Raw genomic sequence first — 144,179 nt, 5'->3', positions numbered from 1 at the left:
TGTTTTTTCCAAGCCCGGGGAACAAGGCTTGATTCCAATGATTGGTTACACACCTGTAATAACGGGAGAAAAGCTCCTCTGCCATATTTTTCCACATTCTATGTGGTAGAGGATTTGATTGGGAGCCTAATGCTGTAGGTACTGCTTTTGCTCGAAAGCTATACTCAGTCATTGGTTCAAAAGATTCTTAGCTTATTCTTATCTTAAGTGACATTTGTAAAGCGCACTGACACCATAAGTTTCCTGGCGCTAGAGGTGACTCACTGAAGCACCAGCCATATTGGAAATATTCAGCCCTGACGGATCAATCCTTAAAATCGTGTTTCCCATAATGGATGGGCCTTCTTTAGAGCAGTGTTCTATCGTTGGGAGGATATTTTTTACATGCCCCTAGAATCTTTTTTGTCTTGTCCTCAGAAAACCCAGATAGGTCATTACAGAGTGCTTGATAAGGCTTAATCACCGGCCTAATACACTCAGGGTGATAGTTCATACATAATGTTAAATATATTTTTTTAACTATTTGCAGCTTCTATAATCGTCATGGTATAGTGATTAGCTTTTGCCTTGCATACTTCTTTTTTATATTCATTTAAGGTTCTCTATAGTAATTATTTGTCCTCTACTAAGCAGGATCTGCGCCATTTTCTTTCTAACTTTTCACATGCCAGTTTAGTTGCTTTTAGCAGTTTTGTGTACCAAGGTGCTGAAGGAATTTGCTGGGTTTTACCATTTTTAATAGGTACTTCTTTATCTAGCGCCTCAAAATGCTATTGTATAAGGCATCGTAGTTTTCGTCTACTGTCTTCAAGGTTTTAGAACCTGTTACCAGGTCAAATACCTTCCCTTGTATTGGCCTATTTATGCCAGAGTGTGCCCCGTCTCATCCTGGCAGATTCTCGTTCCTGGTTTTAAGTTATTTTCCCTTTGTGTGAAACGAAAAATAGTGAATGGTCAGTCCAACACATGGCTGTGATGGCCTCAATTGAAAACAGATCATCTGTTGAGAAAATAAGTTCTAGAGAATGTCTGTGATGGTGAGTAGGGCCTTGAACAAGTTGTCACAGCCTCAGTATTTCGCCAGATCCTTGCAGTTCATTAAAGGAATGGGATAATTCCCCCTCTGCCCACATATTAAAGTCTCTCAGAATAAAAAAATGTGAGTGTGTAAGAGCCATGTTTCAGACAAGCTCTATAAATGATTGTAAATAGGGATCACTGGGTAGCATAGAATTCCATAGAAGATACAGCCATTTCATGTTTTTTAGCGTAAAGCCCTTAAATTCTGGTCCCACCAATTCCTCTAAGTCTCAGATGGTAAAATTCTAATTTTCCTTTAAAATTATTCCCACTCCCTCCTCTTTGCTGGGCCCCACAGCCTGTGCAGGGCTTTAAAGCCCGGAGGACTCGCCCACCCAAAATCTATTGCTGAATCCAATGAGGCCTAAGTTTCTGTCACAAAAAGTGCATCCCAGTCATTTGTTTCTAAAATCATATTGGTCTCTAGAGAGTGTTTCATCAATGACCTTGAATTAATTAATCTGCATCTAAGTTTACCAGATATTTCCTTTGATGAGACATTAGTGGGGTCATCCTTTAGCCCACCTGAATCTAGCATTGCTACATTGTTATTACCAATATTACCTATTTGTCGTAATTGATGTCTTGTGTAGCATATTCTATCCTTTGTACTATCAGTACTGAACCCCCCTGGTTCCGTGGAGCGACCGACAGCATGACGGTTCGGTGTTTATCAGTGTTATACCGCTATTATAGGTTTAAACCTAAATAAAGACAGCCTAGTTATGTTAAGTTATGTTCTGATCTTTTCTACTCAGTTAAGGTCTGTTGTTTTTCTGTTCACCTATTTTCTGTTCTGTTTTCGTAATCTGTTCAGTTAGTTATGTTATTTAATGTTCTTCTCTGTTCAGTTCTGTTCTGTTCTGTTCCTTTCTGTTAAGTTATGCTTCATTCTGGGCTCGTTGTGATCAGTTATGTTATGTCAGTTATTGTCTGTTCAGTTATATTCTGTTCCTTCTCCGTTCAGTTCTTTTCTGTTCCATTATGTTAAGTTATGCTGTGTCTTATTCTTTTCTGTGAAGTTTAGTTCCATTACGTTCTGTTTTTTCCTGTTCAGTACCATTCTTCTATTTTATTTTATTTTATGTTCAGTTCTGTTATGTTCTTTCCTGTCTTGTCATGGACATTAGGTTGTGGACATTGTATAGTCCATTCAAACAGTATTATAGGGTAGTAAAGCCATTTTCTGGGGGACCTTTCGTATGGAACTGGAAGAGCTATGGTTTGCTGGTGGACGTTGATTTTTGATGTTTATGTGTGGTTATGTGAGATTTGGAAATGGCTTGTGTGAGTCTGTGTGAAAGTAAGATGAGTTTGATCTAGGAACGATTGATGTGTATGGGACCGTGTATCAAAGGACTTTTTTTTTCGCTGGACAGGGTCGGCGGTTGCCAATTCCTCAGGAGAAATATTTTCAGAAAGGTGCATTGGAAAAGTTTGCAGGAGAGATGCCACGGTAAGTCTAGTGCAAACCACTGAAATATGTAGTCTTCTAGGTTGCAAATAGTTTAACCATTTTATTAGGTCGATGTAACACCCATTAGTCGTGTTGTTTATACATGAAAGATATGAGGTTTGAAGTCCTACTTATATTTCTTTATTTACTAACAACAATTTGGATGGTGAGGTGAGTCATTCATCTAGAGAGAGTTGACAATGTTTTTGTGGGTGCAGGTAAGTCTCTTTCTGTATTCTCCATTCACATGGAGCCCCTTCCTTCTCTGTCTCACTATTATGCATTGTGCAAAGCAATCACTTGGAAATAAAACGATGATTAGGAGGGGCCATCCATCATTTTATGCAGGGAAGGGCTCTAAGAGCAATGACATTTAGGGGTTGGAAAGAGAGTACTCTTCAGTGAGCTCGATCATTTCTTTCGCACAGACAGCAGGCTGCAGGCCCCATTATTATGCAAGGATCCTAGGCCCAGTTGCAGTGAGTCAAGCATGGCTGAGACATGCACGTTGGTGCGATTGATATGAAATCAGCTCTCCTGGACAATATGCCCTGTAAACTGACCCAAGCAGCCTTGTAAATCCAGAACATCGTGTCAAAAGTCACACAGACAGAAGGAGAACAGAAGCCAGACTGTATGATTAAAGAATTGCTCTACCAAGCACTCAAAATCAATAATTATAAAATGGAAATCCTCCAATTGTTGTTCAGCAGTTGGCAATGTCCAAATTTATTTCCTACAAAGAAATCAGAAAAATCCAGCTCAGTTCATAAGGATATGTACAGCCAAATCTTTTACACATAAATCCTCATTCCCAATCACTTCTTCCACGACCTGGTTCTCATCCCCAGTCTTACTCCTTGATCTCCTCCTTCCTCTCCTCCCTCTCCTGGTCTTTTTACACTTAAATCTCGGTTCCTGCTCCCCGTATCCCTGTTCCCTCTCCTGAGTTTCCGTACTTCCTCTAAAAAATTTATCTCAGGGGTCGGGGCTGTAGCAGGATCAGTCACATCCTCGTTCTCACTACTTGATAGGTTACTAGAAGATGCATCAGCATCACTACTGGACGGGACACTGCCTTTTTGCTTAGCGTCAGATTCTTTCTTCATTAAGTAATGAAAACGTTTAGCGAATGTATACACACGACCAGAGCGGTAATCATTCTTGTCGCGTTTAAGTTTCCTTGCCTTTCTCCTCTTAATGTCCAACTGCAACTCATTAACCCCTTCGACGCTCATGACGAGCTGGGCTCGTCATGAGGTAGCCTCCTCGCACGCTCATGACGAGCCCAGCTCGTCATGAAACATGGGAATGAGTAAACCTCAGCGTACGGGCGGAATTCCGCCCGCACGCATGCGGTTAAGTTTCTCATCTAATAACGTATAGTTCTTAATAGTAGCCTCTGGAAGGTTGAGCTCTTTAATCTCATCTTCAACCTTCTGTATTTCTAATAGTAGTTTTGCAATCGTCCTTTCTGCATTTTCAATTAGAATATTGATTAAGTTTCTAGACTACTATTAGAAATACAGAAGGTTGAAGATGAGATTAAAGAGCTCAACCTGAGTAAGACTGGGTATGAGAACCAGGTCATGGAAGAAGTGATTGGGAATGAGGATTTTTGTGTAAAAGATTTGGCTGTACCTATCCTTATGAACTGAGCTGGATTTTTCTGATTTCTTTGGAGGAAATAAATTTGGACATTGTCAACTGGCGAACAACAATTGGAGGATTTCCATTTTATAATTATTGATTTTGAGTGCTTGGAAGAGCAATTCTTTAATTTGTTTAACTCACCCTATGGAGGGTTGAGTGTGGGGTTGTGGTAACCGACCCTATCTTCTTGGAGCACCAACTTGGACATTTGCACTGTTACATACCTTGATTTGCTGAGCGCTCTTTTCTAGCCTGTTACTGTATGGTTACCGGTCTAAGGAGGCCTTCTAACTGGAAGTGCAGGACTAGGGGTCCGTGGCTCGTGAACAGCCAGACCCATGTGTCAAAAGTACCCCTCACCCATCCCAGGGAACCAGAGCACCCTTCCCTCCCTGCACATTTCCATTTACCGTACCACCCTCTCTCCACCTGTCACAACCTCTCCTATGCGACAGGAATTCCACCTGACGCTTGCTCTGATCAGTGACGCAGCTCTAGACAGTAGACAGAGAGCCCCGTTACTCACCCAGACCGGATCAGGTGATGTCTGAGGTGGCAGAAGGGTGAGGGACGCAGTGCAGCGTCATGACGTCTGCTTCAAAGCTGTGTCGTCAGAGTTAGCGGCAGCTAGACCGTCATGGTGGGAGTGGAAGGATTACCACACACATCTGGGCAGTAGCCAGGATAAGAAAGTGAAGAGACGTCCCGGGTGAAGGTGCACTGAGGGCGGGGAGAGGCTGTGCCCGGACAGGGTCTGCTTCGTGCCTAGAATGGGAAAAGAGTCTTCTTGGGCCTGTAAGTAAACACCTACCAGAGGGACCTGCCTCTACTACAGGGAGCAGACAAGTGCCTCGATCGTTTCTTCAGCCTTCAGGGCGGCACCACGGATCAGACCGAACTTGTAACTCTTCTGTTAGAGGTAAAAGTAAAGCAATGAAACTGAAAATACTGCTGTGTGCTTAATGCCACAATGTATATGCACAGAGCGTCAGCACGCCGCATCAGTGGCCACTAGTCATTACTATTAATCCATCTTGAGAGCAGTGCGGTGTGCGGAGCTGGTCTGCAGGAGGATTTATGTGTCTCTGTGATGATGAAGGAGCGGCGAGCCGCTCGACACAGAAGGAGAGCATTTCACACAAAGGTAAACAGTCTCTTAAAACCGATATTGAATAATTTGAGCGTCTTTGCTCTAAGCTTGGACTGCGAGTCAATGCCGTTACCAAGACAATGGGGCGAGGTAACAGGTTTCAGAAAGAGCAGATTTCACATTTAGCACAATAGACGCGCGGGCGCTGCCTTCAATCCCTTAGAAGCAGCGCACAAAGCCCAGGCACGCGCATGCGCGGTTTCTTTGAAGAACAGAGCCAAGGTTCCGCGAGCTGGACAGAAGAATGACAGATGTGTGACATTTCAGCTCCAGGCCCTCAGGTGCCGAGTCTGGACCTGAACTAGTGGCTCTGATCCAGCTAAATCTGATTTGCAACAGTCTTAAGAGCCTTTTACTTCTAGCGGCTACATTTGTATTTACAAAAAAGAAATGACACCAGATATTCTGTAGCAAAATGATTATTCTCCCTCACAAAGATGGCACCTAAGTGCAACATATAAAACCATGCTAATGGTCATCGACAAAATACTGAGTTCTACTGACTTGAAACAGCTGGTTATTTCGTTTTAGAAAGACCAATAAATATGTTGATGTGATGAAACTCACAATATTCATTATTCCAATCAGATAGATTTGAATTACCAAATTGGAGCATATAGTTGATTCCTAGCCAGCCGACATGTACCCAGAAGATTCATAGCTGGTACCTTGAGACAAGCCTCATTACTACATCAACTACATATCACTTGGCTTTTTCTCTCTAAGAGCTGCCTCTGAACATGATAAAGGTCTAAAAAAGAACTTGAGTGTTCACGTAGCTCACAGAATGTCCCTGTACTTCTAAACATGCCTCTGGAGAAAACATCTTTAGAATAATAACATTTTATGTGCAGAAAGTTGAATATGTACATGAAAAAGTTTCTTATCTCAGCTAGTACAAGTTCCTGAAACAATGAGCCTCCCGAAAACATTCCTTTCCATTTGTTCATATATATATATGTTAAGGTGTACTAAGTCTTGTATAGTAAATGACAGTTTTGAGCATGGGCCTGATTTAGAGTTTTTGGATGGGTTATCCCGTCCACAAATATTACAAGTTAATTATTTCCTATGGCACTTGTAAGAAGGCTGACACAATATTGTCACATTTGCGACAGAGTAACCCATCCATCAAAATCTAAATCAGGGCCTACATTTTAAAATATAGCCTCAATGTTCTGTCTTATTTGCAGTGGTACTTATTTTATAATGTTTGTAATCATTTTCAGTGAATGTATTATTTTATACAATATATAGTGTAATATTCCAATGTACAATAAAAATATATTTCTACATTTATTTTATCAAGACTGTATAATTAACTTCCAATAGAATGGGTTTGATGTCAGTGCATGCTCATGCAGGGAGTGGCAACTGCTGACAAAAGAAAGTGGGAAAAGTATAAACACATTTTAAATGTACAAATAGCAATTCTTTTGAAGAATCTAACTACACAAAAGAACAACATATATTTATTTTAAATAAAAGACATTCTACAAATTGCTTCCTGTACCTCTAAAATATCTACTGCCATACATTTAAATGGAAGAGTACAAAACCTTCTGGGTCTACCAAATTGTTAGTGATGTAAAAATAAGACTGAATTAAACAACAGAGAGAGTAGATACTCTGAGGAAACAGATGTGGAAAAGGGACACTGGCAAAGGGTAGGGCTACCTCTCAACTATGGTTAGCACTTTCAAATATATTATGTAAAAAATTGCTGGGTAGCCATACAACAGCTAACACCCCATTTTCTTCAGTCTGTTCCACAGGAAAAAAATGACATTTAACATCTCCTATTCAGCAAACAGCATCCATTTGAGCATGAATATAGAACATTGGCACGCTACTTGCTGATTAGAACTCTGTGATGAAGCTAAAGTTGATTAGTGGTAAATCAACTGACAAATTGCTGCTGTTGTTGAAAGTACGTTTCACTAGGGCTGTTAGACTTCTTTCTAACATGAATGATGAAGGTATCTGAGAGTTTACAGAACATGCATACTTTTTTTTTAGTGTTCTAGAGCAGTAGTTCTTAACCTTTTCAACTTCGAGGACCCCCAGTTCATTACTGGAACACAGGAACCCCCACTGAATCATTACTGGATCTTGGGGACACCCACTGAGTCATTACTGGAAAGCGGGCACTCCGGCCTAAGTATTTTTGATGACTTAAACCACAAAACAGTACACAAGTACAGAAACAAGAATTCATCAAACAATGCACACATTTTGAAATATTTTGCTTAACTAACAGACAAATGGAAAAAAATCTATATTTTATTTTTGATAGGAAGGATAGATTGTTTCTAATTCATTTGAGGCCACTTATTATCCATTCTATATTCTGTCAGATGGGCATGGCCTGCTCCCACAAATTAATTGGAAGACTCCAATTTTCAAATTACTTCCCATTTAACAAATGTTTTAAAATGTTCATTTGTAGATTTTATTTCGTTATGTGTACGTTTTAAGAAGGAAATCATAGCACTCAGTCATAAGTCCAAAAAATGTCATAAGGTCCAAACAGTAAGGACTTGTTTTAAACAAACTATTCATTCATGATATCGAGTATTTAGTGATATTTGGTACATTCACATATTTATTCTTGGAAGCAGGACAACAGCTGACACGTGTTTCATCACGCAGTGACTTTTTCAAGGCTTTATATATGGTATAGATGAGGTCACATATCCCATGTATATTCATCCACCAGGAGTGTTGGATATGAAGTGTGATGCCCTCTGGGACGGCACTCCTGCGAGATGTGACGTGTATAACAAATAGATGCAACTTTGGATCTGTAGTATGCATGTTTAGTGACCAAGGTCCTAGCATAAGGTATTGGCAGAAATATGTACTTTCCTAAGCTTAAATAACCAAGTGGCATGTTTGGACCCTTGTAAGTTTTATAGATAGATGGAGATCGTAGTAAGCTCCTTTCTGATGATGTGCAGCTAATAACTTGCACTTTGGGCCTTATTACATTGTTTGGACCTCTGACTGCGTGCTATGGTTTACTTCTTTAAAGTCTATACACATTAGATCATCTGGTCCAACGTGAGCACACACCTCTGGTAATAAGGTGTGGGATACCCAAAAAGCACCATCCCATAAACACATGCTATTATTGTACTGTAACCACAAAGCTTGTTTACTTGAACTAGGTGCCTAATGCACCGTATTGATCTTTTAATAGTATTTCATTTTCTAAGCAGTCGCAGACCCCCCGTAATAGGCTTTGCCGACTCCCACAGTTTAAGAACCATTGTCCTAGAGCGCCAGGCATAATTTTTCTGACAAAGCACCACTCCTCATTTTCCTAATTTACTGCAGTTTGCTACTCCTTTTCCAGAAATTTGCCATTCAGCCGCACCACATGTTTGTCGTGAATATAGAATGTTAGCATTCTAGTTGTTTATTGGAACCTTGTCTTTAAGCTCCAGTAGAATACTTACAGCCATGCTGCTGCTATTGAAACTAAATTTTATCCAGCATATCAGACTTTTTGCTGACATGGTTGTAGAAGATATTTGCTATTTTTATAGAAAATGTGCCCTCATTTTAGCTTCTGGTGTACTTATAATAGTGTGCATATGAAAATCATATATGAAAACCATTTTCCCTCAGAGAGAGTTCATCCAACTCTGGTAGAAAATCACATGGTGAAATCCTTTTAAACAAACCACTATTCCTAAAATAAGTTGGACATCAACAATAAATGATTTAATTTGTGTCTCAAATATGTTTTCACCTTTTCTATATTCACCTTTTTGTGACTCTCAAAACCAGACTTTCACTACAATGCATTTCAACGGGAAAACAATGTCAATCATGTCACCCAAAAAACACCAATGGCTGGGCTGCTTGTAACCTACCACCTAAATAGTCCAATGAAAAAAAACACCATTAACAAACACTGTTGTGAATTTCAACCCAAATGTTAAGGGTCTGATTTACAAAGCAGTATTATCAAAGGGGGACGACATCAAAAATGAGAATTGGCTTTGCATATGTACATATAACTTATGTATCTTAATTGTACACTGCAATGCCAGAGGTAATGTTGATATGACTGTGGTGTGTCTGTCGGTCATTTTATTGTTCTCATTATTCATATTTATTGTCTTATTGTCTTGTCTTAATAAAAGTCAATTTTGTACTTGTTGAATATAATGTTTGTGTTATGTTTTGTTGTCCCTCTATGTGATAGTATTGCATTGCTGACACATTTTTAATCATGCTTGAGTTGCCCTAGGAATTTGTATTTATCAAAGTGAGACGTCATTCCCATGAAGTTATTGACCAGGGCCTCGGAATCTATCCTGGTGAGTAAGGTAGCTGACGCTCATGTAAAGCGCTACAGTGGGTTGGGTTGAGTTCATGGTATATGAAACCATAAAAAATATATATACTGGCTTTAAGTGGGATGAACAAACTGGGGGCGGGGTCTCTTCAAAGGGCCTGGCCGATGCAGTTAAGGGTGTGGCTTAAAAACTCGTAAACTAAAAATCTGTGCTTAGCATACTGTGCATCCTGACTTGGCATTTTGCTGCTTCTGTGATTGAATCCAGATAATAATTCAATAAGTAAGATTACCATATAATTTTGAAAATACTTCTGTTCTGAAATGATGAGACCGTAAAAGAACTATAAGGAGTGTCTTTGAATATATTTATATATATATTTTATATATATATATATATATATATATATATATATATATATATATATATATATATATATATATATATATATATATATATATATATATATATATATATATATATATATATATATATATATATATATATATATATATATATATATATATATATATATATATATATATATATATATAGCTTAGCAGTTGAACTGGTTTCTCCGCCATTGATAAGGTGGTTACTTGAAGGCAACTACGTCAACGTGCCTCCAGGAGTCTGTCTCAGGTGCTTAGGTCCAAGTTAGGGGAGTAATGAATTGGCCCGTGGGATGAGAGAGAAGCAAGCTACCTGGAAGAGTGTGTGGGCGCCTGGGGTTGATTTCTGAGCAGAACCTGTGTGTTCGATCATTGTGAAGGGCAAGAACGGAGCGCTTAGTAACGATCAAGCAGCATAAATAAATAAACACATAAACGCCGCATTCATCTAACAATGAAATAACCAGAAAGCGGTGGAGAGCAGAGAGGGCTCGCGGGACGGGCAGCGCGCGCGGATTGACGTGACCTTTCATAATGTGAACTATTGAGATGAAGATGCAGCCGCCCTCCACCCACACGTGTAACACAATCCCCAGCAGGCCGCGTGGGGGCTGAACACAGTTTTGTCAGAGAACAACGGGGGAAGGCTTCTTTACACAAGGAAAGGGCAGGTGTTTCCTAGAATGGAGCCCGACTACGTGTCACTGTCTCCAAAACAGGCCCGGGATGCAGAAAGGACGTGTTTGCTCAACACCGGATGTTCCTGTCAACGCTCCTTCCCAGCCTGATGGGCTAAACCAATTGGGAGCTGGGGCAGCTGGACGAGGACCTCAATCTCAGGGTTCATTAGTTGGGGGCAGGCACCACGAGCTGAAGGAAGTGGAATTCAGAAGAGGTGCCGTGTGCAGACTGCTGATAACCCGCAAAGCATCACAGCGCGCGCCCTTCTTGACAATATCTCTTACAGATCCTCTAACAGGAGGGGTGTTCACGAGCATGGCGTGAAGGGATGCTTCAGCAGTCAGTGGCATCAGAGTCTAAAGTCTTCCGACAGTGCCCGTGAGCAGGCAGCGATGCATTTTGATAAGTGCATGGTAGTTGGTATGCACATATGCGTGAAGGGTGTGTGTGCACATTCTCTCACAATAAAAAGTTAATGTGCTAAGAATCCCAAAGGAAAATTGCCATCCTGATCGATAGTTTCCTTCGTGATGCATTCGGTAACCGTAGCTGTGTGCAGGACCCTGCATGTTTTATCACTTGTACAAAGGCAAAGCAGCATACAGTGAGATGTTCCAGCAGGTCGGTGCCTGATATGTCGCTCTGCTCCACCCCGCCCCATTTCTCCTGGGCCTGTATTATACAGGCTACACTTGTGGTACGAACTTTTGCACCTGTCTTGCTGCAATTTCAATCAATCAATCAATCAGGGGCTGGTAAAGCGCGCTACTCACCCGTGAGGGTCTCAAGGCGCTGGGGGAGTGAAAGGTACGGCTGCTCCGGTCAGTCGAAAAGCCAGGTCTTGAGTGCTCTTCTGAAGGTGTGCAGGGTTGGCGAGCGTCTTCTTTCTACTGGGAGAGAGTTGCATACAGTGGCTGCGGTGTAGGAGAAGGCTCTTCCTCCAGCTCTGCTTCGGTGGATGCGTGGGACCTCTGCTAGGGCGAGGTCGGCTGAACGGATGTACCTCTTGGGTGCGTGGAAGCTCATTCGGTCGCTTAGGTATTTGGGTCCGATGTTGTTGAGGGATTTGTAGGCGTGGGTGAGTAGCTTGTAGGTGACCCTCTTCTCGACGGGGAGCCACTGGAGTTCTCGCAGGTGTGGAGTCATGTGTTTGTGGCATAGTATCCCTAGGATGAGCCTGGCGGCCGTGTTTTGGATGGTTTGGAGTTTGCGTAGTAGGGATTCGTTGATTCCGGCGTAGAGGGCGTTGCCGGAGTCGAGCCTGCTGGTGATGAGTGTGTGGGTGACGGTCTTTCTGCAGTCTGGGGGGATCCACTTGAAGGTCTTACATAGGATCCAGAGGTAGTTGAAACTGGCGGAGGAGATAGCGCTGATTTGGCGGTTCATGGAGAGGGAGGAGTCGAGGATTATGCCGAGGTTCCGAGCGTGGTCCGTCGGGGTGAGTGGGGGTCTGAGGGCAGGAGGCCACCAGGAGTCGCTCCAGGTGGAGGGGCGGGGTCCAAAGATGAGAACCTCAGTCTTTTCGAAGTTGAGTTTGAGGCATCTGTACTTCACCCAGGTTGCCACGTTTCTCATTCCTTCCTGGAAGCTGATTCTAGTGTCTTCCGAGTTGCTGGCGAGGGAGAGGATGAGCTGGGTGTCGTCAGCGTAGGACACGATGCTGAGCCCGTGCTGCCTGACGATAGCAGTGATGGGGGCTATGCAGATGCTGAATAGAGTCGGGCTCGAAGAAGATCCTTGGGACCCATCATTTTCACAAACTTTCTTGTGCAAAAATTACAATAGCATTGAGTGACTAATGAAAAAAAATACACTGGGTGGTCTTCGTAAATGTTGCAGTCAGTCGATGGAAATAGCATTGCACAACTGCAACGTAACAGGAGTAAAATTACTCTTTTTGGCTGTGATTTATGGCACTGATTGCAAACTAGGGAATACATTCCTACCCCTGAGTCATCAGGATGTTGCAAGAGATTGGATTTTTTATCTGTATGATAGTTAACACACCATAATGTTTTTCCTAACAGACTGACCTGACACAATTTATCAGGAAAATATGTAGAGGAAACGGGAAAACATAAATTTCAGTGATATACATTTTTTTCTTGTTATACCAGATTCGAAAGTGGAAAACTTGGAATAACTCAGAAAAAGAACTTTGGAAGGCCATGGATGGATATGTGAGACAAACTTCACTGCCATTGGACACAACTGGAAGTTGGGTGATGTTGCTAATGTTACCTAAGTGAGGCGTTATGTTTATGTTTCCCGCATAAAATGATAATCCATTAAGCAATAGAGCAGAGTAGAACATAGGCACCTTATGCTTTCAGTTCACCAAAAAGAGTTGTTGCAAGTCCTAAAAATTATAATAATAAAACCCTGATAGGCAGAATTCCATAGTGGTAGCTCAAAATCCACCAGCATTAGAGGCACAAATCTATTAGTATAAAGTTAAAATATTATTTTGCTTAATGTAGCCAGTTTTCAATGCGGTAACAAAATCATGGCCGGCTGAATTGTTTTCTAGTTGTAATATATGGGGACTTCACATCAACACATAATTTTATCTTTTAAGAAGCCCAAAACCATTCTGAAATGTAATGTGTTGATGAATTTGATTTTAGTTTGGCCAGCAAGATTTAAAACTCATAACAGAATGTAATATTATTTTCACATATGCCTTTCTGCCCTCATAAATATTTCTTTTCAATTCAGTATTAGACAGGATTGCTTCCTATAGATAATTTCATGACAACTAGAAAATTGATAAGAGGCTTATCTTTATTGTGAAGACAATCCTCACCAAAACTCATTGATTTTGCCAACAATCATCATAAACAAGTTTTTGAAGTTGTGAAATTGGGCAGTATTTTTCAAAATATCTTTATTTTGGTTTAAACAAACCATAAAAGTCCTATAAAATAACAGATAAATGCACTATTAATTCACCACAGAGCCTCCACTGAGTTAAAACCACAACTTCTTAAAATTATTAATATCCATCAAATACTTAGGGTTTCAACAGTGTCCTCCTTTTGATGGCCCCACTTAAAAAAAGAAGCAACAACATATAGACGGTGACAGAGGGTAATATTTGCAATTACAACAGAGCTGGTCTTGATTGTTTGAAATGCATATCTTTTAGCAATGGTATGATGAACTTAGATCATAAAGCAGCATAAAATCTACAGAACAAAGTATAGTGCAACTTGTTTTGAGCGGAAGATGAGTCATACCCATATGGGCCTACATTTTAAATAAAACAGTCAGAAGACAATAAATAACATTTAATCTAAACCTGGTTAACAGAAATCGATGATTTCGATTCTGAACCAAAAATAAATAGGGCTCCTTGGAGATGGTAGTAGCATGGGTCCTAACTGACTATTTTCATGAGCTCTGCAGATTCTTGCTTATCTCTAAAATGCAAAAGAAAATTCATTGTGACCCACTTCCTATCAGTTTTCACACTAGATTCAAACTTATCATAAAGTTCCAGGTGACCCTGGGCATTAAAGGCAAATTTGATGTCATTCAGCAATCATATTTTATAAGCCCCTTCAAGATGAAGACAGTCCTTCAATATGACGATTACACTTTAGTCCATTATTAGTCCAAAGCTCAAGTCATCAGAGCAAGGGGCGTAATGCAAGGGTATCAAATATATAATCCAAACCTAGTTCCTCATGGGCCACATAAACTGAGATAATCTGAGGCAGGGACAATTAACGCCTGGCAAAACTGTTCTCAACATATTGTAAAGAAGAAACGTTCACAATACCCCAGATAACACTGCCACAAGAAACATCTGAAATACATTTAACCTGACAGATTTTAAGCATAGCTTCAAACGACTTATTGCCAATCTTGAGGCGAAATCAAAAATTGAAGAGACAGACCTCTTGTAGAGATGTTTCTTAGAGATCAAAAATGGAGAACATGTTCCTTTGTCATTAAAATGGATTCCCAGCAGGGCTCGAGTCGGGGTACCACACGGGTGGACGGCATCCCCCCACTTATTTTAACAGGTGGACGCCGTTCTCCCTGCCAAACAGCTGGACTTCACTCTTTGGCCTCTCTAGGACAAGGAGCTCGGAGCTCACAGCACGCTGCTCACGCGCTGACTTCTCAGATGTAATCGCATCTAAGGTTGAGCGAGGGGAGGCAACGAGCCCGATGGGGCAAGCCACCTTTCATGACGTCACTTCCTGTCGTGATGTCACTTACGGTGAGAGCGTCCCCCCACTTCTTTTTTTAGGACTTGTGCCCTGATTCCCAGATAGGGAAACATGCATATTCTACTAAGTGCATGTCCTTGTGCATAGTAACGCCTTGATTTAGGGTAAAAAAACATACATGGGATTTTTAAAAGTTGGTAGAAAGGTCCAAGGAGTCCATGTCCAAGGAATCCATGAGCGAGACAAATTAATCTATAAGATACTTAAGCCCAAGCAAAGTATGGGCCAATAGAACAGCATTATCAGCATAAAGCAATGTCAGGATATACCCATCCCATAGTTGTGGAAGATCTTACGCACCTCTGAGGAGGGCTGCTACAAGCTGGCTTGTGCGTTATGCAATAAGAAAGGTGCTAAAACTAGCCCTTGCCTCACCCCCTCTTAATCATATCCTTGATCAGATCCCCTAGGAAAATAACAATATCAGGACCCACACCCATTGAGTACCATAGTTTGTCTCTGTTGACCCTATCAAACGCCGATGACAAGTCCCAGAAAGTCAAGTGAAGACATTTTTGTTTGTCCACAAAATATTTGTTAATAAGAAGAACTAAGTTCAACATTGGTCCATCGTGGTGTGACCAGCCCTAAAACGATATTGTAGATCAGTTATTGCATGGTTATCTTCTGCCCGGTCTAAAAGCTGTTAGCCCAATACTCTTGCGATAAAATCAATTAACAAAATGGGTCTATAGCTGCAGGGGCAATTCTTAGTATCTCTTTTAAACATTGGAATAATTAATAATTGTGTTCAAGAGGGAGGGATACCATCTACTGTGCATTAAGAACCCATGTTAACAGTAGAGACCATAAGTCTGTGTCCACTTTATATAAATAAGGAGGCACCCCATCTGGTCTAGGGGTTTTGTTACTAGCAGCCAGAATAATTTTCCATAATTTCCTCCAGGCCAAAATAAATTTACGAAGGACTCTGAGAGCTATTTATCGCAGATTCAGGGGGGGGGACATAATTATCACGCTAGACAACTTCAGAGTGCTTAAGCGATCTACCTGAGGTAATATGAGTGCATATAATATTCCATTCAGACTGAGTGAAAAATGGACGATTCACTAATTCCCCAAAAATCTAACTCTCACCATACTCACTGGCCTGAATAAGCTGTTCACAGGTCTCCTCCCTTAGGGTTTCTTTCCTATTTCTAATAGCTTCTTTGCACCTCTGCCGGCATACCCAGACTGCATCTCTGTCCCTAGGCATCTTACTCAATACTTTACGAAGTTGTCTGTACACCCTGAAACATACCATATCAAACCAGCTACAATATGGAACGGGCTGAGTGGGGCCATGAGATACCAGATCACAGCTAATTTTGCTACATATAGTTTCAAAGGATGCCAAGGTTTCAGAGTCATTAGAAGTCTCTAAGAGATAAACAATAAACTCCTCAGTGCAGGAAGTAATTAAATCTCTACAGAATGTGGCAGGAACGATGGTAGATCACTTAATTATGCGTCAATGGGCAGTAATCAATCCACTGCTTTCACAGTCGAAGTACCTAATTTATATGTTGGTAGTAGGTATACTCCGTCGCAATGAGGTATACATACCGCCTTTCAAACAAAAGGGGAGAAAGATGAGACCGAATCAGACCGAATCAGAGAGGCTCATCCTCCTTCCAAATGTATCAAAACCAAAGAGAGCCCAACTGTTTGTATGGACTAGCCCTCCACAAAAAAACTGTAGGTTTTCTTATATAGTACTCATCCACCAGGATTACCCCTTGGTGGCATGCTTCATCATTGGGTCCATTCCGTTCCGCTGCGGAATGAGGCATGCTGCCACCTATGTTATACTTGGGAGCACTTTTTGGTGTACAGTAATTGATGTAAGACATTATGAAAAGAAGGAGTGGAATGTGAGATTAAAAATTCCTGCCTAGTAGGTATAGTGCTATTTATTCTGGACTCTATTCAGTACGGTTAAAAGAGGGGAAGGCCGAAGGTATAGGTAATGATGTACCTGCCCTTCTAAAAGGTCAACATGTTTCAAGCCGCACCCCAAGACTTTTCTTCAGGACCAAGGATCTAACTCTCTGATACCACACCTGTTGTACTGTTTTAGCTGTACACACTGCATGCTAAGTAAAATATATACCTATAGCACCTACTTGATGTTACTGTTAATGCATTATAAATAATGCTTCCAGTTTTCCGTTTTTACTGATAAATACAGACAGAAAACAATCTATTTCCTGCCTGCATTTATTTTTAAAAGCAGAAAATTAGGCTTTTTTGAGTGGCTCTCCTTGTTGCCTTTCATGAATTCCAGACCAACTGCTGAGCAGATAGACACCATAGGTATTTTAAAACAGGATGAGATTCCATTAAATACAGGCATATGTTCACATATATTTGTATATAATGCTAATATTTACTTCTCAGTGTAGTGTTTTGTTATATCTGGCTGCTTAATGTGCTAAAATATGACAGGCATCAAAGTATGAGGTGCATGTTTATCAGTTAAATAAATGTGGAAATATATCATTTTATGACCCAATTTATTCTCGAAACATAAAATATATATGGATAAATTGCAATAAAATGCCCAAAAAATAAATATGGATATATATATACAGGTGGAAATGTTAAAAATATAAATACCATAAAACCGGGAGCCCTAATTATAAATGACCTTCTGCTTGGCAGTCACTTATAAATTTGGCTTGCAGTCCCTCCACCATGGGGACGGTATTATGTACTCCGTCTCTATGACGGAACAACGGGATGTCTGTCAAAATATAAATCAAGCCATAAATGATGAAAAATGGAGAAGCTCCAAAATCAACTCAACTCTCACTACCTCAACTTCATAATTCTTGGAACAACCTAACCCAAAGTTGCGTATGCAGGGTTAAACAGCTTCTCATAAAGTCATTTAAAACAGGACGTTTCTACAAATAATGCAATACCAATAGACAGTGTCACTATCCCAGTCCTCACAAATATCAATAAAGAGCTGGCTTAGAAGCTCACACCTTAGTGTACAAACTTAGATAACTGATCTCTTGCAGAAGGATTTGTATTGAATTGCTTTAAGGCCAGATTTAGAGTCAGCATGCTCACTTCTGATTAGGGGGGCCAATCAGTTTTCCAACAGCGGTGCCCCCATTGGCTCCACCATCAGAAAACATACTCTTATGGATCATCGGGGATGTCATTGAATTAAAGCCATTTTTTTCACAGATATCTATAAAACAAACTTGACCCGAAGGTATTGGAGCACTTTGTATGAGCACCAGTTACATTACACAAGGACACATTAATTTTTGGTAGGCACGGGGAGATTAAGTGATTTGCCCAGAATCACAGGATGTTTAGCCAATGCTGAGACTTGTACCTGGTTCCGCAGCTCTGAAGTCACCAGCTCTGACCGTTAGGCCACATCCTGACCAACCACCATAATGGCAGTGTGATTACTTTTTTTCTGTCCTTCTCCAGGTAGAAAATTTAAATAATGACCATCCATGGCGAGGGAAAAAACTCCTTGGGTGTGGAGGTCATTATATATTTGTTTTTCAAAACATAACTCCCTCTTTGGGAGGTTGCTTTTCAAAATCAAAAAGTTTGGTGAAAAGCCATCAAAACTAATGGTGGTCATCCACCAAACGTTTTTTACCGTCATAGCAACCGCAATGACAGTACAGAGATAAGCAATAGGCTGTTGTTCATTTTTAAATTTGGTGGTCGGTATTCCGTCAGCGTGACAGATATAATGCCCTCCGCCACCCTGATTGATGGATTACCGCCCACCAAACTCTAAATCCAGCCCTTAATCTGGCCAAGTCTATCCTCTCCTGAAGTCACTCTTACAGGATGCTAACGATCAAAACAGCTTCTGTCCTGTCGCAGGTTGTCCCTTCTTATAATAAAGTTATTTAAAGGTGCACATCTTGACAAGTTAATCAAGATATCTCTGACAATGAACTTAGACAGACAGAGGAGACAGACACAGAGGCTGATATGCTCAAGATTGCTGGTGAGACACTTCAGTTCTTGACACTGGATATTCTTGTATGCTCAATCTTTTTGATTGAATTGCTGCCTTCACCACAGCTAATCATTCTACCCTTATCAACATTCTCATAGATTGTTGGGGTATGAATGGCCTAAACTGGTATTTGTGATATTTGATTTATCAATCTGAAAGTTGCAGAAATCAGCACTACTTTCTAAGACCTGTAAACCTGCAGCAAAGAGTAACACAAGAGTTTATTTTGGCTCCAACTCTTTTTCTTTACCTAGAGCCTCTTGGTGTCATTCTTAAGAATTCAGTCATCCTATACCATCAATTTGCTAACTATTGACAGCTCTACCCCAGTCTCTTCACATAGTGATATTTTGCACCCTGCCCAAATCCTTCAGATTGAGCAAGAAATTGCGCATGAGTAGATGAGAACTCACCACTTGAAACTGAGGGGCATATGTAATAGCCCCTATCGCCACCACAACGTCACTTATAACGACGTTGTGGTGGTGATTGTGGTGATGGTAGGGAATTACAGTAATACAAAGAGAAGACAATACCTACCAATCAATTTCAATAAAGGCCCAACTAAGAGGTCCTTTGGTTAATTCAACACCCCCGAAGCAAACCAGGGGCAATTCAAATAATCATATCAAAGCATTTTAACAAATATATAAAGATTTTATTATATAGAATACATCTTCTTCAGTGCATAAACAAACATAATAAATATCAGGCCATATACTGGTTTTTAAGAACAATATACCTCACAAAAAACAGTCCCACATACTAGATTCATACATAGCTCTCATACCATCATGCATTCCAACATTACATACAAATCATACCACACACAAACAAACAACATATTCAAAAGGTACATAACAGCCCTAAGCTGATCTAGATGTTAAAGAGGGAGACAATTCATCAGGGGATAAGAAGAGATCAGTCAAGTTATCCCCAGACGAAAAAACGCCAACGCGCGTTTCGGTGTGTGGCCCCAGCCGGGGCTACACCCCCATCAAGGCGGAGATGTACAACAAACAGGGGGACAATATATCAATATAGAAAAAAAGGCACGCCCAATTTCAAGAGGGTTATTTACCCCCTCGGAGCCAGATAGATACGGGGCCCCACTGCTGGAAGCTTCAACAATAAGACTCAAGGGAAGTCATCGCAGTTTCTATGTAGCGGAAACACGGTTCCATTCTTACAATGCAACCCGTGTGTAGATTAACGTAGGAATGACAAGCAAACCGCATAACCCGGAGTGGGGTGTCAGATTTTAGCAAAGTATACTGGATATCTTCTACTGATAGGGTCCAGCCAGCGATACGAGACACACCAGGGTTCCCGCGAAAAGAGGCGCCTCTTTTCACGGGAAATTGGGGGTGCCTTTTTTCTATATTGATAGATTGTCCCACTGTTTGTTGTACATCTCCACCCTGATGAAGGTGTAGTCCCGGCTGGGGCCATACACCGAAACGCGCGTTTGCGTTTTTTCATCTGGGGATAACTTGACTGATCTCTTCTCCACCCCCCTGATGAATTGTCTCCATCTTTAACATCTAGATCAGCTTATGGCTGTTATGTACCTTTTGAATATGTTATTTGTTTGTGTGTGGTACGATGTGTATGTAATGTTGGAATGCATGATGGTATGAGAGCTATGCATGAATCTAGTATGTGGGACTGTATTGATGAGGTCTATTGTTCTTAAAAAACAGTATATGGCCTGATATTTCTTATGTTTGTTAATGAACTGAAGAAAATGTATTCTATATAATAAAATCTTTATATATTTGTTATTAAGCTTTGATATGATTATTTGAATTGTCCCTGGTTTGCTTCGCGGGTGTTGAATTAACCAAAGGGCCACTTAGTTTGGCCTTTATTGAAATTGATTGGCAGGTATTGTCTTCTCTTTGTGTTACTGTATTTTCCCCGTCTAGCTGCCTCCATTGAGTCGGAGGTCCCCCTTCTATTTAGGTTTAGATGGTAGTGAATTAATCTTATTTACAAGGATGTGTTAAGCCACTTAACGTGGCTTGACGCTGCCTTGTAAATAAGGCCGACTTTCATGCTGTGCTTAGCGCGAAAGGGGTGGGCAGTGGGTGTTGCGGTGGGCATTCCACCGCAACACCCATTGATTTTGACGCTGCCCCCTATGTACAAGGGCAGTGTACATAGGAGGCAGTGCCAAAATCAAGACCAGGTAAAACCTGATCTTAAGTTGGCAAAATGAGGAGAAATGCATTATTTATCCTCGATTTTGCTTTTTCCATGTGTGCTGCCTTGTGCAGCACACATGGAAAAAGCAAAATGCCTAGGATTGTTTAAGTACAGGAAGGTCCCCCTTCCTGTACATAAACAATCTTTTAAAAAAAATACAATTTTGTGACTTCCATGTGTGCTGCATTAAGCACACATAGAAGTGACAAAATGGCATTGAAATATTGTTTATGGACAGGAAGGGGGACCTTCCCATACATAAACAATATTTCCTCCGCAGGCAGACACCCACTTGCATTGGCACTATATTGCTAAGTGTTGCGCCATTGCAGGGGGAAATGCAAGGCTGCACCATATCCTTGTAAATATGGTGCAGCCTTGCATTTCTGAAGTGGCGGAGTGAGGCATTAAGCAATGCGGGCTAACGCCTCATTCTGCTACTTCCTCATACATATTCCTCTGAGTTCCTCCTAATGTATCCTATGCACCGTAACATATGTGTGGAATCCTAGATAAAAACTTGCAATATTGTTGATTACAATCACCCTATTATTAACAGAGCAACATCTTCGTTCTTGACACAGTTTGGCAGAGCTCATGACCCACAACAACTGCCCCATCATATTTGCCTCATTTAGAGGCGGTTGAGAACATGGTTTCCACCAGTGGAGCCTCTGCTGGCTCTGCCAATGAAAACCTTTGACCAGGCAGTTGGCCCAACATAGGACAGCCAGGTCATAATGATGGTCACCCCACCCATTTAGGGTAAGGCAACCAACACAATATTTCCCTGCCTGGAACCTCCATGCCAGGACATGATGGTCCGACAAAGGGAAATCAAACAAAGATGTAGAAGCACAGAGATGAAAATCCCAGTGAATCACAGACACTGCTTTTTTTCAAACACAAACTTCTGCTTTGGGAGTTTGTAAACCAAAATGTTTACCAAACAGGGCAAAAATACATAGACTCTACTTGTAAAACTCTTCTGCCTTCAGAGCAACCAAGGTACGTGCAGCTGCTCTGAAGTCAGTGAGATCCTTTATCGACAGGCAGGAATTTCACAATGTAGTGGGTGGTCTTCCTCGAAGAGAACAGACATGATGGCCTTCACTGAACTGGCAGGTTTGGGACTGCTGACCTGTTTCTTAATACACCACAGCTAAGAGTGCACTGTTTTAAAAAGAATATGACGGTAGATTAGGCCTTTCAGACGTGAACAAGTCATCAGGAATATAGTATATATTTCATTGTTACATATTACAAGACTTAATCATGGCAAATATCACTTAACTGGCTTACCAAAAGTGCACCTTGCACCTCTGAGGGCAGTTTTGCATGCTCTGAATTGCTATGTTGCCAGAATCAAACAATCTGAACTATTTTGGTTGTCTTCATGTTCTACTGTTTTCTAAACTTCTAAGCTCAAATAATGTTTTTAAAATAAACCATACATTTTTGATCTAGTAACAATCTAACTGTAATCCAAGTTGATTCACCTTTCAGAGTTTGGGACTCCAAAAATTATACTAAATAGTGTCCCTATATAGCAGATTAAAATGCACATTGAGGTCCTGAAGAATTGCCACAGGCACTTTTTGGGGGAAATAATAAGGGATGAAACATGTCTACCACATCATAAACTCACAGACTACTTAAGTTCCAGAGGTCCTCCTCTCATTTTAAACTTGCAAAGGATAATGCTCAGTATTAAAAACAATAATCTTGGTTATCCATAGATAATTTTAATATCACTAAATGCACCCCCTCTCCCCTGCCCGCCACCTTTTCCCGGACCAGAGGCCCAGGGCATGCATCAACGGCCCATGTGAACCTCAAAACACTAGAGAATAGATGTCCATTATTAACAACATTAAGTGGCCCATTATGTATTGCATCACCCTCCCGAGGTGTAGTACGACCCAATGATGAAGCTTGCCACCTTGGTGGCTGAGTGTCTGTGCATTCAGAAGAGGAAACATTCATGGGCCTAAATACAAGAATCAACATGAGCAATCTCTCAAGGTTGACTTTGCTTTCCACATAGTACTACACGGAACACCACGTCTTTCGGTATATATAGTATTAAAGGGAGCACATGAGATGAACCAACCAATTGCTCTTATTCATTCTTTGGTTGGCAGGCTTATTATTGCACCTCAATCATGGTCCTGAATAATCTGGCAAGGAATAGAATTTTCAGGGCTGTTTGCATGAAGACATTCCAGGAAGGAACTGTCACAAATAAAGCTGTAGAAGATACCACACACCTCCCTTATCAACAAAGAATAAGCAAAAATAATATACACAAATCGTTAATCAAGAAGCAACCCACATTTAAACCACCTAAAAAGAAATAGAAAGTGATCTAATGAAAGAAGGCGCATATATGATTAGCATAAAAAATCTGTAGTTAATCTTTTGTGTTATTCACTAAATCCTTTTTCCCAGCCCCTGGGAAGATGGTTCAGAATCACACAAACATGTGCTCTCACTAACTCAGATCAACTTTTCTTACGCAGTACCACTGTGTTCACTGTTTTTCTTCCTGTAAGCATAAAACTGAAAATAAAGATTTAAAAAAAAAAAAACTTTCTCTTACGCAGGCACCACTCACTGCATTTACTTTGATCTTGCCTTCCCCATAACACATAGTAACACCACTCAGAGTCCACATACTATCATCTTCTGTCTTCACAGAATTCATGAAACTCCTTCCCACTTTCAATGGTCTTGTGAACTTACACCACTTCTCAGTTCTAAACTGCACTCTTACTTTCACCCAATCCCCTACTCACACCACTACTTTTTGGTAACTTTCTTTATTAGTATTCTTTCTTTTCTATTTCCAACCTTATTTCTTTTGTTCTCCATTTGCCATCCATCGACACCGTAGTCTATCCTCTTGCTCCACTTCACCCATTCAGAAGCTAGCTTGTCAGGACTTCTTTATTAAAACCACTTAAAAGTTGTCATACCAGTAGTTTGATGTTGTGATGTTCTTTGTGCTACTAATCTGTTTTGCAATTCTACCCTGCCCCTTACCCTTACCAACTGGGTGCCTTTTTTAACAGTCTTGTTAAATCCAGGCACCACACCACAGCTTTCCGGATCCATCAAGGCTCACTTTTAAAAAAAACCTCTTGAACTGAATTGCACGCTATTGTCAATGAGAATCAAGCTGGGAAACCCTCCATGCAAGATATTTCAGAAATGTTGTCACTCACCCATAGAACCTCTGGCCACTCCAATAACAGATCTATTAATACAAGCACATATAATGTGACATGTTCCCCTCTTAGCGGTCCCACTCCATCTAAGATAATTTCAACCCCAGGACCACTACATAGCCTACAGTGCTGCATGGGAGGAGAGTGCATTTTCAGACCATTGTCACTCTTACCACATTCACAACAATTCCTGATAATGCTTTCCAATTCAAGACCTAGGCCTCGCCAATAAAAACCCAATCAATTTCTATCCTTGGTTTTAAACAACCAGAGATGTCCCTCAAAGGCTAAATCAATCAATCTTTCATTCAACAACATTAGAGTAATCAACTCGGTCCCTCTAAACAAACCTGCGTTCTTCGTTCACCGTACATTAGGCAAATTCATTCCCATGGTAAGCCCCCCACAAAACATAAATCCTTCTCCATTTTGGCTGAAAACTAGAAAAACTGCAGTGAATCACGTAAAGATTAACAGAAAATAAGACAGAAAAACGACCTAAACGAGGTGGAAAATCAGATCCACCTCTGGGTGGTCGAACTGAGTCATGTGTCGGGTCTCTGCAGTGTTCCATATTCCCTTTTTTATTTTCCATCTCATTGCTCCTGTAGAGCATTGGCTTGGCTGTTTTTATGCTGTCCCTGTAAGAGTGGCTCTGTCAGAAAAGTGTTTGCTGTGGAGTCCCCTGAGCCCAAGAGGGACTGGAAGAGGAAGTTTTGCAAACTACTCTACTTCAAGCCCACGGTAGAGTCTGTCAGTAGGAGTGCATCTGAGCAGTGTGCATTCAAATCTTCTGCTCGCAGGAGTAGAACATCTTTAATTTCACCCAAAACATGCACATGCTAACTGTGTCATGGAGCTGGAGGAAGACACTACAGCTAATAGCTCTAGTTTTGCCATAGTGAAAGTTGCGCACCCTGGACATATAAAGGAGTTGACCCCATCAGCCACACTGATCTTCCTCTAATCAGCTGAGCTTTATGTAGGCTCAGCAGGTTACGTTATAGAAAGAGACCTGGATTGGACAGTGAGTTTTTGGCAGCCATTGCTGCCTGAGCATGTCCGTGCTCTGCTAGTTATCTGCCATTCATCTAGTTAACCAATAACCCATGGCCTGTACAAAACATCCTGCCTGACATGGTACTGGAGCTCAGGCTTACTCATTTATCTCCAGAGTCTTGGGGAGACCTAGCATCATGAAGCTTGGTGTTGGTGGGTGCCTCATCCCTCCCTGTCCTGATGGCAAGAATCCATCATCAGCTCTGCTAGCGTGACGTCATTTGGTGGAGGAGCAGGGCTGAGAGCTATTGTGTGTGTGCTTGTGTGTATGTGAATATGTGAACCTGTGGTTGTGGGTGACCAACACTGTGCATTTGTGCGCACACATGCATGCTCGTGACTGAGTATATCATTGTAGCCACCCTTGGTAAAATTACCCCCGGACAAACTGTGGGCATCCTAGGCAAGTTGTGGTCCCTCACTTGAATAATGTTAGCTACTCTCACATAATGGTGGCTCTGGCACATTGTCGACATTTTTGCCATATTATATCCTCCCTTAGCAGTAGGGTGGCCACCATTAGCATAACAGTGGCTTTGGTGTTTTGTGCCCACCTGTGGTTGCCATACCTGACGTAGTTGTGTTTGTGCTTGGCATAATGCAAATATTTTCTGAAATAATTCTGGCCAGCATATTTTGGAATCATTGCCATGTTATGTGCCTCAATGGTAATTTGAATAGCAATTCTGGCACAATGATGGCCAGCGCAAGCGCATTGGTGGTTATCCCTGGCATAATTTGGACCGGCTCTAGCATAAACTGAGCACTGGAATACTGGCGGTATTCATGTCATGATGGTAGCTAGCCTCGGAATCAAGGTGGTTATTACACGCTAAATGACAATCTTATCATAAGAAAGTCAATTTTGGCACATTATGGGAATCCTTGGTATAATGCTAGCCATTAGAATAGTGAAGGTTCTTTCATAATGTTGGCTATCCCGCGTATGTGATGATAAAACTTGGGTATATAAGGCAGAGTCTGTCCACATGTGGCAGTAGTAGAATTGAGTGCTTAAAGAAAATTACAAGCTTGTGTTTTGGAATCATGCTTATAAAATAGTAAAACAGGAAAACTGGTATTTGAGGATCAACCCTTTACAGGAAATTAGAAGGTCGAGCCTGTAAGATGTAAGCTATCCCGGTAATTAGTATGCTGGCGGCACTCAAGAGAACTTTGAAACCTGAGCTGTGCATATGGAATCGAAGCTTGTAAAATCTTTGTAACCTAAGAGATAGCTCTGGTGTCTATGGCCTTTTTTTGTGTGGACTATGTAAACTTTCAGTGGGCCTCCCTGCTCCTTGTGAACGAGAATAGACTTTGTAGGTGCAAGATGGAGAAGTGAAGGTGGATTGCCACTTCACCCGCAGGAGGACACTAGAGGGGACAGCCCCTTAGTGTTTCCTCACTGCCTGGGGGTAATATTTCGTGTTTGGCCACCTGGCCTGGAAGTTCACCAGGGAGGGATCTCACCTCTCCTGCGACTGCCAGGTATGATGTTGCTTCCAGGAGGTCTGTGGGGTATTAAGTGGGTGCCACACCTGGATGTTCCTCTTTCTAGGCCAGCAGCAGAGGAATTTGCCACCCACCTGTGGAATCAAGGGTTCAGGCAGGTCAGGTCGATTACCCCTTTCCCATATTTGCCCGGCGTCAGCCGCTTCTCACCCAACTCACGATTACCAAATAAAGAGGCAGGCGCTGGAGACTGGAAGGCAGGAAACAGGAGTTTATTTCCGACGGAACAGAACACGTCAAATCAGACAACAGGGTATCTTCTCGAGGTGCTCTAACAAGTTTCTCTACGGCTCCGTCTTTTATACACAGGTTTATGATGCACAAACATTCCTTATTGTAATAAAGACACTTTGAAGTACGAAAAGGCATGTTTGGAATCCCAGCTTCAGGCCTATTCCCATACCGGTCGCTCTGATGTTGTTTTCCCCTCCCAAATGTAACATGTGATTGTAATCTGCAGCCGGATATTCCAACAGGACACGAGGGCAAGAGGGGGTGGTTAGATCTAAGGTTGGGCAGGCGATAAGATCACGTTTCGCTATGCGGGGCCGGGGGGGGGTACATCCACGAGACCTAGGTTTATGACATGGGACTGGGTCGAGAGGCCTGGTGTAGCCGGGGGGGGGGGGGTCATCAGAAGAGAGGAATGGTGTTCCTGGGAGGAATGCAGGGGTGTCGGTCAGATCTAGGGGTGTGAAGGCCTTGATTAATCACCGCTCCTCTGATGTGAGGCGAGGTCCTACTGTAGGGAGCAATAAACTGCATCTGTTGGACTAGGTGATGGCCTGGGATCAGGCCGGGCAATCGGGCAGGGAGGAAGAGGTTACCAAAAGGGCCTGTTCTATGGGTAGGATGAAAGAGCGAGGGGGCAGGGGTTCAGCACGGAGACAGGGCCGTGTTTAGAGGTGCGTTTATGGCCCGAGCAGGAGAGACCGGGGGCTGTCGGGGCGCGGGGGAATACTCGCGAGGCTGGGGAGGGGGGGGGGGGGGGAGAGAGAGAGACGCAGGTTATTGGCAGTGGGCAGAGAGGTCATGACACACAAAATGGCTACTATCTATGTTCGTGATGGGGCCTAAAAGGGGACAAGATGGCGGGGCCACTGTGTCGTGACTTTCGCTTTACCTTCAACAGTGGCGAGGGTGAACACAAATGAACGCCGCTTATGTACATATACATTGTCGTTTTCCACAGTCGCCGCTTTTTAACATAAGTTAGGTCATTTCCGTGTTTATCATAACTGACGGGGTGTACATATAGTTGTGTGTTGTCAATGAAATAGCGTTTGTCAATACTGGTGGATTTGCATATAACCGTGTGCAGTTGATGCGACATACGAGGTGGAATACATATAAATTTACATTTGTCGTATTTAAAAAGTGACCGATGAAACATTTTACAGGCAAAAAGTGGTTGAGGGAGGAATTTAGTCCAATACAAGCAATTAGTCAAGGGGTGCAGAAAGTTCCGAAAAAAGGGGGAGGGTCTTCGTCACAGTGTCTTTTTTTTTTTTGTAGCGAGCCATCACTGGTAGGCTCTGGTAGTTCGTTTTCTTCCGTTGGCGCTGTTGAGCACCGGCGGTGGAGCTATAGGTCCAGCTCGGGTCCTTCTTTACACGTCGCAGGGTGTGATCTGTCCTCTGCTGTTAGACCACAGTCCTGTTTCCTAACTAATCTTTTTAAGGGTGCCTCATGCTGGGCACCTGCATTTCTTTCTCCTTTCACGGCAAACCCTTTTCTACCTAAATGCTGTTCTTTTTTTCTGAGTCAAAATCCACGTGAAAAGGAAAAGAGGGGGTTTTGTCGGATAATCGAGGGAAGAGAGGGCGGAGTGGGACCAGATCTTTGAGACAAACCAAGGGAGCAAAGGGTGATGCGCAGGCAGGTCCATCAATCGGGCTCAAAGGGGCGGGGACTTCTGGCACGCGTGGGTCAACAAGTAGAGGGCTTCAAGGCAGCCCTCCATTCCTTCATTTTCTGCGTTTGAGAGTGGTGCATCGTCCCGCGTCCCGTTGCTCTGCGGCTCCATCTTAGGTCGAGGTCACACGTGCCTCATGATCTGTGACCAGGCTGTGCGTCACGTCCGGCCCCTCTCCTCCGGTGACTGTGTATTTTTGAATGGGTACAAAACAGGTTTTAGAGAACTGGCAAGAGAAGACATTTATACATTTCAATTCCGTCCCAAATCTAAGTAGTTGGGGGTACGTTCATCGGTCACGGTCAGAAGTTATCACTGTGGAGCATGTATACAGGCATGTCTACTGAGTATGTACTAAGCCTATTTGGTGTTCATTCATGACGTACAGGGAGAGATCCGACTCCTATTGACTGTGTACTTCATCAATCTCGAAATCGGATCCTTCGGTAGAGACTCGTCTTTCTAACCCAAGCCCTGGCAGTCTTCTATCATCATGAGAGAGAGAGATAGAGGCTAAACATTCTTTTCTCGGGGAGCAACAGTTAATCAGGGTCATCAGTTATACTTCGGGTTATGGAGCTGGGGTCAATCGGGAGAAACGGGGACGTTTTGGACATCCGTACTTGGGTGCAGAGGGGTGGGGCAATCTGGGCATTGGAGATTGCGTTTCTAACGAGCTGAGAACAGAAAGCCACTGACATATAGTCCTCCTATAAGAAGGCCAGATTAGGGGACTTCAGTCGTCTTACCTGTCCTTTCCTTCATAGCCAATTCAAGTTCCATTATTTTACAGAAAGGAGAGGTAGTAATATGGCAAATTACAATTGGTTTAGTTTCTGTCAATTTGCCGAACACCTTTGTGTTCGAAAACCAATTAGGCTCGTGCCGGCGGGGCACAACGTTACCACACAAAGGAAGAGGGAACAGGGGGACCCTCGGAGGGAGAGTCGTCCGCATTTTAAATGAACTATTCGGTACACGTACAACATGAAGAGAGAGAAAAAGAGAGAGAGAGTGAGAGAGAAACGTGTACAATAATAGGCCATTTAATGCGCACACAACACAAAACAGTAGGGGTCATGTTAAATAGAAACACAGACTGAGGGACAACGTAAATCCATATACTACGTACACATGAATTCAGGCGGGGGGGGTACATGTATTATATACAGAACTCAAGACAAAACATAGAACAGTACTTGGCCAAAGATATTTCCTCCTGCATGCTGCGCATCCTTAGTATCCTATTTAATTCGCCTGGCTGTCTTTTGCTGTTGGCCTCTGTTGTAAATACTTACACTTTCGTCAATTGTTCGGGGAACTAACCTGGTCGGGCTAGTACTTACGGTGGGATCTTTGAATCGTTTTTAGCGAATGGGTATCCAGGCTGAGGCAACGAAGGGTGTCAGTCGGGGGAACAATGGGCAGCTTCGAGTTTCATGTCTATGAGGGTGCAAGAAGGAGGTGGTAAATCTTTTTGGGTTTAAATTTTTTTATTGTTGCATTAGAAGGATCGCAAGGCAAAGAATCTGCAGACGGTAGAGCGTCAACATTCCGCTCTGGCCGTCAAATACGCAACATTTTTGGTGTCATGAGACATAGTACCCCGCAATAGAACTCTTGCTTTCAAACCAGCAACATAGAAAAAGGAAAACATTGAAAAGCCCCCTCCCCCCCCATAGGTCCATTAAGCAGCAGGCTTCTACCCCTCCCCCTCCAACACCCACCTCCTGGTCTCCCCCTTCCCCTCCCCAGTGGCCCCACCGTCCCCTGAGCGGGAACCGGGCAGTAGAGTACATATTCACAATATTTACAATCAGGGCATCTCCATATTCAGACTATCACACATCAGGTCCCACGTGCCTTGCGGCATGACTTCTCACTCTAGTCCGTGGTAGTGCCTCCATTTAGCCCACACCCTCCGAAATTTTTTGGGACAGCCCCTGGCTTTGTAGGTCACCCTCTCCGCCGCCATGTACAAGTCCAGCCCTCTTCTCCACTCCTCCAAGTCTGGTTTTTCAGGCGCCACCCATCGCCGCGCGATGTCTCGTTTTGCCACCACCAGTGCTAACACCAAAAAGATACACAGGGGACGGGGTAGGTCTATTTCTGTGGTCACACCCAGCAGCGTCAATCTAGGGTCTCGTGGTATGTGCACCCCCAGTACCTCCCCTAGTTCCAGGAGCACATCCCCCCAGTATTCCTGAATGACTGCATAGCCCCAAATTATATGGAAAAAATCTGCAGTCTGGTGGCGGCATCTAAGGCATGTTGTATCTGGTATTCTGCCCATCCTAAACAGTCTCACCCTGTCGAAATATGACCTGTGTAGCACCTTAAATTGAATAAGACGTAGCCTCGACTTGATGGCCACCTCCCGTGGGTGCATGAGGGCCAGCTCCCAGTCCAGATCCTCCATGGAACCCACATCCGCCTCCCATTTAACTCGCAAGCTCTGTAAATCCCCTAGCATATTGTTGGTCAGGGTTTTGTACGTGAGGGACACTGCTCCCCTCCCTATCTGTTCCTGTAACAGTCTACCCTCAAGCGGAGCATATTCTGGAATATCTGAGAGTGTAATGTGTTGTGCCCTCCATGCGTGTTGCAGTTGGACGTATTTGAAGTATTGGGTGTTGAGGAGGCCAAAATCGTGTTGGAGAGCCTGGAAAGTCTTTAGTTCCCCCCTCGCTATCACGTCTCCCACTGTGGAGATTCCTATGTCGTCCCATCTTCTGAAGCCTTTCAGCTTATGGAGCTCCCCCAGCCAACTACAGCACCACAGTGGTGTCTGTTTAGTGGGCCTTTTGTCCCACCCCGTCCTCCTGGATGCTCTATTCCAAGCTGTGATCGTAATCCTGGTGGCCGGGAGGAAGTGTCGTCCCATCTTCTCCCCGTAGAGATAGTGCAAGACGGTTTTGCCTGACCACTTAGACCTTTCCAAGGCGTACGTGGGGTGATCAGCCGCAGCGTGTAACCATTCATTGATCGGGGCGAGGTGTTCCGCCCAGTAGTAGGCCTCGAGGTTGGAGAGCGATATCCCCCCACTATACTGATGGCGCTGTAGGGTGTCAAGCGCCACTCTAGGCTGCTTCCCCAGCCACAAGAAGGCTCGCAGGTCGGCGTGGATTCTATTCAAGGTGTTATTCGGTAAAGGATAGTATTCATTCTGGAGCGCATAAAGAAACTTAGGGAGGACGACCATTTTATAGAGCGCCGCACGACCCAGCATTGTGAGCGGGAGCTGTCTCCAGCCATCCATCTCCGCTGTTGCTTCCAGCATTATGCGGGTTAAGTTAGTAGTGAAGGAACGCTTCCGGTCTAACGTTATAAAGATTCCTAGATATTTGAAACCTTCCGTGGTGTGTATCAATAACTCTGGCAGGCAGTCTCCCCGTTCCTTGCCCTGCGGATCATATAGGATCGACTTGTGCCAATTTATCGTGTGCCCTGCTCGCGCCCCAAAGTTTTCCTGCGTGTCTGCCGAGTCACCCCAGGTAAAGCCTCGGATTGCCTGATTTCGTCTAATCCTGATCGCTAAGATCTCGATGGTGAGGGTGAATAGGAGGGGGGACAGCGGGCAGCCCTGTCGCGTGCCACGTCCAATGTGGAATTCGCGGGACAGCCTCCCATTAACCCGCACCCTCGCTCTCGGGCCCGAGTAGAGTAATTGTACCCACTGTAGGTATTTAGGTCCAAATCCAAAACGTTTGAGGGTCTCCATCAGGAAGGGCCAGTGCACAGCGTCGAACGCCTTCTCCGCGTCCAGGGAGAGGAACCAATGGGGTTCACTTCTCTCAGAGACCTCCTGCAGCCAGTTGTGGGTGCGACGGAGATTGAGCTTGGTCGCCCTATCAGGGAGGAAGCCGGACTGGTCCAAGTGGACCAACTCAGTGATGACCTGTCTCAGGCGCCTAGCCAGGACTGTGGCCAGGATTTTCGTCTCTACATTTAACAGGGAAATTGGGCGGTAGGAGGCGCAGTCATCTCTAGGCTTCCCCTCTTTGTAGATAGGCACAATAACGGCCAGTGTCAGGTCGGGAGGGAGGCTCCCCGCCTGGAGGGATCCTGTAAAGAGGGCTCTCATGTGACGTTGCAATAAATCGGCCGTTCGTTTAAAAAACTCAGCCGGGAAGCCGTTGGGACCCGGCGTTTTCCCAGGTTTCAGGGCCGCTATGGCTTCCGAGAGCTCCTCCAGAGTTAAGTCCGCCTCTAGGGCTGCATTAGCTTCGGTGGACAGGTTAGGAACCTCCATGTCCCCCAAATAGTGTTGGGCATCCTCACTGTCGCCCAGTTCCCTGGCCCTATAGAAGTCCTCATAGTATGTCGCGAAAGCCTCCGCTATGTCATCCTCCGTGGTCGCCCTCCTGTCCCCCGCACACTTGATCTGTTCTACCCATCTCGCGGCGCGCTCCTTCCTGCTCAGCCAAGCTAAAAGTTTACCGGACTTGTCGCCCACATCATACAGCCTATGCAGTGTCGCCAATGCCTGAGTGCGTGCCTCGTCTGTGGCCAATTCCCGATATAGTCTCTGTGCGTCAAGCAGGCGTCGAAGGCTCGCCTCCTCCTTCTGTTGGAGGTGGTTCGCTTCTAAGGTGAGGACATTCGCCTCAGTGTTCGCTATCGCGCCCTGCAGCGCCCGCCTGGCCTCTCCTAGCCTGCTCTGGATGCGGTCCCGGAGGACCGGTTTCATCGCCTCCCACAGAGTGACTCCGGAATCCACTGAACCTTCGTTTTCGGCCAGGTACACCCGTATGTCTGCCCGTATGCCCCCAAGTACTTCTGGCTTTTGGATGTCCCATGCTGATAATCTCCACTGCGCCCGTCTCACTACCTTCTCCCGCCCCAGGTGTACATATAGCGGGGAGTGATCTGAAATCCCTCTCGCCTTGTATTCCGCTAGGTCGCCCACCGTTATCTCTTGCCGGGCCACAAAGACATAGTCGGGCCTGGAGAAGACCTTATGGGCCCCTGAGTAGAATGAATACGATTCTTGTGTAGGATGAAGCCATCTCCAGACGTCAGTGAGGCCCATGGCCTTCATGAGTCGTGCCAGCGCCGTTGTGTGGTCCCCCATGTGTGACGACCCAGATCTATCGTGGTCGATGGACATCACATCGTTGAAATCCCCACCTACCACTTGTGTTGTGTCCGCCGTGTCTAGCAGGATGGCGGTGATCGCCTTAAGTGTACGTGTTTGTAGCTTGGGGGGGGCGTATACAGACAGAATTGTGTAGCTGTGCCTTTTCCATATCCCCTGAACACCCACATACGTGCCCTGTGTATCCAACCAGGTGCGAGTAACCGTGAAAGGCAGCGCCTTTTTTATAAGGATCGCGACCCCCCTGGAGTCTGAAGTGTATCCTGCATTGCCAGCACAGTGTATCTCCCTCTCGCTATGAAGGCGCAGTTATTTCCTCTTAGGTGAGTTTCCTGTAGGAGGATAATGTCAGGTGACAGTCTCTTGAGGTAGGCGCTGACCAGACCCCTCTTAACCCTGGACCCCAGGCCATTTACATTCCAAGTGAGCACGGTGATCCCTGTATCATGTCTGCGTGGAGTATCTAGTGGGCTTGCCATGTTGCACGACAACGCCTTTTCCGAGCATGAGCTCGGTATGGGAAAGACCCCCGGTGTGGGTTGGTAGAGCTCCGCTGCTGTGTGACGAACTTCCCCCCCCTTTCCCCAACTCTCTCAACATCCCCAACGTGGGGTAACACTGTAACCAAACCCCATCCCGCACCCCCCTCCCCACCTCCCTCCCCTTCCAGTTGCGTCCCAATCCGGGCCTCAACTATCCGCGGGAGAAGGCCTGTCGCCCTCCCACACATCCCACCCTCAATAAACAGTAACCAGTGTTAAGAGCACAAAAAACAGTAGTGGGGACGTGCCGACTTGCTTGCTCCGCATCGCCGAGCCGCCATCTTTTCCCGCTCCCAGTGTACCTTAGTTCACGAGTGTGAGTCTTGTGTGTCTACAAGTCCCTCATGGCCTGTAGAGTCTTGTTCCAGTTGCCGGATTTCTTTAGCCAGAGGGTGCAACGAAACACTCCTTGCATCTTCCTCCTCCCCTCCGGACGCGCGGCCTTCTGACTCCTCCACATCTTCTTCCTCAGAGCGGATTCCATTTCTCAGGTTACCAACTCTCGAGCCTGCCACTGAGTCGGTACCCGGTGACGCCGATCTGCCCCGTCTCCCGTCCTGCAAGTTCCTTGTCCTGTATGGAGTCACCGGCGTCTTGTTCTGTGTCCTCCTCAGTCTTCGACGCTGCGGCTTCGGCCTCTCCCACGCCGGCTGTTCTCGCAGTGACCGGTCGAGCGCTGCCCGGCCCGCCGCCTCCCTACTATTCAGGATAGGGCGCTCCTCGAGCCACTGCCATGCATCGTCTGGGTGTGAAAAGAAGATGGTTTTGCCCTGATAGATGACCTTGAGCTTGGCCGGGAAGAGGAGCATATACTGGATATTGAGGGATCTCAGTTTCGCTTTTACAGCGTCGAAGGAGCGGCGCTGTTTGGAGACCTCCTGACTGTAATCCGGGAAAATCATTATGGTGGTATTTTCAAAGCGGATCTCGCCCATGCCCCTGGTTCCCGTAGGATCAGATCTCGATCGGCAAAGTTCAGAAATCGCGCTATGACCGGTCGTGGTCTCGCACCCTCCGGTGGCTTGGCCAGAAGCGCCCTGTGCGCCCTCTCTATGATAAAGCACGAGGAGAATCGCGCCGTCGGGAAGGTCCTTTTGAGCCAGTCGAGGAGGAAGGCGGTCATGCTCCTTTCTTCAATCCCTTCTCTAAAGCCCACAAAGCGTAGGTTGTTCCGCCTTGACCTATTTTCGGCGTCTTCCACCTTCCACAGGAGCTGGCGATGGGAGGCCTGGAGCTCAGCCATGTCCTTCTTAAGTTCAGAAACCGACTTCTCATTGTCCGTCAACCTTGACTCGGCTACCGTGACTCTGTCGGTCAAGTTTCGAAAGTCCTGGCGTGACAGCGTCACTTCGGACCCTACCTCCCCAATTTTGGTTTCCAGGGCCGCTCGTGAAGCTTGGATGTCCGTCCTAGACGCCTGTATGGCCTCCAGTAACATATCCGTATCCTTGCGTGTGCCAGAGTGCACGGGTTGTGTTTCCACCATAGGTCGCGGAGCAGCGAAATTGTCCATTGGGCCCTTGCTCCGCGTCTTAGGTACCGTGTCCCCCTTGCCCATGCCTGGGTCGTCCAGATGCCAGGAGCCTCTATGACGGAACCCCGCTCCTCCGCGCTACCTCTTTACTCGTTCGTGTATCAGGCCTCGCCCTCGCGATGTGGGGCCCACCGTCTCTCCACCTCCGGGGCCGGGCTCTGGTCGCAGATGCACTCCGGCGGTGATACAGGAGGGGACCCCGCCGTCGCCCCTCTCCGAGCCGCGGGGGCCAGGGGGGGTGTTCCTCAGCCTGCGCCTCGCGCGTGTCCCCCCCGAGATTCTCACCGCCTCAGTGCCGGATCACAGGGCGTAGGCACAAGCGGTGCGGTGCCGGCGGCGGGGGGCTCGCGGTGACATCCAGCCGCTCCCGAACCGGAGCGGGCCACAGGGGTTCCAGGGCAGTAGGAGCAAGCCCTCCCCCTCCAGGCAGGCCTCCGTGGTCTTCCGCGGCTCGAGATTCGTCACTCCGTGTTTCTTCAGTGCGCGGCCGCCATATTGGTAAAGGCGGGCGCCGCCGCCGAGGTCAACCCCAGTTTCAGGTACTGGACAGGTGCGGCCCTCCTCACCTCGGTGGAAGGCTCACCGACGCTCCGTCTCTGCTCCCGGGCACAGAATCTGCACGGGGTGGGATCAGTGCGGGGATCTCGCCGTCGCTATCTCTCCAGCACCATGACGGTCGCCATCTTGAGTAGGTGTTCGTCGGTCACCTCTGTCCCGCTCCTGTTGTCCGGCGGAGACGGTGTGTGACCATCCGCCCGGCGGCCGAGCACCTGGTCAAGCCTCCATCAGCCCGCAACAGCAATTTGCGGGAATGCCGGCTCTTGGCGCGCGCCTTTTTCTCCGGTCTCCTGGGCCGTCAGGACGATCTCCGGGGCACAGAGGAGACACCGTCACATACGATGGCCAGGCGGGGTCGTCTCCGTTTCGGGACTGCAGCAGCCCGTGGCAGGTGACCGGGCGTCAGTTCCTTACTTTTGGTGGCGGTTCTGGGTCTTGGGGGATAGTGAATGCCGGATAATTAGCGGGCTCGGCCGGAGCTCTGTTCAGGCACGTCTAGTCGGCCATGTTGCTGGCCACGCCCCTGGAGGTGGTAAATCTTAAACATTGACAATATTCTTAGTCTTCCAGGAGGAGGGTACTTGGGTAAACCTCACCCCGGAATAGTCCTGAACCTTCCCCTATTTAGTTATCGTATGAACCTACTCGTAGGTGCACGTCATTCTTGGTTGCATTATTCGGGGGCCGGTTGGAGTCATATTTTTGACATACTGCAATAACCCGTCAAGTTTCTGCTTCGGGCCACACTTCCAGTCGTTGGGTTCAGAGAGAGAGAGATGGTCGTTTCTAAGTAAGGGAGTGTTATATCTATGTTTGTTCGTCGTGTATAGGCACCATGTTCAGACTCCCCTTTTTCCCCATTCCATCGGCCGTTCGATCACTCAAGTCATACAAAAACATCTCTCTTATCAAGTCAACGCGTGCAACGTATATCCAGTCGAGTTATACACATCCGGTCATACACGCGTGCATTCATATCACCCAAATTCGTCATGTCCTCAGGGGCAGTCCCCATGGATAATGTATCATTTTTCCCCGCGGAACCATGGCGCGTTGCTTAGGTCTTCTCCATACTTTAGTCGATGTTCCGATGTGACCTGCAGAAAGAAGGGGTGGGGGCAGCGTTTTAAAACACATCCGCGCGCATAAACCCAAAAGCTTTTACTTACCACGTATTCGACCTATATCCGCGGGGTGCAGTCCCTTCCATCTCGGCGTTTTAAGCCCAGAGGGACTGGTAGTGCGGGAGGCATAATCATTGATGGACTGTATATTGCATAGATCGCCCACGTGTGGTGTTGCGGATCTTGTGTAGGGGAGGGTCGAAACAAAAGGGCAGTCAGTGTAAAGTGGGGTGAACTCGTGCTCTCCTTCGAGGAGGAGGGGTGGTTTACAGTGGTACCGGGTCTGGCTTAGGGGCATCTGAAACAATTTCCCTGAGATATGTGGCATATAAAGTAAAGGCCAAACACCGGGACCTTTATCGATTGCTTTATGTTGCACAAAAGTAGAAAACACACGCAACGAACTTGGACCATTCACATTTGCAATATTTCTGGGTACTTTGCTTTTTACCCTTTAAGTAATCGAATTGCTTTATTTCGCCTGTATTTTACGTATATCAGAAACAATGGCCATGTATTCGAACTTACCAATCCAAGAGCTACGACTATATTTGCTTTTCACAAAACCTTTATTAAAAAATGTTGACGTACAAATGCAGGCCTACAACCACGTGGGCCGGCCACGGAGCAGACTGGAACTGTACATGAGGGCATATTTATTTGAGGGAAACGTAACTGAGTCGGTGGTCGTTTTATTTCATAAAGGTACGATAAGTGCAATAAAATCATATCGAAAATTCATTGTGGGCAAGTACCATAAGTGTTGAAAATTCGACCTTTCAATAATACTGTAATCAATGGCGCGTCAGAACTTAATATCAAATCATTGTCCGAATGTTCAATCAATACTCATCCCCTCCCGCCATGTGCTTCAAAAACTGCATACATATCTCATGATATCAAGCCTGAGCATCCGGAAGACAACCGGGAGTTGCGAGTCTCGTTTGTACCGGCGCCATTTTGGGTGGGGTCAGGCGGGTCCAAGTAGAGTCAAAATGTCTCCACCAACTCGGGGTTGGACCAGAACCTCTTTCAGCAGTCCAGAAGTTTTGTTAAGGGGCAACAGAAGGGACCGGTGACATGAACCATCAATCAAAGAAAAGGGAGGGGGCAACAATCTTTCCTACCGGGTCATACTGGTGTTCCACCGGAACTGATCAAATCGGTAGTCTGCAGGATTTTTGGTCATTCAAACTGAGGCTGGCGCTAGCATGAGGGCGCCAACGTCTCGTGGCTACGTCTTGGTCGTTCTGCGGGCAATCATGGCAGTCGTTCCCCATCGGGGGGCCTGGGGCCCCTGCAGTTCTCGTAGAATCTTCAAAGCTGAGGAGAACGCTTCTGGACGGGGGGACTCGTTTTCTAGCTGGCCAGCGACCAGGCCATCCTTGCACGCCAGGCCCATTCCTGCAGAGTCGACCGCCATTTTTAGGAGATCTGCAGCTACCGGCAGTCACTGGGTCGCAAGAACAGACGGACTCCAGCCTGTCGGGCGAAGCGTCGTTGCACCGCCACAGTGGACGAGACCCTGCTGGGTGAGTGGAGCGTCGCTGCACCGCAAGAGTGGACGAGACCCTGCTGGGTGAGTGGAGCATCGCTGCACCGCAAGAGTGGACGAGCCCCTTGCCGGGTGCGTGGAGCGTTGGGGGTGCAGCTGAGGGGCCTCCACCTGGGGAGGCGGGAGAGGCTCGTCCGCGCCGCCTCTTCCTCCCAGTGTACCCCACGCCATCTCGCTGACATTCGTTATGGCTGGACCAGGCGATGAAAGAGGGGGGGGATCGGAGGCATAAGCAAGACATCCCCCCCCCCCCGTGGCCTGCAAGGCGCCGGAAGAAGAAGAGAATGGGAAGACCAGTACATTCCGGGCCGGCCATTCACCCCACGGCTTCTCCGGCTGATGGCAAGCTGAGTGTTGGAGGCGACCCCCTACCCGGAGGGGGAAAGGGGGGGGGGTCATCCGCGCCACCTCCGGACATCCTGGGGACAGGCCTTGGCGCGTGGTGTCGCCTCCGGGCTGTTCGCGCAATGGCCCTCTACCCCAGGCCGTCACCGACGCTACCTCGCCAGCTGATGGCTTTTGTAGACTTTCTAACGCCCAAAAACCTACTAAAAAGTAGCCCAAAGTAGCCCAACATTGCTACTTTTCGCAAGGAGGGACAGGAACGGCGTCAAGCTGGCGGCGAATTGCATTGTGGGTTTGGTGTTGCAGCCGTTTGCCATGTAAATAGTTGTTTAATATATAGTTGTAAAATAAAACGTTTTAACATGTTCCCTTGCTGGAGTGTTGTATATTTCTAATATTTGCCTAGGGTTTGTCGTTATTTGGGCGGGGTGGGCGGTGGAGCCGAGCTGTCTTGAAGTCATAGCGTCGAGTTCGGCTCTTCTCACTAGTTTCATATTTCCTGAGGGGTTGTTCCTAATGTTTCCATTTCAGCGAGGTCGAAAAGAGATCTCATCAGTGGCCTACTGATTTTGCTCGATTCCTTTTGTTATTCCTAACAATTTTTATGTTCTTTTATTTGCTAGCACGATACAGCGGCTAATCCGCATTTTTCTTTATATATGTCCTTTTTATTAGGGGTGTCCTCCGGTGGAGCCAGATGGTCTACCTCTAATAAATGGTCCGGGCTGAACCAACTACTGAACAATGGGGAGAAGATAGGCATGACGGGTTACAACGGGGACAAAAGTCTGCACTACCTATCCTTCACTACTTTGCGGAGACTAGATAGAATATTTCTATTCTACAGTATTCGCAAATAGGGAATACCCAAAGAGAGGACCAATTCCAAACAATCAGTGTTCGGACAAACAATCAATCAATCAAATGAGGAATAAAATAGGCGCGACGGGTTACAACGGGGGCAAAAGCCTGCATTACCTACCCTTCACTATCTGCAAAGAGAGAGATCTTCCTGTTCCTCCCTGTTTGTAGGCAGAGAAGATCCTTTCAGAGAACCAATTCCGAACGATTAATGTCCGGTCAAACAATCAATCAGTGGGGGATAAAAATAGGCACGACGGATTACAACGGGGGCAAAAGCCTGCGTTACCTATCCTTCACTATCTGCAAAGACTAAACAGAGTATGGCGACTCTGTGCTTGTTTGGAAATAGAGAATGATCCAAAGAGAACCAATTCCAAAACAATAAATGCTTGGATAACAATCAATCAAATGGAGAGGGAAGTAGGCGCGACGGGTTACAACGGGGGCAAAAGCCTGCGCTACCTACCCTTCACTATCTGCAAAGGGAGAATACTCCTATCCTTCCCCGTTTGCAGACAGAGAATTTCTCAGAGCAAAACAATCAAATGCGTAATACTAGTATTTTCCAATGACAATCAAACAATCAATTCGCAATTTGTCGTGTTACACAACCTTACCCGGACCGTATGGACAGTTTCTCGTCTTCCGTTTCCAGCGCCCGATCGTCCTCTATTCTCCGTAATTGCTGTGGCACTCCTGATGGTTCCCAGTCAGGACCGTAGATCACTCGAGAGAGGTCTGTTCGGAACCAGTGAAGTTCGGATGATCGGCTGCCAGACAAGGGTCTATCGGGCAGGAGCTCTTCCCGATCGTTGCAGTCGTTCACTCTGTCGTTGGGACCTCTCTCACTGGATCCACGTGTCGCTGATGGGCCCCACGTTTGGGACGCCAATTGTGGAATCAAGGGTTCAGGCAGGTCAGGTCGATTACCCCTTTCCCATATTTGCCCGGCGTTAGCCTCTTCTCACCCAACTCACGATTACCAAATAAAGAGGCAGGCGCTGGAGACTGGAAGGCAGGAAACAGGAGTTTATTTCCGACGGAACAGAACACGTCAAATCAGACAACAGGGTATCTTCTCGAGGTGCTCTAACAAGTTTCTCTACGGCTCCGTCTTTTATACACAGGTTTATCATGCACAAACATTCCTTATTGTAATAAAGACACTTTGAAGTACGAAAAGGCATGTTTGGAATCCCAGCTTCAGGCCTATTCCCATACCGGTCGCTCTGATGTTGTTTTCCCCTCCCAAATGTAACATGTGATTGTAATCTGCAGCCGGACATTCCAACAGGACACAAGGGCAAGAGGGGGTGGTCAGATCTAAGGTTGGGCAGGCGATAAGATCACGTTTCGCTATGCGGGGCCGGGGGGGGGTACATCCACGAGACCTAGGTTTATGACATGGGACTGGGTCGAGAGGCCAGGTGTAGCCGGGGGGTGGGGGGGTCATCAGAAGAGAGGAATGGTGTTCCTGGGAGGAATGCAGGGGTGTAGGTCAGATCTAGGGGTGTGAAGGCCTTGATTAATCACCGCTCCTCTGATGTAAGGCGAGGTCCTACTGTAGGGAGCAATAAACTGCATCTGTTGGACTAGGTGATGGCCTGGGATCAGGCCGGGCAATCGGGCAGGGAGGAAGAGGTTACCAAAAGGGCCTGTTCTATGGGTAGGATGAAAGAGCGAGGGGGCAGGGGTTCAGCACGGAGACAGGGTCGTGTTTAGAGGTGCGTTTATGGCCCGAGCAGGAGAGACCGGGGGCTGTCGGGGCGCGGGGGAATACTCGCGAGGCTGGGGAGGGGGGGGAGAGAGAGAGAGACGCAGGTTATTGGCAGTGGGCAGAGAGGTCATGACACACAAAATGGCTACTATCTATGTTCGTGATGGGGCCTAAAAGGGGACAAGATGGCGGGGCCACTGTGTCGTGACTTTCGCTTTACCTTTAACAGTGGCGAGGGTGAACACAAATGAACGCCGCTTATGTACATATACATTGTCGTTTTCCACACACCCACCCGGCAGGAACAGGAGAGCGAAGAAGAGCAGCCAATCACAGTCCAGCGTCGCAAGTGGAGTTGCAGGGTGATCATAATGCAAAGCGCGATGAATATCCCATCAGGTGGAGATGGAGCCGCTAAATATGAGGTCCTCAGGCCATAGAGGGCCATGAGAAGAACGTGGCGGTGACCCCTTCCTTCCGCAAGGGACAGTTAGCATTCTGACAGCTGGGGGTTGGCCTCAGCCTGCTCCTTGGTGGCTCAGGTGCAACAACCATTAAAATCATTGGCCAGCAGCCCCAATGCGAAATATACAGCACCAGATGAATAATAAAACGGCAATGTAATGCCGGGTGGCTGGAGATTGTTTCAAGAGGGGTGTCAGCGGTTAGTCCTAAACGGCACTGCACTCGTATGATCACCCATAAGTTAAGCCTACCTGTGTACTGCATATGAAAAAACCTAAGACAGTTTTGCCACAAAAGAAATGTGTGTGTGGCCTGTTTTGTTGATGATGCAACTGTATTTTGCCGCAAAAGTATGTTGTAGACTTGTCAGATGGCAGAAGGGCTAGGGCTGGAAACGCAAAGGACGAGGAAGATAAAAAGTGAAGATGCAATGTATATGTGAAAAATGATAGGAGATTGTTCCAACTTGGATAACCAACTTATTTTAAGTGCTTTTGAAACCTATGACTTTTCTACCAGATTAAAGGAATTGCACAAAAAATGCACTGCTTTACTTCAAGTATTAGAACGCGTTTTGACATATTGCTAACTAAAGGTTATTTTGCAGTTCGTGAGTGTTTTGCATGTCATTTGGTTGGTAGTTTCTCCTGCAGGTAGGATGGTGAATTGGAATGAAGAGCTTTTAATTGTAGCTTTCTCAAAACTGTGAAAAAAATAAGTGTGGAAACCAGAAGTATGCTTTTGCCCAATTTCTGAGGGCCCCTTGTTTTGAGCTTACCCTGTCTTTCTTCTTGGAGGACACCATTTGACATTTTGTGAGGTGCTCCTTGTGATAACCTCAGGTGACTGGAACTGATACATAGAAAGACCAGCATTCTGTTTACCATTTCAGGTAATCATTTTCAAGTATACTTTTAAATTCTGTGGGTCAGCATCGAACAAAGGGACATATTTACAAGGAAATGATGGTTCGTGGAGCTGTGGCAAATTTTTTAGTGCCACACTCCCCCATTTCCAAAATGCTGGGATGCGCCGTATTTACAATTATGTGGTGCACCCCTGTGTTGAGCTAAAAATAGCTTCCTAGTTCCAGACAACCTTGCGCCATAGTGCAAGGCTGCCTGTGTTTCAGGGATTGGTTATTTATGTGCAAGAAGGTGTCTCTAATCAATGATGGTGATATTATTTTCTCCTTGTTTTTGCTTTTTCTATGTGTGATGCATTCTGCAACACACATGAGCTTCAGCCATCTTAAGCTTAACCCTGATAGGACCAAGCTTCTCCTCACTGGTGGTAAACTCAACCCTTGGTCTTCTATTTTTTGGCACCCCTCTTTTGGTCTTCCCCCTTCTCCTTCTCCCTCCGTTAAGACACTGGGGATTACGCTTAATCAACACCTCACCTCACACTCCCAGATTAGCACGGTGGTCTCCTCTTGCTTTTTTATTCTGCGCACCATTCGAAAGATCTCACTTTTTTTTTCCTTTTCAGCTCTTAAGCTGATTATTATGGCTATGGTCCTTTCCCGTTTAGATTACGGTAACGTACTGTACAACGGTGTTCCCGCCTATGCCATCCGGCGGCTCCAACTGGTGCAGAACCAAGCTGCCCGCTTGGTCTACGGCTTACCTAAATCACATCACATTACACCTCTCCTCAGATCCCTCCATTGGCTCCCTATTAGAGAAAGGGCCCTTTTTAAGATGGGATGTATAACGTTTCAGGCCCTTGCGGGAACAGCTCCGACTTTTATTAAGTCCAAAATTGAACCCTACATCCCCAACAGACAACTGCGCTCCTCCTCTCTGTCTCTCTTGGTGGTGCCCAGGTTCAAAAAGAGCAGAACGTGAGGCTCTAAGTTCTCTGTCCTTGCCCCGCTATTTTGGAACTCTTTACCTCTCCCAATGAGATCGATACCATCCTATCTGGAGTTTCGCAGCACTCTGAAAACTCTTCTTTTCTCACAGGCTTTTACTATCTAAACCGCTTTGCCATCTGACTCAGGATTCCTCCCCCATAGCGCCATGAAACCGCCTGGTAAACGAGCGCTTAACAAATACCCTTAAATTCAAATTCAAATTCAAATTTAAATTCAAATTCACACATAGAAGTAGCAAATCACTGTTATTTAATGATTGGTTATGTGCAGGAAGGGATGCCTTCCTGCACATGAACAATCATTAATGCCATTTGCTCTTTCTATGTGTGCTGCGAATGCAGAACACATAGGAAAAACAAAAAATGAGGAGAAATATAAGTATTTCTCTTCGTTGCGCTATTCTAATGCCTGATATTGCATGGCGTGCGTTTTTGACGTTTTTGACGCTGACTCATATTTATACCTCCTTGTAAATCTAAGGCAGCATCAAAATGCAATGAGTGGTGCTGTGGAATGCCCACAGCAACACCCATTGCATGTACCGTTCATGCAGAAAAGTGTGTGAAAGTGTACCATATTTACAAAGCGGCGTTAAGCCACAAAAAGTGACTTAACCTGCTTTGTAAATATGGTACTGAGCATTGTGCCACCGGTATGTCAAAAAACGTGATGTTCCAGTGGTGCAAGCCCCTTGTAAACATGCCCCAAAGTGTGATTTGATATTGTATTCTACAAAATGTAGTCACAATATGTATCTTGTGAATAGTGGTAGTTTAAACATGTTAATTTCTGAAGGGAAATAAATGTGGAAAAATGTAAGAAATGTGTTAAAACTCCAGTCAACATTTAAAGCAAAAAACAATCAAAACAATCAAAAAATATCAACGAGCACTCACTGTATGTATTTATTTTCAACATTACTAAATTCAAACAGCCTGCTTTTTTGAACAAGCATGGGCAAGCCCAACAGTTCGTCAATGTTTGGTTACTTATGTGATTTTTTTTTTGTAAAACTTTAATGCTGGGGGATTTGCTAGGCCTCGCCAAATAAATATCTATTTGACCTCATAAAGCACAGATTGCCATAGTAGTCCCTGCATTGAAAGGAATAATTTTCTTCACAGATTTATTTTGTGAAAGATCAGAATACTGTCACTCACATTGAAGTTAGCGAATGGCTGAAGTGGCCTGACCCATCACCTCATGCTGCATCCTGTGGTGGGCTGAAGAAAAATGTGAATTACGCAACAATAGATCATTAGAAGAAAAGGGCCAGAGGAATGCTGTTTTAAGTATGTATATTGTGTTTATAATTTTACTAAATTAGGATAGGATAGAATTTATAGAGCGCACTTATACCCGAGGGTGTCAAGGCGTTGGGCAGAAAGAAACACATAGTCACCCACTAGGATGAGAAAAGCCTTGTTTTCCGTAATTTTCTAAAAGCTGGAAGAGATTCCACGTTAGAGATGAAAGAAGGCAGGGAATTCCAAAGTTAGGCAGCCGCTATCGAAAAGGAGCGACCTCCCCATCTGGCCCTGAGGAATCTCGGGGAGACCAGTTTTTTTCTGGGTGGAGGATCTCAAGTTCCTCCCAGGGATGTACCATTAGAACATAGATTTCAACTGTGATGAACTTTTACTGTGTAGAGTCTTATAAACCATGCTCAGGATCTTGAAGGAGATTTGCTTCCCAGTGGAGCTGACCTGAGCATCAAAGGTCAGACCCTCATCGAAAGTGACCCCCAGATTTTTCACTGTCCTAACCAGGACAGGGAGGAGACCACAGTCTGTAGGCCACCAGGCATTTGACCATATGGAACTCTGCGAGCCAAATACCAGTACCACTGGTTTTGTCAGCATTGATCTTAAGTGAGTTACCCTTCATCCAACTGATAATGCTGATCATGCACTGATTTAATTTTTCTGCAACCAATTGCAAGCCATTTGACATGGAAACAATGATTTGCCTGTCGTCCGCATAGTAAAGCACCTGGAACCCAAATGATCTCACCAGTTTGGCCAGAGGGGTCACATAAAGGTTAAAAAGGGTGGTGTTCAAGGAGGAACCCTGGGAGACCCCATAGGGAAGGCTAAAGACCTTGCTCTGAAGCCTCCGCAGATGTCAATGTTCATTCTTTCTGACATGAAGGAGTGGAGAATCTGCAAAGCCTTACCCGAGACTCACACTTCCTGCAAACACTGAACCATGCTCACCTGGGAGATGGTGTCAAATGCCGCAGAAAGGGCAAGCATAATCAACAACGCCGATCCACTCTGATTCACCTGCGTGCAAATATGTGCAGTAGCTGCAATAAGGGCAGACTCGGTGCTGTGAACGGCACGAAACCCGTTCTGCGAATGGTCTAAGATCTCCTGGAATTCAACATAATGCATCAATATAATGTTGATGAATTTTTCCAGGATTTTACCTGTGGCAGGAATAAGGGAGATAGGTCGAAAATGTTTCAACTCTGAAGGGTCAGCATTAGGTTTTTTAAGGAGTGGTGAGACAATAGCTTCCTTCCAGATGGTCGGATAGCTGCTGGAGGAAAGTATGTTATTAAACACCTTACAGAGGAAGTTTGCTACAGGGTCAGGAGCCAGTTTAAGTTAGGAGGGCCTACAAGGATCCGACGGAGCACCGAATTTAAGGCCCAGAAGGAGTTCTTTAGTTTGCTCTACAGTCATTTGCGGGAAGGAGCTCAAGGTATCCTTCCCGGGGTCCTGAATGAGCTCCTCGGCATCGTGTTCTGCAACAAAATCAAACGTTCTTGGCTAATGCATTCCTAAAGAGGCATACAAATGATTAAGTGAGGTCTTCAATCTCAGACATGCGCATTTCTCCTTATTCTGATTTCAGTGCTTAGATATCATGAACTCTGTCTCCCTCTAGTCCGTCACTTGTTTATTCATTTGTTTGTGTTTTGAGCCAAGGTTTGTGCACCCCACACAGATCCTTCCTCTCACCCTTTTACATGTTTTTATATAAAAAATTTGAAAAATGTGCGCTCATAGGGTCGACTGAGTGACTCCGGTACAGTGACTTGCCTGAAGAGATTCAGGTATTTTTTGTTGCAGTTTTATATAGCGCGAACTCGACCGGAAGTTATCAGATCGCATTATACAAGCACCAGTTCCATAACAGGGGACAATTATTTAGGCACAGGGAGATTAAGTGATTTGCCCGGAATCACAGGATGGTTGAGCCTCCCTACCAAACTCGAACTTTGCTCCCGAGCTTCAACGTCGGCTGCCCTAGCTGTTAAGTCACATCGTGCATGTTCCCACTCAGCCAGGTTTGCAGGTCACCTTTGCTGTCAATACAATAAATTAGTATATTGGTTAGTGTCATCATCACGCCAGTCTGTGGCATAATCTGCTGCCGTGGTCTTGTCTCATTGGCCCTGATAAGTAGACATCCATTGTCCTGGAAATTCAGGAAGAAAAACAGGAATAGCCACAATCTGTAGGAAATTTTCTGAATTTCAAAAATATGTGGAAAATATTCAAACGTGCCTATGATCTGCAGAAAACATAGAAATCTGTATTTTGTGGAGAAGAGTCTGCTCTACAAATGTGCCCCTAATGTGTGCAAAGCTGGTAGAGAATCCTCACTTGCGGGACACGGTCATCTGTGCTAGAAAAAAGTGACCTTGAGCTTAAGCTGGTGAGTGGTTGCAGAACCAACCAGTGTTTATGAGAATGTGAGCTATAAACGTAGCTTCCAGGTTAAAGATAAAGTACCGCCACTGGTTTAGTCAATCAGCACCCACTGCTCATTGCTCTTATCTGCAAATTGCATAAACATGCAGCAGTCATTGGCAGCGCTCATGTATTATACATGCAAGGCAGCTCTGTTTTTTGAACTGTCCGTTCTTACTCACACCCTACAGCTGAATGTGATAGAGTGCTTGCAACAAAGAATGCTAATTTTGTGGTTTTTTTGTTATTTATTTGCATATTTGTAAGCATGCATTTAGCATTTATATCGTGGAAACCAAAAAGGCTCGAATCAGAGCGCTGTAGATCAAGGGGAATTGGCGGGCGGTTTTCGAAATCCTGTTTATGAAGGATTTATTTCATTCATTTTTTTTAATGTTGTCAGTTTTATATGATGTATTCTAAAGCGAGAACCAGGCCCTGGGCCTCACCAGAGCATTGTTCAAAGGCTCAGGTAAAGAAAAACACAAAGTCAGGTCTGCTATTGCAAGAATGTGTATTGAAATACACACCACTCTAGGGCAAAGGCCCTTCGTGAGCTTTGGGAGTCCACATGGGGAGAGTGTTTTGGAAAATCAATTTTCACGCTATTACAGTCCTCCTGACCGTGGTTGTTGCAGACGTTTGTAACTGCAGAACAGGAAACCTACTTGGTATTGTAGGTGGATTTGTCGGAATAAGTCTGCAACTATGTCAGTCCCCGGAGAGAAACCCGTGCCAGCCCCTGTTTCTGGTTGGTGACCAGTGCTTGAATTGGAAAAATAGAAGTGCAAGTACTCTGTACCAGAGTAGCTGCTTGTTTCTGAGAAGTGCTGGTACTCTCCAAGTAAAAGTATTAAGTCCTACGCTATGGCGGAGGAGCGTCATCCCACTGGTGAAATGCCGCAGATAGAAAAAAAATAAAATGACAATAAAACTATTTTTTTGCCATTTTATTTTTCACTTACAGTCCGCGAGTCTGGGGTGGGGCGTGGTCATGTCTCGGTTACAACAGCAGAGGGAGGAGTGGTTTCAGGCACTGAAAATGTGCATGTCGGTTCAGCTGGCTGTCCACGACCATCAGAACCGACATGCACACTTTGATATTTGTTCCTGGGCGATCTCATCAGTGCTCAGGAGCACAGGCTCCCAGTCCCTGCTGGAGCGTTATGTTATATAAAAATTTGTAGCGCGCACAGCTACTCCAAAGAGTGTCCTGGCGCTAGGCCTAGAAAGATCGAGGGACAGAGCTTAAAACAAAAAGGTTTCAACTTTTTCTTAAAGACCCGGGAAACTTGGATGCTACGTAGAGCCAACGGCAAGGCATTCCATGCCAGAGCAGCTTTCCGGGCAAGGGAACACCCACCAAGCCTTTGGCGGGTGAACCGAGGAGTCTGAGCCAGTAGTTGAGAAGAGGAGTGCAGATGTCTCGCAGGAACATAAAAGGCAAACCTCTTTTGTAAGTGACTGGGCCCCAGGCTCTACAGGGCACTGTGGGCCATCGTCAAGATTTTTAATTTTATCCGCAACTCTATAGGAAGCTGTTGTAAAAGAGACAAAGTCCATGTACAACAGAAGCCAGTGCAAAAAACGCAGATGGAGACACACACTGCTCCTGCTGGGGAGATCCAGTAAGAGCCGGGCCGTGGAGTTTTGCACTACCTGGAGCTTGTTCAGAAGATAGCCCGGGGTCCCAACGTACAACGCATTTGCGTAGTCTAAGCGGGAAAGAATCAAAGCCCGAACAACAGTTTCCTTCGCAGCTTTTGGGAGAAGAGGGAGAAACTTCCTCAAAGTTTTTAAAATGCCAAAACAGGTCCCAGCCAGCTTCTTAACCTGGGTTGAAAAGGTAAAATTCTCCTCAAACCACACACCCAGATTCTTTGCGGCGTTTCCCAACAAGCTTGGCAGGGGAAACCCTGGAGGCCACAGCATCTCCCTAAAATTGGTAGGAAATTTACCATATAGAAGGATCTCAGATTTCTCCTCATTACACTTAAGCTGGGTCTGAGCCAGCCAGTGAAAGATGGAGAGTAGACAGTGTTGGGCAGAGGAGACCGCAACATCGTCCCCATCCCATGTAAGCAAGAGCTGGGTGTTATCCGCATAGGCAATCACCCTAGCCCCCTGCTACTCCGCTAAATATATCAACGTGGTAACATAGATGTTAAAGAGAAGGGGGCTAAGAGACGAGCCCTGCAGGACACCCGTGGCCACTGGCTGGGATGCAGACTGACCCGCTCCACCTAATCCCAGCGCTTCTCTCATGCTGGGAGTAATTGCATGAGAGAAATGCTGGGATTGTGTAGGGAGTCTGGGAGCCTGTGCTCCAGGGGATTGTAGTGACAAGGAGCTGAGGAGCAGCAAGGTGTGGCGAGGGAGCGGAAGATAGGGAAGCCGACAGCAAAATGCAAGTGGGGGGTTTGTTTGTTTTTTACCCGTGCTGCCCCCCAAGTCAGATTGCCAGCAGCCGCTGGTGATTATGCTACACTTGAAAAGTGCAGGTACTCTCCCTCTCAAAATGAAAACGTGCTGGTACCGAACTGGACCATTTAAAGCACTGTTGGTGACACACAAGCACGAGAGGGGGAAGGGCCATGGGGGCTGGAGAAGGAGACCACTGGAGTCAACAGCAGATCTGCTTTGGATGTCACGTTCTGCATAAACCTCACTCGTCTTAAGTGTGCATTAAGTCTTTAGCAGAGGGAGTGCCATAACAAATACTGGGAAGACCAAAGAAAATGGAGACAACATCTAGGAAGAGTGGGCCCGCCAAGGAGACCAGTACTTGCAGAAGAAAATGATAAATGCCATGCTCTGGACTACCTAAACCCGCAGGGGACGAAAGGAAGAAAAGAACCACCAGTGAAGGAGAAGACTGGGTGTAAACTGCAGTGAGGCTCAGAACAAGCTACACACGACAAAGAGGTATATTCGCTACACACACAGCCTGGAAGGGCATTAGCAGCCTATGCTGCCCCAGGCACCATCTACCTGTATACCACATTTTACAATTTGTACCTTTACGTTAATATGAAGTTGTATTTTTATGAAGCATTTGCTGCCTGACAAGTTGAGCATGTACTGGTGACTCGTAAGCCTGACAGAATACCCTAACTCATAGGTTCTTCACCTTACACCCAGGATTACTCTCCATTTGAAAGATTCATTTATTATCACCAGATGGAAGAGAAGAACCAAAAACAAATTAGCAGCTTCTACAGATGTTTCAATTAAGGAAAGCAAATGCATCAAACCAATACTTCTACTATTTCTGACTTTATGACAATCTGCATTCATTGAGGAGAACCCTAAAGCCCGAGGTTCAAAGGTATCTATAAGACTCTAGTATCTTTACAAAGGCCTCATGTTTCTGTAAATGTCACTTTTTTGTAGTTAGGCTCCCACTGCAACCAGACAGCCCTCTAGTTGATGCCATCATCATGGTCCATGAGTCTGTCCCCCTCTGATCTTCAGGGTACCCCCTGCTCCCTGTGAAGCACTGTGCTGCCAGTGTGGCTGGATAGAGTAACTCATCTTTTGGGCTGGTTTCTTGTGGATTTTCGAATTCAGGTTTAGCAGGATAGGGTTTATCCATGTGGTGAAATAAGTAGAAGAAACAACATGCTAATCCTTTTGATGCCAGAGTATAGGGGCAAGGTGCAGGGGGTGTAGAGACTGCTATAGGATTTAGGTTTGCCCCAAGTGAATGCAGCGTGGGGCACACACCATTGGAATGCTGTCGCTGAGGGCATGTGGTGATGAGCAGGATAAGCAGATGTATTCGAAAGATGGGCTAGAATGTGAAAGTCCATAACAAGGTGGGCTTCACACGTCGATGCGTTCAACCTTAAGCATTAATGTTGCATTGTGGCAAAGGGAAACAGGGGTGTCTGCTTCCAAGATGGCGTCGGGCTTCCAAGATGGCGTCGGTGTGAGAGGTCGCTGCAGTGCTTGCTCCAGGGCCTGAGAATGTCTCCGATAATATTGCCAACCTAAAACCTACAACCCTTCGTTTAAGCTTGTCAGCGGACATTGACCTCAGTGAAGCGGTGCTGATGTTGCAGATCTTACAGGCTGCCTCAGGCGTGCCGTGCTCTCTTCTTGGGTGGCCAAGACTTGGATATGGATATGGACATGGCAAACTGATATGGCCCAGCGGCTAGGAGCCCCACATCTACAACAACTACCTTTGCCGGGATTACTAAAGTCGCAAAAAAAAAAAAAGCGTGTAAAAGGACTGTGAAAGGCGAGCAATAGAAGGCAAGCAGCATAATATTGGCGGTGCAAACTTCAAACAGATGGCGGATGCTTGATGTTCGATATCGATATCGGGCTCTTGGGAGTAATTGCCAAATATAAGCCTACTTTATGGATTTAGACTCGGGGGATTCACGCAGTTCTATGCAGTCCCTTAGAGTGCTGTAAGTGCTCGCGGAAGAAGTATCTGGATTGGGCAATATCAAGAAAACTCTGACTCTGGGTGATGAATCTTTTTTCTCAACAGTGCCGGCAATGGTGTCGGTAAGGAGGTAGAATAGAGACAAGAGACAAGAGGCAAGCGATAAAATAGCGATAAAGCAGCAAGCAGCAAGCGAATCAAGCGATTCAAGCGGCACAAGGGGGGAAATAACAGAATAGGCAAAAAAGACACTCAATGACTCCCTACCAGCCCTTCATTTGCCTTTAATTTTGCCTTCATTTGCATCGGTGCCTACTCGCTCCACGCTCTGCTTTCCGTTCTCCGTTTTCCGCTGTCTGCTCTCCGCCCCACCTCTCTTGTCATCTGCAAACACGGTGGGCGAGCGTAAATAGCTAAGAGAGTACGCGTCACATGCGTCGTCAAGGGAAACGACGTTGACGGCACAGACGGCACAGACGTGACGGAGCTAATTAAAAAAAAAAAAAAGGGGTGTTTGGAAAAAAAACTGAACGCTTTTTCACAAAAGGAGGTAAAAGACAAAGAGTCAAAAGAGTCAAAGTAATCTGAATCTGAATATTGCAACACTGTATATTAAATACGGGGGGGGGAAAAAAAGCATCTAAAAAAAAATAAGGGGAAAAAAAACACACATATGGGCCATCTGGTAGCTTGTCAAAAAAACTATCTAGTCTGCTCAGTCACACACTTGAGAAAAAATATATGTATAAGTACCAAGATTTCTGGGAAAAAAAGAGTGTGCACTGTGCCTCAAGTTTGCTCAGAGCTGCCAGAGGTGGTGGAGGAGCCGAGGCCTGGGTTGAAATCAGAACTAGCACTGCCAGTGCAGTATCGCTAGCAATAATTACAGCATTTGAAATTGCTATAGAGACCCTGACCCTGACCCTGATCCCACAGTTGAATACGATCATGGAGAAAGATAAAGATAGAGATAATCAAGATGCATCAGTCTCTCCTGGATTGCAACACTTAGCTCACCAAGCTCAAATCCAAAACCAAAACCAAACTGAGATTCAGATAAAGACTGACACAAAAGCAAAAGTAAAGACCCAGGCTCAGGGAGGTCAGGGTGATCAAGAGAAACAAGAAAGTCAAGAGAGGATAGAGAGCTCAGATGGCAGAGGAAACACTAAAGAGACTTACAATTTACAAGGACCTCAAAAAATAAAAGAAACACAGAGACGACCTGAAACCAGGGGCTACAAGGCAATGGAAAATAATGATGAAAATAACGATGGCAAAATAAGAGCTGATAAGCCTGATGGGAGAGATAGAATCATTGAGAATGAACAGAAACTCCACAAGGAAACCGAGAAATCAAAAAAGAAAGCAAAGGAAAAAGAGAGAGCGACGGAAAAGGAACCGGCAAGCAGAGAGAATCTTGACCTTTTGGAAAAAAAGGCCAAAAGACTACAAACGATCAAAAACTTAAAAGCTGCAGCTAATATTACTGGTCACTCGATAGGTTCCCAAACCAGAATCTCAAACATATTTAGCCCAGCAATCAAAGATAGACCACAGAGTTGCTTTCCCAATGAAACCGTATTAATCACAATGGATCAACAAGGCGTGCAAAATAAGGCCATCGCTGCCGCAGTTCAAGCAGCATCTCCAGCAGAGCATCTAGAACGGGCCAATATGAGGGAAGAAAGCAGATCGGGCCCCAACATAGACTCAGCTTCGAACATAAGCCCAGTGATGGAAGGGCACGCTTCAGCAGAAGTTTCGAATATAAGCCCAGCGACGGAAGGGCATGCTTCAGCAGAAGTCTCGGATGGATCTGAGTCAGAGATCTATGAGACTGGAGTATCAATTTCCAGCGAATCCAGCGAATCCAGCGAAGAGAGTGATCCTGGCGAGGATCCCAGACAAGAGGAACAGGTCAAGAAAGTACCTTCTCCAACAGATATTGGAACTAAAAACGCCCCAATACACGACAACACACCAATAAAAAAACTGGGGAAAAAAAGAAGCAGACATAAGAGGCACTCAAAAATAATTCATGATGAAACCACAGATCCCGGGAGCAACCCAGAACATACCATAGCGAGAACTAAACTCTCACGCAAAAGCCCCCATCGAAAATCAAACTTCGAATCTGAAAGAAACAAGAATATTTCTGATATCCCGGATAAAGACGAGCAGATGAAGCATAGAGAGCCCTCACTAAGCGAAGTCCTTGAATCAATAAAAACTTTTCATCAAGATGTAAAAAAAGATAGCCAAAGGAACCATATCGCTATCCAAAAATTGGAAGGTGCTATCAATAAAGTTGGCAGTACATGCTTGGAGATCTCTGACAGAATGTGTTCGGTAGAAGTCCGGGCGGAAAACCTGGAATCAGACGTCGGTAAGCTACAACTTCAAGCAAAGGAGCATGAAGGAATAATTAAGGATCTAATGACAAAGGTTGAAGACCAAGAAAATCGAGCAAGAAGAAATAATCTTCGATTCCTTGGGATTCCCGAGGGCTCGGAAGGAAGTGATCCAAGAAGCTTCATGACCAACCTGCTAAAATCTTCTTTCCCGGAACTCAACTCCTGGAAAATGGATAGAGAAGTCTGCCGAGCACATCGTTTCCCTCTGTCATTACCAAAACGTTCAGAGAAATCTCCTGAATACCCTAGAGCATTTCTAGTCAATTTTGGAAATTTTCTGGTACGTGACACTATATATGACTTGGCTAGGCCAACGGCTAAAAGAGAATATAAGGGTTTCAAGTTTTTTGCAAGACCAGATTTCGCGCATGCAACTATAGAAAGACGATGGCGAATGCGACAACTCTTCGCCCCTTTTGAAAAGCTAGGAGCAACGGTCTATCTGCAAAATCCGGTGCGCCTAAAAATAATCTACAAAGGCTCAACGAGGAGCTTTATAAGCGAAATTCAGGCGGAGGCCTATCTTAAAGAGGTTGAAGAGAGAGCGAAACAAAATAACGATAAATAATGGCAAATAAATAGAAGAGGAAATCTAGTGCTGACAAACTATTATTATTATTTGTTATATGGTTGACATTTTCTTGGATGGAATAGTATCAGGTCAGGGGCTAGCTCAGGCGTACGGACCACACGGCCACCAACAACTGGGTGAGTCCAAACCCAGGTTGCCTCAAAGGGTGGCAGGAGGAGGGGGGGGGTCAGGGGGTGGGGCAGGGAGGGGGGAGGGGGGTGTGGGTGGCGGGTGAAGGGGGAGAAATCAAAAAATTGAAGAGATTTCGTACTGGTAATGTGATCATAAATGTAAGAGTAAATTTGAAACTAAGGATATGTTCCCATCATGTATGTACTAGCTACTTGGATAGGTTGATGAACTGGCAATATTTGAAAACCAGGTATGCCTAAGTTAAGGATTGGATCTCTTAATATAGGAGGATTAAATGATTGGAAAAAGAGGGGGAAGTTAAACAATATCTAAATATGGTGAGCCTAGACATAATATGTCTACAAGAGACCCACTTACCCTGGAAGGAAAAACATTGGTTAAACTTTAAAGGTTATGAACTGCTGTCATGCACATCCCAGACCTCCATGATAAGAGGGGTGGCCATAATTGGCAAAGTTGGGCTAGGGGGGGCCAAATGGTGTAAGGCAGATTCACTAGGCAGATGGGCCATATGTGAAATGAATTTAGGTATTACTATCTGCTCGGTATATGGGTCTAACACAGATGAGTCTGAGGTCTTTAGTCGCATCGAAAATGAACTAACTGACTGGCATACCCCCATAGTATTATGTGGGGATTTTAACATCTCAGCTAATTTCTCGGATGGTAGCCCATACACAGGTAGGAAGCCGAGGGTGTTTAGAGCGATAACATCAATGATGCATTCACATGGTTTAGTGGATGTGTGGGGAAATCTAGTGATGGGTGACCCAGGGTTTACTTATTTTTCGCATCCCTTCAATAAATACTCGAAACTGGATTATTTCATGATCTCGACCACCCAGTTGAAGAGTGTCCAAATAAACAAGCTTCCTAAAATTTTGTCAGATCACAATCCCCTAGTCTTAATCATGGACATCAATAAACCATATAAGGTTCCTAGGCCTTGGACATTTGATAAAAAATTATTAGCAGATATGGATTACATTAAACATATGAAAATATGGTCCCAGGCCTTTTTTGATGCCAATAGGTACAGTGCATCAAGGGGAGTGGTTTGGGACAGCTTCAAGGCAGGACTAAGAGGAGAGACCATAAGTTATACTACTCGGGTATGGAAAAAGATTAACAGGGAAAGGGAAGCATTGATGGGAAAGTTGAGTGAGGCAGAGACACAACACAATAAATAAATAAATAAAAATAAAGGAGGCCCCCTTAACTGTCAACTTTGGGACAGGGGAGATAGCTTAGGAAAACATAAAAACGTCCCACAGGTATACCCCAAAAGATGGGTAGGAGGTAGAGTAGTAATGCATTACTACTCTACCTCCTACCCATCTTTTGGGGTATACCTGTGGGACGTTTTTATGTTTTCCTAAGAGACACAACACAGACAAGATATAATTTTAGGGGTTCAATCTGTCGAGAGTCTACATAGAGTAAACTCCCTAAAAGCAGAGATCCAGAAACAACTAGCTATAAAGGCGGCAGCCAATTATCAGTCACATAGATCACGCCTTTATGAAACTGGGGAGCAAGCAGGCAGAGCACTTGCACTACGAATCAGGCAGGTGGCTACTAAGAACATAGTGACACAAATTGAATATCAGGGCCAAACATATGACAAATCTTGGAGGCTTTTAGGAAATTTTTTCAAGAATTATATCAGGAGGAGGCGGGTGTAGAGGTTCCTAATATAAGTTGGCTAGACATGGGTAGCAAGCTAAAACAGGCCCACATCGAATCTTTGGAACAAGATATCACTATGTCTGAGTTATTGGAAGCCCTGCAGGATCTGGCAAGCGGAAAGGCTGCGGGCCCGGATGCTATACCGCTAGAGTTGTATAAAAGCTTAAGGGAGGAAACCACACCGATGCTTTTAGATTTATTCAAAGGCGTCATGAATACAGGCATAATACCCGAGTCCTGGCAAGAAACCAACATAGCGATCTTTCACAAAAAAGGGAAACCAAAGACTAACCCTGGTTCCTACAGACCAATATCTTTGATTAACAGCGATAACAAGTTATATGCAAAAATTATGGCCGCACGCATGGGGAGGATCATTGCGTCCTTGGTTTCCCCCTGGCAGCATGGGTTTATCCCAGGAAGGGGTACTACCGACCACATTAGGAGAGCTATCACCCTATTTGACATCGGCGCTGCTAGGGGGGAGGGGGTCGCAATGATCCTCCTCGATGCGGAGAAGGCATTTGATCGCGTCAGATGGGGCTTTCTTTGGAAGGTCCTGGAGGCAAGGGGGTTTGGTCCAAGATTCTGCCAAGCCATTCAGGCTATGTATTCATCACCTATGGCAAGAATCCAATTAATGGGTGAAAGATCGGGTAAGATCAACATAACAAGGGGTACGAGACAGGGCTGTCCATGTTCACCAATCCTTTTTGCGCTTTACATAAACCCCTTAATTACACAAATAATGAACAGTGTGGCCATTAAACCAGTACTCACTAATGGGTATCAGACCAAACTTCTTGCATATGTGGATGATTTAGCAGTTATCACCAAAGACCCAGAGTCAGCTATGAGGGAAGTAGTTAATATAACCGGTCGGTTTGGAGATGTGTCGGGTTACCGATTAAATGTGGACAAAACACAAGTACTATGCTCTAAAAAAATAGCCAAGTTGGATGTTAGATATGTGGACTCTGTAGTTTACTTGGGTATAACAATAAATGCAGAACCGGGTAAAATAATTAATGATAATTACACACCGCTCTTGCATTCGATGGAAACAGAGTTAAAAAGAATGGACTCACTACAGTTGTCGTTAATTGGGAGGGCTAACGTTATAAAAATGACAATGTTTCCCAAGGTTCTTTATAAATTAAGGTCAATCCCATTCAAAATTGATGAGAAGATTATTAAGAAGATCGAGGCTATATTCATGAAATTCCTGTGGCAATATGGCAAAACAAGGCGATCAAACAGATATATGTCACTACCACAAGAAAGAGGAGGGCTGGGATTGCCAGATATAAAGCGCTATCATTTCGCATGTCTCCTTACAGATATGGCAATCCTATTCCATCCAGGGGGCCCAACCCTCAGGCAGGCGGTGATACCATCAATTTTTCAGTTATTATTGGGAAGTGAAGCAGCAGGGGTCTTATTGAGGAGAACCCAGAGGAGCTATTACAAGAAATTTGGGTATAGGACGCTTGAAGATGTATGGTATATGTGGAAAACTGTTAAAAAAACCTAGATATACCCACTTTTCATCATAGCACACCACTCTGGAATTCAACACTTTTTCCAAACCTTAGCAGGGATGGATCGTGGCGTCACTGGGAGAGTCAGGGTATTGTAGAGTTGGGGCAAATAATGATTAGAGATCAATGTAGAACACTTGAAGAACTTACGCAACATTATTCATTACAAGGTTATCAAGAGTTTAAATACTTACAGCTTGTCAACAGAATTAAGTCAATTAGGCCACGTATCACTTTGACAAGGAGATATGAATTATTCGAGTATCTGAAGTCGGGGGGTCATAGAATTAGGGATATATATAAAATATTTAGTGAAGCATCAATGGATGATATGGGTAAAATGGAAGCTGCCTGGTCCAAAAAATTGGGGGATCCGGAAGTAGATCTTGATAAGGCTCTAGCTATGGATAAAAGATTTCTGCGTTCCTCGAATCTCAGGGCCCCACACTATAAAACTTTATTCAATCTATACTATACGCCGGAAAAATTATTCTCTTGGGGGAAAGCGGCAGATAGCAATTGTCCCAGATGTGGAAATGGCCCAGCTGATATCATACACATGTTCTATGGCTGTGAAAAACTAAAAAGCATTAAAACTGAAATAGAGCAGTTTTTAGAGGGGCTTCTTGATGTCAAAATTAATCTATCCCCAACCCTGATAATAACTGGATGCGATGTGAAATTAAATATGTGCACTGAGGCCGAAGCTTTAGTTTTTATCTCTGTAGCAATCCTTAGGATTTTAATTAGTGCAGCTTGGAAGGATATAGAAGCACCTACGTTTCAAATGTGGATGTGTAGAATGTAATGCAATGCAAACAACATCATCAAGGACATGGTGGCCACATTTTCAGGGAGCACACATGACTCCTACATCTTTAGGCACAGTGGCAAATACCAGCGACTAGAAAGAGGGGATAGTGATGGAGGATACCTAGTAGGTACTGGAATGTCACGCCCACAGTAAAATGTATTAGCACAATCAATAATCTCTGTATGTTGTCTCACCATTATATGTGTCTCAACAGGTGACAGTTTGTATGCCCTGCGGCCATGGCTCCTCCCACCCGACCTGTCTCCCAATAACCCACACAAAAGGCGTACAACACGGCACATAGGCGCACCAGGTCCGTAATTGAGCTCACATTTGGCCTCCTCAAATTGAGCTTCCGGTGTCTTCACAAAAATGATGGAGCCTTGCAATATGTGTCTGAGACTGCGTGCAAAATAGTGGCAACCTGTGTCATACTCCACACATTGCCTGAAGGATAGCCTTACCCATAGAAGTGTCTGGACCAGACTTGAAGGGTGATGGCCCTGGCTCACCTGCCCAACAGCAAATCGAGAGAAACAGAGCAGCAGAGGGGAGAAGGTGCAGGGACCACACAGCCAGTCATTACTTTGCACGGAATGATCTATCACACACTACCCTCAAAAAATGACCCAAAAAATAATGTAGATTTCACAATATATGTAACTCTTTATTTTCAGGGCACACAAAAACCTTGCTGTGGGAACATTGTGGCCGCGAGCTAACCGGCCACTGGTCAGCTAATCGGATCACTCTCTCTGCATGTGGGCTTTCCCCCGCTACAGCTAATGGTTACCTTGGTCTGAGGTTTCTCTGACCGCTCCTGATTCCTCCTCACTCCTCCGGGTCATTGCCTTGGGCCCCGGTAGTGGATGGTGTTAGCTTCCGGTGGCGGCTCTCCCTTGCTGCAGGTTTTGCTCTGTGTTACGCCCCTGGGCAAGAGAACTGCGGCATTCCCGCTGAGCTGCACTCCTTTTCTGGGTCTGCAGAGGCAGAGCCAGCATCAGCTGCGACGCACGGGAGACACTGGAGACTGCCTGCAATCCGAGCTTCCTTGCTGCATGCCATGGAGGGGGGCAGTCTTTTTCCCTGGAGGTAGAAAGGGGCAAGTTCTATCCCTCTCACAGGATGGATGATGAGGTATATGGAAAATATTATTCCATTACGCCTGAGACCTGTTTCTGTACTAAGTCGACAGTGAACCCTCCTTCAGTGGTCCCCGAATGATGAGGCTGGTGGCGACCCTGTGGAGCGTGTTAGCTTAATAGGGGGGAGGTTTGCTCCTCTGTTTATGAAGAAAAACGAAAATCCGCAGATTAAGAACCTCTTACCTACGGGGAGGGTCTGTAGATATACCCTCCAGACTAGGGGGGCCTCTGCCACCCCAGCATTAGGTTCAACACAGACTCTTCCTTCCAACGAGCCAGCAGCTGTGGCTAGCATAGCTATTGCTTCTAAGAGCAACCTACCTGGATAGACTGGATAAGAAAGGGGATTAGCTGGAAGAGCTGAGAAAACAGGGTTGGCAGGAGCGGGCAAAAGTCCTAGGAGTAGAAGAAGGGGAAGGAAGCCATTGCAAGCTAAAGTGAGAGTTACGCCTTCATTAAACTCATATTATAAGGTGCTTGCTTCCCCTGCCCCAGCCTCTGAAGTCACTTCCAGTGGGAATATCAGTGAGAGTACCAGGTCTATTATGATGGATCAAGAGATATGTCCGTTCCCATTGGTCAGTGCATCGTCCTCTCATCACCTTCCTATCTTGGAATGCCAGTCTCCCGCGTCAGTTGATGGTAACTGCTAATATATGGCAATTCCAACGTCAAACAGGTTTCAAGTTTTGGGAGTACACGAAGAGGATAGGCAGGATGAGCAGGAGGACTCTCCAAACTCGGATTTGGATGCAGGAAGCTCTTCTCCAGCAGTCCTTGAAACTTCTTTGGCCTCTATTCTTTTGGCCCTTAAAGAGGAGATGGGGAGCAGGTTTACGGTATCAGAGCAGAATCGGACAGTAATACAGGCCTCTTGTACTGCATTAGCTTACAAGCTCGAAGCAGTTATCGCCAGAACTGAAGTCCTGGACCAAGAAATCCCGAAAATGAAGCAGACCAGTGATTCAAACACTGCTAGTGTTACCCGGCTCGCTAAACAAAATAAGAAGTTGAAGGAAGACCTGGAACGCCTCAAAAACCACTTATGTAGAAATAATCTTAGGCTACTCAATATACCTGAGTCTATAGAGGGTTCAGAAATCAAGGCTTTTGTGGTAGCGCTACTGCAGAGGATGGTCCATAAAAATATGCCAGACATTGATCTTACCTCTGAGATCCAACGGGTCCATCGAGACCCTTCCAAGAGGAATCTCGGGAGACATAAGCACAGGAAGATCCTAATCAATTTCCTTACCTGCACAGCTGAGGAGGCGATCCTGACTAAGGCTCTAAAAGAAAACACTTATTCTGCTGGATCATACTCGTTTTCTATTAGATCAGGCATTTGCCATGCTACGGCCCAGAAGCAGTGGGAGCTGGGGAAGAGGATGGAGGAGCTCACTAAGTTTGGAGCCAATGCTCAGTTAAAATTTCCAGCTTCGATCCGAGTAATGTTAAACAATCGCATGTATATTACCATTCTGTGGAGGAAGTGGATACCCTGATTGAAGAAGTTAGGAAAGGAGCAGCCACTTAGGAATGAGGGTGGGAGGTGAGGGGATAGGGGGAGTCCTATACACCATACACTAAATATTCACAGATGAGAGATGACTGCTAGGCTTTATACCTACCAGGGAGGGTTTACCAGGGATGGAGGGGGGAGGGGCATTGTGGTGGGAGGGGGGCGGTGGAAGGTTGGAAGGGCACAAGGTGGGTAGCAGTGGGAAAAAATAAAAAGAATTGTGTCCTCTATATCACAATAACGTATGGACCACAGTGCTGGCATAATGCAGAGTTGTCATTAAATCTCCATAATGAGGGGAGTTAATAAGCTGACATTCCTATCTTGGAATGTTAACGGGCTTAGGTGTAAACGTAGGCAGAGGTTGGTAATGAAATATCTGGAGGAGAGTAAACCGACGTTAGTTTGCTCCAGGAAACCCATTTGGAGACAGGTGAAAGTCAAGCCATATTCTCAAAGTATTCCTAGATTGAGTGTTATTCAGTCTCAGAGCAGGCATTGCACTGTAAGGGGGTCGCTATTGTAATTAGACGCGGGCAGGATGTGTCATTAAATCTTCTAAAACTGATAAAGCCGGCAGGTGGTTGATTGCAACTCTGGGGTGTGGAGGGGCAGAATTAGTCTGCGCACCTTCAATGTGCCGAATATCGATGATCCGCCCCACTAATCTGATTTAGAATGGAATCTGGTGGAAGTAACTTCTCCAATAACAATAGGAGAGGATTTTAATGTCCTATTAGATCCAATTCAAGATAGGTCAAATAGAAAGTGTCAGGACCATGCCCCCTGCTTGCGACAGACCTTAAAGAATATGCTCTGTGGTTTAGCACTTTGTGATGTATGGAGGTATAAAATGGGAGTTAGTCAAGGTTTTACCTTTCACAGCAAAAAGTACAGTCACTTTTCCAGGTTAGATTACCTCTTTGCGGACAGGGCTATTATAGAGGCAATAACGACAATAAGTATCCTCCCTGGTCATATTTAAGATCATGCTGCGATTAGCATGTCCCTAGTAGGATACGGTAAAGGGTCTAGGCCAAGATGTACACTAAAAAGGACCATCCTCTCTGATCCTGAGGTGGGTGTGGCACTAAAATGGGCGAGTGAGGCTTACTTTAAGGATGATATTGGCTCCGCCTCTTTGGTTGTCGAATGGGATGTCTTTAAGTTATATTTGAGAGGGATTTTGCAAGATCTAGCATATATTAAGTCCAACGCCAAGAGACCAAGTCCAAAGGAACTTGAGGATAGGGTAGGATTGCGTCGGCTGACCTGAGAAGTGTTGGCTCGGGATCAACAGCCACAAGGGAGCAGGCACAGTGCCTTTTAGAATAGGCAAGGCAAGATTATAGGATCAAGAACGACCAAAAGTGCAGAGTGCAATGGCAAGCTAGATGTATGCAGAATTTGGAGTATGGTGAGAGGGCAAGCACAATTTTTCATGGAAAGCTAGAGCAAATAGATCAAGGAATACCATCAAGAAATTGGTGGTGAATGTAAGAGGGGATCTCTGACAAAACAGAAGATATGCAAGCCTGCCTAGTTTCCCAATTTTCTACACTCTATAGGGAGATCTGTCCCAATCAAGACCTTCTACAAATTTGGTTAAGTAAGATACAACTGCCTCGTCTAACTAAGGAGAGCCGGAGGTATTAGATGCTCTGATAACTAAGGAGTAGATCCGCTTATGTATAACTAATAGTAGGAATGGTAAGGCTCTTGGTACGGATACTCTCTCGAGTGACGTATATAGCTTATTAGTTGAGGAATTGGTTCCAATCATGGCAATCTTCTTTAGCTCAATATATAGACGGTGGGCTCATTCCCAAGATCCTGGAAGAAGGCCACAATAGTTCTTATCTTGAAACCCTCTAAGGATGCCAGTAGAGCCAATTCCTATTGACCGATCTCCCTGCTGAATGCGGTTTATAAAATCTTTATGAGCATTTTAGCAGGGAGACTGGCTAAGCTGGCCCCACATCTGATACATGCGGACCAGAAGGGCTTAATCCCCAAAAGGCAAATACAGGAGCAGACCCAACAACTTATTGGCACCATAGATCTTGCCATTGAACGACCTGTCCCACTGGCAGTGATTGCTATGGACGCTGCCAAGGCCTTTTGACCGTGTGTGTTGGATGTTTCTTTTGGAGGTCATGAGGAAAATGGGATTCAGCTCTTGTGTTTTTAGAGACACTTCAGGCAATGTACGAAGGCGCATCAGCAAAGATCCTCCTAAACAGTACATTGACCCCCAGTTTCAGTATTTCAAGAGGTACACAACAGGGCTGCCCTCTATCTCCCTTATTGTTCGATATATACATAGAACCTCTGGAGCAACTTTTGAGATCCGACACCCAGGTGATAACTTTTAGTTCACCACCTTATTGTAGTAAGGTAGCGCTCTATGCAGATGACCTACTGATTCACACGGCTGATCCTGCTACCACTATTCCGAGCGGTACAAAAGAGGGTGGTGATGGACGGAGCATCTGAACCAATCAAACACTCACACCCAGTCAACAGATCTGGGTTTAATCCATCACCGTTCTTTAGCCCACTCTGCCACCCCAGTTCAGACATAGCCATATGCAAATCAGTCTGACCCTGTGCCTCATGGGAACAGTCCAGCCCGAACTGCCAAGCCATGCCTTCCCTGGACTGGAAACAAGCTTCCTAGGACCGGTTTCTGGCATTTCAGCCGTCTTCAGCCAGGCTTGCTGGAATCCAGTGGCAAAGTGAGCAAGGGATTCACGTATGAGCATACCCTTCCAATTTATGGCGAACAAAGCGGTACGAAAGAGGGTGGTGATGGACGGAGCATCTGAACCAATCAAACACTCACACCTAGTCAACAGATCTGGGTTTAATCCATCACCGTTCTTTAGTCCACTCTGCCACCCCAGTTCAGACATGGCCATATGCAAATCAGTCTGACCCTGTGCCTCATGGGAACAGTCCAGCCCGAAATGCCAAGCCATGCCTTCCCTGGATCAAAAACAAGCTTCCTAAAACCGGTTTCTGGCATTTCAGCCGTCTTCAGCCAGGCCTGCTTGAATACAATGGCAAAGTGAGCAAGGGACTCATGTCTGAGCATACCCTGCCAACTAATGGCGAACAAAGCGGTACAAAAGAGGGTGGTGATGGACGGAGCATCTGAACTGGGAACAGTCCAGGCCGAACTGCGAAGCCATGCCTTCCGTGGACCGGAAAAAAGCTTCCCAGGACCGGTTTCTGGCATTTCAGCTGTCTTCAGCCAGGCTTTCTTGAATCCAGTGGCAAAGTGAGCAAGGGACTCACGTCTGAGCATACCCTGCTCCGTCCATCACCACCCCCTTTTGTACCGCTTTGTTCGCCATAATTTGGCAGGGTATGCTCAGACGTGTGTCCCTTGCTCACTTTGCCACTGGATTCAAGCAAGCCTGGCTAAAGACGGCCGAAATGCCAGAAACCGGTCCTAGGAAGCTTGTTTCCGGTCCAGGGAAGGCATGGCTTGGCAGTTCGGGCTGGACTGTTCCCATGAGGCACATGGTCAGACTGATTTGCATGTGGCCATGTCTGAACTGGGGTGGCAGAGTGGGCTAAAGAACAGTGATGGATTAAACCCAGATCTGTTGACTGGGTGTGAGTGTTTGATTGGTTCAGATGCTCCGTCCATCACCACCCCCTTTTGTACCGCTTTGTTTGCCTTAAGTTGGCAGGGTATGGTCAGACGTGAGTCCCTTGCTCACTTTGCCACTGGATTCAAGCAATCCTGGCTGAAGACAGCTGAAATGCCATGAACCGGTCCTAGGAAGCTTGTTTCCGGTCCAGGGAAGTCATGGCTTAGCAGTTTGGGCTGGACTGTTCCCATGAAGCACAGGGTCAGACTGATTTGCATATGGCCATGTCTGAACTGGGGTGGCAGAGTGGGCTAAAGAACGGTGATGGATTAAACCCATATCTGTTGACTGGGTGTGAGTGTTTGATTGGTTCAGATGCTCCGTCCATCACCACCCCCTTTTGTACCGCTTTGTTCGCCATAAGTTGGCAGGGTATGATCAGACGTGATTGCTTTGCTCAGGTTTTTAAGTCTTTATTTCGATATCAAAATCATAAAAGACAATTTTAAACACATTTCATTATAATTACATTATTCCTTTAAAAACAGCAACACCATTATTTTTAAAAAGTTATTAAACATACAGAAATACAAGACAAACCTGACCATAGCATATTAAAATTTGTGAGACAGACAAAAGATACAGGAAACAACAAGAGACCACCGAATGTTTTGGAGAGTAGTTAACGGGGGGTCGGGGAGCCTCCACTCGGCAATAGAGCCCAATATTGCAGCAGGGGTGTGGCAGGCACATTTCCAGTCTCTCTACAGTCCTGAGCTGGGAGAGACCTTGAATGACATTGGTAATGGATTGGCTGAGTACGACGGGGATCTGATAACAGTGGGGGAGGTCAAGGCAGCAATAGCGGGACTGACGTCTGGAAAGGCGCCAGGATTGGATGGCCTACCAGGGGACCTGTTCAAGCAGGAGCCCGATGTTTGGGCCCCCTACCTTGCCGTTTTGTTTAATGGAGTCCTGCACGGCATGGAAATCCCGAGTACATGGCTGGGGGCAGAGGTGGTTCCCATATTTAAAAAGGGCTCGCCCCTGCTCCCAGCCAATTACAGACCAATCAGTTTAATTGATGTGCCACAGAAGCTGTTTGGTAGGATACTGTTGAACCGGCTCCAGGACTGGGCAGAAGAGACAGGTGCCCTTAGTCCGTATCAGGCGGGCTTCAGAAAGGGAGTCTCTACAGTGGACCAGGTCTTTCGTTTGAACATTATTTACTGGAGGGCAGCGATATTCGAAGGCGGCAGCTTATACACAATATTTGTGGATCTGAGGGCCGCCTTCGACCTGGTGCCCAGAGGGAAACTTTGGAGTGTTTTGGCCGAAATGGGGGTCCCCCCGGATATCCTGATAATTTTACAGAGACTGCATTATAACAACTATGCCCGGGTCAGGTGCGGGAAATTTGGGGAACTGACGGACAGATTCCCCGTTGACAGGGGGGTTAGACAGGGTTGTGTATTGGCACCGACCCTGTTCTGCCTCTTTGTCAACGGGGTAATCGCCCACCTAAATGGCACTGAATACACTGACGCCCCAAGGTTGAACGGCAGCAGGGTGCCTGCAATCATGTTTGCGGATGACACCCTGCTGCTGTCCAAAACCCCCATGGGGATACAGAGGATCCTTGACTCATTTGTGGCCTTTTGTACAGATAGGGGCTTAGAAATCAATGCTGCAAAAACTAAGTTTATGGTCCTGAACCCAACCCAAAAATCACGCCCGAATCCCCTATTGGGATCTTCACGGTTAGAGAGAGTCTCTACCTTTGAATATCTTGGTGTAACGTTGAATGAAACCATGTCCTGGGGATCACACCAGACTAGGGCTAATCTTAAATTAGTTCAGACCACTGGGGGCATTACTCAGATGATGAATAGTTCCACATATCGTCCGCTGGGGCCGCTCATCCAGATCTACAAGGCACAGGCCAGGGGTGCTAGTATGTATGGGGCGGAACTGTGAGGTCACACAACTTCCCGCAGTCTGTCTATAACTGAGAACAACTTTATCAGACAGATAGTTGCACTTCCGCCCAGTAGCCCGCTCCTTCCCCTGAGGATGGACCTGGGACTGAGACCAATAGCAGATGAATTAGGTCTCAGACCCATAGTCTTCTGGCGAAGGCTATGGAGTAGCGAAGAACTTTCTACTTACAGGGCGGAACTGAGGGAGCTTCTAACCCACCCCAAAGCTTTACAGATCCCCTGGATAAAATATATACAAAAGTCCTGTGTGAGACTGGGGCTCCCTGACCTCTGGTCCGATCCAGCTAATGCCTCACTAAAGATCCCACGGAGAGCACTGGTCAATGTTTACCATGAGCAGAAATTAGCTATGGCCTTGGGATGTCAGGGTGAGGGGTCATTAACATCTGTATTTGTACAAAGCAAGGACTCATACAGGCTGGAGAGGGTCCTGGACGCCATGTCCCCCGTGTTGGCCAGGAAGCTATTTCTCCAATGGAGATATGGCACACTGCCTCTGCGATCCTATACTAGCTCCTGGTCAACACCGCCCTCTACCAAGCAATGCCCGGCATGTACTTGTGATGAGGAAAGCGATTTACATGTGGCCTTGTTTTGTCCAACTTACAAGGCAGCTAGGAAATACTGGCTCCTCCCACTTATTAGAAACCTTGGTTGTAGGGAGTATCTCCCGATGTATAGAATTTTAAAAACTGATGTTTCAAGTCCAATTGTGTTTGCACTAGCTAAATTCCTTACCAATGTCTGGCATACTCGCACCCGTATTCTAAAGTCGCAGGCTCCCACCTAATTTTAAGTCTAAGAAATTTTAAATGTACGGTCTTTTATCTGTTCTCACTCTAGTAGTATTCAATTCTTAGAATGGAACGATCTTACATTGTACAATATGTATTTGTTGTTTATTCTTGATGATTTTATAACGTTTGAAATGTGTTTTTATTGTATATCTTTGATGGTCAAATTGGCCGAAATAAAGATTGAAATTGAATTGACAGGAAACATACCTCATACTATATACAATATTTCAGAATTTAGTTAGGGGTGGTGTGGGTAAGCCTTTATAAGAGAATTAAGAGGCCCTAATAAGTTGTCTGCTTCTTGCCCTAATGGCCCAGGCCCACCCTAGGAATTTGGCTACACTCACCACAATCATCTCTGAGGTATTGGTTTTTAAAACCTGAATAGCCTCCGAGGACCTTCTAAAAGGGAGGTGCTGGAACAAGGGTTTTAGCCATTTTGTACGGGGCGCAGAATAGATCGGGCAGGCAAACAGGAAATGACCCTCAGTTTCTTTATAACTTGTACAACAACTACAGAATTCAGTTATTCCGTTGGCCCATTTTTTTGTAAAGGAGTTCAAAGGCAATGATCCTACCCGAAACTGATGGTAAAGCTTCTTGTCCAGCTGTTTAGTAATGATGTCCCAGTAGGTCTCACGGGAGGGATCCAACTTAGTAGTCAGGAACCTTCCCGTGAGACCAACAGAGCTGGAGGCCGTTATTAATGATAAACGGACCGAGGCCCAGTACAATGCCTTGAAGTCCTGTTTGGATGGAAAAACGTTGGTGCTTGGGGAAATCCACAGATGTTCTAGACCCATTTCAATCAGGATGGTTTTTACGCTTTTTAGCCAGGGAATTCTCCCAGATCCCCCAATTGACCTAACTTCGGCCAGTTCCCTAGCAAAAAGGGTAAGGTCAGGGGATGTCCATAAGCGCCTCCAGAAGGCCACCAGTCTAAATCTAGCCATCTCATTGATAGGGTTGCATCCCATGTCCAAACATAGGGGTATAGAAGGTGATGATTGGGGTAACCCAATCAAGCCCCTTAGAAACTTACACTGGGTTCTGAATAGGCTGGAGAGATCAGTATAACCCCAAAGATCAGCACCATATAAAATTGCGGAGCTGATCTTGGAGTCATAGATTTTTAGCGCTGGGGAAACCCGTTTAGTAATTGATCTCCTTTGCTCACTCAGAAGACAACCAGTGAGTCGGGCAAACTTAAGCTGTTGGGCGTCAACCTGATCTTTCCAACCCAGGCGACGGTCCAAGGTGACCCCCAAGTACGTCATGGTTTCAACTTGTTCCAAGTTGACTCCACTCAAACTTACGGAGCTCCGGACAAGGTGCCTCCTGTTAAGAACCATAAACTTGGTTTTACCAACGTTTACCTTAAGGTCATTAATGGCACAGAACTCCTCAAAGCGGTCCAGCGCCCGCTGGAGACCGCTGCGTGTTTTTGAGAGGAGCAGAGTGTCGTCGGCAAAGATAAGCATTGGAAACTTTGACCCTGCCAACAAAGGGGCGTCAGTGGGGGTGTCTACAAAAAATGTGACCACTTGATCGATGAATAACAGGAAGAGTGTTGGGGCCAGGACACAGCCCTGACGAACACCACGGGTCACGGGGAAAGATTCTGATACTTGTCCCTGGCCTCCCCATCTCACCCTAGCATAGTTATCCTCATGCATTTTAACTATCAAATCAAGAAGTTCCCTTGGTAGGCCCAAGTCCCTCAGGACGCACCACAGTTTAACCCTCGGCACGAGATCGAAAGCAGACTTCAGATCAATAAATGCGGCAAAGATGGTACCACCGCCGAGCAGAACCACCTTCCAGTAGATCAGACAAAATCTGAACACCTGATCAATGGTGCTCGTTCCAGATCTGAAGCCTGCTTGCATGGGAGATAGAATATCCTCTAGTTCAATCCAGCCTTGAACTCTGCTCAAAACCATGCGTGCAATAATTTTTTGGAGGGAGTCGATAAGGCTAATCGGGCGATAGTTGCCCGGATTAGACCTATCGCCTTTTTTGTGGATAGGGAGTATCTCCGCACCCTTCCACGACCTAGGGATTCTTGCCCCATTAGCTATTGCATTAGCGATCTTTGTTATATAGGGCACCCAAAGAACGGGGTTGGCTTTAAACAGGTCAACAGGGATTAAGTCCATACCTGGTGCTTTTCCCCGCTGGGACAGGCCAAGTGCTAGCTCTACCTCGGTTTCTGTGAATATGAGTTTCTCCCCGCGAATGGGTGGCAAAGGTACCTCATCCAATTTGAAGGGAGGTTCAGATGTTTCGGCACAGAATTGGGCCGAATAATGGCTCACCCAAACTTCAGGGGATACGTGGTTTGTAGGGGTGCGTGAGTCGGGATCCCTACCCCATTTCACTAGATTCCAGAACTTAAGCTGGTTATTTGAGGTGGAGGCGTCCAAAAGATCGGACCAGTACATATCCTCCCACTCCCGTTTGGCTTCCCACTGAGCTTTCTTATATTGCTCCCTAGCTGCCTTAACCGCACACATATTCCGGGACTTAACCTCTTTAACAAGATGTCTGTGGGCCTCCCTGCACTTTTTATTATACCATTTCTGGCGGATTGCATTCTGTTTAACAATACCCTTCTGACCTGGTAAAGAAAGAAGGAATTTGAGCTCATTAAAACAGCGCTCATGAAGGTCAATAACAGTGTTTACAGATCCGCCCCCCTGCACTTCCTCACGCATAATTTCGCCCGACGTGTTAGAAACCACAATCTCAACGCTCTCCTGGAAGGTCTCATCCCCCACTAGCCTAGACCATTTTAACCTTCTACGATCATTGGTCAAGAGAACGTCCCCTGTCCGGGTGGTGTCGGATTCTTTTAGTCTCTTCATACCTGGCAACCTTAATTTAAGTGCGAGGGGGTTGTGGTCGCTTTCTGGCCGAGGTACAACTTCCATATCTACCAGCTGCGGCCAGTATTCCAGCTTTAACAGGAAATAATCAATCCTGCTTTTCCTTGTCCGTTATCAAAGGTGTAGTTAGCACCCAAATCAGATCTTGATCGACCATTTATTGCCCTGAGCCCCCGGGTAAGACACGGAGCCATCCAGTTCAACGCTGCCTCAGTAGCTTTAGCAGTTTTATTTAACAGTAAATCTGGGATATTCCAGGCTGCATCTTCTGCAGAGCCCCAGCTGTCACCGGCTACATATAGCGGCTCAAAGGTGCAGTTAAAATCACCTGCCAGGAGGATAAAATCTTCTCTGGCCTGTCCTGCGAGAAGGTGGTCCAATACATCCAACACAGCAGGGCAGCGGCCCCTTGGGAGCCCTCGTGCATATACATTAATAATATTCATGTCCCGATGGCCCTCTTTGCTCAGTTTAATTACCAGGAGGTCCGGGTTGTCTACAAATATCTCAGTTGGGTGATATCCTGATGACTGTTTCACCCAAGTCAGCAGACCCCCGGAGGCACGCCCTTTGGCACCCTTTATAGCTGGTTTGAAAAAATGTACAAAACCTACTCTATGGACTGGGTCGGGTGCCCAAGTTTCCTGTAGCAGAATGATATCAAAACTATCCACAAACTCCAACCAATCTTCTGATTTCAAGCTTCCCTTGACCCCTGCAACATTCCAGGACAGTATGTTAAATGTATCCAATGAGGGAACTACCGGAGAGATCATTCGTGCAGGCGCAGCAGGGGACAGTACTATACCTCCCCTTGGCCCAACTGTGTTACAAGGAGCCACCTTTGGCGGACTCACTAAAGCTCTAGGAGGTATTGCCTCTGATAAACCTGCCTCTTCAGCTCTGGTCTCAATAAAGCCAAATACAGATTTCAAAACAGATTATGGGCCTTCCAATGGTGTATCAACAACAACATGTGTTTCAAGTGGATTAGAGATGGAAAGCCTAATTGCAGGTCTTGGAACAGGACCTGCTACTTCAATGGGAACAGCATTTTCTACACAAACTTCTAGAGGGGTAGGGGCAGAAAGCACAGGAATGGGGATGGGTTCAGGATAGTGAGATAGTACATAATCCCTCCGAAGTCAATCGACCTCGTCGAGACAACCAAACCTGTTCGAAGTGGGGACCCCTTCCCACCAGCCTTTTTGACCCTGCCAACCTTCCCTTCGTCCACCCCACGTAGTATTATGGACTGTAAACCAATTCCCTCCTAGGTTTGTGTGTGGTCGTGGGGGGTAAAAGAAGGTAAGTGGCTTAACAGTAATACCAGAGTTATCGCCACGTACATCCCATGAACATAGATGGTGAGCTGTCTTTGGATCAGCAAAGGAAATAACAATGCAATCACCCGGGATAGACTTGGATGAGGGGCCTACCCAACGAACCCTGCGAACCATTAGGATGTTACTTCTAAGATTGTTCGGTAGTTGTCTATTTACATTGAGCCAATGAATAGCCTTGTTCTTTAATGAACAATGATCCTCTTGAGACCATGGCTCCAGAACAGGCACACCTGCCAGCACTACGACATAAGACCTTGCATCTGGTGGTAAGTCAATGTAGCCTCCACGAAAATTATGTCTATTTCCATTTCTAGATCCCTCGGGGTAAGTGCGTGGATTCACACTCTTATTTGTTTGTTGGACACTAGCCTGATAGCCCATTTGTGTAGGTGCTTTATCTTGTAAAGGGCAGGGGATTGGGGCAATAGGATGGGGGTTAGTGGCCAAGGGGTTGCAGACCTTAGTGCGAGGTTTTGGTATGGGTTTGGGGTTAGGCAGGGCTGGGGCCGATATAAGTACAGCTGGGGCCTGTGGGATGCTCTCAACACCCAGTAGGGTATTTGCCTCCATCTGCTTTAGGCCAAGACTAGCTAGAGTGACAATTGTCTTGTCCATTTCTAATAGATTATTTTCAATTCGTGAGAGTCGGAGTTCCAGGGGGGATAGAAGCCTCTTCAAAGTGTCCCATACAGTTTTGAGAAAATCTTCATCACCCCCCTGTAACTTACCAGACTCACCTAGCAGTTCCTCAGGGGCTCCCTCAACTAGATTCGGGAGTGATTCCCCCGTTTTTGTATCTAGGTCTATACTGTCTATACTGATACCAGTGTCCACACCAGTAGAGCAAGTATTGGCCAGCGGGACACTGGGGCCTGCTCTATTTGAAGCCAGGAGACGGCGATTGTTAAAGAAATGTGCCCTCGCAATTTTGGCCTTTTTCCGAGCATAAGCTGATCTGGCAAGACGTTTTCTTATATGTGCAGCATCCCTTTTATTAACACTAGCTGGCTGCTTTAACATGTCAAGTTGTTTGGAGGTACCTAGATTTGAACTTTGGGTTTTTAACATCAAAGTCTGGGAGGACTTAGGAGATATCAACAAAGGAATGGGTTGTGACTCCGATGGAGGGATTGGTGGGGGGGGATGGATAACCGCCTGTACTATCAGGGGCCGGGGGCCTGACAGGCGTTCAGGAGTTTTAGCCGAGGCAATGTTGCCTAAAGATGATTTTTTAGTAAATGCTAAATCCTGAGATAGTCTTCGCGCCGCCTCTAGCTCCAATGACACTCTATGTTGCATTTTAGTGATTTCGTTGTCAAAAGCTATGTTGGTCTTGACAATGAAATCATCGAGTGTCCCATTAGATTTTAGCCCTCCCTTAGCAGTTTTGCTACGAGTACCCCGTGAGCACATCTTAACATATATGCAAATAAGAAATAGTTAGAACCTGTATATGTAATCACAGTTTAGTCCAGTGGGGTGGCCCAGTCCAGTCCTTTCCGTCCTCGAACGGCCTCAAACGGCCCGCTCTTTGCCCGGTCTTCGCCCCGCGCTGCGTCCCGCGCTGCGTCCCGCGCTGCGTCCCGCGCTGCGGGAGATTAGGTCTTAGATGTAGTGGGCGTTATGGGCGTTGGGCGGGCCAACAGGGAGAGCGGACCGGAAGCTCTCACTCGGTCACGCAGGGACTCCTGGGTAATGGAGTCCCTGCAACGCTCGCAGCCCCGCTGCAGCCCTCTGCCCGATTCCAGCGCTCCTCGGCTCCCTACAAAGTCCAGTGACCAGCCCCACTCACAGGCCGGCGATGCGGCACCCGCGGAGCGGGTGCGGCGAGGTCCAAGGGCAGATTAAGGAATATGCACAGAGAGATGCTATATGCCTCCAGGTAAAAGCTCCCGCCAGGTGCGTTTCAAATGTTGTCCCACAGTAACAGCAGGAGCAGGGGATTTTAAAAGGCCTCCTAGTGGGCGGTGGGCGGGCCAACAGGGAGAGCGGACCGGAAGCTCTCACTCGGTCACGCAGGGACTCCTGGGTAATGCTTTGCTCACTTTGCCACTGGATTCAAGCAAGCCTGGCTGAAGACGGCTGAAATGCCAGACACCGGTCCTAGGAAGCTTGTTTCCGGTCCAGGGAAGGCATGGCTTGGCAGTTCGGGCTGGACTGTTCCCATGAGGTACAGGGTCAGACTGATTTGCATATGGCCATGTCTGAACTGGGGTGGCAGAGTGGGCTAAAGAACGGTGATGGATTAAACCCAGATCTGTTGACTGGGTGTGAGTGTTTGATTGGTTCCGATGCTCCGTCTATCACCACCCCCTTTTGTACCCCTTTGTTCGCCATAAGTTGGCAGGGTATGATCAGATGTGAGTCCCTTGCTCATTTTGCCACTGGATTCAAGAAAGACTGGCTGAAGACGGCTGAAATACCAGAAACCGGTCCTAGGAAGCTTGTTTCCGGTCCAGGGAAGTTATGGCTTGGCAGTTCGGGCTGGACTATTCCCATGAGGCACAGGGTCAGACTGATTTGCATATGGCCATGTCTGAACTGGGGTGGCAGAGTGGGCTAAAGAACGGTGATGGATTAAACCCAGATCTGTTGACTGGGTGTGAGTATTTGATTGGTTCAGATGCTCCGTCCATCACTACCCCCTTTTGTACCACCACTATTCCGAGAGCAGATTACCCCGTAGCGGAATTTGGGGCCCTCTCAGGATAGTCAGTGAATACTTGCAAAACTGATGTAATGTCTTGGAATGTTAGAGACTGGGGCGGGGGAGTGAGCTCAAATTTCACATATTTGGGGGTTACATCATGGATGATATAGAAAAAATCCCTCAGATTAACCTGCAGAGGGTTGCTAGAGAAGTAGACTCCCTTCTTGTTCGGTGGAAAGACCGTCCGTTAACCATCTTTGGGCGGGTTTACCTGATAAAGATGGTGATGCTGCCCAAATTAACTTATCTTTTTAATACTATCCCTCTGGCGTTCCCAAAATTGATTATTGATAAAATTCAGGGTAAGGTCGCCAGTTTTATTTGGGCCTATAAGGGGGGCTAGGTTGACCTGGAAAAAACTTAGACGCAGGCTAAACAAGGGTGGGCTGGCCTTCCCTGATTTTAATTTATATTGCACAGCGTTCCAATTTAAAAATATTCGGATGCTGTGTGGGAAACCTGATGGCTCCACATGGGGGAAGTTATTAGTGGAAATGGTGAGGGAGATGAGCATGGTGGGATTTCTCTATAAGTTCGTCAACCCAAGATTTTTTAAGAAAGTTTGATTGGAAGTATTGAGGTCTGCGCTAAACTTATGGTGTAAGATAAGGAGATTGTGGGGCCTAGATTATTACTCAGATCTGGCCCCAGTTTGGGACTTCCCTGGTAGTCCGACATGTTTGAATGACAGGTGGAGTCTCCCACTTAGGAGAGCAAGGCCTCATTGTATGGGCAGATCTGATGAGAACTGAGGGGCTGCACCCTTGGCAAAAACCAGGAACAATCTTTTCAAGTTCAAATTTATTCAACTGTCTTCTTTTTTTTTTGTCCTCATTTTGCCAACTATCGTGTTGAGACTCTTCCTATCTCTCTGTACTGGGTGTGAAGGCCATCAGAGAGCAGAAGGAGTATCCCTTAAGAAGAGTGACGTTTCTGTTCCCATCTCAATTTCCCTGTGGAGCCCAAATAAGGATTTCTGGACACACCAGAACCGCCGGCACATTTGGCTTAATCATTGGACCCACTTGTTTTTTCAATCAATAGATTTTATTTTCTCCAAAATACAGTCCGAGCCAATATTTAGGACTTCATTTAAGGCTCCATTCACAGATGATAAGAACAGGCTGGACTGCAGAGAGGTAGACATAGTGTTCCTGGCTGTATATCTTTGGGCTCTAGAAATACCAACTGGTTTGGGTTTGTGCTTTCTTTTGACTTTGAGGGCCCACAATCACTTGTGTTGATAGAGTTGTTAAGTAAACCAGCTGATGGTGAGTGAGCTTGCATTTCAGGCATGTTAGGAGATGGGCAGAATGCAACAAGAGAGTCTTCGTCCCCCACGCGGGGATGGTATCCAAGCTGACATGGAAAGGAACAGCTAGGACCCTCTCCAATGTCTCTTTGCAAGATTAATTTCTTTGAAAATTACTTCATCAACATGGGCCAAAAAAGGGTCAGGAGTGGTGCACCCTGATGGTTTAGCAATGGCATTGTTTTTGTCCCCAGGTAACTTATGTTTGCCTATCTTTCAATGAATCAGACCCCTACAGTAAACGCCGGCTACAGGACACGATGTACAGTACACCATGCTTTTAAGCACTCACCACACATGTTGTTTTTTAATTCTGGAACCAAGGGGGGTGGCCCAGCCAGGCCTTTTCCAGGCGATGACAGGCGAAGACAGGCCCAGTATTCTTCTGGGCATGTGCCCAGCCGCATCCCACACCACGGGGAAAATGTGGGCAATTTAAAGCACCCGACTGGTACTGCTCTCCTTTCCCACCTGCAACACAGTAGGGCATCTGATGCTTGTGATCCTGTCCCACCCGACAACTATTGTGCTGGGTCCTGCGCCGCAGGGAAAATTCAGCCAATTTAAAGCACCTGACCGGTGCTGCTCGCCTCTCCTGCCTCCAGCAGCAGCAGGGCACCTGAAGCTTATGGTACTGTCCCGCCTTGATAACTCTCAGGCTGCATCCTGTACCATGGGGAAAATGTGGGTAATTTAAAGCGCCTGACTGCCACTGCTCTCCTCTCCCGCATTCAACAACAGCAGGGCACCTAGGGCTTGTGGTCCTGCCCAACCCTGACTACTTTCGTGCTGTGTCCCATGTTTGTTTTGGGGAGTTTGTGCAGAATGATTAGTAATAGACAGTAATCATTTATATTGATACAGGCTTGCTTTTTAATGGGGCTTGTCTTAATGTAACTAGGGACTGGAATGAAGCCCAAGTAATTAGTACTGGCTGAGATTAATTCAAGTACAACCCCTTACTTTTTTGTTTTCTTCATTGCGATGCTCTGCTTGTAATGGGTTTGTTCATACGGGTGTCCTGTGCTCACTGTGCCACACAAATCAAGCTATAACTCTCTAACAAGGACTAAGCGGGCTGAAACCTGCCTGGGATTGCTTGTTTTGCCATTTAGAGGGGACCTAGCATGGCAGTTTGGGATGGACTGATCCTATTGGAGCAGGACCAAGGCTGACTTACATATGGCTGATTCCTGTCTGAGGTGACATGGCTGGCAAAAAAAAAAAAATACACTGGAATGCAGCTTGAATAATTACCAGTGGCTGAGATCAATTAAAGCATTTCATCCCTCACCATTTTGTTTTCCTTGATGTAACTATGAGCACAGTGATTAATTTGAGCCAGTGGTTTCTGGTGCTCGGTATGGCACTTAATTGCCAGCACTTATGACAGTCTGCCACATTGTGGCAGTGTCTGCCTAATTTAGGTATGAGTACAACTACAGCTGTTTACTAATTACATTTTGTTGGAAAGTGTGTTATTGGTAGTGATAAGTATGCCCCTACCACTAGTAATAAGTCCACTACCATGGTATAGGCTCCAGTAAAGGTCTTAGTAAATTAGCCCCTTGCTCAACACTTGGTAGCTGACAACGAGCAGTCAGGCTTATTTTAGGAGACAGGAGTGTAAAGTATTTAAAAACACCAATACATCAAATAAGTAAGACACAACACACAATACAAATCCCACACTAATTTATAAAAATAGGAAAAGAATGTGTGAACAAATAGACACCTTAAAATCATATAGCACCACTCTGGGAAATCTGGTCGCGCTTGACTGGAACAAAGTCAAAGTTTGAGACCAACAGTGATGAAGACCTGGTCGGATATACTAAGCAGGTCAAAATTTTAACTGCACACTTAAAAACCTTTCTGGAGATTTTTCTTCTGATGGCACTTTGCCTTCCGCAGCAGGCTGGATTCAGAGATGGTTCGCCAGCTTGACTTTCCGCAAGGCCCCAGTCAAATCCTGGAAGTCTGACGCTCCGGAGCCTTCAGGCGGACGACCCTGAAATCCTTGCCGGATTGCAATCTGTCACCTTATGGAGCTTTTTCCCAAAAGTTCCCCAAACTTTAGAGGTGCCTCCTGAAGGACTCCTCGTAGGTTCAAAGTGTCCAACACACAAATCCAAAGGTCTAGTATCTCCTAGATGGTCTCTGGAAGGTCTGGACTACAATTCCCACAATGCACCTGACCAAGTCCACTGTATGCACTCCAGGATGGGGACTCTTGTTGGAGAGTAGCCAGGTGGTCTGTTAACCTGTATCTTCAGGGAGTCCACTCCTTGATCCTTCATAAAGCAAGGCACAGTCCCCAGGACTATAGTACCAAATTGTGCAGCAGGCTCAGTCATTCAGAGTGCAGGCCTTTGGGTGCAAATCTAGATTCAAGCAGGGCAGCAGGCAGCAGATCTGAGAGACTATGCAACTCTCAGGTATGTATTCAGTGTTCTGTGGCAACAAGCAGGGACGCCTCTATTTAGTGAGTTGCTGGGTGCCACCAAAAAGCATGACAACTTTCTCCAAAGCGTGGCATCTTCTTATCCCAAAAAGCACTCCACTTACAAAATCCAACATGGATTAAATATCTCCAGAGGAGCAAGAGCTAGCTAAACCAGCACACATTGTGGCTCATTTACATTAGCTCTTCTCTCTATACTAGTTATGATACATTCAACAGTGGTAAGTTGTCGCATTTATCAAAACCAATGTTTTAAGTCCTTGAGTGAAATTTTTCACTCCTTTGCTATAAATATTTGTATCTACATAAAATATTGCAATGGGGGGGATGAAACTGGCAGTTTTTCCCTCACCAGGGCATGTAAAACCTCTTTTATATGGCCCCTGGTCATAATTACATGATAGCCCCACCCACCCCTGGGTCGCCTAGGGGAAACCCTGGGGGTACCTAATATGTAAAACTAAGGTAGATTATAATTTTTAAGCACCCATACCGCCAAAGTCCAGTTTGAATGTATATATTTAAAAACCGTCTGCAAAGCCAGGCTGCCTTTAAAATGACAGCAGGCACTCAGCCTTGCACACATACAAGTGCAGGAAACTTGCTGGGCCTCTAAGCTCCCATGCCCTATTACAAAGTAGGAACTTATAGGGACTGTCAATACCAATTGTGAGTATGTAGCTTTAAAGACAGGCTGCAAGGCAGGGCTGCCTTTAAAAGGACAGCAGGCACACAGCAGCACACACATGCAAGTGCAGGAAATCCACTGGGCCACTAAACGTCCATGCCCTGTTATATACTAGGGACTTATAGGTAGTTTGCAACCCCTGGCCCTGTTATCTACTAGGGGCTGATACGGTCTGTCATTGCCATCTGTAAGTGTACTATTACATGTACCTTTTTTTCACATAGTACTGGCCCTGGGTCTGTTTAGTTGAGACCCGGGTACAGTTAAAGGCAGTTAACAACAGTATCATACAACAATAAATGGGGGTGAACAGGGCAAAAGGATGCCTTTTCTATCACATTTACATTTTCAGTGACTAATACCTGCCCCCCAAGCCCCTCTTATAGCTTTGAGGGGCCCGCAATAGGTATGAATTCACACTTGTAAGAGTGTGATGGTTATTTGTTGTGTTGGCACTGTCATTGGCAGCGCTGGCAGGGGCAACGGACGGTGCAAGCTGTAGTGTCCTCCTGACGAGGGCCCTGGCACTAATTAATTTTTACAAACTAAGCACTGGAGCTGAACAATGAATATTAGGAGCTGTATAGGAAAACACTTCTTAACAGGCGGCATCTTTTTTTACCATACAGTCATCACAAAAGGTGGTCTCTTGGCACTATTGACAGACAACAAATGTCTATTTTTATACCACTGAAGCAATAGTTATCTTTTGTCGAAGTTTGCTTAAAAACACAAACGTTTCTGTAACTGCAGGGTTGTATTCTCTTATTTTAATATCAGGTTTGCGCCGAAGTTTGCAATCATTTAGTGACTGTCAGCAGTACATAACGTAGATAGTCAGTGGCTCTAGTATAAATACTTTATGCAATCACATTACATTTTTATTGCATAATGTGTTTTGTGTAGTTTTTACCATTTTAATTCCTATTTATATAAACTATATATTCAAGTAATTACTAAAGATTTCTGTACTCACAACTCTGGCTCAACATGGATATGTTTATTGTAACTGTCATAATTGCGTTGTACTGTATTTGGGCTCGGCCTACACCAGCTTCCCATCACATACTACTTCTATGAGGGACTACTTAATTCTCACGTTTGGAATGCATGATGCATAAGGGACTATAGGATCTAAGAGCCTTTGAAAATAAATCTGGCATATAGTATAAATTAATTAGAAATACAAAATTACATATAAATGTGTTTAGATTTAGGATCCGCATTATTATTACAGTAATGTTTAAAATCATTTTATCTTAATTTAATATACATTAAGATTTGAGTTAAGGTAAGAATAAAAGTATTATAATTCAGTTCAATTTCAAGTAAACTACTAAAATACCTCAACTGTAAAAATATGATTATCATTAAGATTATAATAAGGCATTTTTTATTTAATGAAATTGCATTTAATAAAATAAATTAGAGTTCAGAAATAGGCTTAGATGTAAATATAACACAAATAATTAATTATTATTATTATTATTATTATTATTATTATTATTATTATTAATTTATTTTTAAAAACAATTATATTTACCTATGGGTTGGGTTAGGGTTAGGATGAGAATAAGACAACATTTTAATTAAAAGAATAATTATGTTCACTTAAATTTGGGGTTAGTTTATTGGTTTAATAAAAGTGAATGTAACTGAAATACATTTTAGCATAGGAAACGAGAAGCATCAGTGTATGATACCATTCAAGGAGAGGTGCCCTGAGTACCTGGTGCCAGGGGAACCTGGAGCTACGAGCCCTGGAGAAAAAGTATCAATATACTATAAAATAGTTATAAAGAAAGAAATTCATATTTGGGTTTAGCCTTGACCAAGAGGGGTCAAGGCAAAATAAGGATGACGTAAATGCTATTTCAAAGCCATAGGTGGGTGAGTAAGTAAATGTGTGGGGGAGTAAAAGAGGTTTAATTAAGGTTGTACATCCTTTGCACACTATAAATAATGTAATTAAGACAAATAATAGGAGCACGGAAAATTAATTTCAAAATTGACATAAGTTAGACAGTCAAAAGGTATTTTTATACTACAGTGTTCATGTTCCATGCCGGTCGCTACACCATGAATATATTCTGTGGTGTGGGAGATATGAATGCTCCCATTGGGAATGCATATAAGCAGGGCTGGATGGAGAATTAACTACATCCTTTGCAAAAATGCAATACTTTCAACACATTGTAAGAAGTGTGTGAGTGTAGCAAGTGAGCTTGACCCTCGCGCCGTAAATTTAGATAGATTCTATTCCAAGAAAGCTGGCAGAATATAGCAGGGGAAAGTACATTTTACAGAACACTTTCTCAGAGACATTGGATTAAAAATTCCAGCACTTCAGAATCTTCTCCCGGCTCCAGCATAGGTGATTGGCTGTACCTGTTACTCGTCTGCCTTTCATAGAATCACCCTGATGTTACTGGTTCTGACACAACCTGACTGCCACTCAGCGGCGGCTCCTCCACTATGGGGGGAACACCCCCCTGGCAGCAGCCTCAAAACCTGAAAGATAAAACGATAATACAACATATTTATTATCGGTTTATTTTTCCTCTGAGGGCCGAAGTTTGGGGGTGGGGCCGTTGCGATAGCTGTCACAGAGGGGAGTGGTGGGCACTGCTATCAGTGCTCATGTTGGGTTCGCTGGCCAGTCCGATATGTGCACTGAGCTGTTTCCAACCCCAGCTGCCTTGCCGGGTTGGACACAGCAGGCACTGGCTCCCAGTCTCCCTGGGTGCGCAAATCAAGGGCACTCAGGACAATTCTCATACTGCAGCATGAGAGCAGCGTTTGGATTGGCCGTAGGGAAGTCTGGCAGCCTGTGCCTGAGGTGGACTGAAGCCAGAGAGGAGCTAAAGAGCAGTGATGCAGCAGGTACGTTCTTTGTTTTTGTGTTTTGTTGGTGTTATGTTGTCGCTCTCCCCCCCCCCTCTAATTTGATTTGAAAACGGCCTCTACTACTGAGACTTGAATGAACCTTTAGAGACACTGGCTGGGGCTGTGAAGAGAAAGGCGGGGGCCACAGGTATGGCGGGCCACCGGGCCCCCTCAACTGCTCTCCATGATGGGGCGCGCCCCCACCACATCATCATGACGCGGTGGGCGCGCTTCAGAATGGATTGGCCCAAAGACTCCCAAAGGCTCCCTAAGGGACCCGGAAGTGATTAAATCGCTTCCGGGTCAATGGGGAGCAGAGGTCAGGCCGGTTAGAACCATCCTGACCAGTAGCGGTTTTAAAAGGCCGGGGAGCACAGGCATCTGCCTCTTTTGCCCGCGCTCCCTGGTCTGCCCCAACCAGCCTGTAATCTTTTTATTTCTTTGTCATTTAATACAGGTTCATGGGCGGGCGGCAGACGTGGGCGATTCGTCTTCCGGTGTACGGACCTCAGTGAATTGGACAGTGGCGGGTTTTTCTTCTTGTCTTCCCTCTACAGATCGTGTTGTGTGGCGTGGAGCGGGACCGGCAGCCTGCAGGGACGTGCGGCGAGAGCGGGAGCTGACGTTGTCCTTGTGCCCCGAGTGCGGGTGAAGAGTTGGCTGTAAGCGGTGCCGCTCCAATTTACGTAAGGGGCACACACACGCCTTCAAGGTACTGAAGAGGACGGGGCGGGTTGTTGCAGGTGGGGGGCAGGAGTTGTTGTGTGAGCACATATGCTCAGGCGACATGCGGCGCAACAAGCCAGCGATAGAAAAGTGCTAGCATTTTGTGGCATTTTGCTCCGTGGCTCACCTCAGCAGTACTGGGCCTCTCCGGCCCTGCAGACCAGAGTTCTAGTCCCGGGTCCGCTAGCTAGCAATTTTAAAAGGGTAATTTTATTAAAAGGGCAATAAGCAGGAGGTCGAATTAGACAAGAAAATGCTTGCATTTTTGTGATTCTGGGTAAATCACAGCATCAGCCCAGTGCTACAATAACTTGTTTGTGCAAGGAGGAGAACGGGGGAGAACTGGGCTTGATTCTCGGCAACAACGCTGACATTCTGTGATTCTGGGCAAATCATTATATCTTCCTCAGTGCCAGGGGGGCAATTAAGTGGTATTTAAAGTGACATCATCTAGCAAGATACCTGTGCGTGGCACCTAGGAGTTAATTCGGTGAATACCGCAACTGTATGATTTGAACCCAGGTTCTATTGTTTGTGTGGCCATAACATACGCTAACCTTGTTTTTCATCATAGGAGTACATAGAGGGTGCTCTACATACTAGACCAGCAAGAGGCGAGGTAGTGGACATCGCTCTAAGGGGACACAGACAGGCCTGCACTTCACTGCTTCTGTGGGCCGCCGGGCTAGAGTTTGCACGCCCAACACCCAGGCTAGCTGGTGTGGCGCGGCTCCAGTTGCGTGGTGCTTATGGGCAGTTTGTGTACCCCCAGGGGGGTGCCTCTTACCGGAATTAATTGCCACACGGAATACCAGAGACTGCTGTCTCAGCCTGACTGCTTTCTCCTCGCCCTTCACCTTTCACGACACCCGCTGCGCGGGTGCCGCTCAGCTGCTCCCTGGGCCGGTTCCTCGCTGGTGTGAGCGGCTCTGCAGTCGGCAGAGAGCACACGCGCTCCCAGCAGAGGGCAGGTCGGGTGAGTGTTTGTTTGTGCTACCAGCGCGTTGAGCCTACCGGGGGACTGCGAGGACCAGCAGCCTCAGCTCTACACAGCTGGTGCCTCTTCCCCCGGCGGCCACGCCCCCAGCCTCCTCGTATTTTACTAACTTGGACAATCCCGCAACGCGGGACGCAGGCCGGGGCGAAGACCGGGCAAAGAGCGGGCCCTCTGTGGCCCTCCGTGGACCGAGGAGCCGGGTCAGGGGCCAAAACTTTTCTTACGCTCTATACCGGAAAAAGCTTGTGAGTGAGAAAATATTTTCCTATGAGTCACGTTTGTTCCCTATTGTTATTAGGAACTATATTCTAATATGTCTTCCAAACTGGTAACAATGGACAATTTCTTAATTAAAAAGGTAGCGAAAATAAATAGTAATAGAAGGTTGTCCTTGGGTTTGGAACACTCGCCCACAACTACTATCACCCCGGAGCCTCCAGTTATAATTTCTGATACTCCCTTGGAAAAAGACCAGCCTATATTGGCTGGCAAAGTAACTACTGTAACCGCCATGGTTCATATGGGTCAGCATGATGAGGATTCCCATGCTCTAGCCCCCACAGGATCAGGCATAGCGGTTTCTTTAGAAACACATAGCATGGCAAAAGGGGAATCACCCAGGAAATTTAAGAAAGCCCGAGTGAGACGAAGGGGGAAGCAAAAGAAAACATCTCATAAAATTACACAAGGAGGGGGGAGTGAGCGTGGGACTTTACCATTATTCTCAGATATGAGATCTTCTAAGCTAGGGGGAATAGGGGATGTTAATGTGTTAAATTCCCATAAAGATTCTGTGCTACTTATTGACCTGTCAAATTCAGGGATTGTAGGTAACACTGATAGCCTCCCCGCTGATTGTGCTGTGACAAGTGAAAATCTTTTGTCTAGCACACCAACTAGCCCATCTCTAATGGATTTACCTATAGGGAATGATAGTCTCAGACTATCGGGCACCCCAAAACTGTTTAATGAACCGTCTCCTGGGTCTCCTAATTCCCCACCTACCAACGGAAACTGTAAAAAAAGGGGGGGCGAACCACTGGGTATCCGAGCACATAAAATAAGTAAAGGGGCAGTTTCCCCATCACAGCCACAAACTGACCAAATCGTTGTAAATGAGGCGGAAATGGTCGCTAAGATAGTAGAACTCATTAGGGGTGTGATGCAACCACTTTTTGATAAGACCTCTAAAATATCCACTCAGTTAGATAAAATAGAGAAAAAGGTCAATCAAAATTCTTTGCATATTCTCGACCTGGTAAAGGGGTTAGAAAAAGGCAAAATGAATAACATAGTAACAATGGACTCTTCTGCAAAACCCAAAGTAACAGTTTCCCCTCCACTACTTGCACCCATACCACCAGTATCTGTGCAAAAAGGGATATCTGGGTTAGAGGGGATAAGTCCAGTCAGCCCTGTAATTACGATACCTGCTTCTACTTCGCAACTGGCAATACCCCATGGGACGGCTCCTGTATTAAAGAAGCAAATATCTAAACCAGGGGGGATTCAGAACCAAGATGGTAGTAAGCACACGCCGATAACTAAGCTGAGAAAAGGGAATGTCTTGGCCATTGCCTCTGAAAAAACAAGCCGTACTGTAGATTTAACCCCTGATTCGGCCCCTTATGTTATTATAATGGCAGGGGTCCCAGAACTGTCTGCAGGTAAATGGGAAGATCACGGAGCCTTACGGAATAAGGTTACCTTCTGGCTCCGTGATAATAGACCGTTACCTGCATCTATAAATGGCGAAATTATAAGCGTAAGGCGTGCCAACTGGGTGGGCACTAGGCCAAAGGATAGAAACGGTGACGTTATAATTATTAACTTCAAAGATCATAGGGCCGTCAGGCATATCGGGGATTGGTTTAATGTGGATAATAGCACTTCCATCTCCACGCACCTATTTTATTTCTATCCATACGCACCGCCAAAAAGTTCTCATAACTGGGGTAGGGACAGGCAGCTATTAAAGAAACCAACCTACCTCCATCAGGGGTTTGGAAATGTAAGACCTTGGAATAGGGCTGGCCCAAGGGGAATCCAACCAATGGCGGAAAATTCGGCCTTTCTAATTGACCGAGATCGTCCTACTTATATTCAGAGGCCGGAGGACCTCTATCCTAGACTTCAGCATCAAGCTACATATTATCCTCCCCCTGGTAACCAATATCCTCCATATTTGGAGTCTAACCCCATTGAAGGCAGACAATGGAATAATAGAGGACTGCTCCCATATACGTATAACCTACCAATTCAAAATCGTTTCCAGACTCTTTCTGGTTTAGAAGGGGTGGACTGACAGCAAGCCCAGTTACCCCGAGAACATTTGGTAGGGAACAGCCCTCTTTTACCAGTCCCACAAGTTCCAACTGCGGGTGGGGTTCCCCTTATCAGTACTGAGGTCCCTACTGAGTTACCCCAAGAACTGCCTACAACACATGAGTACATCACCTTGGATGGATTGACATTTTGTCCTAGTGATGTCTCTGATCAGATGCAATCCACTGTAGTTGAAGATAGTGGGAGCGGGGAAAAGATAGGAAGAGCCCCGAGACAGATAAAGAGTGATCTCTGCACATTGCTGTTCTGGAATGTGGCAGGGTTGAGCCAAAAAATTACTAACCCAGCTTGGGATTCAGTAATAAGCGGTCAGGATATAGTGGCTTTGCAAGAAACATGGACCCAGGTTCCTATCCATGTAAATGGCTATAGAACCTTTTTTACTCCAGCTGTGGGAGGCCACTTCGGAAGGGCTAAGGGTGGTTTGATTACGTTTGTCTCAAACCAACTCAAAATTAAACAAGCTCACTGTAATTTACAATCTAATTACTTCCAGCTCATAATCTTAAGAAATTTTAAAGGAGGAAAGGTGATGATTATTAACTTTTATAATAATGTCCCGAGGGATGAAATTGTGGTTGCAATGAAGCAATTAAAGGATGAACTTCAGTTAGAGGTCGATAAAAACGACAAAGAATTGGTAATTTTATGGGGGGGTGATTTTAATTGCCAACTCTGTACAAAAGGGAGTCGGGGCCTATGTGGATTAATGACAGAGAGAGATACGCATCTTACCCACTTTGATCACACCCTGATGGGAGACTTGCTTAATGAATTACTATTCATGCTCGATCTAGGGTTTGTTAACGAAATGGCCCTAAAACCCATCCCCTTTGCCCCGACCTTCGTTGGCAGAGGATTGGAGTCAACCATAGACTTTATTTTGTCTTCCAGTAATCTTGGTCATAGAGTAGTGGGGGTTACAGACATCAAATTGCCCTTAAGTGACCATCTTCCCCAATGCCTTAAGGTAGCAGCTTTGTTCCCAGACCCATCTACGGCCGCGCCACCTTTAGGGGCAGTGGTTGATGTTGTCCTTGGGAAACAAAATGGGTACACACTTAATTGGAGCAAAGTAATCCCCGCAACCCTCTTTAAGGAACTCTGGGAAGGGTGTTCTAATAGTTTTTTGATTTGTTTGGGCGACAACTCTAAGAATGATCAAATAATTGAGCATTTTTCTATAATTGCAGCAAGTATAAAAAGTAGCCTAATGGTGAAGGCGAAATGTAGGGCCAAAGGATCTAAAAAATGGTTTAATAATGCACGTACTAGGGCCCTGAAAAACCTAAAACAGGCAGTACATAGAAGCCCCAGGGATAAAAGTGAAGTAAGAGTTTGTAGGTCTGCGTATAATCAGGCCCTGAAACTAAGGAAATCTGCGCTAAATAAGGAAGCATTAGACTCACTTTGCGCGGCCTCAAAAACAAAAAATCCCGCTGTATTCTGGAAGGTAATTAATACCCCTTTCCCATATGAAACTCATACGGCGCGAATTGAGATCGCAATAAATGAAGATAATTGGGTAGATCATTTCTCTGATCTTTATAAGGCACAGGATGACAACCATGGTGGAGATCCCCATATTAGACCGGATTCACATCCAAGTTTGAATTTGGTTGTGACTCTGGAAGAGGTACTGCTTGCCTTGAGGGCTACTAAAGGTGGCAAGGCAGCCGGGCCTGATGGGATTCCTGCGGACCTATTTAAAGCAAATACTGAAATCTGGGGCCCAATGTTGGTTAAACTTTTTAATGCGGCTCTATCTGGGGGTTTAAAAGAATCTTGGTTTAAATCCATCATCGTCCCAATTTACAAGAAGGGGGATAGAAACAACTGTGCCTGTTACAGGCCGATCTCCCTTCTTGATTCATCAATAAAAATTTTGGGACGCATAGTGTTGGCAAGACTCCAAAGCTGGGCGGAGGAAAACGAAATCATGAGCGACTTGCAATTTGGTTTTCAAAAAGGGATTGGCACAATCGAGCAAGGTTTAAATTTAATGTTACTGCAGCATAAATATATAAGAATAAAATCAGAACGCCTGTATCTAACTTTTGTAGATCTTTCATCTGCGTTCGACTGCGTATCACACACCAAATTGTGGGCAATAATGAAAGGATTGGGTGTGGATAACATTATAATTTGTTTTTTAAGGGATCTTTATAGAGGAGCCACAGCTTCTGTTCGCTACGGTAGGGGGGGGCGAATGCTCCAGACAATTCAGCGTGGGCCGGGGAGTGCGACAAGGTTGCGTTCTAGCACCTTTTTTATTTCTTCTTTATATTAATGGGCTTGAGCGTCACCTGCTGCATGAGTGCGGAGATATGCCCAGGGTGGGGAGGAGGGCAATCCCTGCACTCATGTATGCAGATGACGCCGTACTCATGGCTCGTACTCCCCGGGCTTTACAAAAACTAGTAGTTAGTTTTGAGAATTTTATGCTGAACTTAGACTTACGAGTAAACTGTAGCAAAACCTTTACTATGAACTGTGGCACTAAACTAGGTAAACCCATGAAGCGGATGTTTTTAAACAATGTGCCGTTAGATAATACCCCAACCTTTTCTTATTTGGGTATTTTATTCCATGAGTTAGGTTCTTGGACAAGTGCCATTAAGGCTAGAACACTTTTATTTATGAAAACGATCATGGCTTTAAAGAATTTTGTCAGAAAACTGGGCATGAAGCCGATAAAAGAAATGTTAACTATATATAGAGCAACATGTATATCTGTTGCCACCTATGGTTCAGGCTTGTGGGGGTATGCAAATGTTGATCCAATCCAGGTGGTGGAAAATAAATTTCTGAGGGAAGTCCTGGCTGTTCCACAATGTGCAGCAACTTATAACTGTCATGCAGAACTCGGCCAACCTTACATAACAGACATTATCAAAATTCAACCTATCCTACTGTGGCACAGGGTATGGACCACAAACGAATGTGTTATGAACCGGGCCTTGCTACAGGACATCCTCAGTCTGGATCACGTGCATAGAGTGGAATGGTTGGGATATGTAAAGTGTTTCTTGTCTGAGATTGGATGCAACTCTTACTATTTGGATCCATCCTCATTGGGTAGCATTCCCAGGAAGACACTAAAAACCCTCTGCCTGGACCATCTTGAGGCTAAGAGGAAGAGAACTGAAATCTTGAAACAATCGGTACATTCCCATCTTCCTACTCTCTGTGAGATTAACTCTGTACAGCCATATTTATCCCTGCCCATGTCAAACTACGATCGTTTTCTTTTAACCCGTTTTAGATTTTGTATGTTTTTTAGACTGGTGTCCTTCCCTAATATGAACTCATGGAATCGTATGTTGCCCACTTGTCCATGTGATGGGTCGTCAATTCAGTCAGACATCCATATTTTATTTTTCTGCAGACTCTATGGTGCCCATCGTAGAAAAATTATTATCCCTTTTTTAAAAGAAATGAATTTAACCAGATGCCGCCCAGCTTTTTTAGAGTTAGAGATTGGATATGGTTTTAACTGTAACTGTGGTTTTAAACTTTTTAAAAAGTGTTTTTAAATCACGAAAACAAATGATAACTGAAATGGCTTAAATCTTAGTTCATTGTGTAACTGTCTACTTGATCTCCCTCTTTGTAATAATAATTATGAGCTGTATTCATTGTAATTATTGTAATTTGTTTGTATGTTTGTTACTTTTATGGTTATATGTTTTAACCGAATAAAGTTCTTTGAACTGAACTGAACTGTGTACCCCAATGACCGCAGGTAAAGAACTGGATAGGTCCCATTGAGGTAACAGATAACATTGTGCTCGCGGTGTTATTGCAGATCAGTGCGTAAGTTACCTTGCAATTGTTGGTTCAAGAAACATGGCTAGTAAACGTGGGGCAAAGCGTTCGCGCATGGAACATATGTTGGAATCAATGATGCGTAGGATGGTAACAATGGATAGGAGATGGGGAAAGGTGGAGCAAATGGGACATAGCCTTGCGGAGCTCAAACAGAAGGTAGATGGTCAGAGCGGGCGAGCAGGCAGGCCAAAGCGAACCATAGTGCCCCCAAAACCCAGAGGGGAATTAGACCCACTCCCCAGGCAGGCTAGACCCAAGAAGGAGTAGAATCAAGATCCCACACCAAGGCAGCCTTTAGTGGAGATTCCTTCGGGGGAGGGTCCCTCAGTAGCTCCAAAGACACCGGTGACCCCAACACCTATACCAGTGGTCCCGGCAAGTGTCCCATTGGTCCCTGCGCCTACCCCAGGCAGGCTTATACCAAGTTTGGTGCCTTCCGCATCAATCCCGGTGGTCCCAGCAATAATCCCTGTCATGCCCACACCTAGCCCCACATCATTCCCGGTGGTTCTTGTCCTGAATCCAGTGGCCCCCACTCCGGTCCCAAAACCACCAGGGGTTAATCAGGTACCGCCGGAACTAGCGGCTCAGATAGCAGCAGTTCTCCCTTGGTCAGGAAGGGGGGGAATGCTACCATCTTCAGTGGGTGCAAGGGAAGAAGGGGAGGACCCATTAGCAGAGGCACAGAGGATGGTGGAAAAGATTATTGCTGCCCCAAGCGCGGTGCCAGGCGAAGGACAAGCACTTCAATCCTACCTCAACCAGCGGCACAAGAGAGTAGCACGGGAAAGGACAGGATTGCGGAGCCAGCTGGAGTTGGGGAAATAGGTAAGAAAGCGATATTGCCACTGCTGGGCGTGGGCGTGCTACCCTCTAGGAGGAACATCTGGCTAGACATGTAACACGCAAGGTGAAGAAATTGATATGGTCTGGCACTTAAATTAAAATGTTCTCTTTGCTTGTGGACAACAGGGAAGTATGCCAGGAAGCAGAAGGATTGGATGCTTCCTAGTGAATGGTGTGTAGAAATGCAGAGCTTCAGGGTGGAGGAGACTTTGAACAACTGGATTAGGGCTTTCTCTGTATTTATGGCTATTATAGCTGAGCGCTCGACTAATCTGCAAGCAGAAATGGTGGGTTACCAGAGCAGGGTTACTATGACTCATGATAAATATGGGGGCACAGGATGGAAGGATTATGACATAAATTTCAGGAAGGCTAAAGAATTTGACTCATCACTTACCTGGGACCGGGTTGACTCAATCTCGTGGTTTGATCAGTTTGGCCCGGGACAGCCGGGCAATGCAGTGCAAAACTGGAACAAGGGTCACACTTCCCAAGCGCCTCAGCCCTTTTGGTCACTGCAAACCGGGGGCACGGCCCTTAGTCCGGGGAGCGGTGGGGATGGAAAGGGGTATGCTGGGATTTTAGTAGACAGACATGCACCAGGGCCCAAGGCACTTGTAAATTCAGACATACATGTTCCATATGTAATCACCCTTCCCACCCAGAAGCAAAATGCCTCAAAAAAGGGAACACATCCTCAGGAAATTGGGGGAGGAGGGAAGAGGAATAAGGAGAATACAGTAATGGTAACACATTCACCCATTGACGTTCTGGCTATGACTCCTTGGTTAAACAGGTACCCAGACCATGCCACGGCTAGGATGTTACATGAAGGTTTCTTGTATGGTTTTAGGATTCCGGCAGTTGACTATGCAGAGACACCAGTGTGTAAAACTCAGCTGTCTGTAAGGACCAATCCGGGGATAGCAGCAGCCAAAATTGCAAAAGAGCTGCGCCTGGGCAGAATAGCGGGTCCTTTTGATCACATCCCTGTGCACAACTTTGTCTGCTCGCCACTGGGGGTGGTCCCAAAGAAAGAGGAAGGGGAGTTCAGGTTGACTCATAATCTGTCAGCCCCTAGAGGCAATTCATTAAATGACACCATCAACAAAGAAATCTGTAGCCTGAGATATGCCTCTTTTGACCAGGCAGTGGATATGCTAAGGGTGCTGGGACCAGGGGCCTTTCTGGCCAAATCAGATATTGAATCCGCCTTCCGGCTGCTGCCTGTACATCCTTTAGATCACCACCTTTTAGGTTTTTCATTTCAGGGCAAATTCTACATGGATATGTGCATGCCTATGGGTTGTTCTGTTTCCTGGGCTTACTTTGAAAAATTCAGTTCATTTTTGGAATGGATTTTGAGACAGGCAACGGGGCACCAATACGTCAGGCATTATCTGGATGACTTTCTCTTTCTGGGGTCGGTGGGCTCCCGGGAATGCACTTGGGCATTGCAGGAATTTTGCGTGCTTTTGGGGTCCCCCTGGCGCCAGGGAAGACGGTAGGTCCAACAACCACAATAGAATTTCTAGGCATTGAGTTGGACTCAGTACAGGGGTGTTTCCGGTTACCTAAGGAAACAAGCATTTGCAATGCAAAAGGTCTCGCATTAGGAAAGTTTGAGCCATTGGTATTGTAAATTACATTTTTTTTATTTATGTGTTGGTTGTGAAAATAGCTAAAGTAATAGCTTTGTCATTTACAATGCCAATTGTTTTAACTTTCACAAATGTGACACCTATAGCATTTGTAATGCAATATGTGTTGTATTTTCACGAAAATCCAAGAACAGAAGTGAAATATTTTTACAGGGGTTAAGGCACCTGCGGCAGAGCTCATTGTCAGGACGTAACAAAATGTTAAGATAACGCTGATGATTAATGAGCTTGCTGGAGGGATCCGAGCCTTTCCTAGCCACAGCTTGACTCATTATAAAGTAGCAGAGAGGGTTGGTGTTCCTGTTCCACAGCACACCTCAGCAAGCAGAACTCATTTTTTTAAAGCCCAGTCGGTCTTTGCCACACCGTTCCTGGTTATTTGCAGATTATAAATGCCAATCCTTCCAATATAGAGCCATGAAGCAGCATCAGAGCCGCTGCAAACTGCAGCGCCTAGAAAGGCACAGTTAATGTTCTCAATCTCCCTACATTTAAAGAGCTGTTTTTGAGTTGCTCCACACTACGCACTCTTAACATATGCCAATCAGTACGGCGGATGGCTATGTATTTCCTGCAGCTTTGCAACCCTCAATGTCTTACATAACACGCCTTTATACATTAGTTCACACTCCACAGTGGGTGCCCCGGAGCACAGCCGCGCTATATAGCGCATTCCGCCTTCACGTCCCCTGGGACGTGTTGCACAGCGAGTGTCGTGCGAGCCCGTGCTATATGCAGGTCCGTGCAGTAAGCTGTGCAGTGAAGGTGCGTGTGTGACCCTGGTGCACGGCACGGGTTCCAGCGACCTTATCTGAAATAGAGCAGAATGCATTCTAATGCCGGGCTCTCAACTGAGCAAAATACATTGTAACTTCAGAAGTGTGTTGTTCAGATCTGAATGGTGTCACTTCAACTAGCTCTACTGCCGAATTGGAAATACGGGCTGTCCTCAACACTCTCTGCCACGGTGCGTTATGTGTTTTATTGTTGTATGTTATCTTGCGTGCATTTGTTGGCCGCGTACTTTAACTAATAAGGTACACGTTGTAATTTGGACTTTGTACGATACAAAATAAAAATAGTGCTTTCCTTCAGCCACTACCACGCAAAAAAACACAGGTGACCTCAACGTTGTTTGAATAAACTACACTGTAATTTCATCGTTGTATCGTCGAACAAGATGCACTGTCACTTGTCCCTTAACACGCACTTCACTGCTACTTAACAACACGCAGTGTGACGTCACCGTTATCTCACACGGAGAGGACGCGGTGTCGCTTCACTGCTACTGCTTACACATAGTGTGACGTCACATCGCCGGTGTGGCTGCACATAGTGCAGTTTACGTTCTGTGCTGTCTTAAAATGCACCGTCGATTCAACACCCACTTTCAAAGAGGGTCCTTCAGCTTTCGGTTGTGGTTCGAAGTACAAACTCACTTCAGCACTTTTTGAATCAACATAATAGAGATAAACGTCCAGACTACGGTACAGAACAACAACGGAGTGTAGATGCAGCAGAACGGCGTGCGGTGCAGATGGAAGTTTCTAATAAAAAGTGCAGTGACACCGGTTCGCTTGAAGTGAACAAAGCGCAGTTCGAGTTCGGCACTTAGCTGGAGAACACAACAGAGCTCGGCATGTCGCGAGGGAACGAGTACAACGTTTGTGTTGCATCACACAATCCAATTGGAATTCTTCACCCCAACACATCAAAACGAGGCGTCATTCAATATTCTCTGCTACAGAATTTAAAAGCGGGATATTTCAACCCTTTTCTTCAGAACAAACTGCAGTGTCAGCTCGGCACTCCGCGGAAGATAAATAAAGAGGGTAGCATTAGCGCACTATAGTATTACACACGTCATTATTATACATGACACGGTTCATGGCATGTTCCCTAGTGGGAGAAGGGTGGGGATTTGAGGGCAGTGCTGTGCAGAACGACTCTCCCCCAATAAACACGCAGACAAGACTTCTTAAAAAGCAGAATGTAAAGCCCAGCAACATACTTGGAACTTGCGGTGACATCTCAGAGACGAATAATCCTGTGCTTTCCGTTTCTGGGTCGATTTAGCATCGTTCTCACCGGGATCAACCAAAAATCCTCCACGCATACTGGCCTCAGCTGGCCATACCCGCTGCAAACCAGTTTAGAGGCGCCACCACAGCCGACGAGCCAGGGGCACTCGCAGAAGCGAAGAGATATTTTGGTTTCTTCCGACTTCCCACACCCAGCCCTGGCTCCGCATGAGCCTGCTGTCCATATCACAGAGGACTTGGCGCGGGAAGGCTGCCTCTGAGAAGCGGCCTCGATGCAAGGTCAGGGACTTCGGAAGTCGGAAGTCTGACTCACAAACTCGCAAACTGAGAATTACTCCCAGTTCTCATCTGTTCTTCAGATCTGTCCCTTAAACTCCTGCAGGGCCCAGTGTGCCAGAATAAACCAAAGTTACTGCTTGTTTACAGTATGATTAAACAAGTCGAAACGAAACCTAAGAGCCGCGCGCGTGAGCTTCTACCGTAGACAGCTCACGTCGCGCGGCTCTTAGGTTTCGTTTTCCAAAGCGCATGGCAGAGTCGCGCTCGAACACATGCGCGCTCACGAGGTCAAATCCGAGAGCCATGACGGAAAGCGCGTGCACCTCCCAGTCCCAGCGCGTGCACCCCCCCATTTACATAAGTATACTAAAGTATACACGAGGTCCGTTCGCTACGCTCGACCTAAAAATAGTGAAATTTAGAGCTGCACTCCAGCAATGTGTGGCAAAAGGAAAGGTAACCTTACATCAGCTACAACAGACAGTTAGCCAGTTGAACTTTGCACTACGGGTAATACCCACGGTGCGACTGTTCTCCCGTTCCATCTCTCAGGCCATGACGGGCCTGCAAGAAAAACACCATCACACAAGACTGTCGTCTGAGGTTCGCCAGGACATGCGGATTTGGATTGCATTTCTGGAGGGTTTCAACAGCAGGGTTGTGTGGCCCGGTCCCCCCACTACTTCCGCGGAGTTAGGTTTATGGACTGACGCTGCGGGCAGTGTGGGATTTGGTGCCATACTCGGGAATGAATGGGTGGCACAACATTGGCCGGCTTGGTGGGTGGAGAGTGATCTGACAGCCAATATAGGTTTCTTGGAACTCTTTCCCATGTGGGTGGCACTGACTGTTTGGCCTCATCATTTGCGTAATCACTCTGTGATTTTCTGGTCAGACAACATGACAGTGGTGGAATGCATCAATTAGCAGGCTGCACGGTGTACAATGATTCTACGCCTGTTGAAAGAGATAGTGCTGTTGTGTATGAAGCTGAACATACAGTTTAAGGCTAAACATGTTCCGGGGGTGCTGAATAATGCTGCTGACACACTCTCTCGCTTCAAGATGCAGGTTTTCAGGGAACATCTACCGTCTGCAGAGGCAACACCGACACACTTCCCGGCAGTTCTCTGGCAGATTGGTGCCCCCAGCTACAGAACCTCGTGGCAGCTAGCCTAGCACCCAGGACCAGGAAGGCTTACGAAGGGGCATTTTGGTCTTATTGCACTTTTCTGGGGCAGGACTGGGTGGATAGCTGGCAGAAGTCTGGGGCATTCCTCCAGTATTTAGACATGTTAAATAAAGAAGGGCGTTCTGCGGCGACAGCCAGGCGACATGTGGCAGCAGTTTCTTTCTTTGCACAGATTAAGGACGCCAAGGACCCCACGAATAGTTTCATTGTAAGGAAGGCACTAAAGGGGTGGCGATGCCTCCAGGGGGCCGCACCGGACACGAGACAACCAATTGGCATCAGTACTCACAGCCCTGGGTGGCGTTTGCAGTTCAATAGGAGAGGCATTACTATTCAGAGCTGCCTTTGCGCTGTCCTTCTATGGTGCATTTAGGGTGGGGGAACTGGTGGCGTGCAACAAACAGTATGTACAAGGTGGGCTCCAGCTGGAGCATGCGAGGATACAGGGAGACACTTTATTAATAACCATTATAAAATCTAAAACTGATCAGGAAGCCCGTGGCGAAGGGATAGTACTTCACCGGGTGCAAGACAATCCATGCTGCCCAGTGATGCAACTAGAAGCCTTCCTCCGACAGAGGAATAGTGCAGTAGGGGGAAGATTACTAATGCATGCTGACAGTACCCCGCTTACCAAGTTCCAGTTTAAAAGGGTATTGGCCAATGGCGATAGACAGGACAGGTTTGGATCCAAAGGACTTTGGGACTCATTCATTCAGAATAGGGGCTGTCACAGAGGCAACAGCTAGAGGGTGGCACAGCAACAGTATGAAGAGAATTGGAAGATGGTCTTCTAATTGTTGCAAGCGCTATGTGCGGCTGCACATGTTGTGACGGTGCTAAAATGCATTGTGAACTGATGCCTGTCCTGTTTGTTTGCTTACGTTTCTCAAATCTGTCATGCAGGGGGGAAACTGCCGGCGGCGCGTCATCAGCTAGATTATTCGCAATGGCGGCCACATCCACAGGACAAGGGAGCACAAGTTGTAATGGTCATTCGTCATTCCTATATACGGCATATGAAATCTGTTTTTCTTTCAGGTAATTACAAACAAAGAGCTGAGCATGATGGTTTCAATGTTTCATTCCATGGCAAAGGAGGTCTTTGCCTCAGTCAGTTTAGGTTTTTGTTACAGATCTTGTTGAGTAGACACAGTCCTCCACCCACGATAGTTATCTTACATTTGGGTGGGAATGATCTGGTAAATCTGGGTAGAAGGGTCTTGATTGAGGACATAATCTCTGAGGTAGGTTGGTTAGCAAAAAGTCAGGGCTGCACCATAGTTTGGTCTCAGATGATACCCAGATCCAAATGGAGGGGGGGGGGATTCTGTGAAGGCGTTGAATCACTCGGTAAGGAGGATCAACAATAAAATAGGGAATTTGTTCAGGTCCCCTCAGTTACAAAACATAGCGCATGGGTGTGTCAGGGGGGAACGGTGCTTCTTGAAAGACGGGGTCCACCTGACTAGGTTAGGTAATGAAATCCTATTGGAGAATACAATGGCTTGGCTAGGAAGTGTCAGGGCTGGGCATTACCTTTCAGTTTAGGGGGGGGCAGATAGTCGGTCAACTACACTGGCCTGTGGCGGTAAGGTCATGATTGATGAGCAGTAAATTTAAGGTCCTTAGGGGGCGTCACCATTCTTGAATGGGGTTGCCCGGGGGAGGGACAAGTGGTCTCTCCTAGAACTCCAGGGGCGGTACATCCGGTTGGCTGGATGGGTGCGGGGGAGGGGGGAGTCATGCTTTCTTTAGGCTGGTTGGCCACCCCGCACGGGCACAATGATGTTACTAAATGGGGCAGAGTGCAAGGGCCCCCCCTTTAATGGAGTAATGGAGCGTACAGGGGTAACCGGGGGGTGGGAGGTACCCTCTCGGTAAACGGGCCCTCTGCGCATGCACACTCCTCCGGGAGGGCGTGGCTAATTGATAAGGATCTGACACCAGTTAGCAATCTTGCCGTAGACCCAAATAGGATACCCAGAAAAGTAATGAATGTATGATTATGGTTCAGATGTTAAACTAAGATAGGAAATACCTTGTATTAGAAGTTTGTTAAGGTTAGCCATCTGAGATCTGTACATATTAATTGTAATCAAATGTCATACTACATTTTCGCCGTTAAAAATGTGTAAATATTGTTTATTTAAATTTTTTTATTTGATTTTATATTTTAATAAATACGGCTGGGGGTTGCACGACCCCCGCCTCCAAAGAAATACTCTCTCATGTCCATCTTTAATAAATGTTGGTTAAACACAAGGCGGGGGTGGGGGATGTTCGGTAGTCCCTGGTCATAGAGAAAGGCGGGGGCCGTTATCGGCCCCGCCACAAGTATGGTGGGGTACCGGTCCCCCTCGCTTGCCCTCCATGATGGGGTGCGCCCCCACCGCATCATCATGACGCGGTGGGCGCACCTTAGAATGGATTGGCCCAAAGGCTCCCCAAGTGACCCGGAAGCGATTCAATCACTTCCGGGTCAATGGGAGCAGAGGTCAGGCCGGTTAGAACCGGCCTGACCAGTAGGGGTTTTAAAAGGCCGGGGAGTGTGGGCATTGGCCTCTTTTGCCCGCGCTCCCTGGTCTGCCCCACCCAGCCTCCAGGAGGCTGTAATCTTTTTCCCCACCCACCATCTCCTAAAGTAGCTCCTGGTTATTGTATTATAAGGTTGTTCATTTGTTTTTTTCCCAATGTATATGGATAACAAGTGTGATGTATGATTATTTTGTTCCTTAGAATTTTTTCCCATTTACAGGTCATCAATTGTCGTATTTATTGCTATTCCTTGGTCAGGCGGTAAGGTCATGATTGGTGAGCAGTAAATTTAAGGTCCGTAGGGGGCGGCGCCATTCTTGAACGGGGTCGCCCAGGGGGAGGGACAAGTGGTCTCTCCTAGAACTCCAGGGGTGGTACATCCAGTTGGCTGGATGGGTACGGGGAGGGGGGAGTCACGCTTTCTTTAGGCTGGTTGGCCACCCCGCACGGGCAAAATGACATCACTAAATGGCGCAGAGTGCAAGGGCCCCCCTTTAATGGAGTAATGGAGCATACGGGGGTAACTGGGGGGGGAGTACCATCTTAGTAAATGGGCTCTATGCGCATGCGCACTCCTACGGGAGGGTGTGGCTAATTGATAAGGATCTGACACCAGTTAGCGACCTTGCGATAGGCCCAAATAGTAAACGCAGAAAAGTAATTAATGTATGATTATGGTTCAGATGTTAGACTAAGATAGGAAATACCTTGTACTAGAAGTTTGCTAAGGTTAGCCATCTGAGATCTGTACATATTAATTGTAATCAAATGTCATACTACGTTTTCTGCGTTAAAAATGTGTAAATATTGTTTATTTCAATTTTTATATGATTTTATGTTTTAAGAAATACGGCTGGGGGTTGCACGACCCCCGCCTCTAAAGAAATACTCTCTCATGTCCATCTTTAATAAATGTTGGTTAAACACAAGGCGGGGGAGGGGGATGTTCGGTAGTCCCTGGCCATATGCCTGCATCCCACACCTTCTGTCTATTCAGTGGCACCAATCTAACATGATCGACTGCATCCCAGCCTCACTGCATACATCCTAAAACATTGACCTGACATGTGCCAGGCTCTGCACTCACTCCACCACTCTTTTAAACACACAGATCTAAAGAGAGTGAGAGAGACTCTTCCCCAGCCTACAAGAGGGTGAAAATGAAACCAAAATGTGAAACTATCAGCCTTCCTTTCCCTGCTGGCATTTTACCAACATCATCCCAAGTAACTGACTCTACTGCCCATGCAAGGAAAAGGCACTTGCCCTACTTTTTTTCAAAGGCGTTGGCATGACTAGGGATCAGATATGACCCTTCCTTAATTCCTGTATGGAGATACAAGCTGGACATTTGCCCAGCCCTGGTAATTTACAGGTGAGACTCGCATGTGACCGGCTCTGCCCCTGCCCCTGCCTACACCCCAAATAGGCATTGCCTCTCACAAACTCAAAGCAGGTCTAGTGTGGCATACATACTGCCTCAGATGTATACTATTTCATAAGCACATGAATGACATGTGGCTGCCTTTATCACACTTTTCCGTCTTTCAGAAGACCAACAATCCCCACTTGTTTCTGTACATCTCCCCTGCTGCCCAATTGCATGCAAAGTCCAACTATCATAAGCAGCTCTTTAGTATACAGGAGTGTTGCTCACAGATCCTACATGGGCATCGCAACATTTTTTTGGGGCATCGAACGGAAATGAAATAGCCTGTGCAGGGGGTATACATCCGCTCTGCATTGCAAGCCATGCCTCGCTGAGAGAATGTTTTCTTCCTGAGAATCACTGGGCAGCCCTCAGCAGGAGGAGATAAGGAAAGTCCCCGCATATCTGTCTCGTGGTTCTTCAAAAAATGCTTCATTAAGAGCCTGCCTGACGAAGTGGTCTATTGGCGAACAATTCTCAGAAATAAATATTTCATCAGCCTACCTAAGCAATGCATGTGTTCCTCCTTCGAACATTCAATATTAATAAAAAATATAATAAATTGCAACATAACGTAATAACACATTTGCTAACGTCTCAGACATATTTTTATATAAAACCACCTTTTCCAACTAGCTTTCGGCCATGTCCCTTGTCGTTCATACTGATGTGTAATTTCCTCTTCACTATCTCTCTCCCAGCAGCATGCATTCGGAGACGGCCTTGGGGGGAATGCGGTGCGATACAAAACTGGAATGCATAAATACATGACATTACAGCGACCAAAGCGCATAATAGTCCCATAGAGGCACTGTGGAGAAGCTTCGTACAAAGGGAGACGGTGGGGTTCTGTGCCCTTTGAGGCTGCAGCCTGTCTGTCAATTGTTTTTGAATTTTGTGGTGGAAGTGAGGCGCTTGTTTAAATCAGAGAACCCCCTAGGAAGGCTCACCTTTCCTTGGACCCGAGGTCATGTCACTAGAAGTGTTGGGGGGGTAGGTGAGGGGAGAACAGCCTTTGTAATGAGGATTTTACAAAGCAGGGCATATACACACATAAATACACATGCACACAAACATTTATACTTATCTTAATTGCATGGTAAAGGCATGCGTAGTAAAAGGCATATGTGTGGTAAAAAATGTGGATTAAAAAATGAATGGTAGAGAAGGTACTGAGTTGCCAAATTGTGTATATATATATATACATATATATATATATATATATATATATATATATATATATATATATATATATATATCACTCCAACCGGTCACTGTGCATTCAAGCCTCATGCACGCTCACCAGTACGCAGACGACGATATACACGTCACAAAGCCAGTCTTCGGGTTATGATTCTTTATTTACTCAATCATAAAGTGCAGGGGTGCAAAAAATCGTCGAACAGACGCGTTTCGGGCGTGAACGCCCTTGCTCACTGTCAGTGGGGAAATGGACTTGTACATACTTAAATATCAATTACTCAATTTGCAAAAGCGCGCCCAATGAAAAATTAGGATACATCAACATAAACGAGGGACTTAAATCAGTGTTCTATACAATGTATACACCGTCTATGGGGGCCATTTTGGAATGGTCAAACCTATTGCAAAACTATAACAGTGCAAATACAAACTGTACATGTATATGGATGATAATCTTTAAACTTTCAAAAATCAATTATGTCAAAATAACATCGGACCTGATATGTGCGCTTCATCTTAAACTGTGAATCATATTATAAAGTACAAATACTTAAATCAATGGACAATTCATATATGGTTATTGAATATGTCTGTATAAATGCAATATAACGATGAGCGTAATCAGAATAATAATTCATCCAACACATGTGCATTCCTAATTATATGAGAAATGCCATAGAGAAATGTAAATGATCACATGTATCTAAAACAGATCCTGAGAATGGCTACCCCGTGGTGAAACGCGCATAATGTTCAAATCAAAGTATGTCATAAATACAAATTTGTTGCACACAATCGTGCTAATAAGTAGTCCATTATTTACGAGAATCATAAATCAATTAAATTAATAGTGAAGGAGTGATCTAAATGTGAATAACTAAAAATACAATCATAATATGCGTTAGATAACAAATATGACATTAAAATCTTAATCTTAAGATGTTACTTCACATCTTAATTTGCAACAGTATCTGACATAGTGAAATGGACAAATGCTAGACTTGATATCACATGACTGTTATAAAGGTCTATGCATATAGTATGTTACTTAAATGTCTGCATGGTAAGGTGAACAATCGTGATTAGATGGAGGGTTAGATTATCTTCAATAGTCACAGAATGTGCTGGTTTGACTGCTCAGATGTACTAACGATCTTATACTCACAAAATTAGGGACACAAATTATAAAAAATTGCTCAAATCTTCTCCCATATTTAAACCTCCCGGGGTTTTACTGTTTAATCGTACAATGTACAGTGACTCTAGTTGTCTTAGTCTCTTTTCATAATCGCCACCTTTCTTACTAGTTCTCACGGCATCAATCACAAAGTAATTTAGGTGTGACAAATTCCTATTGTGATGTTGGTCAAAATGTCGAGCTACAGGGTAGCTTTGGTCGCAGTTCACTATGGCCCTCAGGTGCTGAAGGATGCGCTGGTGCACTGGAAGTTTAGTGCTACCAACGTAACGCAGATTGCACGTGCAAGTAAGTACATATACTGCTAGTTCAGTTTTACATGTATAGTGGGCCTTGATGGTAACAGGTTTAGAGTCAAAAGGGGTCAGATATGTTTTGGTGTTCACGCCAAATTTACAGGCGCGGCATGTAATACATCGGAAAAAACCTTTTCTGGGTGATAACCAATCATCATTTTTGGGTACCTCCGGTGAGCTTGAGACTAGCTCATTACGCATACTGAATGCCCTCCTATAGGTCACAGTAGGTTTGTTGGGCAAAATGTCCTTAAGTACAGGGTCTGTTAGAATAACAGGCCACTGACCCCTAACCAAATTGGAGATTTGGCGTGCTTGGCGGCTATAGCTTGTGATCAGTCTTATGGCATTGCTATTTTCATTGGATTTTGCTGACTGGGGGTCAGTGATAGGGGCACTTAATAAACTATGCCGATCTAACTTATTAGCTCTCAGTTTCGCTTTGCTAAGTGCGCTACGTTTATAGCCTCTGGCTTGTAACCGTTGTATTGCTTCATTTTGGTGTTGGTCCCTGAGTTCCACCGTGCTACATGTCCTGTGAATTCTGAGGAATTCCCCATAGGGGATTGCTCTAATGGTGTGCTCAGGGTGAAAGCTACGTGCATGCAGGATAGAATTACCTGCCGTGTTCTTCCTAAACAGGCTTGTAGTAAGTATGTTGTTTACTATTTCTACCTGCACATCCAAGAAGCTGATCTTCTTGTCACTTATTTCAGCACTGAATGTCAAATTGAATTCATTAATGTTGATAGTTTCCACAAAGTGTTGTGCATCTATCAGACTTCCTCTCCAAATGATAAATATGTCGTCTATATACCTCATATATTTCACAATATTAGTGTTCCAAGCCTCCGCGTGTTGAACCCTGAGGACATGTTCCTCCCACCAGCCCACGTGCAATCCCGCGTAGCTGGGGGAGAAACATGCCCCCATGGCCACACCTCTTAGTTGTCTATAAACCTTGTTATTAAACAAAAAAACATTATTATTCAGACAACGTTCCACCATAGTGATTAGCATGGAATTGTAGGTGTAAAGCTCTACCGGTCTTTTATCTAAGTAGAACTTAATAGCTTTGAGGCCATCTGTATGTGAAATACTAGTATACAGACTAGCAATGTCCATTGTCATTAACAGATAATCAGCTGACCACACACATTGGTTGATTTCCCTCAAAAATTCTGTTGTATCCTTAATGTAGGCAGGGAGGGTGGTAACAGAGTCCTGTAAATGATGGTCAATATATTTGGAGGTATTTTCAAATAGACTGTTAATTGCTGACACTATAGGTCTGCCCGGAATAGGTATGGTATTTTTATGAATTTTGGGGATGAAATATATGTTTGGCAACACGGGATGATCTTTGAGTAGAAATTTCATCTCATCCCTAGACAAAAGGCCTTCACGTTTCCACCCATTTAATTCTTTGTGATACGATTGTTGGATGGATTTAACAGTCCTTAGATCTGTCTCGGCGTAGCAGGTAGTGTCATTCAAATGTCTTAAAGCTTCTTCCATATAGTTCGCCTTACCCCAAAGCACCACATTCCCCCCCTTGTCAGATTGATTAATGATTATTGTTTGGTTGGTTTTCAGCTTATTCATCAAAACATTATAAGGCCGCATATTGGCATTCGTAAAGCTTTGTTGTTTTCCGACCTGGGTGTGCAGTTTCTTTAAGCCATCCGTTAAAAGTTCTGCATATGTGTCTATGGCATCTTTAGGCATTTGCGGTATGAAAGTAGATGGTACTTTCAAAGCGCTTGCCGTGGTTTGACCTATGTCGATATCATCCTCCTGGGCAATGACTTGAGTGCTCTGGCTGGATGTGTTCCCATTACGTAATGAATACAGCGTTTTCATTAACGGTATGTCCTATAGATATATAGAGATATATATATATATATATATATATATATATATATATATATATATATATATATATATATTCATGCTCATTCTCCACCATCTGTCCGGTGCACTCACAGGCGGGTGCTGGTAAGCGGCTGTGGATAGCCGCGTCACATAACGCTCAGATTCTTCATAATCAGGAAGAAAAACCGCACTCTGGAGGGGGCATTTTAACAAGCTTCTTTAATATTCAAAGCGAACAAACGCGTTTCGGCTGCAAGCCTTCGTCGGTGTTCATGACACCGTGTTCGTGACAGGCTATAAAGTTTCATAATTTTGTAGCACTCAAGAAGGGACTTAAACCCCCTAGTGATTTATGGGCACCATCTTGAAGTGTATATCACAGTAAGCATACCGCTGCAAGTTTGAGAGATAGCGTTATTCAGCCATAAATCGGCAAAACACGGGCCACATATAATTACAAAGGGTATAGCGATTCATACATGTGTATCATGACACTAAATCACTCCATGGATCGGCTTAAGTCCCTCATCGAAAGGCTACACTATGTCATGAACACCGATGAAGGCTTGCAGCTGAAACGTGTTTGTTCGCTTTGAATATTAAAGAAGCCTGTTAAAATGCCCCCTCCAGAGTGCGGTTTTTCTTCCTGATTACGAAGAATCCAAGCATTTTATATATATATATATATATGAAACAAGCGTCTCCTCTCGAAGAAAGAAGCAGGAGCCTCGAAGGGGATTTCAATGGCAAAGCTCTTTATTCAGATAAATGGCGGATGCATTTCGGCCAGTGTGGCCTCTTCAGCGCCTGCGGTGGTAGAAACGGTAATCCTCGCGCTCAGCAGTTCAAGTGCACCCCCACCGCACTGGATAGGTGCAATAACAGCTCCGCCCCTCTGCACCATAATCCTCAGGTGATGTAATGAAGGATCCGAGGTAATCTGCGGACTCCAATTACCAGGATGCACCAGTGGCTCCCAGGTAAGTAGTGGAGGGGCACGGTATTGGAAAATCCCAAAATAATAGCTGTTGGGGAGGTGCATAGCAAAGCGTTCTGTATCCCGCAAAATAAACAAAAAGTCTTGCCTTGGGTCCCCAAAACCCCATCAACCATAGATCCGGGCACAAAGAATAGCGTGGGCAGGAGGTGCATACAACCTGCCCCGGCTGAGATCAATGTCTCGCTGTGTCGCTTCAAATCCCCGGACTTCCGGCGGGACTGGAGACATTCAGTAACTGAAGAAACAAGCAGTGCCGAAGCAAAGTCCAGACTCTCCAGGCCACTTGTGATGGGGGGCTTCTGAACCGCGCTTCTGGAAAGCGCGCTGTAAATATGAAACAAGCGTCTCCTCTCGAAGAAAGAAGCAGGAGCCTCGAAGGCGATTTCAATGGCAAAGCTCTTTATTCAGATAAATGGCGGATGCATTTCGGCCAGTGTGGCCTCTTCAGCGCCTGCGGTGGTAGAAACGGTAATCCTCGCGCTCAGCAGTTCAAGTGCACCCCCACCGCACTGGATAGGTGCAATAACAGCTCCGCCCCTCTGCACCATAATCCTCAGGTGATGTAATGAAGGATCCGAGGTAATCTGCGGACTCCAATTACCAGGATGCACCAGTGGCTCCCAGGTAAGTAGTGGAGGGGGACGGTATTGGAAAATCCCAAAATAATAGCTGTTGGGGAGGTGCATAGCAAAGCGTTCTGTATCCCGCAAAATAAACAAACAGTCTTGCCTTGGGTCCCCAAAACCCCATCAACCATAGATCCGGGCACAAAGAATAGCGTGGGCAGGAGGTGCATACAACCTGCCCCGGCTGAGATCAATGTCTCGCTGTGTCGCTTCAAATCCCCGGACTTCCGGCGGGACTGGAGACATTCAGTAACTGAAGAAACAAGCAGTGCCGAAGCAAAGTCCAGACTCTCCAGGCCACTTGTGATGGGGGGGGCTTCTGAACCGCGCTTCTGGAAAGCGCGCTGTAAATATGAAACAAGCGTCTCCTCTCGAAGAAAGAAGCAGGAGCCTCGAAGGCGATTTCAATGGCAAAGCTCTTTATTCAGATAAATGGCGGATGCATTTCGGCCAGTGTGGCCTCTTCAGCGCCTGCGGTGGTAGAAACGGTAATCCTATATTATATATATATATATATATATAGAGAGAGAGAGAGAGAGAGAGAGAGGATTAGAGAGAGAGTGGAAGTCACAATAAGTGCTACAGGCCCTCTGATAGAATTTCATTTATTGCCCTTGTCATATGGTATACACTTTACTAGGGTCGTATCAGTAAATTAAATAGGTTAATCATGCGTCACCCAATTTTACCATGTTTTTAGGGAGTGAGCACAAGCACTTTAGCACCGGTCAACAAAAACAAATTCAACAAAACAGGAGGGAAGAAGGCAAAGCGTATTGGGGAACACCACTCTGGCTGAAAGATATAACGTGCCCGAAAGTAGGGAGAACTACCAAACCTCATGGGTTGTTCTCATCACAAAGGTAGAAAAACCTGGACAGGCCATCAGCATTGGTGTGGTCTGCACCTGGGCGGTGTTCCACTGTGAAGTTCATTCTCTGAAAGGAGATGGACCACCTCAACAATTTGGGATTTTCACCCCTTATTAGCATGAGACATTTGAGGGGCTTGTCATCTGTCTAAACTCAGGCGTGAGTCCCAAACAGGTATGGTGTCAGCTTCTTCAATGCCTAGACCACAGCAAACGCTTCTCTTTCAATAGAACTCCACCTCTGTTCCCTGGGCAGTAACCTCCTACTGAAGAATGCCATAGGTTGGTCTAGGCCCTCCTTATTCAACTGTGAAAGTATATCCCCTTCGCTATGCTCTGAAGCACCTGTATACACTACAAATTAATGGGAGAAGTCTGGGGCCTTGAGCACAGGTGCTGTACACATGCCCTCCCTAAGCCTCTGTCCAGATCACCTTCTTGGAAATTTGTTCAGTCAAGGAGACAACAATGGTATCACACCCCTTTACAAATCTCCTATAATACCTAGGGTGTCCAGGAAGACCCTCATTTCAGTCTGAGTTTTGGGGGTTCCCAGGCCAGGGTAGTTTCACTCTTGGCCTGGAGGGCCTGCACCAACCTATCTGCCACTTGCTGGCCTTGATAATTAGGCCTGCTCATTGCAAGGCCTGAAGCACCTCCTGAAGTTGCAACAGATGGTCCTCCCAACTGTGACTGTAGAAAGCTATGTCATCCAGGTAGGCAGCACTGACGGACTCCATCCCACTAGGACCCTGTTGCAACCCCTGGAAAGTGATAGGGGCATTCTTCAATCCACATGGTATCACCCTGAATTGGAAATGGCTCTCTGGGGTAAAGAATGCTGATCCCTCTTTTAACCTTCATTCAGGGCAATCAGCCAGTAACCTAATGTAAGATCAAAAGTACTCAGGAACTTGGCAGCTGACGGGGTCAGCATCAGTCTTGGTGACTGCGTTGAGCCCCCAGTAAACCACATGGAACCTGATTTATGGTGCAGCTTTGAGTACCAGCACTACAGGTGTGGATAAGGGACCACTGGAGTGCTCAATCGCCCCAACTCAAGCATTTTGGAGCTTTCCTCCTTAATGCTTGCCCTCACCTTGTCTGATAACCTGTACATTTTATTTTTCACTTGCATACTCTCTCCAGTCAATGTCATGGGTACACAAGTATGTAAGCCAAGGTGTGATGGAGAACAGAGAGGCAAACTGCCCCAATAACTTGTAACAGTCCCTCTGCAGCTTTAGGATAAGTAGGGAGGAGGTTAACACCATCCACTGATCCATCTTGCTCATGGGCGGCAAAGAGTTCGGGAAGAGGTTTACTCTCCTTTTCCACCCCATCATCTGTCAACATGAGCATGGTGACGTCGGATCTCTTATAGTGTAGTTTAAGGTGATTTACATGGAGTACCCAGCAGTAGTTCGTGGGGGTCTTGAGAGCCAACAAGTAGGTGGCCTCCCCCTTCCTCTCCTGCGCCTCATAAGGCTCTGACAAACAGTCTTGCAGGGTCCTGGTCTTCACTGGCTACATTACCCACACTTTCTCATCAGGCTGAAACTCCACCAGAGTGGCCTTCTGGTCCAGTGGCATAGCTAAGGGGGTGGGGTACTTATTTTGGGGGTGGCAGCAAGCACAAGGTGAGTTTTCTTTCTTTTTTATTCTCCCACGCTATCTGTCACCAGCACCCCCTGCTCGTCGCTGTCTGTCGCCAGCACCCAGCCCGCTCTTACCTGCCCTAGCCTTCAATGCGCGGCAAACACAGGGATCACCTAAGAGCCAGTATGTAGCTTACTGCATTTTAAGGGGGGCTTTCTGAGAGCTTGCTTCCATCACTCCTTCACCATGCTGATAAATCCCATAACGGGGTGACAATAGAGACCCTCAAATGGGCTAAAACCAGCTCCTTTCTGTGGCACCTTCCTAGTAGGAAAACAGCAGGCATGGTAAGAGAGTGTCCTAGTTCCACCTCATGGGCATAGGCAGGCCCGTAATCATGCCTTTGAAGGTCGTGTTGAATCTCTCAATAAGCCAAAATGCCTAAGAGTGATAGGGTGTGGAAAACTTGTGGGGATCCCCACACACATCCCACATGGGCTTCATGAACGGAGACATGAAGATGGTACCCCTGTCAGACACTAATTCTTTTAGGAACGCAACTCAGTTAAAAATTCCCATCAGGGCCCTGTCCACTGCATGTGCAGTCACAGATCTCAGAGGTATGGCTTCTGAATATCCCGTGGCATGCTCCACCAAATCCAGGACAAAGCTGTTACCTATGGTAGTTTTGGGGTCCAGAGGCCCAACAATGTTGATGTTCACCCTTTCAAGGGGGGTGTCAAGGACAGGTAAGGTAACCAGGGAAGCCTTGAGCTTAATTCCTGTTTTTCACTGGCTTGGCAGATGGGACAGGACCTGTAGAATGCATCTGAGGCTGTCTTCACCCAGAGCCAATAAAAGTGGGTGACAAGCCTGGCAAAGGTATTGTCCTGCCTCAGATGCCCTGCTCAGTGGCATGTCATGAGCCAGTCCCAGTTGTAAGGCGTTGTAGCGACTTGGGAACCACAAACAAGTGGGTCGCCCCAGGCCCAGGAACTGTAGGCTGACTATATAGGAGTTCATTCTCCCAAACAATCAGTAGATTTCCAGAGGTGTCGCCATCTCGCCGCCTTAAACCCTCTAGGGTTGAGCACTCCTGTGCTTTACACAATTCCTCCCTGGTGGGCCCACTCTCAACTTGCTATCCAGCAAGCTCAGGCAGGTCTTCCAGAGCAGCAACTGTTCTATCCAGTAGGGATGTATGACGTTACAACGCATACTTTTACAACGACTACCATTACAACGCAATTTTTACAACGCAGGATCCATTACAACGAAGTACCATTACACCGCATGTATTTACAACACAGATACCTTTACAACGCATACCATTACAACGTAAGTATTTGTAAGTATATAATATTTTTTGAAATGTAAATTAATTAAAATTAATTTAATTTAATTTAATTAATTTAATAAATTAAATTTAATTTAATTTATTTTAATATATTTAATTTAATTTAATGTACTTTATTTAATGTAAATAATTTAATTTAATTAATTTAATTTAATGTAATATAATATAATTAATTAATTTTAATTTAATTTAATTAATTTAATGAAATTTAATGTAATTTAATGTAATTTATTTAATTTAAATAATTTAATTTAATTAATTTTATTTAATTTAATGTAATTTAATATAATTAATTTATTTTAATTAAATTTAATTAATTTAATGTAATTTAATTAAATTAATTTAATTTAAATTTATTTATTTTAATTAATTTAATTTAATTTAATTTATTCTAATTTAATTTAATTAATGTAATTTAATTTATTTTAATTTTATTAAATTTATTTTAATTTAATTAAATTAAATTTAATTATTTAATTTAATTGTATTTAATTATTTTTTTTATTTAATTTATTTTAATTATTTTATTTAATTTATCCTGTACCCCTATACCCAAAAACCCCAAACTGACCCTGAACCCTAAAAATACCCCTTTACCCAAAAACTGAAAACTGACCCTGAACCCTAAAAATACCCCTTTACCCAAAAACTGAAAACTGACCCTGAACCCTAAAAATACCCCTTTACCCAAAAACTGAAAACTGACCCTGAACCCTAAAAATACCCTTTTACCCAAAAACTGAAAACTGACCCTGAACCCTAAAAATACCCCTTTACCCAAAAACTGAAAACTGACCCTGAACCCTAAAAATACCCCTTTACCCAAAAACTGAAAACTGACCCTGAACCCTAAAAATACCCCTTTACCCAAAAACTGAAAACTGACCCTGAACCCTAAAAATACCCCTTAAAAAATCCCAAAAATATAACATTTTAAATATAATTATATACTTACCAATACTTACGTTGTAATGGTATGCGTTGTAAAGGTACCTGCGTTGTAAAAACATGCGTTGTAAATACATGCGTTGTAATAGTTTTTGCGTTGTAAAACTTTCGTTGTAATGGTAGTTCGTTGTAAAAGTTGCGTTGTAAAGGTTGTTTCCCATCCAGTAGACTCCAGGGCAGCCTCCTCAGGCACCCCTTCAACCTGGACTGTTGGCATTTTAGGGGCTGGTTTACCACACCCCTTGCCCTTCCATTTCATGGCAGCTGTCTGAGACATTTTTCCAGGTTTCCCTGACTGCCCTCTTGGGCGGCTATGGACCTTGTAGTCAGGCATACCCACTCACACAACCCTTACATCTCCCGGAGCGACCTTAGCTTCACTTCCTTCCAGATAGTGTGCTCCAGGCCATTGCCTAACAGGCCAATATACAGGCATAGCAGGGCTCACAGCTACATTTAGAGAACTTAAGACCCTCCCACACACACACATGCACACTCAAAGGGAACCAGAGCCACTGGGTAGTGACTGTCCCAGTTGTCTGTCACTACAACCTGGTGGAATGTATTTTGGATTGCCTGCTCTGACCAACTCTCGGGTCTGCTGGGTGCTCTCTTGGGACAGTTGGCATCCCACTTCATGTGCCCATGCTTGTAGTACTCTGGCACTAGGGGACAAACTTACCTGTCTTTTTATCAAAGAAGCCATTTTTCTTGAGGTCAGATGAAGGCTGGATCTCCTTCCCCTGTGATCTGTTTTGAGGGCTTCGAGAGGACTCTTTGTTTTTATTCCTCTCTCCCCCATCTTTCTTCTGGTGTGAACACTCACCACGCTTTTGGGATCCCTGAGAAGCATTTTTAGACACTCTTTTTCTGACCCAGATGTCTGCCTCCTTAGCAAGCTCCCTGGGATCAGTAGACTTAAATCAATCATGTGTTGGTGCAGCTCTGTAAAGCAGGTATTGAAAATGTGCTTCCTCAAACTGAGATTGTATAGTCCAGTAAAATCATTCCCTTTGCTGCCCCTCACCCAACCACTCAGTGTCTTTTTCTAAAGTTGTCTACGAAATGCACCCAAGACTGGTATGGAAGTTTCTGACTGTCCCTAAATTTTATGACGTACCTTTCTATTGTAAGCCCAACTTTAGAGAAAAGAATGGCCTTCATAGGGACATACTTCATCTGATTATCCACCACTAGTGAAAGAAGGGTGTCCCTCCCCACTGTGAGCATGTGTTTCCACAAGCTAGCCCCCTTGTCCTCACTGGGACCCTGTGCATCGTCTGAGCTACCTCATAGGCAGAAAACCTCTTGTCTTTGTTATCTCCCAACACATAGCTAGGCACCACGTCTTCTGGTATACAGACTCTCACCATTCCAGTGGACACTGAGTGTATACTGCCATTAGTGCTGCTGAACTCTGCCTGCTTGGCTCTGATGTCCAACTCCTTAAGACTCATCTGATGAGCCATTCTTCTTTCTTCTATGGCCAGCTTCTTTTCCTCAAGGTCTCAGGTGGCATCCTCTGCTGCCCTCTTGACAGCTGCCTCCTCCTTGGATGCCTCCATTTTTCTTTGGAAAGCTGTAGCCTGAACTCCCTTTCGGCGCTTCTGTCCTCCTGCTCCTCTGGGGACAAACTACATGAAGACACATGGCTCCATGCCCTGACAAGGGGCCCCTCTCCTGGGGATGAGGTGTCCTCTTCCTGGGTTTCGATGTCCTACTCCTGGTCCTCTGCTGTGACTTGCAAATGGTGGGCCTCCTCTTAGGCTCTGAGGGCCTTCTGGAGCTCCTGCCTCTTGAAGGCCCAGTTTCCTGGAAGCCCTCTCTCCTTGCAGAATGCTCTGAACGCAGCTGCAATGTATCTTTCCAAGTTGTTGAGCTCAAATTCCATGCCTGCAGGTAGGGTCAATGTCAAAGTCAGTCAGGTAGAATGGGAGTGAGCAAAAATGGCCAATTAGGAAAATTTAAAAGGAGGTTGAATCTGGCATAGTTCTTTTTATAATGGCATTCCAGTGTTACACCAAATCACAGAATAAATGGTACTGCACAAACACAAGTGCTGAATCCCACCACTGATCACCAATGTGAGAAACTTGGTTATTGGCTGAGGGGGTGTTAAACCTACTAAAAATTCAACTACAATCAACCATGTCAGAATGAACCACAAAAAGAAACTAAGTTAACCAAACTACCATCCTGGTAGTTTGGCCACAAAGCAGTCAGGCTTAAATTGGAGGCAATGTATAGAGTATTTATGCAGCAATAAAATGAGACCAAAATAACAAAAATTGAATCATAGAACCAGAGATACGCAATTCTAAAAAAATTAGGTAAGTATAGGGCCCAAAGTAGCCACTCACGGTTATCTTTTGCTGCTAAACCAGGGGAAGTCATAGGTTCAGGCCCACCTGCTTGGAGCGTGGGCCGGATACAGGGACCAGGTTAGTTCCGCTGAAATATTTACCTTCTCAAAGCTCGGCACAAGGAGTTCGGTTTGTGGTAAAGGATACAGCGATGAGTAGGGTGAGCATCACGGATGGTCATCGCTGTAGCGTGAAGGTCCTATCGGGCGTCGCAAGCAGTCGTTGCTGGAACTCCGCATTAGCGGTCACCGTGGCCTGCCAATGCTGTAGTGGAAAGTGCAGATCTCATGTTGCCAGTCACTGTAGCTCGAAGAGCCAAGTCTACGGGAGTTCTACATTGAAGGTCATCGTAGGCTGCAAGATATCTGCACAAACTGGCCCGTTCAATGGCTACAAAGAGTCCAAAACCTCAGGATTTCTCCTTTTCCTGCAGAGGAATGTACTCTGATGCCAACCAATAGCCCAGACTCTGGGGAGACTCTTCCTGGGGATCAGAGGCTCACTCTAGGAGAAGCCAGCAGGACTCAAGCAGGTCTAGTTGTAGGTCCAGGCAAGTCCAGTGGTAGCAGGTGAGCTCGGCAGTTGCAGGGAGGCCTCTGGAGCTTGTTGTGTCCCTCCAGCTCAAAACAGGTCAGGCAGCTGACCCTTGGAGTCACTCTGCCTGAGATGAAGGGATCAGATCCAGTCTCCCTTCTCAGAAAGCAGGGCGGTCCTCTGGCCACAGGGCAGTCCTATTTCTGTGGTATCCATAGGTTTGGAAGTTTATTGAAGAGTAGGTCTGAGGGACCAATATTTATACTTGGTGACAGCTTTGAGTTACGATCAGGTTCTGGAGGTTTCCACCTTTTTGGAGTTTCTTGCCTGCCCTGGCCCCAGCTAGTTTGGTGGCACAAAAGACAAGTGTAAAACTCTTTGTGAATGTGCTCAGGCAGAGTCTTTATGATGCGCAAGTGTTGTAGGTGACAGCTCCGCACTCTTAACAAGTCAGCGATGGCCCATCCTGCCAAAATCTATTTCCCCTTTGTCTGAATGTCTGGGAGAAATACACAAAGACCAACTGCAGCTAAACCTAGTCATGTGACACAGGATGCAGGCTGTAGGCACCAAATGGTTCGGAAATGAAAAAGGCAACTTTCTAAAAGTGGCATTATTAGAAGTGCAGTGGAAGTTCCAAAGGCGGTGCAGTGGCAATGCAAATCTTTGTGACGGGTCAAATCCTCGCATAAGTGGTGATGCATCAGTTTTACTGGGGTTCACATCATGCATCAGACAAAATGCATCAGTTTGGCTAGATACCCAGACTGGCAGAGCACTTTAGGCCCACTTCCAAGGGTCCAGGACTGTGGCGGCACCACTTAGCAAGATAGACTTACAGATGGCAGAGTCCAGGTGCAGATGCAGGGTTGTTGGAAGCCTGTTCTGTCTCTGAGGCTTCAAACACAAGGCCAGCCAAATAGCCCTTGGAGTCCCTCTGCGTTCTGGGTTCAGGAGAGGAAGGTTCAGTCCTTTTCACCCAGTCAGAACGGTAGCAGGCAGCAGGACAGGACAGCATAGCAAGAGTCCAGCAGAGTGGCAGACCTTCAGCAGCACAGCTGTCCTTACTGGCAGAGTATCCACAGGCCCGAGAGTTTACTGAAATGGTGGTGTTTACAGTCCATCTTTTATACCCTGGTTCTGGAAGGTGGGAGAAGGTTCTAGACAGCGGCTTTGAAGTGAAAGGAATTCCCTGCCTCCCCTGCCCCGACTCCAACCTGGCTGCAGTGACAATGCAGGGGAGTTAGGCCCTTTTTGTGTTGACAGGACACAGTCTATTCAGTTGTAAAAGAGGTTGTGTCCAGCTCCTCCCTCCTATCCTGCCAGTGATAGTCCATTGAGTTTCACCTAAACTCCCATTGTGCGTTGCTATCTAGGAGGAATACACAAAGCCCAGCTGCCAACTGCAGCTAGTCATGAGACCAGAGATAGGTTGCAGGCACCGAAAGGCTAAGGCAAGAAAATGCCAGCTTTCTAAAAGTTGCATTTCAGAACTATAATTTAAAATCCAACGTCACCATACGTTAGGATTTTAAATTGTGACTTCATAGACACCAAACATGACCTAATTATCTATTTCCATTTGGAAATTACACTTATAAAATTAAATAAAGCAGCTCCAATGTTATACTATGGGACTGATAGGCGTTGCAGGAGTGAAAAATAAATGTTAGAGTTTTTCACCACCAGGACAGGTAAAACCTAAAGGTAACATGTCCTACTTTTTAAATGCATTGTACAAGGCCCTCTGGACTGTCCACGGACATCCCTTGGGACTCACTAATATGTATTAAAAAGGAAAGCTTGGACCTGGGGCTAAAGGTTTTTTAGGCCAGGTAGAAACGGCAGTTTAAAATTATGCAATGGCAGACCAGAGACATGTTAAAAGGGTTACTTTAATGGGTGGCACAATCAGTGCTGTAGACTCACTAATATCATTTAATTTACAGGCCCCATGCACAGGTAGTGGCACTTTATTGGGGACTTATAAGAAAATTAAATATGCCAATTGGGGATAAGCCAATATCACTCTGTTTAGAGGAGAAAGTTCAGGCACTTTAGCATTTGACAGCAGTGGTAAAGTGAACAGAGTCCTAATACCAGTTAAAACCAGGTCAGGAAAAGTAGACAAGGAAGGCAAAAAGTTGGGGGAAAGACCTTTCTGCGACTGACAGGTCTAACATTAATGGATTCCATATAACTAGGGTTACTCACAAGAAATATCTTGGGAGGCTTTTTGATAGCTCCTAGACTTGTGCCTCAGCATGGATTTGAAAACACTCTCATTGACTATAGTCTTGAACACTCAACAGATTCATCTATAAGTATGGTGAACACACATCATAGCCCTGGGCTAAGGTGGACCAGCCAAAAGCATCTCAATTACATGGCACCCAGCTTGGCATTATATTGTCACTAAATATAATGATTCTATTGGGGTTCAATCTGTGAACGTTCATGGGAATTAGTGTATTGAGTACACCACTAGTCACTCTCAGTCCCATCAAAGAGTGAGGGGCAAGCTCCCTGTATTTCTTGAGGAACCTGTACTTGTGCTATATAAAATCTGTTTAAAGATTTTACAGCAAAGTTGCCCTATTTTTTAATTACAAGCCATCTAACATAGCTAATACCATTGATGGCATCAGATACTGGGTGTGCTGTGTATTATCCTTCCCTGCAGGACATTTTGAAACATGCCCTGCTGGTACAAAGGACCCTCCTTCAGTATGCTGACCTGCAACAACTTCTCAAATGCCTGCTCATCCTTTTGACTTTTTACCACCAAAACAATACCCGCCAGTGTCACACTGGTATACACAGTGTTCCCTTTTAATGTTACTATGTAAAAATGCGCACCGATGATGCGGTGTAGTACAATACAGGAGTTGGGATCTCACACTTTGAGTGCCCTAAGAACACATCAACCTGATCCATTTTCCTATATGGTGCTATGTTGGTAACACGTTGATTAAGTGTAATCAATGATCACAGTGTGAAATTCAAGTTTCTCATATCAGTCTGAGTTGTCATTCGTATTTGGCATAAATACATTCACATTCACTGTCTTCAGTACACAGAACTTTTTTTATATCCACAGGAATTATTTCACAAAGGTAAGACCTAATAACCCCCATTGACACTGTCAGTGTACTACATTGATTAGTGGAAACTGCAGCATTCTGCAACTTGGCAGCCACCTACAGATGAGTGAATAGCCATTCAGCCGCACAATTAGATCATGCACTCCATACCTAAATGGAGAAGTATTTTAGAGTACACTTAGTTTAAAATGTTTTGTTCGTTCTGTGACTTCCACACTTAACCGTACCTTAAGTACTGATGTCCCTCTATTCCATGAGATTTGAAAAATCATTCATTAAATACTGCACTCCCTTTCTATGTATGCGATAGAGTCCAAACTTGAGTTAAGTTGGCAATACTATTCTTGAATACAGTGCTTGTGGCTGTAAAAGGAGGATTGCACCGAAAGGGACCCTGCTGTTCGGTAGCAGGGAATATTCATGAAGGTATAGTAATCTTGCTACCTCTCTTCTCATAGTTAACAAAAAAAACTTTTGTGCCTTAATTTGGTGTCAAAACGTTTCTTTATTCTAAATTATTTCAACAGCTGTGTTTCACAAAGGAGGGTTGACGATGAACCTTATGAAGGCAAAGTTCTAAGTCATAACCGAGAATTGTTTGATATCAATTTTGGTAAACAAGGAAAAAGAATATTTTATTGGTCACCCTGTGTAGTCTGATCTCTCAGGTTTTGTATGTGCTAAATATAGTACTGGAAACTGCTGTATGCCGTTTGTTCACACAAACTACCCTAAAAACAGATCATTAACAACATTCTTAAATGGAGATTTATTTGAGAGTGAAACTTAGTTTCAACTATTTTTTGGTCATTCTGTGTCTCTAACAATTAATTATATAAAGGCATTGATGCCCCCACATTTTTTAAGCTGCAAGAAAGATTGCAATAAGTAAAGCACACTGCCTTTCTAAGTCAAATAATGATCTTTATTGGAACTGAGGACCCGGTGTCGGTCTGACTTCATATCCAGTGATAGGTGTTAAGGGTCTGATTCACAAAGCTAAACTTAGACTTAAGTCTAGGTGTACTACTTTTTGGTATTCACAAAGGTAAGTTACTACTAGTAATTCCACTAGTAGTAACTTTACTACTAGTAAATTTACTAGTAGCAGGTTTACCAGTAGTAACTTTCCTTTGTAAATATCAAAAAGTAGTAAACTTAGACTTATGTAGTACTAGTATTTGGTAGTCACAAAGGTAAGTTACTGCTAGTAACTTTACTAGTAGCAACTTTACTCCTAGTAACAACTTCTAGTAGGTTTACTAGTAGGTAAGTTACTATTAGTAACTTAACTTTGTGAATACCAAACAAGTAGTAATCTTAGACTTAAGTCTAAGTTCCCCTTTGTGAATCAGGCCCACCGTGTCTAACCAGGTGATGCTTCAAGCACACTATCACTATACTGTCTATCTCAGGGTTAAAACGTACTTTACAATTTCATTTTACCCAGTGTGCTGATTCCACCTCCGGAAAGACATTCCCTCATGTGGACATTTGGACCCTACTTATGGGAATGACAGGAGAAAAAGCATCACCACTATTATTAATTACTGTGAGATGGTTTTGAAGTTTAGTTTGGCAGAAACTGCGATGTTGAGGCTACCGTCGTTTAAACTGAGAGGGGCCCTTGAGATCCTCTAAGGTATTATTTGGATACGTTATTTGTTTGTACTTATAGGGAACATTAAGTGGTTTGCATTGAGTTCTGCATGGTTTAGATGATGTATTTAGGTGATGCTCCAGCTTCTGCTAATTCAGTAACTTCTGCTACTTCTTTTAATTTACTAGTTGAAATTATTAGTTACATTATCTCTAATAGCGGGTTTAAGTTTGTTAGCATTTTTTAAAGTACAGAATAGGCATTGTTTTTCATTTTGGAGAATCTGTTATGAATACTTATGAACTGTGTAAGTACAAAGAGAAGTGCAATAACTGATATTTATTGTTATACATTTTTATACTGAATATAGACAACATAAATACTACAAGTAAAAATAGATTTTGATTGTTGGTGTGGTTGTTGTTCTTGTCCTTGCCATCAGGAGCACAAGCAAGTTAGTTTGCATTTTTACATATGATATAAAGAACTACTTCCCATTCATTATATGAACATCACAAGTCAGAGAAGAGTTCTGTAACAAAATATGTGATTGAAGCTGAAGATCACAGAACTCAGAAGTCACTGGCAGTATCATCATAATATGCAGTTTGCAGGGCTTATTTCGCACCAGCGATTGGAGGCGGAGGGAATCAGCACTCATTTTGGGGGCGGGAACATATTTTTCATCATCAGACTGACCCAGAGCAAGAGAGAGAAGGCAGAAAAGGGAGAAAGCGGGACAAATGATGATAGGAAAACAGTGGTAAGCTGAGAAAGCAGTGATGAACAGAAACCTGCAAACGTGAGATAAAGAGACCAAGAAGTGTAAAGTGGTAATAGAAAGATGCATAAGGTTGTAGAAGTACAGAGTAACCTTGCTATTCAGCATTCTTCAGCACCAAGGACGGCTCCTAAGAAAAAGTTGGGCATCTGCACTTATTATTTTGGAAATGAGGCCCTGATATTGGGGGAGAGTATTCTGTCTGGCACATGGACATACAATTAACCTTCCTACAAACATCTTTTAATAACACAGTCTTTTGCTCCAGATGGACGCGATATATGGGTGTTAATATGTCAAATAAATATGGAATATGCCCTGTAACACTAAACATGACAACGTCTAGCTTCTAATTAGCTGAAAAAACATTTCAGGCAGTTTAATGCTAGTGACTTCCAAAACTGGTTGTAGTCCTCAATATTTTCTAACATACAGATACATTCCTACTTTTGTGCAACGAACCCAGCAGTTTAAAAAATAAACATACAGCCTCAAATGCCTCCTTCTTAAATAATGGTTATATTCATACTTAGTGGTAAATAGTTCACGGATGGAGCTGAAAGGATGGGTATTCCTTTGTCAAAGAAAATCTGCACACACACCAATGGATGTCTGAACAGGTTTATTAGCAAAGGAAACATTATTTCTGTGGATCACAGAGGAACTTTGCCAGATAGTGTCCCCCAACAAATCGTACTGGAGAGAACTCAGGATGCAAACGCACAGAACAACTTTATAGTGTCTTATAGGCAGATATCTCTCCAATCGGAATGACATGACTTTGTAAAGTAAAGTAAAGTAAGGACACAGGTGCCTGAATATGAGATCATGAGAAAGGAAGGCAATGACCTCCAGTTGTTACAATAATGTAAAGTTTTCTGATGAGCAAGCTAATCTTAAGAGCCAAGATTTGTAAGAGAGAGACTAAACGTTATAAACAGGTAACTTCCTTTAGGCATGGTTAGCATGAGCAAAAAAACATGGCTGCAGAAGTTACAGTTATATAAGGGCAATGGATTAATATTAACACCTTTCATTGTTAATCAGTTGTAATTTTGTATCAGCTCTGATAGAAGGCATTATGACTAACAACTCAGCTGTAATAAATCATTACAGTGTAATAGGGATCCCATTTTGTTACTACAGGTGCATAGTGTCGTTGCAACTCAGTTGCAGTCGATGTAAGTTTTCATACATTACATTGCATCTGAAGCCACAGTCTTTGCTTTGAGGTGCTGGCCCCTTATATTCCTAAACAGCTGGCATTAGTGTCCAGGCAGATGATGGTACATAATGGGCCCGCAATCCAGGCGCCTTGAGATATGGGACACACAATGCACGACTATCCGCGCAGATGCAGAGCCACACTGAGGCACGAGTACCCTTTTGTCCCCACAGAATTGGGCAGATCCATCCTACAATGCAGGGGCAGGTTGTGAATATAGCACTCATCTATCTACTCAGAGGCTGAGACAGAAAGCTCCCATCATGCCCTTCTCCCCTGAAAAATATAGGGACAGAAAATTGAATAATGCTCAGAATGCACTGCTATCTACACAGATGCTGGAGCCGGTTGTGCCCACAACACACGTCTTCTGCAGTGCGGTGCAGATTGTTGCCCCATTGCAATTATGATCTCACAGATGTTGAGACAGAATGGGGCCACCGTCAGATATGTGTATAGATTGTGGCCACAGGCCCATTTTGTCCCACCCGACGCGGGAACAGGCGATGCTAGAAAAGATTGGGCCCACACATGCTGGGGCAGAATGTAGCCTCAACACACTTCTGGCCACAGAGCTTTTGACCCAAATTGGGCCCCCAATGTACTTCTGAGCCAGCAGGTGTGGGGGCATACTGTGTCCAGAATGCACTGCTGCGCTCCCAGCTATTGGGACAGATTGAGCCCACCTTACACTACTGTTTCCATCGATGTATATATAGTGTGACTACAATGCACATCTGACTCCACAAATGTGGAGACTGATTGGGCCCACACCACTTCTTTCTCACACGTGCTAGGACAGATAGTGGCTACAACACACTTTTGGAAACCACAAATGCTGGGACAGATTGGAGTCACAACTCACTTCTGGCCCTGTATGCTGGAAAAGGTTGTGGCCACAACATACCACATATGCTGGGGCAGATTATGGCATTTAGGAACCGACAAAGACAAAGTCATGGAGACAAGAAGAGGCATAGAATGACTAGGAGACAGAGGAAAAGAGAGACAGATAAAGACAGAGACACAGAGAGGAGGAAGACAGAGAAAGACTAGAAGAGACAGTGAAAGGGAGCGGGCAAGAAAGATGGAAGAGACAGGGAAGAGAAGAAGACAGAGACAGATATTTAGAAACAGGGAGAGAACAAGAAAGACAGAAACACAAGGACGACAGAGGAAGAATCAAAGACAGGAAAGAAACAAAGAAAGACGCGAAACAGAGTGAGGCAGAGAAAGACATGGACTGACACAGTCGGGGAGAGACAGCATCTTTGAAATAAAGGCAATACAGGGGAAGAGCGAAAGACATGAGGCAACAGTGAAAGAGAGACAAAGAACGGCAACATGGACAGAGAAAGGCCAGTATATGAGGCAGAACTGGATCGGTAGAGGCAGAGAATGAGGGAGCGAGAAAGACACAGGAGAAAGAGTAAGCTCAACAGAGAATAAAAGACAAAGAAGGACAGGGAGAGCTCACAACCTCTGCAGTGCTTTTGCCATGGTGGTACACAAAAGGGATAGCTGATAGACTGGCGTTTACAGAAAATAAAATAAATATGAAAGGTCAAAAAACACCCATTGTCTCGAACCAACAATTAAAGCAAATTAAAGAACAGAAGGCTGAACTAAAACTGATCTGGAAGTCCCAGTCATTTGCTTGATAGGCCTTGGAAGTAGGGGTTCTAAGGGTGCTGCTGCACTCCTAGAAAAGAACATGCTGGAGCAACAAAGATGCCTTTACATTTTGTCTTCATCTTGTCACGTTTGCTGTGCCTACAAACACAGAGGAAACATGTCAGGCTTTGCCTTCTGTGAAATTGCTGCTCATTCGTTTAACATGAGATTAGTGCTTACTTTTCATCCTCTGAATGCAAAGTGAAAGAGTTTTTTAAGTGAATTATGTGACAATATTTCTTGAGTACATGGTGTGTGTAAACAAAGGCTGTAAAAAGTTATTTTTCAAACAATACAATTGAAATACCTTGAACTGCACATATTTCAAAATATAACAGCGGGTAAGAAAGCACAAATGAAGCACTTTGTTTTGTAATTCTGAAGTGAGATGGAAACAGACATTATACATTTTAATAGCATCAAAACAAATGGAAACATTGATGTGCAAATGATAATTATTCACTGAAACCCTATTTTCACGCCTTGTCGTTTGTGTGCCATATAGTTTCATCGGTAAAAGTTAATGTCTGCAAATGTAATGGTCATTTCAATAAAGAATCTGTTGTCTGTAAATGACAGTGTGCTACCACACAATGCTTTAGTAATATATTTGTGACAGTGTGCTCCAGATTCCACCATCAGCTACATACCATACGCTTACCACTCTCCTGCTGAATGGGTGGTTCATTTGCTTCAATTGTTTTTGTGTGATGTGTGGGTTTTTCACAGACCCTATGTGACGTGGATGATGTGACACTGATGGCTGCGCTCCCAGTCTGAAAACTGCTCCAGCACCACTGGTTTGCTTTAGGTCATTCAGATGCTATCAGGAGGCGATGCTTCCAGTGACTTTGAAGGAAGGAACGGGATACAATGTTCTTTTCACTTTCATTTAGACTGCATCAGCAGAGTACAGCATTACCCATTATTTAGATTACCCCGTTTATCCCATTATCAAGTAGTTTCAATGCACAACCAAAGCTGAAGCAGAAACCTTTGATATATGTTGCACCTTTCAAATATGTAGGTTTTAACCTTCAAAAATTCCAAACGAAAGCTTAAAATGGTTTCAGAACATATGAGTAGGGTCACTTTAAACCTTCCTTTCTACAGCCAAGAACACAAAGTTGATATGATTTGAGTAAGGTCACTGTTGTAATTACCACACTACTCTGACATTTTCTACTCAACTTAAGAGTCAGGAGAACAACCTGTGCCTCGCAAGCAAGGCTCCTCTGATCAACAGTCGCTTTCAACTGCCACTCCACGATGACTTCATCAATAGAATCGCATCACCTAGTGGCCTAATCGCATCTGGAAAAGTACTCACCCCACCCCTAAGCATTTTCTCCACTACCTAAAGAGTAAGATCCTCACCCATCGCCATCATACACTCATTCATGGCTACACAGCCTTGCACACCTTTGGTGGCATTCTCTATGCCAGCCACAACTTCATCTGAATCAAACATAGAATCATCCACTGCTTTGTCAGGTAATCTTGGTAAACAATCTTCTCCCCTGTTTTTCCACCACGGCAGGTACTCTATTTCACAATCACAATCATTACAGCCAACCTAGCTAACCGACCTGAACAATTGGTTGTACGATTGAGTCCTAAGACTTACAATAGTGGCTTATGATCTGTTCTCAAAGTAAACCTTCCACCCCAAACGAAGACACACAAGTAGTTAATGGCCCATGCAGCTGCTAACCCTTCTTACTTAATGACCAAATAATTATTTTCTGCATAAGACAATGAGCAAAAAACAAAAGCTACAGTTTTTCCCGTTCTTCCATGCATTTAAGAAAGTACAACCCCTATCCCAATGGCACTTCCATCAACAGTAAGGATTGTCTTTAAATCAAACTGGAAAGGCACCAAAATTTCAGCATGCGAAATGTCAATTCCTTAATTGCTTAAATATGTTTTAAATAGCTGTCTCAGCAGACCTGATTTATATGCAATGTATTTGACGAATTTTGCATAATACTCCGAGAATCCCATGAAAGATCTCAACTTCTCTTTTTCTTTTGGAATTTGCCCACTTATTATAGCACTGACTAAATCCATCTAGGGCTTTATGCCTTTACCAGAAATCAGATGACTCAGGTACTCGACTTCTATGACCATAAATGTACATTAGTGTTTTCATATGGTGATACCCACTCCAGCAATCCAATTCAAAGCTTCCCATAATGTCTTGCGATGCTCTTCTACACTTTCTCCAAAAACAAGTATGTCATCTTGGAAAAAGGCCACATTATTAATACCTGTCAATAGGTTTGACATTAGTCTTTGGAAGGCACTGGCCGATGTACAGACACCAAATGGTAACCTATTGAATTGGCAAACACCTTCGGTGGTAACCAATGCTGTCAAGTGTTTTGAATCCTGATGCAGTTTTACCTTGTGGTATGCACTTCTGAGATCCAATTTAGAAAAAAAAATTGGATTACTGGAAAATTAATTAATTAAAATAAGGTAAAGGAAAACAGTCCATAATATTGGCTTGAAATAGATTGTGAAATCCACACAAAAACGAAGAACCATTGGCTTTCTGTGTGATAATGACTGGAGGCAACCATTATGTTGCCTCCACTGGTTCAATGATTTGATCCGCCAATGGTACATTTCTCATGGTATGCTTCACTGGGATTTTTAAGATTATTTTGTGTAGGTAGTCTTTTGCTTCACCTACCATATCCTCAAAATCTATACCAACTTCTTCAAGTAAACTATCCAATTCTTCATCAAGAACTACAGAAGCTAGTTCTATAGCTCCAGGGTTTACAATTATGTCCAAGTCATACTGATGAGACCAACCTAATATTGGAGGACCTTCAGCTGCCACGTAGGTTTTCCCTTCTATAAAGTGAGTCTTGAATTCAATCCTTGCTGTGAAATTCCCCATCATACCAATATCAGTTCCCTGATATCCATTTAAAATGACTTAAGATGTGTTTAATGTCTCTTTGGGCCACACAGCATCAAACATTTTTTGGGTATGATAGTGTTTAAAGAGCCTGAGTCGACCATCAACACAACTATTTTATTGTTAATTCTGAACTCTGTTTTGGGACGTAGTTTTATCTACTCATTCCAATGCTCTTCTTCATCAACCATTAACACTCTACACCCTCCTCAACTTCTTCAAGATTAGAAATTCTTTTGCTAAGTGCTCTGCAAGCACACAGATTGCACTTTCTATCCAATGGAGAAACAATTTCTTGAGTTGCCTTCAGTGAATAACTACCAGATCTGTAATATGAACGGGCTCCTTGTGTTTTTCTTATATTAGGTATATATTCTCGCTAGCACTTTTCTCACTCCCTTTGTTCTGATTAAAGTTTGACAAATAATGTTTTTTTAACAACATTAACCAGCTCAGAATCACAGTCCACATTTGCTACAGTCATATCCGATTTTATTTAAAAAAATTTGTATTACCTCCATACATTTTTCTGACTCACAATTTTAGCAATCTTGATCGCATCTTTAGAAATAAGGTCACTTACAGCCCAAAGTCTCTCTTTAATTTTTTTACTAGGGCACTGTACGATCAATTGGTCTCTGATCATCTCTTCTGTCATCAAGCCAAATTTGCCCTGGACAGGCAGTTCCCTCAGCCAAGCCACATAGTCGATTCGAATGGTTTTTGAGTTTGTGTGTAGGACTTGTATCGCCTCATTACAACATTACAACATTAATTGCAAAGTGATTTTGTGACCACAGTTTAGCTTCTTGGTAAACATCCTCTATAGCATCGCCACTCTCCTCACGTATTTCTGGAAAGAATTTGAAAACATACTGTCCTTCAGTGCCTAAACATCCCATTAAAATAACTTTTTTCCAAAAAGGTGAAAAATGGGTGATCCCCTAATGCCAAAATATAATTATCAGAAATTTCAATCCAATCATTCCATTCAATAGGCGGATCACCTTGTTGCATAAGGAAGGGAGGAGGCACTGTGATTGAATGACTTATATTCATGTTGAGAATACACCCTTGAAATATCTGACAATGCAGGGAAATTGACAACCCTCAAAAGACCACCCGATGGTACCGTGACAGGGAGCTACTTGTAGTTGAACTATAGAGAGTAGGGTTTTCCCTCACAAAAACAACTCTTGAAACTGCTCATGCTCCAAACAGGCCCTAGGAGTACTGGGAGGAGGTGGAGCACTGCTTATGCCTCTTCTGAAGTCCTGAGGAAAACTATACCAGCCTATAATTGTGAGAAATAACTGCAATATCCTTGAAACTGCCACTGTGGTGATATCATTGTTGAGATCCTGAAGTTGGGAGAGACACCAAAATAGGCGTTATACTCCTTTGATATTTTCCCCAGTGAACTGGTGCTTGGATTTCTTAAACTCTTTCTACCCCTCTCATACGCCTTTCTGCGCAGAATCAGGAAACCTTCTGCTGCCTTTAGGCTTCTGTCCCAATGAGCAGTCACTGCACCCCCGTGAAGTGTTGACTCATGCTGGTGGTCACTGTGACATGCCAATCACAATGGCCCAGCACGCTCAGCTGCTGATCCTGACCACACGCCCTCAAGCATTCTGACGGTGAGCACGGCTGATATTGAAGGCCTCACCTGGACAGCTGTGTGCACGTGCCCTCCGTGAGCAATGGCCTGATGTAAATCTGTTGCACAAAACGTTGAAGTAGGCCCAAAACACCACATTGACAAGGCAAAGAAAGTCGCGCTTGAAAAAAAATGTATTTAATGTGAGAATCACAGTGAAACAGTTCACTCCTTCATATAACGTGAATCCTCTCTAGCATGCAGCATTACTTACTTCTGAGATGAACACATTAATATAGTGGGATTTTGTTCCTGATTCACCAGATTGGCACAGGGTAATATCTGCCACCTTCACCAAATAAAGTGTTGTAATTATCACACAACTCTGGAATCTTCTTCTCAACTTTAATGGTAGGAGAACATCTTGTGCCTCTGAAGGCAGGCACCTCTCATCAACAGTTGCATCCAACAGCCACCCCACGATCACCTTACCAATAGAACGGCATCACCGAAAACAATAACCCACACAACATTCTCTATAGCACATCAAAAACTACACTGCCCCAAGATCCCACTATAACAGTCACTCTTGATTGCCATTACTCTATCAGAATGTGAACTACATAACACATGACATTCCTTTATCAACATATGATTTTTATTTATTAAATGTATTTTAAGTGGTTTTTATTGTAAAACGCTAGGAAATATATTGTGGTATTCTAAGAACGCTTTAGCTCAGATACTTGGAATGGGAGAATGAATCCAAGTTCAGGATTGTTAACAGACAGTCTGAAATAGTATATTATCAAATATAATATAGGACAAATTATTCATGCGATTGATGAAAATCTTTGCGAGGCCTACGGATGTGGTACTGACCTCGTTTTCAGGCCCGACTTGACAGCACAGGGAAACTATGCCTAATGCTGCCAATACTTTAGCACATACAAAGAGTGGGCTTTGTCCCCATGCAAAGGAGAATTTCTCAATTACCTCATGCTATTGGCTGTTTAGTGTACCATTTCACACCCTATGGAATGCATGCAATGCAATTCATGAGGTACTATTTTAAATCTCAAATATGCACTGAGCCATTACACATTAAAATGCCTTATAGCCCGCCGTAGTGGGCTATACCGGCTATTAAAGGCCCGCTGCAGCATTAAAGGCCCGAGCCGAAGGCGAGGGGCTGTAACAACACAGCGGGACTTTAATAGCCGGTATAGCCATGCTACGAAGGGTTATAAGGCTATTAGAACATTCTGCCACTAGAGGGCAGAATGTTCTAACAAATTAAACAAAGGCATTAAGGAGCGCGAGGGAATTGAAATCCCCTCAAGCTACCTGAAGCCTTTGTTTACAGCCACAAAAAAGCATTGGAATGATGGGAGCTCCCGGCTCATACCAGTCATTATAAGCCTGGAGCACTCCATTGTTTTCAATGGAACTTCCAACATTCAAATGTTCTAATATACATTCAATATACACAGAAAGCGATAATTGTTTGGTTTTGTTTTTCACTGCAGTAGGCTTTGGTAAAATATTTTATAAATTTTTCAAAATGCACACCGACCTATTGGCTTTGCTGAAGCTTGATCATCCTGCAAGAATAATGACATTATTGTGTATGGCGAATTGGTGAAGGTGCATTGGCCGTGCTCGAAATCGAGGACATAGGTGTAGAGTCATCTCCCAGTGCTTGATTTGTAAACAATAAGTGCCAGGGCCCAAGGTATTTCACATGGGTAAACTGCAGCTGGCTCTACCCACATATCACGTTAAACAGTAGGACAAGGGGCCAGATGTAGGTCGGTCGGTAACGGACAAAAATCAGTATTTTCGGCCGTTACCGAGCGGTATGTAAGAATTGGTATGTAGGGGCCAGATTTTACAGATTCTGTATATTTACCAATTCGGTAAATTTACAGAATCTGTAAAATACCGAATCAGTATTTTTACCGATTCGGTACCTTCCTGATGTAGGTGGGACTCTTCTGATTCCCAAAGGCCCTACAAATTCGGTATTTTAACACACAATCCAATTGGGTGTTAAAATACCGAATTCAGGTGTGCATGCACATGTGTGCATGCACACCTAGCCATGTGACAGACAGACATGCCCTTAGGGCATGTCTGTGTGCCACATGGCGCATATGCCTATTTTTGGGGTGCCAGAGGGTGTCAAAGTGACACCCCCTGCACCCTTGCCAAATTCGGTATTTACCGATTCTGTAATTACAGAATCGGTATTGCCCATTGATTCCTATGGGCTTCAAGGCCCATAGGAATCAATGGGCAATACCGATTCTGTAATTACAGAATCGGTAAATACCGAATCTTAACGTTTCGGTATTTACAGAATCTGTAATACCTACATCTCCCCCCTTCATATTTACCGACTCTTAAATACCGAATCGGTAAAATTCGGTATTTAAGAGTCGGTAAATATGAATTACCTACATCTGGCCCTAAGTCCTAGTTTTATCATGTATTTAAGATATATTATAGTTACATGCTTCACAAATAAATTCTGCTAAAACACTCAAAGTGCCCCCATGTGGTGGATTCTCATAAATATGTGCTGGTGTTTACAAATAAGTGCTGTTGGCAAACATCAGCACAAATTAATCACTGCTCACTGCCCCAGTACAAGAGCAGTGAGTCAAGACACTTCGAGTGCACAAGCCCTCCCAATGGGGAATTTGTTTAAAAATAACAGGTCCAGATGCAATTTAAAAAACAACTATTTTTAAAGCATTTTGCGTAATGGGTACCAGGAACTTGACAAAATATTGCATCTCAGTTCCCAATCCATACCTCTTACTAGCTTTTTCATTCGGCAGCATCACAGTTAGGCCTGATGGTTGTGCCATCGCCCGCCACCATTAACAATGTTGTTCTTAACAACAGAGATGGAGGAGCATGAACAATTATGAGCATGCAGAGCAGTGCAGCGCAGTGCTTATCATAAGCCAGCGGTTGCCGGTGAGGCGCACCGGCACTCATTTTTGGGGACCGGAACTTATTTTTTCTAAACAGACTTTGATCCAGAGCATGAGAAAGAGTAACACAAAAGGGGAAAAGAACGGGGTCAGAGAAAGACAGAAAACGGGGGCAACGGGAGAAAGCAGGAAAGAAAAAGAAGCTGTCAAAGTGAGATAAAGAGGCAGGAAGTGCCTGGTGGTGGATTAAAGAGGATTCAGGTGGCCTCAATACTGCACAGCCTTGGTATTCAGCATGCCAACCATCAGTAGCGTGGGCTTCTGATCAACAATTGTTACAGTCCTGCTCAGGAAGTATTCGGGGGGCGACAGCTCCAGTCCATCCCAGGCACCTGAATAAGCTGGAGTCATGCGCATCTGCTACCCCCAGGGCCGGACTGGCCATAGCGAGCACCGGGCAATCCCACCGTGCGCCGCACGGTTGGGGGCCGGTTTTGGGCCCCTGGGGGCCGTTTTTGTTACAGGGACGTTTTAGCTGCAAAATCGGGTCTGTACCAAAATCGGCCGAAAACCGGCCCGGCAAAGAGCTTGGCGGCACCTCCAACCCCCCCGAGTGGGGATGGGGGGGCGGCCGAGCACTTTGCCAGGGCCAGTTGTGGTTCCCAGTCCAGCCCTGGCTACCCCACCCCTGAACTCTCCCAATCCTCCCCTCTTCACATGTTTTTAATCTCTAAAACTTTCTTTTCTATATTTCCTCGGCTGTTCCCCTGCACTGCTCTAGCTTTCTTTCCTGGTGAAGCAGCAGAATGAAGATTCACTCTTGTGCTGCCAATGAATGCTGGCTTCTACCCTTACTTCATTCAGTGGGAAAGCAAACCCTGTCAACCACAGACATTAGGAAAAGTAAACAGACTCTGGTGTTACAACATGTAATGCTATATAAGTCCTGTAAAACAGCGCTAAATATGATATTCAGTCTAAACTGGTTGCCAGTTGATGAACATCCACCAAACCCTCACAAAGCACGCCTGAATGGACCGGTGTCCCAGCTCTGAGCCAATCACGAAGCTCTCATGAGACCCCCTGATGTATCTTGCATGATACACTGACTTCCCTGGTTTGAGATCTGCACGTGTCTTATGATACACAGATACACCGATGTGCTGACCTACATCAGGCACTAGTCTCCAAGGGGCAGATTTATGATGACTGGCGAATCCCCAGGGATGCGCCAGTTATTTTGCGCCGCTGCTCCGCCAACCATGGTGCGCCGCATTTACAATGCGGCGCACCATGGGGCAAAAACGGCACAGATGTGTGACGCATCTGTGCCGTAAAGGTGGCGCATTGCTGGAGTTGCATCGCAAGCGCGACGCAGCTCCAGCAAGGCTCGGGGGTGCCCCATCTTTACAATGCTGCGTCAAGACCTATGCCTGCTTCAAGCTGGCGCAGGGTTTTGACGCAGCATTGGCCTGAAAGTGACTGAGTGAAATCTTATAGCTTTCACTCAGCAACTTTTGCGAGGCGCACCTGCCCTGGAACGCCCACCCTGCGCCGGAACGCCCACAAGTGGCGCAGGGCTTTACAACGTGACGCATCTGCCTAGATGCGTCATGTTGTAAATGGGTCGTAGGGATGCGCCACGTTTACGCCGCAGTTGCGTGACGCAAACGTGGCGCATTCCCGACATAAATCTACCCCCAAGTATTGAGCCATTGGCACTTTACAGATGCACTTTAATAATGACCAGCACTGTGTACTGATAAGTCAATACTGCGCTAATCACAGGGCTCTCATAAAGCACTCGTAAACTAACCTGCACAAAGTAACATCCCAATTGTAGGACTTCCTGTGAACACTAGCAGTGCTTCTCTACAGTGCCCTAAACCATGTATTGATGCTCAAGTACTGATCACACAACATTCCCCTCTTCTGTCCTACACCATGCACGAACAATCAAGTACTGAGACATCCAGAGAGCTCGACATGCGCTTTGCACTCTTGTCCCAGTACTGACAGGTTATAACAAACTGGAAATAGAACAGTGAGCTTAACTCTTCCCAGCTGTTGTGCAACATTTAAGTTACAGGTTTAATTCTAATACAATTTCCCATAGGGTGGTTACGGTCTGCTACAGATATATGGCCTATCTTGCAGGTCACAGACACCAATATGCAAAAGGCAACTTGGATGCTCAATGCACCTGCTGCAGAGATATCAGTGTATCTCACAATATCGAATTCCAATGCATGTCTGCCAGGGGATGGGTGAGTGTGCCTGCAACACAGCTGTTTCAGTAATTTGCAAGAAGGAATTTCTAATCCCAGTGAGAAAACACTTTATTTTTTACCTTTTCAGTGTTTGGATGTTTTAAGAATGAAAACTGTTTCTCGAATTAATAAATTACACAGTACCTTCTAAGCCTTTAGCCATTTCCAATCAATGAATGTACACATACAGATTCCCTGCCTTACCCCTACCAAACAAATATAAATTTTTGTTGTGCTCTCTCTCTCTCTCTCTCTCTCTCTCTCAATTATGGAAAAACAAAAAATATGCATAGCACACAGAGGATTATTATAATAGCCTTATCGGCTATTAAAGGGCCGCTCCCGCGTTAAAGGCCCGAGTCGAAGGGGAGGGACTTTAATAAGGGAGCGAGATTTTAATAGCCAGTATAGCCCTGCTACGAGGCCTTTGTAAAACATTGGAATGTTGCTCTACGGGCCTTTACTAGAGCATGGGTACTCACAACCTTTCTCTCTGGGGCCAAGCTTACAGGGTGGTTTGTGGCCGAGGATCGCACCTGTGGGGGCGAGGTCAGTCGGAGGTGGGGCTAGAAAAAAACTGTGACCATGAGGTCGAACACAGGTCCCTGCAAGTGACGCATTATTCCACTGAGCCACTAGACCCAGCATACACACACATGTCTGTCTGTCTCTCTCTGTCTGTGTGTCTCTGTCTGTGTGTCTATGTCTGTGTGTCTATGTCTATGTCTCTCTGTGTCTCTGTCTCTGTGTGTGTGTCTGTCTGTGTGTGTGTCTGTCACTGGGTGTGTGTCTCTGTCTCTGTGTGCATCTCTGTCTGTGTGTCTCTGTCTCTGTGTGTGTCTGTCACTATGTGTGTGTCGGTCTCTGTGTGTGTCGGTCTCTGTGTGTGTCGGTCTCTGTGTGTCTCTGTGTCTATGTGTCTCTCTGTCTCTGTGTCTGTCTTTATGTGTGTCTGTGTGTGTGTGTCTGTGTGTCTCTGTCTCTCTGTCTGCGTGTTTCTGTGTGTGTGTGTCTCCCTATCTCTGTGTGTGTGTGTGTGTGTCTCTGTCTCTGTGTCTCTCTGTCTCAGTCTCTATGTCTGTCTTTGTGTGTGTCTGTGTGTGTGTCTGTCTGCATGTGTGTGTCTCTGAGTGTGTAATTGTCTCTCTGTCTGTGTGTGTCTGTCTCTATGCGTGTGTCTCTGTCTCTGTGTGTGTGTCTCTGTCTCTGTGTGCCTCTGTCTGTTTGTGTCTCTGTGTGTGTATCTCTGTGTGTCTGTCTCTCTGTCTCTGTGTGACTGTCTCTGTGGGTGGAGTAGAGGCTGCAGGAGAAGAGGACGTCGTTGGCAACATAAAACAGGAAGCTTCCCAAAAGGCCCTTTAAAAGTCAGCTGTGGAAACGCTTACAGCTGACTTTTAAAGGGCCTTTTAGGAAGCTTGCCGATGGTGCCATGTGTGAGGTCACAGAGGCCGTCAGTAAACAAAGAAGTTGGCAGCAGGAGCATACGTAGTGAATACCTATTTAATACGTATTCACTACACGTGCTTCTGCGGTTATCTTCTGTGCTTACTGTCGGCATCACTGGCAATGTAAAAACAGCATGGCAAGGTCTGCGGGCCGCCAATGAAGGTCTTCCGGGCCTCTGGCCGTACTATGAGTACTACGGTCCTAGAGGAATGTATGGGACTGCAGGACTTTGCCAGTCTGAGTGGCATAGTGGGGAAAAAGCTGCCTCATGCCCACTTTTCATGAACCAACTCAAGGAAAGAACTGCCTACTTACACTGGATACCCATAGATTACCTACGTTGAACCCTGGCCCCTCTGCCTGAACTAGGGGACAAGATAGTGATCAAAAACGATGGACTGGAATACAGCCAGAGTAATTGCTAGTGGCTGAGATTTATTTAAGAATTCGATCCATTACATATGTGCATAGCCCTAAAGGCATTAACTTGAGTTGGACCACTGAGACGGACCACCAAACCCACTGAGGCAGTGAGGCTACTGTGGCACTGGTGGTCTGATCGCCCTATAACAAGGTGGGGGGTCGGACCGCCATTGAGCCACTGCTGCCTCTAGGGATTCACGATCCCTCTCGGCCTTACAGTGGGCTTAGGCTCCTAATATACTGGTGGAGTGGCTGCGGCACCACCAAGCATATTAGGAGTTTCCTCATCACCACAGTTTTCATGGCAGTGAGCCCATCATGAAAAGTGTGGCAGTGAGGAAACAAAGGGGGCCCAACAGGGCCCCCGGTGCCTCTACACCTGGGAATAATGCAGGGGGGCACATGGTGCGCCCCCTGTCTGCATGCATCCCCAGTTCCTGCAGGGCATAGACTTCAGAGTCCATGCCCTGCAGTAATGTGCAATGGTGTTCCCATTGTGGTGCCTTGCTAAGGCTCACATATGAGCCTTAGCACTGCACCACCGTGGGCCAATCGCCGGAGGACCGTCCGACCTGGATCCCAATCAGAATCTGGCAAGCAGTCGCAATATGGCTTTTGCATGTGTGGCAGTGGAGTGCTGGTGTGGTGGCCTGCTGCCAGGCTGCCTGCCTGCTACCACACCCCCAAAGTCATAATAAGGCTCTTAGTGTGATAGGTATGTCCTGGTTTGGGTAAGGCTTGGGTCCCATAAGAATAAAGCTACATCTTCTGATGAGGTCTAAATAGCCGAAAATGGTTCTGAGGTTGCTTGTGTCCCCACCCGGACAGGGCATGGCTTGGCAGTTCATGGGGGAATGTTTATATTGGAACAGGATTTGCTTATGGCTGTTCTCTAACTAGATTGGCATAGTAGGCAAAAATACGGCTGGAATGAGGCTCAAGTAATTGTCAGTGGCTGAGGTTGTCTGAAGCATTGTACCCATCAACTTTTTGTTTTCATCTGTGTCAGAATTAGAGACAGGACCTACCTTAGAAAAGGGGTAGGTGACATGATGCTTTTCACACTTGTACTGTTAATGGCCATAATGGTGAGCTGTGAATTCTACCCACTTACGGGTTTCCTTTCTTGGTCCTCAATACCGTATCTCACGCTGGTACAGAACTCTTCTGTTTTTTTTAAATTTTGAAGTGAGCCAGATTACCCTAAGGGATCATACATCAGTGGCTCAGGGCTGGTCATGTTGCCACCTTACTGGCTGGTCCTACTCACAGCCTGTTCTTTCCAGTAATGGCCATTTCCACTCTGCGCCCTTCTCAGGGATGTCAACCACGGAAGTCCATTAACGCACTCAAACAGGGTATTCTCTTACTCCATCCTCTGGACCCATACTTTCTCACACCTGCCACATTGGCAGCCAAGCCATGCTCACACAGACCATTAGACCATCATTCCATTATTTTTTTAATCATTTTTCATACATACATATGTTGAGCTATAGGCAATTTCTATTTTTATTTTACAAAGATGTACAACAGATGGCTACGATAATATCTTTATATTTCTAGGTATCTGATATGCAGGGCCACTTGAATTATGCAAATGTGCAGCCGCAGCGTTTTTCACATAATTGCAGATTTTCCGCATTTGCCACATAATCCATTATCAGGTGCATAAGCTTCAGCTTTTAACAAAAAAAATGTGTTTCCAGCGCAAAAGGTGCAAGAGATACTAAAAAAGCAGTGACGCATGTTGACAAGCAGTGGAAGACCCTTTTCAAAGGTTGACTGGTTGCCTTTCTGTTGCCTATTTCGATATTTTGATGTTAAACTGGTATTGATGAGGAGCAACCAATGCCCAGACAGAGTTAACAAGTGTAAAAATATCAAAATAATGAAGTAATGCTATCACAAAATGTGCCGCATTTTGTTGCATGTTGTTGCATAATTTGCCTTTTCTTGCTGCATAATTACCTCAAGACTGTTGCATATTTTTGGCTCTCCCCTGCAGGATATGCGGCTGCCCGCGGCTCACACAGTGTGCCCCTGTACGAAGGTGGCCACCTTAGTGCCACATTCAAGCAAATCACTGCGCACCATTCGCTGGGACCCCTTCCCATGGGAGTCCCCAATATCCGGTGCCTCTGTGGCATCGTTTCCAGCACGCATTTGGCTGGGGCCGTGTTATTATACTTGCACCTACCCAGTGGCTCTTTGTTCCCCGCTGGACACGCTGTCATGGGAGGCCGTTGAACATTTCCGCAGGAGGGTGAATAGTGCCATGTGTACTTTTACAGAGCTGAGGGTTTCATACATGGACTATTGAATGCCAGTACCAAAGTGTACTTCGAGGATGATGGGATACACCTGTTAGAGTTGGATTTGGTGGAAGCACTGGCCGCCACATCAAGAGCGATGGCGGAGTTCCAGGGCGATCCTGAGGCAGATTGGTACATAGGGGTACTGTTGTATATTGCTTACTATGTATAACTCTATGGTTCTTGTTTTCTATGTTCTTACCTTGCATTCCAGATTCTAGATGGCTCTGACTCATGTAGAATTCTGTGAGAGTCAGTTCTGTGCCTGGCCAGCAAGCGTTAGGGAGACTGCTGTTTGTGCTCCATTAAACCTCAGTTATTTATCTTACTGGAGTTTTCCATTCATTTACAACAATTACAACAGGTACCCTCTCCAGAAGCACAACAGGGGTGCCGTATGCCAAATCTCAGGAGTCTTTACGGCAGGACCCTGGATGAAAACGTCGGCGCCCCGCAAGTCCTTTGGGCGGTTGTAAGACTGAGCAACTGGGGGGCTTGCAATGCTCCACCCCTAAAAAGGCGTGAGTAAAGTAATGCACTGGTGGTCCACGGTAATTAAGGGGGAAATCACGTAGAAAAGGTTAGCACCCATTGGGTTGGCCAGGGTGCTATTTGGCTCATTAGACGGGCGGGCAGCTTAGGTTACTCAGCGCTTTCTGCCCTTGGATCGCCCATAAGTTAACCCACCACATTGGCATACTTCATGTATGAAATAAACCTACAGCAAACTGATTTCCAAAAAACTGGTTTGGAATCATTCTTTATCACAGCGCAACCAATTACTTTGCTAAGCGGGGGAGGGTTGCTGATATCGGCACTAATTCCATTGGCCCCGCCGATATGGCACAAATCTAGGGCCTCATTTATGAGGCCTTGCGTCAGTTTTGTGCTGCCGATGCGTCACTTTTTGTGACGCATCGGCGGCATAAAACATGCCTCCTGTTGCGCAGTATTTACAAAGTGACGCATCTAAGCAGATGCGTCACTTTGTAAACCCCTGCGCTACATTAAACCTGTGTGAGGTTTAATGTATGTGGGGGGGGCGTTCCCCCACAAAAAGCCTCGTAGAAGTGACACAGTGAAATCTATGAGATTTCACCGCGTCACTTCTAGGACGCCGTTGCGTCAAAATCTTGCGCCTGCCTCACAGCAGGCGTAAGACTGATGCAGGCCCTTTCACATGGGGCTTGCCGCATGTGAAAGGGCGCATTGCAGGAGTTGCGTCACTTTTGTGACACACTCCAGCAATGCGTCACTTTTGCACTTACAGATACGTCAGAAATACTGACGTATCTGTAACTCCTTGAGACATGATGCGTCATACATTAAATATGACGCTTCATGTATGTCGCAAGGAGTGTGCACTGAGAAGTGACGCATCGCTGCTTTCACGCAGCGATGCGTCATTTCTCATAAATGAGGCCCCTAGTACCGAGTTGAGGCAGAGCACTCTACAAACAACATTTTAATTGCCTCGGGAGCATCTCAAACATGCAGTAACATGTACATAGATTAGTATTACATGTGGAATTCAGTTGAGGCCAATTTCTAGAATATGGCAATGGGATAAAGTAGCACTAAAATACAATATAAAGTATTTCAAGTCACAGGAGACGTCTTTGGCCACATAAAGGAATGAGATCGAAAGTCTGCTTCCTCTTCAGTCACATAACTCAGAGGGGATTTGCAGTATCATTACACTGTGTGGTGTGGGATACTTCCTTCCCTGTAATTCATGGCCATGAAATAACCCTTCCTACAGCCCTCTTTTAATTGCTCGGTCTCCAGCTCTATCTTAAGAAATGAATACTATGGTTGTTATATTGAATAACTTGGGAATCTTTCCTGCGTTTAAAAAGAATTTCCCTATGGTGCCTCTAATTGTATTGTATTGTATTGTAATTGCATTTATATAGCGCTTACTACCCCTGACGAGGCGTCGAAGCGCTTTTTCGGCGGGTAGCACGCTACTCAGGGACCCACAGAGGATTAGTGTTGAATTAGTATAGTGAAACATGCAAGTACATTTTAAGTGGTGGATAGGTTAATCAGTTATTTGGATTTGGAATGATAGCAGAAGGATAGAGGAGGACAAAGGTTTGTATTTATTTATCGCTCGCTTGTTGACGCATGCTATTCAGGAAGCCTATAGAGGATTAGTGGTGAATTAATATGGTGAAATATGAGGTAATTTCAGTGGTGGATATTAGTCTGTTACTTGGAGTGAGAAGGATAGCGGATGGATAAAAGGGGAAGAAAGATTTGCATTCATATAGCACTTGTTACCCCTGATGGGCTTTGAAGCGCTTTTCTGGCGAGTAGCACACCACTCCGGAACCCATAAAGGATTAGTGTTGAAAATTAGTATAGTATAAATATGAAGTAATTTGAGTAGTAGATACTTTATTCAGTTATTTTGGCAGTATATTAGTATAGTTGAATATGGAATATGGAATTTGAGAAGTGAAACATGTTAGTCTGTTAATTTTGATTGAAAAAGGATAGTGGAGGGCTAAAAGAGTGAAGGATTTTTTTTTAAGTCTTAGCAGTAGGATACTTCCTACCCTGTAATTCATGGCCATGAAATAACCCTTCCTACAGACCTCTTTTAATTGCTTGGTCTCCAGCTCTATCTTAAGAAATGAATACTATGGTTGTTATATTGAATAAATTGGGAATCTTTCCCGCGTTTAAAAAGAATTTCCCTATGGTGCCTCTAATTGTATTGTATTGTATTGTAATTGCATTTATATAGCGCTTACTACCCCTGACGAGGCGTCGAAGCGCTTTTTCGGCGGGTAGCACTCTACTCCGGGACCCACAGAGGATTAGTGTTGAATTAGTATAGTGAAACATGCAAGTACATTTTAAGTGGTGGATAGGTTAATCAGTTATTTGGATTTGGAATGATAGCAGAAGGATAGAGTAGGACAAAGGTTTGTATTTATTTATCGCTCGCTTGTTGACGCATGCTATTCAGGGAGCCTATAGAGGGTTAGTGGTGAATTAATATGGTGAAATATGAGGTAATTTCATGGTGGATATTAGTCTGTTACTTGGAGTGAGAAGGATAGCGGATGGATAAAAGGGGAAGAAAGATTTGCATTCATATAGCTCTTGTTACCCCTGATGGGCGTTGAAGCGCTTTTCTGGCGAGTAGCACGCCACTCCGGAACCCATAAAGGATTAGTGTTGAAAATTAGTATAGTATAAATATGAAGTAATTTGAGTAGTAGATATGTTATTCAGTTATTTGGGGAGTATATTAGTATAGTTAAATATGGAATATGGAATTTGAGAAGTGAAACATGTTAGTCTGTTAATTTTGATTGAAAAAGGATAGTGGAGGGATAAAAGAGTGAAGGTTTTTTTTTAAGTCTTAGCAGTAGGATTCGTTGCTAAAACACTTCAAGCAGTTTAACACGTCCCTTCTAAAAACGAGCTTTAGTTCTCAATGTGTGGCGCATGCAGATAATTCCCAATTTCTCTGTAATCAGCTCCAGCAACGCAGAATGTAAATACGGACACATAAATCTCTCCTTATCGAGTAATAACGATGACTTCTTAGTGACAAATAGTTCAGAGGAAAGAGCCGAAAATATGTTATCCCTTTCATTGTTTGTCAGCAGTTGTAATTCTGCTCAGCGGCCTGCTTTCGGCACTGCCTGCTGGCCAGAGGAGGCACTGGCACTTATACCTGACCCGGAATAAAAGAATAGCGCGGAGGCGAGGGGAGGGGCTTCTTATCACTGCTTCCGTCAGAGGCATTGAAGGCCTCCATGTTACTCAGCACTTGCGGCCACTGTTTGCCTTCATATCACTGGTAACATACACTTGCACTGAGAGCTTCGTAGGAGGCTTGAGCCAAAGGGGGGAGGAGGGGCTGGGGGTGGGGGGTTATTGGTTCCACACATAATAATGACGAAGCCACTGTCCTTGATCGTCACCCACAGTCTTCACTTTGTAATCTGTATCTTATTCCCCTGTAAGGCGCAGAGCCACTGAGCCATCCGGTTTGGGATAAAGGTACCTCACAAAGTTAAAATGAGGTTAAACAAGCATTGGCTAAGCCAATAGGCTTTGTCAATGCGTATTTTGGCTTGGTTTTTGTATGAAGGCATACATTGTAATAAAATCCTCTTTAGGAGTGTGCATGGTCCTACCCCTGAAAGGACATTTTTAGACAATGATGTAAAAAAATATTATGTCAAGAAAACACAATGGAGAAGCAACTTGGCTTCAAACGCAGAGGATGGTGCAGTTCACTGCTAAGGAGACTTTCAGACAATCAGTGAAATGTATGATAAAGCCTTGGGAGGGAAAGGGGGGCAAGCCACACCGATAACCATTTTGTGTTTGTAAAAGGCCGCTTTATTGAAACAGGTGCATATCACAATTTTATTAACACTGGCACTTTGCCTGACAAAACAAAAACCTCTTCATACATAAAATACCTGACCCCTTGTTTCCCCCACCTCAATGATCCCCACATCATAAACCCCCACCCTGCAACATACAATAAATAACATTCCATAACAATAATATTACACAATCTTACAATATAGCATTTTTAAATCCTAACCTCCCAAGACCCAAAATCCTATCTGCCTTTATGCAACTGTAACTAACGAACCTCTAATGTAAACTTCCTGCCTGTTTAACTTTTCCCGGCTCCTGTTCACAAACTCCCCAAACTTAACAAGAAACCACAAAACCCCAGCTAAACTTGGACAACTTTCAAACAACCCCGCCACCCAGGGAACGCCGCCTCCCCATTTTCCTGCCCCCCTGCCCCCTAGCCCTGACTCCCTGTCCTCCCTGTCCTCCCATCCCCTACCTAGACCCCTACCCCCCTATGGACCTTCCAAAAAATGTTTTCTTCAGCTTCTACGCACGCCCAACATCCTGACCAGTACTTCCCTCAACTCCAACAAATACAAGTCCATGCCAAGCCTGGACAAATGGACCCCATCCCCCCTGAAAAACTCTGGCGTGTCATACCTGATGTCTCTATGCGAAATCCTGGCAACACCTAACTGGCGGCAAAAACGGACCATCTCCACATTTACTTTTCTCCTGGCCTTGTCCACAGCCCGTGGGTTCACAGCACCCCTCCAAACCCTGCGGGGCACAAACTCCGTCCACACTACTGCACACCCTGACCACTGGCGCTTGATCACGTCCAAATTGCTCTTCATGCACCTCATTAGTGCCAAGCCCGTCTCCTTAACTATATCATTTTCACCTACGTGAATGACCAGGACGTCGGGGCACCTACCAGCCACCAACATCCTATTCAACACTTGCAAAAGTTCTTTCCAGAGCATTCCCCCTCTCCCTTTCCAACAAACACTGAACAGTTCTTTATTAAAGCCCAGGTTCTCCCCGAAATAGCTGGTGCGGGCCTGGACCTGAGCCCACTTCACAAAAGAATGGCCCACGATCCAAGTGGGCATTTCCCTGGCTATGGGACCCATCACTGAACCTGAAACGAGAAACATGAATGAACACAGGCAAAAACACATAACCGCGCTACAACCTGCCGGGATCGCTGCGCACATAACGCTGATAACAGTCCAATGACCACCTGCCCAATTTCATAATGTCCCCTCGCCCCCAACCCCGATTGTTCGCTTCTGACGCAGCCCCAATCCTGAAGGAATGAGTCCCAAAACCTTTGCCATCCAACCCCAGGTGTGTCAAGGCCTTCCTCAATATAGCCAGGAGCTGCGACCCCTTCGCCACCCGCCCATCAGAATGCCTGAAAACGTGTCTGAGGCCAAAGACCTCCATCTCGTTCCCCACCTATACGGGCCAGCCCAGCCAGAATCGGCTGCCTGTAAAGAGACCCATCTCCCCCACCCTTCTGATCCATTTTCGATTTCCTCATCCACAAACAGACCCTGTTCCCCTGGAGGGAAACCTCGGTCCATAACACGCCCTCACCCCATTTGGAACCCAACAAAATTACGATACCTGAAAAGCCCCAACGAACATCCACGACTTCAACGTGGAAAACAGGCAAAGCTCCGCATCATCCCTGCATACCTTTGGCAGCGTCTGCAACACCCTCCCCAGAAGGTCCAAAGATAGGGGATTCCTGACCCAAGCCACCCGACCGCACTCTTGAGCTCACTCTTCCAACTATGTCGAACCTATTTCCCACGTAGACAGTGCGTAACCATACAAAAGCTTTCACATGAATGCGATCCCTGCCAATTTACCCGCTAGTGTCACCCTCGTGAGCCCCTTTTCGATCAAAGACAGGATAAACTGTATAATGTCTTCCTGCTGACCGACCAATGCATCCCGCCTCCTCGCTCCCGAGCCTAAGAACTCCTCCCATGCCGTTGTGTATGACACCTTCGTCGATTGCGCCAGTGAACCTAGAACCAGCTGCAACATCCTGTGTTGCCTATGTACTACAAATGCGGCATGCTGATCGGGGTCCTGTCCGCGTCTATGGCGAGCCCACGGAATCGCCCCACTCCGAGCGAGACAAAGCATCGGCTATGTCATTGTCCACCCCTGGCACATGCACTGCGCGAAAGGCAATATCATGCCGCAAACAGCCCAACACAAACACTCTTAGCAGTTTCAAAACTTGCGCATCCCTTGCAGACTGCTGCTTCACAATTTCCACTACTGCCATGTTATCTATTCTGAACGTCACCCGTCTGTGAGCCAGCAAGTCCCCCCACTACCACCAGCGGAAAAAGCTCCAGAAAAGCTATGCTTTGTCCCCCTCCCGCCCACTCGGGGGCCACTGTTCCGCGCACCATTTTCCCTGCCAGTATAGCCCAAATCCCTCGCTACCTGCCACGTCTGAAAAGATCTGCACATCCCAGACCATGTCGTCATTCCGCATCATTGGTA

At 45.1% G+C, this 144,179-nt stretch overlaps 1 long non-coding RNA gene across 2 annotated transcripts; it reads left to right on the top strand.

Moving 5' to 3' along the window:
- The first annotated feature begins 83,129 nt into the window (after nucleotides 1–83,129).
- On the top strand, nucleotides 83,130–137,631 carry LOC144767136 (uncharacterized). 2 transcript variants are annotated; one of them, XR_013598073.1, is made up of 3 exons: nucleotides 83,130–83,225; nucleotides 83,786–83,940; nucleotides 136,997–137,631. It is a non-coding gene; the product is annotated as an uncharacterized LOC144767136 (long non-coding RNA). The 2 variants fall into 2 exon arrangements; XR_013598072.1 differs by having other exon boundaries at nucleotides 83,154–83,225; nucleotides 83,686–83,940.
- Nucleotides 137,632–144,179: the final 6,548 nt, after the last annotated feature.

Source organism: Lissotriton helveticus, chromosome 7 (genome assembly GCF_964261635.1).
Source record: "Lissotriton helveticus chromosome 7, aLisHel1.1, whole genome shotgun sequence".
Lineage (NCBI taxonomy): Eukaryota > Metazoa > Chordata > Amphibia > Caudata > Salamandridae > Lissotriton > Lissotriton helveticus.
Note: the sequence above shows the minus strand (reverse complement) of the source record. Positions and strands in the feature narration are given on the sequence as shown.